Source organism: Colius striatus, chromosome 3, assembly GCF_028858725.1.
Source record: "Colius striatus isolate bColStr4 chromosome 3, bColStr4.1.hap1, whole genome shotgun sequence".
Lineage (NCBI taxonomy): Eukaryota > Metazoa > Chordata > Aves > Coliiformes > Coliidae > Colius > Colius striatus.
Genome location: NC_084761.1, coordinates 9,948,807 through 10,052,461, shown reverse-complemented (window position 1 = coordinate 10,052,461; position 103,655 = coordinate 9,948,807). Strand labels below are relative to the sequence as shown.

Genomic DNA, 103,655 nt, shown 5'->3' with positions numbered 1-103,655 from the left:
ATTTGAGGTGTAGCCTCACCAGTGCTGAGTACAAGGGGACAATCACCTCCTTGGTCCTGCTGGTGACACTTGTTTTGATACAGGCCAGGATGCTATTGGCCTTCTTGGCCACCTGGGCACACTGCTGGCTCATGCTCAGATGGCTGTCGATTAACATGCTCAGGTCCTTTTCTGTGAGACAGCTCTCAAGCTGCTCTGCACCAAGCCTGCAGCATTGCCTGAGGTTGTTGTGGCCCAAGTGCAGGACCTGACCCTTGGCCTTGTTGAACCTCATGCAATTAGCCTTGGCCCATCAATCCAGCCTGTCCAGGTCCCTCTGAAGAGCCTTCCTGCCCTCAAACAGGTCTCTGCACTTACCCAACTTGGTGTCATCTGGGAGAGAATTTAGAAAAAAGAGACACTACATGTTGTTTCATGAGTTCAGTGATTGTATCTATCAAATTGTATGTATTTGCAAATGTATGTAAGGTAATGTATCAGGCTTATTTATTCCCAACTCTGTTACTTATAGTGGGTATATGTTACTTTTCTAGCTGCTCTATCTAGCAGGAAAACTTGTGTACCAGTAGATCTTGTGTCCTGCTGATAGGTGTTACCATCAATCCATTATCTGGTCCTAGATGAGACCCAGTATAATCTTGCCATGGTGGGTGATCACCCTGTAGACTGGATTTTGCAGTCACCCTGCAAGACAACAAATTTTACAGAATGACTTCATTACCTATACTATTCCTGTATTGTCACGAAGTCTTTACAAGATTTTTCTGTAGGAACTGTTTTATATTTTGACTATATATTACGTAGTTCACATGATCTCTGTATCTATTTATGAAGTCCCAATAAGGTTTTGTAACAATATCCTCACCCAATTGTTTCCAAAAACTGATCATTGTCCAACAACTGTGCCATATTCCTAGTGTGTGTATCCACTGTATGAAAAGCCTTGTTTAAAAAAGCAAAAAGACAAAGTATTAGGTAAAAAAGCTTAAATTCGAGGAATATTGAAAAAGGTATTGTCAGCAACTTATATGATAATTACAGTGCATTGGGACAACAACAAATTAAAACACAGCTGCAAAGAGAAGTTACAATTACCCATCTGTAGAAAACACATTTCGGAACCATTCTGCAAGAGCTGTTTGTTAAGGGATTTTATGCAGTTAATTATATGTCTGCACAGCTGCTGGGAGACCAGCTACACAGCTCAATGAGAAAAGGAAAAGATTAACCAAAGCAAACCCGCGAGTCCCACTGGTGAGTGTCAGTCGAGAAGGGAGCAAGGGGGAAGGCGGCTGAGACAGCCGGGCTGTCAGATGCAGGTAGAGGCGTGTAGGTGAGGTGCCGCTTGGGTGTAAGTGCCATGAGACCAAAGCAAAAATGATCCTAATCTCCTGGTCTTCGCTTCGCTGGGCTTTACCGCCTGACTCCCTCCCCAGCCAGCCGTGCCCTTGTGCCCACCGACGGTGCCAGAGCCCCGCGCCGTCCCGCCGCCCGAGCCTCCTCCCCTCACGGGGAAAGGCCCCTCAGCTCCTGCGACCCCACGCCCTGTCGTCCCCCGAGACTCTCCTCACCTGGGGAAAGCTCTTCCCGTTCCCCGCCCTCCGCCCGCACCCGGGCACGTCCCGAAAGCCCAGGCGGCCACCGTGCGGTGACAAAGACCCCCCCGCCCCAAGCCTCCTCAGCATCGGCAGCCCGAGGGTGTTCCTGACACTCACAAGACGTTTCCGCCGTGCGGGGCCCGTCAGCAGCCCGGTCCCACGGCCGGCTCGGCGGCACGTCCGTGTTACGGCGTTGCCGGTGGCGACGGGCCGGCCGCGGCCGCGGGAGGAGGCGGCGCCTGAGGGCGGCGGCGCTGGGGGTGAAGGCAGAGCCGGGGCCGGTTCCAATCAGCGCAGCCGGGGGCCAGGCGCTTTAGTAGACAATTTATTTTGATAAACTTGCTCAATAACAAAAATACAAGTGAAGAAAATTATGTTCATTTTATACAGTTTGTATTAACATCTGTTCTGAAATCATTAATTGAAAAATGTTCTAACCAATTAGAAAACAATCCTCGGTAAAGGCCGGGGCGGGGGACGCGCAGACAGTCAGGCCTCGAGCGGTGAGCGACGGGACGCCCAGGCAGGACAACCTGCTTGCAGACACCATTTCCTTCATTTTGTTCATCCTTCACAAAGGTTTTAAAGGACAGCTTTAATTTTTGTGTGTGTGTGCGTGTGTTGGGGCAAACGGTAATATACAGTCGTGTTCTGAAGTGGTTAAACAACGGCTCTGAAACACAGGTATGACGCGAGAGAGCCTTAATCTGGTGGCTTCACTTCATCCAGAGGATGGGGCTCAAGTGGTGTTGCACGCTGCCATCGTCTTTGGGAAACTGGTATCACTCGCCAGGAAGATTAATGATGCAAGATGATGCTGAATGGTTGCATTGGTGCGTTCTGGGAAGCACATCCTCTGCAGGTCTGAGACAAACAGCTTCCAAGGGATTAGTTCAGATGAGCTCAACAATAAAAATTATACAGACAACTAGTTTTCCTTTTAAGTTTACAATCTTACATTTTGGTAGCCAAATAAATGTCAAAGTGCCCACAAATTACATTATGATGGGACATCAAACCTTCTGGGGAATTTTGAAGCGAAAGACTAAATAAGAATCCCTAGTGACACATGAAATGAGCTGTCCTTCAAAAAGTTAAATGGCTGGCAAAATCAGGAAAGTTTATGTAAACACTCAACACAAAGATGGGATTACCTTTGGAGAAGATTCATATGGAAACATTTGCTTTTCAAGAACTGAAAAAGTCTACAGATGTTTAGGCATGTTCAACACGAACTTCCTGTAGCTTTTAAAAAAACCCAAACAACCTTGTGCAAATAAAACCTATAAATAATCTTCAGCAGATTTTACAGTAATGCTCTTAGGTATGAAAAGAATGCACACAACTTCAAAACAAAAGTAACAGACATAAGTTTGACAAATGATTGCACCATAAAACAGTGTTTTATATACAGTTTACAAGATATGTTTTTTTTCTGCTATAAATTAATACTGTACTATATAGTACTTAGAGACCTTATTAAAAGCAACTGTTGTCAGCCGTCTCTTCAATTACTGGGTAGTGTTTGCTTTTTTTTTTTTTTAAATGCAGATGGCTGCATCTATTTCTGGACTTAAAATGTTCAAATATTTAGTCAAGCAATCTGCTAGTCAAATCTCTGCTACCATTTAATAATTCATAGCAATAGTACTGGCAGATTAGACAAATTTCCAGCCAGCCAGCCAAAGTCTCAGTATGCTCCAAGATGAGTGTTTTGTTTTGTTTGTTTTTTAAATTAAATGATGATCCATTTAACCTAAGCTTAAATCCACTGTATACATGATGTTATTATAACCAAAATAAGGTAGCTGGGGAGGGGAGGGTGGTTGTGGAGTCTTAGCAGCTGAGAAACTCTCCCCACCCCACCTGTGTTCCAGTTACAAAAATTTACTACAACTATTTACAAGAGTGACATTTCTGAAAACAGAAAGCAAGATTTTTTTCATCATAATTTATGATATAAATTTCAGTGAATACTTCAGCTCAGGATACAGCAGTGATAACACCGAAAATTTAGGCACCTATCCAGCAGCTGAACCCTGCATTTCATCTCTACGAGCATCACCGAGGACCTCAGACTACCCATGCAAATGAAGGCTTAAATTAGGAAACAAATAATATTTAAACCATTACTTCCAAGTAGGTGCCTGGCTGAATTTACAGATTAGTGTACTTTAGAAAAATGTTTGTGTTCCATAAACACTCTCTTCTACCTGCAGGTGAGCTGACTGGAAAAAAAGAAGTTACTTACAGACCACTGCAGTGACAAGTTTGTTCAAAAGTGTCAAAAGAAAAAAAAAACCTTAATTCAGCAAATGACTTTTTTTTAATATTAAAATAACTTGGGAGAGGGAAGAAGTGGTGGAGAAGGAGAGTGGGGACCCACTAGGGTCTGAATGGCACATAGTTTAAAAGAATTGTGCAAGTTGTCTTATTTTCAAACACTTAAAGTTTATGTGACTTGTGACTATTTTGGAAACTGATGATTCAAACAATAACTTCATTCTAAAATACACTTTCACTAACATTTTTCTTATAAGCTCAGTGAAACAGCACTTGAAATACACAATTTTTCTGTTTTCATAATGGATCTCAAGTAAAGAACATATTAACTGGAAAATAAATACTAACAGTGCAGGCAGCTTTCTTGGGACACTAAGTTGTACTTTCTGCAAGGTTGACTGAGCAGTGAATTAGGACATCTATGGAATTAAAGGTTTATCCTTGATATGAAAAATAAAACTACCTTCAGTGAGGAATATATACTCCAAATTCGGAGTTTAAATCCTCATTTAAAATAACAACTTCAGTAAACAAGGCATATATTATTTAAACAATCATATTGCTCTTTTTTAAAAGATGAATTAATACTCAAACAAAAAAGTTTATCCATCTTTGCAGTGGAAGAGTGTTTGCATTACTTTAAACGTTGCATTTTACATGTGCTAGAGAAATGTTTATCTATGGTATAAACGGTGTGCTTGAACGTGTACGAATGCTAATGTTACAATGCAGTAGAAAAAGAGACTTTCTGTACAACAGTTGCTAATAATTTAAATAGTGTCAGTTTCCCAAAATTAGGATTTTAACTTTAAGGTATGACATGATCTCACCTTCTACCCTCATATACAAATAAATTACCATAAAAAGAATTTTAGCTTAACTTAAAATTGCACCTAGAAAGGCATGGGATCGTTTGTACCTATTACAAAAAACGTTAAAATCAAGGGCTGCTACAAAGAATGAGGTAAACTCTGAAGACTCTCAGCTATGTGGCCTTCAGAAAAATGGCTTTTTTCTATTGAATTCTAGTTTTGCACACCACAGTGTTTTGCTAGCAAAGCGTTCTGAATTCTTTTCCAGGAACCATTTGTGTGTATATACATATATCTACATATACGTGTATATACACACACACACACACACACACACATACACACACACTGTATACTGCATCAGCAAAATATATATATATTTATATATATATATTTATATAAATATAAGGAAGAAATCCCCCTCTAAAATGTTCCTTAATGTTTTCCTAGAGCTTATGGGGGAGGAGGAGGGGATGTATGTCTTCTTGCTGTTACATACATTTAGAGAACATGTTTTGATCTATTGGCTTCTTGGTGCAGTAATGCAAGATTGATCCACATTGGTGCCAAAGGCTTTGCTCATCAGAAGGAAGATGTAAAATACTAATCTCCTAAACAGTGAGGCCAGCCTCACTTGAATTCCTCTGCAACCCTCTTGTCTACCACGAAGTTCATAAATACTTTGATTTCCAAATCATTGGACCTTAAAAACAGGAACACTACAGTAACGTGGGGCATTTACGCTTCTCAGTGTAAAGCATTCTTCACTAGTTCCTATCACAGTGCAGACCTGACTGCATTAAATATGCTCAGGAGATTAGTCAACGTTGTCTGTATTTGGTTATGGGAAAGGCTCTTCTTTTTTTCATCCAAAGTGCATAGTGAGAACAAGTCAAAGCATTCCTCTTTTCAGTAAGTGTTTGATAGTCTGATCTAGGCATCCTCCCGAGAATGCAATTCTGATGTCTTGCTCTTTTCCAAAATAAAGTCCCGTGGTTCAGACATTCATCAGCCAGGTAAACAAACTTTGCCAGCAAATAGAAGTCCCACTATTGTAAAGAAAATTGATAAGACAAACAGTACATATGAAGACCCAACCACTGTGTTATTGGGTAATTTATATGGTTGACCTCCAACTTCATTGATGTAAAATCCTATTGGAAATATTAGGGCTGCCATACAGAATAGAATCACTGCAAAGAAAAGAGAAAAAAAACACCGGTCACTGCTGTGTTTAAGTAAAAACAGTTCATAAAGCAGTCAAGAAAACCAAGCTAAGCATTCAGACCAAACTGAAGTGCTAGGATATTCTAGTACCTCATTTGCTGGAATTTACCAAGTTGGCTTTATCTTGCTTTTAAAATGAGGAAAAATCATTATCTTCTCTCAAGAAAGACTGAAAGCTCCCCATTTGACTGTAATGTCAGTCCTGCTCACTACATCATGAATTGCCTTCACAGAATAAAAAACTGGTGGATGTACTTCTACCACTATCCACAAGTTTACTCATGGAGTTCATTACCTGTCCAGTTATTTTAGAGTCATTTTTCCCCAAAGCCAAGATAAAGTAACATTCAACATTGAAGAAACTACTTTTCTGTTATCAAAGATGTCTTTTTCCAACTGTAGTCGCCCTCTCCCATTCTTCCACATAAATTCCTTTTACATATAAGTTCTTCTAAAAATAGAAAACATACAGATTGTCACTACAGGTTTTTTTAGATTAAAATATACTAGTTTCCTAAAGTTATACAAATGTTTCCTTAAGTAACAAAATATCTTTAAGATTTTCCATTGGAATACAAAGAAAGTTTTCTGATTCACTTTAATCTGTGTTTCTTAGTGAAAAACTTCAAATTGAGACTCCATGAACAAAGAAAAACAAGCAATGAGGCTTTTTATTTCACCTGAACGGTTACTTATGTACAAGGCTCGTGCTCACAACTGACCTAAGTGGATGTACAAGAAAGAAACCAGAACTCCTAATAAAGCCATTCTTTGGAATTACAATATAGATGTCACAGGCTTTCAAGTATCACTACTGGCCAACATTTCTCTCAGCATATTTAAGTGCTCTGATCAAATCCAGTAGAGAACCTCCTGTGTTGTAATCTTTCCCAGATGACAACTTCAGTGTTCCTCTAACATACCTTTGTATAAGTAACCTTGTTTAGTTTGAACATAGCATCCATCTAGTCCACCCCCCTCCACCAAGGCAGGTCTGCCTAGATCAGGTCACACAGGAATGTGTCCAGGCACATTCAGAGGAGAAGACCTTCAGAGAAGCAGACTGCACATCCTCCCTGTGCCAGGGCTCCCTCACCTAACAGTAAAATAGTTTTTTTCTTACATTTAAATGGAACTTTTTGTGTTCCAGCTTCTTTCGATTACCCCTTGTCCTATCACTAGATACAACAGAAAAATGTGATGCCCCATCCTCCTGACATCCACCATTTAGATATTTGTAAATATTAATGAGATTCCCTCAGTCTCCTCTTCTCCAGACTAAACAGCCCCAGTTCCTGCAGCCTTTCCTCATAAGGAAAATGTTCCAGTCCTCTGGTCATCTTAGTGGCTCTGCACTGGTCTCTCTCCAGAAGTTTTCTGTCTCTCTTGAGCTGGGGGGCCAAAAACTGGACACAGTACTCTAGATCAAAGCTTTTGATTGGCGTAATACAGGTCTCACCTTTGAGGAAAACACACATTCTATAGAAGAGACTAGTTATGGACATGATGAATCCGGATTCATAAAAGTGTTCAAGTAGGACTCGGGCATGGACAAGAAAGATGGTTTCATAAACTATGATCCACATCAGAACATCAGCTGTTCCTTGCTTTCCAAAACATATGAAGCAGCTTTCACAACACCTTGAGTCTATAATTCTATGAGTCAAGAGCAGCTACCACCACCATCAGCCTTTCAGCTGATGATAGTGAGGAAGAAAGAAATCAAATGTTCCACGAGAGGGAGCTCGTGTCTCACTTTCACGTAACGGCACCGGTGGATTAATTTTTTCAAGGGACGAAAAGTACAAACAAAAAATATCTGTCAACTGCATAGTTACTACATTCTTCCTCCCTCATTAGGACACTTATTAAAACAAAACCAGCATCCAGACGTTAAACATTAAAAAACCTAAAAGGTTTTAATCTCCATGACTATTGGCCCACACACTACACAATCTAATCCTTAATGTTTCTTTTTTTTTTCCACTTGTATCTTAACCAACAGCTAGTCCATCTTTGCAGAAAAAGCTTGGCTATGTGTTTCTTGAGCAGATCTATATAAGCATAAAGAGCTCTATACTTGAGTGGTCCAGAAAACAGAAACAGTGTTTGATGTGTCATTAGTAATGCAACACACAATTAGTAACAGTTTGAACAGTATTCTAAGGATGAGTCACATTATCATCACCCAGCATGCTTCCTATTACATACAGTTTGTCCCTGGTGAGCATACCAGTTATTTACAGAACTTCTATTATATTTTAACAATAACACACTTATAGGAAATAGCTTTATGATTCTGAAAATACAACCTGCACTTTCGAGATTAAACCTCCTTTATTACATTCAAGAACTGTACAGCTGGAAAAGTTCTGATGACCTCATGGATATGGTTGAAGAACAGATCTTTATCTCTCTCTACTAAACCACTATTCTTTCAGGTGTGCGGTACATACACACATCAGTGCTCATAGGCCTGAGACCTGCTTGTGACACTATATTGCCAAGTGGAGTATGCCATCATTTCCTTGTGCTCCTGCCCAAGGACAGAAGGGTACAAGTACTTCAACAATCCCTCACTTCACAACAGGAGAAAACATAAATTCTGTATGTGCAGGCAGTGTACAGAATGCTGATGTGTGTACACATTTCAAACATTTACTACAGAAGGAATCAGCCATCTTTTTCCCAGTGTACACACACAAAGCACATGTTCTGTCTGCTGTGAGGTCATCCAAGCATTTTTCTCAGTGTGGTCTGAATTTTTAGTCTACTGAAATTGCAAATAAAGAATGTATTGATCAAAGCCTCTGTCAGATTATGAAGCCTGACAAAAGAATTATGGCAAAGTTTTCCAAAGTCATTAAGAAAAGACTGCAAACTAAAGGACAGTAATTTCTTATACAAAAGCTGTAGCCCAAATGTAACTCTCCATATCTGGTAGTATTAACTCAGTGAATTTCCAACAACATTTCTAGCATTTCATGAAGACTTTTTCCCATAAGTACTTGCATTTGATTTCAAATTCTTTCCTGGGTAGAAAAAATTGCAAAAAAAAAGGCACTTAATGACTACAATTTCCACTAACAAAAGTATTTCAGGTAACAAAACACAATCCTTTCTAGTCTGCTTCTGAATGGCAGCTGTCAAAAAAAAAATACCAAGTTCCTGTAATTCTTCAGCTTGATATTGTTTTGAGTATCAAATGACAACTTAAAAAAATCCAGGATACAGCATATTAAAAGAAGGAAAAAGCTATGGTCTAGTCTCTAGAGGGCTCATTGTAATTTCTGCTTGCTTCTTTAGAGATATGTAACATAGCAGCATGTGGTACAAATCTTTAGTAACTCAAAAACCACTTTATTCACCAGGGAACACCAGGGACAGGAGTTTGCAGCATAGCTGTTAGTTAAGAATGTGATTATTCTGCCCCATTTTTACTTCCATTCCAAAATGCAAGTCCATTATACTTAGAGGTATTTAAATCTTCAGGCAAAAAGAACAAGAGACTCTCTGGTAATTGGTGGGAAAACATAGAAATATAGTTGCCCTGTCAACATCCCCTCCATTGACACATCTCAGAGAAGCACCCAATTCAGTGGCAGCACACACAGAATTAATTCCCTTTCTAGTTGTAGCAGATGGTAAGAGACCTGAATCTGTGTAAGGTACAAAAACATCTTGTCAAGAGTTCTGTGAATTCCTGTAATAGCCAAGATTGTTACAATATACATAAGAACATCTAGGTGGTCTCTGGGGAGAAGAAACTCTGAACATTGTTTCCAGTTATGGAACCTAACAGTATATGTCCCAAGGTGCAAGGAAATTATGACATTTGAGATTTACCATAGGTTCACTACATCCTAATCTTCTAAACCAGAAGACTGCATAACGAGCACCCTGAAAAGGCAAAGAGTTTACATAAATTTAAACTACATCTAGCAAAAAAAAAAGGAGCAGTTTCAGAGATACATGGTACAATACCAAAGCCAGATTACTTTTTTCTACCAACATGCCACTATGTCAACAGAGCATGGGTGATGCAGTGATATAGAAGCTGAGATTGTAATAGGCAGTTAGCTCACACTTGAACAACTGGTAAATAATACCATGCAAAGCAATAACTGATCAGATCTTTGTCTGCAATCAAAACATGAGGCACAGCTGTGACTTTGCAATACCTTGTTCATTGAAGAAGCACACTGGGCACTGCACAAACACCAAGAAGGAATCCACTCTCAATTAAATTGTATGACTTTGGTACTACAGTTAACAGGACTCAAGCAGCAGTGACAGCTTTGACCTTATCTATACTCAAAGTGACAATACCTATCACGTCACTAAGAATACTGTGATTCTTGAAAGACCGTTCCCTACAGAAAGTGAAGGAAAACTTTCACATTTGGCTTCAGAACACTTTTGTCACTCATGCAGGGTAACCTGGAGGAAGGAAATGTCTCTCCTCTCTAGAAAACCTTTGCAGAGAAGCCAGAAAAGACGAGTTTCTGTGCACTCTCTCATGTGTATCCCTTTAGAAATGTATACAGGAAAGAGAACTGACAGATCAAACTTTTGCCCTTCCTGTGTGTCCTTAGCTAAACAAGACAGACAAGACCACTCTCAGCAGTAATTCATATTTATAGGCACACGGTTGAAAACATCTGGAGTTATCCAAGAAATAAGATGACAAGCAAGAGTTCAGTGAAAAAAAAGATAAGCTACATATTTATGTATAAATTCCACATGAACTGGGCAAGGGTGACCAGGCTCTCCTTGCTTGCTATCAGAATCTCCAGGGAAGGGCTGAGAAAGAGGATTCCTTTGCTCATAGATTATTTACTCTAGATACCCTTGCATTTGAAGAGAATGGAGTTGCCAGTCCCAGAGCTGCCCTTGGCAGTCCCAGCAGACTTCCCTGCCTGCCTAGAATACATGGCCTATGCTGTGTTCAGAAAGTTCTGTGAGAAGAGTATCTGCTAGGCTGTTAAGTCTTGAAATTCCTTTCAGAAGAGATTTAATATAACTATGAAGTTTTTCCTACCCCCTTCTAATGAGTTACACATGTTTTGATCTTGCAGCACTGGCACTTGACACGAAAGACCTGTTTCATGGTCCAAGTTGATTCCAGATGGCTACATGTTTCCTAATACTTATATACAGATAGGTACTAATTTGTGTTGCCATCCAATGAACCACAGAAGTTACTCATAAAAAAACTTTGAGAAATACAGATCTCTTCCTCCCATTCATTTCTTTTTCTCAAAATGACTTTTCTTACGAGTGACTTAAGCAATAAAATTTCCCCATCATCATTAACAGGAATGCAACAGACAAAGAGCTATTTGTATTGGAGATGAACACCAAAGACGCTGACTTTTAGAACTTCAGCAACACAACAATCATATCTTAAGAGAATATATGAATAATTCTGACTAGCCAAAGAAGTTAGTATGTTTCATTATTAAACATGTCATAACAAAAAATCAATAGAAGAATTCCCTTCTATACTCGAGTAAATGGACCTGTTGAAAGCCTAAAAAATCTACAGAAATATGCCCAGCTTTAGGGTATTAGATTTTTTTGGCTGAACTAACCATCACAGTTGGAAAAAATTAAAGATGTAGGGATGGGACGATTGGAGGTATTTGAAAAAATATTAAAACATGTAAACCTCAAAATACAAGCTCTGAATTAAGAAAAAAACCTCAGAAAATAAATTGTGGTATCAACTATGAATACACAGTACTACAAAGATCCTCTTTACCCTAGAGCTTTGACTTCAACTTATTGTAAGCATCTTACTTTTATTTGGCATTTTGAGTTTAAACCCTCCCGGCACACACTGGATATACATGAAATATCTGCCAACACTGGAAAAGTTGGGATGGAATTTCAGTAATACCTGCATCTACTATCTTAATCATTCACCAGAGAATAAATAACAGCCAATCACAACGGATGCAACACTTCAATAGCTCCATGGTCTGCAAGTGCTGGACTATTAATTTAATTAATGCTGTGTAACAAAGTTGTCAGAAGGATGGCTCTGATTGGACAAGTGCCTCAGTGAAGTACCTTTGCTGAAGCTGAGTGCTTTTTCATATTATTCCCTTCCCCAAAACACGGTTAAATCTCATTCATATTAGATACCATTAGATGTTACAGAGTCCCATTAAACCTTATTTATGTCTGTACAAACCACAAGCTTGCATTTTCTAGTTAGTTTTCACACTACCTTTAGTGGTATGTCATAATTCAAGTCAATTTAAAAGCCCTCAGGTTTTGAGATTTTTCCTGCTGTCATCCCCACCATTAAGGCACCATTTCACAGTTGGGCTAAGCCTGTAACACACACCAAGAAAAGGAAGTTTGAAAGTTATTCCCCTTACTCGTTATAATTGCTATTCTTTTACAAAGTAGCCATAGGACATGTCTCTCTGCACAACAACACAGGGCTGCTAGACAAGGCTCAGCTGTAAGGAGTTATGCTGGTGCTCATACAGAGCAGAATCAAGTGAGAGAGAAAAACATGGGTACTCCTCCCTTGAGCTAACACACCGCTGCAGGTCACTTATGGAAGCCAAAGTCTCACAGTGCTGTGAAACACAGCAGATGCTCTGCAGTGGGCAATCCTCCTGAATAGCCAATTAGGATGCAGATACTCAGAATATAACACCCGCTGTGAGCATGAAGCAGGACTGAACTGAATGAGGTATTCATGAAACACCAGAAACAGGGATGGATTTCAGACTGTAGAAAGTCTCAGATATATCAACTGCCTCCTATTCCTTTGGGGGAGAATTTGCAGTCATTCCATTCTGCTAGGATAAAGTCCTGGACACGTGGGAGTAGAGAAGAATGAAAGACTATCTAACACACAATTCAGGACTGACCACTGTTATCCCTACTCATTTTCTTAGGTCAATTAATGGCACTGCCCAAGGAAGGTAAACAGGGCAGGCCTTCAGCTTTCCCTCACCTTAGGCCCACAGACTTATTCCCTCTCAGTTACAGACATCCCTTGAATTTTGAAGAATTTTATTTTTCCCCTCGGAAGTGGTATTTAAAGAGAAGGAATGTTTTGTATAGGAAGAGCCCTAAGCACTGCTCCTTGACAACACTACAGTGTTATTTTAGACTCCAACAGTTTATCCTGCATACAGGTCAACTGTGCAGTTGAGGTCACTTACTTCCAGTGAAAGCTATCCAGCGGGCATATTTAGTAGCTTCTCTTCGCCAGTGGGAAGCCACCAGCAAACCACATGTGACAGTTAGTGAAATGATTCCCATAATGATGAAAAATAACGTAGTGACCCACTCTGGAGGCAGCCGTGGAGGAATACAGGTCCTGTCACGTCCATGGATGGTTTGACACTGTCGCACAAGGCCAACTGTGAGAGCACCTGAAAATACATAGCAGAGAGGCAAGTAAACTTTCAAAATCCTCTCTGAGGGGCGCTCAATTGCAAACCAAAGTTCAGAATTGTCCAAAGATAAGGGATTCTATCTTTGATGAACTTTACTAAGCCTTTCAAATACAGAGGATGGGTGGGGGGCATGCTTTAAACATCTGTCTTCGTGTTCTTTCATCATACGCTTGCACAAGTTGAAGTGAGACGTCTGCAAGCTGTATCAGGTTTGTGAGTGGCAATCAAGGTCTAATCAAAGGGATAAAGCACTTCTATAAAGCCTGCCAATATCAGCTAAGTGGTAGCTGAATTGTATAGAGAATCACTCCCTTATCGGTGCAAGATGAAATACTTTTTATAATCTAACAAAATGAGCTGTAGCCCTCTAAAATGCCTGTAATTGTCTAATGCCTTTTTCCTTCATCTGTAAATACAGCTTTAATCCTTAAAGTCTGGCAGCAGAAGCTGCCTTTGAATGATACCAAGATTTTAAGAACATTAAAAAAAAAAAAAAATCCCAATTCTTGACGATATCCTCAAGAGTGCCTCTTTGCATTAGACTGGTCTATTTTGACAGCTAAGAAGAGTTACTACAAACAAACAGGCACATCTATCAAAAAGATCTTAGAAAAAGGACAAGACTGGTACAGGGATGATAAAGTTTTTACACAAAATGAAGTATTATCTGTTAAATTTTAAAAAATCTCTTTTTAAATCCAGTTCAGTGCTTTTGAGACTCAAAAGAAGCTTTTACTAAGCTTTAACAGTGGAGTTCTCTTTATTTTGAAAATTTTAACTGAAAACTAACAGGCAAAATTAGAATCTATTTCTTCCAGTGCCTTATAGACATTAAGTCCTGTATTTTTTCAATTTTGTCCCTTCTTCTGGTTTATTTTCCTAAATAATCACAATTGTTCTTTATCTAAATTAGGAGTAAAACTCAACAGCAGATAATATTGGAGTCAACATATTTCTCCACAAAGTAAGTAACTATTGCTGTAGTTGACCTGTTTAAAACATAGGGAGGGTAACTTCGAAACAATCACAGTAAGACTTGGAAGCTTAGGTTTAGCACATCTTTTGGAGGGAAAAACAACTGTCATACTTCAGCTTCTTTTTGGGGGAAAAAAAAAAAAAAGCAAGAAATAAAAAGTAAGCCAATAGTTGAAAGAGTACAGTCCTAGCATGCACCTCCTAGCACGCTGGAGCCAATTTCTACAAGTGTTCAGATCCTATCTGCTTACACCTGAGCAATGAGTACCAGCAGAATCAGCTTCTAAGCTCAGAATCATTGAGTTAGGTGACAGAATGTCATGTTTTATTAGAGGCAACACTTCTGATACACTCCTAGAGGATGAGAAGAATCCAGAGAAAAACCATTACTGTATCACTTCTGTAGAAGCATTCCTGTAACCTTTGTTTAGACTACAAATTTGTTAGTCCCATTCAAACACATTTTTAATTACATATTAATCAAATGAAGGATTCAGAGACAAATTTTCAGCTAAAAGTCGAATCCTTTCAAAAAGCGACTGTCATAAACCCAACAAAATTGGCATTTTCTACTCCAGATATACAGCACTTGCACCACTGCTCTGCACCAGCATTACACAAAACTGAGCCAGCATTCCACAAGCAATCTTGTAGAGCTCACATACCTGTACTGTATACAATTTCACATGAACTGCTTTTCATTTGCTTTTTCATAGCCTGCAATGTTTTCATTTTACATCAGCTCCTGGGGCAGAAGGAAGATGTGCATGTGTCCTTAAAAGCCAAGCTCTCTGAAACACATATAGTGGCAAAAACCTCATACAAAACACTAAGTAGTTTCCTATAGTTTAGGGATAAAGAGGCTATTTACTGCAGTATCACAGGACAGGAAATTAATCCAAATCACTCTGCAAGACTAGGATTTAACAACAATTTTATTAAGAGAACAGCAATTCTAATCTGAAGAATGACATCATAAAAATGACATCATACACTCAATAGATGTTTTCTGAATTCAGAGACCTCTACTGAATTCAGTGGCATTAATTTAGTACATCTTTAACTTTGGCAAAACAACAGCAATAAGAACCACCACACAGGATTCCACTCCATTTTATGTATTAACTGTAACTGAACAACAATTACCATACAGGAGCATGCAGTAGAAAGAGATAATTAAATCATCTTTCAGATGCAACTTTCAGTTTATATTGAAGACATTTTTCAATTAACAAGCGCACACTTAACATGTCAGATTCAGAGAAGACCAAAGCTAAGCCCAGCAGTGCCATATCTAGGAGAAACAGAAGATAACTCCATCTTGAACTATTTTTCAGTGCAGAACTCTTTTTTTTTGCTTTCAGCACCTACTTCTCTAAAGGCTGATTTTCTCAAAAAAGCACAAACTCAAAAACAAAACCAAAACCACCAAATAGCAAAATCACAACTGAAAACCAACAAACAGAACAGAAATCTCTGAATTGCAAGTACCAGAAGACACAAGGGCAGTTGCAAGAGCAGGGTTTCCTAAACATCATTTCTGCTGCCCAAGTGTGTAGTTCCACTCTTTTGGTTTTCCTCTCTTCTTTTTTTTAAACCAGTTTTAAAGTGTCAGTAATTACATTTCAGGATCTGCCATTTTGGAGAAAAAATACCCAACTTTACTTTATGGTTCAGCTTTTGCTAGCTCATACTTAGTACTTTCTCTTAAATCTGCTTCATGGATTACAAATTAGAAGTAGATACACTCCAAGGTTTTGAACTTTGAAGCTACAGACTCTAGGGAAGCAAATGGAGGGCAAGAGAAAGTCTATGAATTATTTCTAAAAGTTTCACAAAGGTAACTAGGAGAAACAACTTCATTATGTGCTCATAAATTTAAAGTTTAAATTTAAGTTAACTATAGAGGAATATCTCACTTGTGTACATAAACTAGGCAGAAGGAAATTAAACCTTGTAACTTGCTCCCATAGTGACAAATCTGTTGAACGCAGACTTCAAACAAAGTCTCTGGTGGGGAAAAAGAGTATTTACTTGTCATGAAATTCAAAAGAAAAGTGGGTTTACAAGGTATTTTATTGTCTTGGTCCCATTCCAAAGCAATTAAGTAAACAGTTGCCAGGGAGCTGCCAACTAACTTGTTACAGAAAATCTTATTTTACTTTATCTAGACTATCATTGAAAAGAGGGACAGAGATACTGAATTAAAGTTGCACTTTGATCCCTAGGTAAAAAGAGGTTTTTAGTCATTCCCTTAGAACAATTCCAGCATAACTGCTGAAAATCAAAGCACCTAGCACATGTACAAAACAAAGTGCATAGCTCATGGTAGTAGATTAGACAGCTTAAAGATACAGCTCTAAAACATGTGCAGTGGCATAACCACACCTGCCCATCTGCAGTGGCATAACCACACCTGCCCATCCTCAGCAGCATAACCACACCTGCCCATCCTCAGTGGCATAAACAAACCTGCCCATCCTCCACCTGCCAATGCCTGCACTGCACTGCCCTCAGGAGCTGTAATGACAACCTGGAGGCACAGGAGGCTGCTACCTTACTCTCATATGCATCTGCAGCTTCCAATACTGGCATTATGCAGGTCAGCAGAGCTAGTGTGAGAGGTGATTAGGATATGTATCCTATTTACTAAAAATGAGATTCAGCCTTCATCAAAACAGAAGATGTTGCACTGGCCAAATGTCAGTGAAGTGGTACTTAAACTTTTCCAGTAAATTTATTCCCTAAAGTGCCAGTGCATTTCAAACAACCTTCCAGCAGAGACAGTCAGACTATAACCAGGACCTCAGTTTCATCATCATATTCCTACACTGCCTCACCCAGCTTCTCCAGACCACCAGTAGTTCTCATTTTCCAACACTGCATATTTTCACTAGAATCACTGATAAAAAGACTCTTTACCCAACATTTGGGAGTATTACCTGATTAACAATTAAGTTTCAAAAAAACATTGATAAAAAGAGGGAAAAAGGCACCAAACCAATAAAAATACAAGCCCTATTTTTTTCCCTTTGTGCAGATGTTGCAGCTGCCATGGAGCAGAACCACAAGTTCTGTGCTCAAGTCCTGTCAAGTCCTGCCGGTGCTGTGCCGTCCCTCTCCCGTTTCCGTGGTAACTACAGAGCCACCAAGGAGGAATCACACGCTACAGAGAAAAACAAAGATTGCTGCAGCCCTTTCACTCTCCCACCTCTCCATCACTTCTGAATTATTAAAAGTGGCACAGTGATGCCATGGCTGGAAAGCAGTAGCATAATAATGGCTATTCAAATGTTTGCTCTTCATCTATTATTTGTCAGAACACGTGGGCTATCTGAAGCATGTTCTATGGACATGGGAGAGGTGCCACTGCCGTGAAGAACTTACCTCAGCATAAGAAGCAACTTATATGGTAAAAGCATGATGCAGTGAATGAGGTGGGATTCAAATGTTAGATGGTCACAGGGCTCAGCAGCTATGCTGTCACATGAACATACAAAGCACAAATCCTCAGAACTGCTCTTGCTTGGGGTACCTGCTCCTCCTACGTCCTCCCTTGTTGTCCCTTACTTAAACATGTCTTAACTCTTTATACTCACTACTCTTTACAGAAAATGCTATTCTTTGGGTTTAATTGCATCTGCAACCCTTTATATTGACAATAGCTTCCTCACTTCTGCCTTCCATATATCAACCACATCCTTAGCAAAATGTTTATTACTAGCATTAAATAAATATTATAGGCCAATATGCCTAGTGAGGAGGTTAGAACAACCAACCGCTCCCAGACAGCCTGCCTGCCCTCCCTCCCTTGCTGTCCTGATGAGATGGTGTGGTTCTGCTAGAAATCCCAGTTGTGACTGCCAGACAATTGTCTGACTCAAACAAGATCCTCTTCATTAATGTACTGTGGACTTTCTAAAGCATCTTTGCTAAGTGAAGAGCACAGTTTACAGGGTTCTTAATGAGGTGTTGGTGACGTAAACCTTAGAGCATCAACAATACTGTAAGGGAACTGATGAGTTTCATGTTTTAGTAATGAGCACACAACATGGACCTATGTTATTTCGGCACACTAAAACATTCATTGCTGCTGGTTAGGTAACAGTCACATGCCAGAGAATGACATACATAAAATCAAGGCAGCTTACTTAAGCCATTCCCTGTAATTCTTATTGGGCCACAGACAAGGACAGGAGAAAATTAACTTGTTCTTGGAAAGTTTCTAAGTTCTATCCAATTAATAAACTGGAATGGAAAAAGGTCTAGGTCCATCTAAGAGAAGGGACAGGCTGCATCTGTCCAGTGTGCAGCTGTAGCTTGCTACCCAACATAAGTGGCAACTTCAAAGGTCTAAAGATAACGCACTGATTTGGTTGTGGCAGACTAATTCCCTGTATCGATGTTAAGGATAACCATCAATTTGACTGTGGTCATCTTGACTTTAACATATCTACTGCTCCGTGCCTGCAACCAAACCTCTCTGACACAAGATCATTTTCAAAGTGAGTGAAGCATAGCTGAGGAATTCCTGAGAGGAACAAAGCACAGTAAGAATTGTTCCAGTACAAGTGTTTGTACCAGTAAACAAGAAGGGGCTATTTTCAACAAGAAAATTTTTTGAAGTCATGCAAGGAATCTGTCAGTTTAAGTGGGATGTTTCCGAGTTGTACATATGGAATTTATTTTCTTGCAATGGGCACTTTAAGTGACATTATGATACAAAGGCAGAAGAGAGAATGACTTATTTAGGTTTATATGTATTTTGTTTTGGTGAATTATTCCAGGTATTAGTTCCTTGGAAACAGGAGTACTTTCCCTTCTGCCTTTCCTGGAATCCAGGGAATTGACACTGCTGATCCGTCCCTACCACAGCCTGGGAGGTATTCCACGGTGCATATAGTTAGTTTTGCTTATTCCAGTGTAAAATTCAACTAGAAAATCAGGCCCTGTGTCCTCTCTGAAGAGGAGATTAGTCACGCTTAGAGTAAGCAATGTGGAAGGTTAGGGAAAGAGCTATGCACTGCTCCTGGTGTGAAGAGGAAAAAGATGCAGTACCCTGCTGCTTTGCAAAGCACTTCAAAACCTGGGAGGAAAAAGGGATTAACAACGCTGGAGAAGACTTCTTGATTCTAAAAGACATGGTCAATGTTGTAGCAGTTGAACAGTCGCAGGGCCTCCCTATGTAAGGTCCCACGCCCACAGGCATAGCTCGGATTTTTTTGCATCTACAACTGCTCAGAATTACAGCCTTGTAAGGGGAAACACAGTTAATCCTCAGCTGCATTTTCAGCCATTGACCCATTAAAGCAATTTAAAAATGTTTACAGTCTCAAATAAAATTGTATCAGAGCATTGTAAAATAGCACATACACATAATTAACTGCAGCTAAATAACTGTAAGCACGTTGAGGAGCTTTTCCTTCACTTTTTTGCTTAGGTCACTGTTGTAGGACAACACAATAACTGGATTATACCTTAATAACTAAAAAGGGTATATAAAAGGATCAAAATATAAGATAGGATCAACTGACAGTTTCCAATGAAGTATGAGAATACCATATCTGTTATTGTTATTACAGAAATAATTCTTTTGTGATGGATGAGGGTAGTTTGAATAGATGCCCTTTAGCACTTACACCACTAAAATAACTTTGAGGTTACCATGCAAGTACCATATTGAGGATGTGGCATGACAGATTGATTCTTTTACTGCGGATGTTCCAGGATGTTGTCAGTTAGTAGATTAAGAGAGAACCAAGTTCAGACTTACTAAAATAAGATTTATGAACATTAAGGGATGATCTAGAGAAAGGCTTAAAAGAATAACAGAGGATTAACTGCAAAGGCGCAGAACACAGAGCAGTTCAAAACAAAGGGATTATAAATTATCTTTCCTGTCCTTTGTATGCAAGATCTCATGGTTTTTGGCATTCACTTCAATTTGTCTCTCAAATAATCTAATGGGTACTGTAACCCTGGAAGAAAAGCTTTGGATTTTTTCACTTTGAAACAGACCAGATGTAAGATCACTTCATATGCCCACTGGATATTTATTGGTAAGAAACAAACACCTAAGAAGTATTTTATACACCATTAAAAGACCAGTTTTAATAAACGTCTAGATTTACTTGCAAAGTCCTTGCTACATCTAGAACACATCTACAAGCAATTGATGTCCATGTTGTAAGACAGCCCATGTTATTATAGAAGCTATCTTTTTCTACTCCATTTATCACCTTTTCTGAAATTAAAATGCTCCCTTCACTTTCAAATCAACTTTAAAATGCATCATCCTTCTTGCTCTTGTAAAAGGTGTTTCCTTGTTTCAGAAACTAAATGACTTTCTTAAAAATACATATTAGCAACAATAGGTGAGGTGACATCCTAGCTTCAAACGTAGCTTATACTAGCTATGAGGAACTTACCAATTGAGTTCTATTTAACAATCTAATGTCCAGAGAATTTAATTAACTCTTTAAAACTTTAAAGCTTACTGGCTTTTCAACAACAACAAAAAAAAATCCCATTTTTAAAGTCTAAACTCAAGAGTTGTGGTATATTAACAGCCTTGCTGCTGAAGACCATCTGGTGTTTGAGTTGTCTGAAAAGTTTTCAGTTCAGTGTTTGCATCATGCCTAATTCAAACCAAATTCCCCCTGTACAAAAATCAGTCTTCTCCCTCCCTCCCTCCTGTCACCCCAAAGAGAAAAACCAAAAATCAGAGGTCATTTACTGGGAAAGATCCTTATGACTTACATGTATTAGAAAAGTTTATTACTACAGAAGACAAAAATTATGATGTACAAGTTGTGAGTGATGTTTAAATTGCAAACATTTGGACCAATAAAACACAAGTTTAATTCCAAATTCCAACATACAAGTTTCAATGTCACGCTGCTTGTGTGCTGGAGTGGTATTTTTAATGTGAAATGGACCACCACACACAAAAAGAGCCGGCCCCAGGCAACAACACAGGAACAACTCTCCTGAGGACTTAAAGGCCCTGTGTGTTCTCTGTCAGGGCCAAGAAATCTGCCCACACTGAAGGTATTCTTCCCTACTTCAGATGACAGCATTAATTAAATATTGCTAAACAGGATCTCTAATAAGTTGCATCCTTCTGGATGTTTATTTTCTGGCACTGTAAGCATTTTCACATTAGGATAGTGTGACTAGAATCTTTACAGTTTCTGAATTGGCAAGGGCCTAGAAAAAAAAATAACTTTTTTTTTTTTAAAAAGAAAACCTAATGTTTTATTTAGTTTAAAGAAAAACAAACAAAAAAATCCATAGTTATTTTGATTGTGGGGGGAAAATGGAAATAGAGTTACTCAAAGCTGATAAAATTCACTGCCTAAAAAGAAAGATCAAAGGCAGTGTCAATATTTAAAAGTGGGGTTTTTTTCTAGTCAGCTATACCAGTTTTATGCCATATGTTCAGCTGAAAGCCAGAAGCTATGACACCTACAGCTGTTCAGCCACTTAACATCTGATGAGCTTGTGCTCCTTTTAAAAGAGTTATATTTGGCTTCAGACAGAGCTGTAAAGTGATGCCTCTCCATCCAATACACCACACAACCCTACACCAGTCTTCTCAGATATGGTCTGTTAATCACTTCACAATCCTACTGTTGGATGTGCAGAGTCTTTGAGACTGCTCATCAACTATAGGAGCCAGTGAGGTGAGTGGGCCAGTCTGAGGCAGTAATGGCAGCACTAGAGTTTGACACACAACATAATCAGTAAGAATACAGAAATGATGGATCTTCACATTTTAGTGGATTCCCTTCCACACAGGTGTCTTATAAGGTGGTCTGTTCACAGGTTGCCAATAACTGGACTTCAGAGCTCTCCATTTTTAACTCTTGCACACTTAAAAGCAGCATTTCACCAAGTCTGCTGAATTTCAACCTTAATAGATGTTTAAGCATATCAGGATAGACATACCAGAACTCCCAAATCGCACCAAGTATTCTATTGTTCTGCTCTCTATTCATGAAGCTGAAATATCTGTCAAACTTCCTGGTTACAGTCTAAAGCAATTTCTCCAGCCTAATGACAAAGGCATTCAAAGGTAGGGAGAAAATTAAGGTTCTGACCCTGACATCAAGACTGTTTGTGCATTTAATTAAATTAAAATCAGGAGGAGTAAGGACAATGTTACTCTGCCAGCTTTAACTGTTGTGCTTTGAGCTGATCTCAGCTTGCATCAGACATGCTCCAAGGATACCCACTGATCTGGCTCTTCCATGGCCTCATGAATCACCCAGTGGTTTAAGGTGAAAAGAGAAGTGCTGAAATGCCTTTTGGCATTTATATATTTAGAAACATATTTGCAACTTTTGTGTGTCTGCTCTGCAAACACTCAGCCTAAATACACCTTACGTGCTTTTTTAGAACTCAGCCTAACATTCTCCTGGTCCACTGCTGAGAAGAAATTTTAGGCTTAGATTGCCAGAAGGTACAATAGATCTTGCTAAATATAGAACAAAATATTGAAAAAGCAAATAAAATGTACTAACAATTGGTGGTAATTTCTTTGTATCACATAACTGATGACAGGATTTTATTTATAGCAATGAGGACAAGAGAAGTTTGCAGGTAGAAGTCATAGCTTTTATTAGAACAATTAGAATAACTGGAAAGATTAGGCACATTTCTGGTCCTGCAATCCCTTTCTTGGACAACTAAGTCTCTCCCACTCTACCAAATGGGGATATAAAAGACACTATGTCTCCCAGACTTGCTTTATTCCATAAGGCATCTGTACCAATTGAAGAATGGCACCTAAACGCCCAAGATATATTTCATAGCTACTGCAGTAATATTAAAGTAGAATAAAACCTAACCTCAGTTTTCATTCCTAAAGGTACTTTTTCCACATTGCCAAATCTGTGTATGATATGCTTGTAACATCTGGCAATACAGGTTAAACTGCGTTTTAAACAGGGATTAGGTACAGGGCCAACAAATAATTTGTTCTCTACAAGTAACACTTCACTGCTGAAAGACAGACTGATATATAGCTTGACTAGATACAATCTTTCCTCAAGGACAGCCAGTACATGCTTTCCTGACTATCATTTTAAGTGCCTTCCTGACTATCATTTTTGAGTGCCTTCCCCTCAGTATAAAGGTAGCTTTAATTTTTCAGGTAACTTGGAAAAAAACCAACCTCCTGCCATAATAATCCTCAAATTTAGACTTTTACTTGCTTTTTTCCCATCACAGCAAAGACATTAGACCGAAGAAGAACAGGAAAGCAGGGAGCATACTCAGGATTTACCCTGAAGCTGTATTTTCTTATTCCTTTTGCTAGAGCAAGTCCTTGTTTTAGAAGCCTGTATCACACAAGCCTGAATTATTCAGGCAATTAACAGGTGCTGTCTGTGTAGTGATGACACCTTCTCTCATCACAAATTGGCATCTACAAAAATAGACTGTAAGAGTCTGGAGACTTTTTTTTTTGCTAGAATAGGAGAACACAGACCACTCCTCAACAGTTAAATATGCACTTTACTAAAATAAAATACGATTTTATCTTAACAGCAAGGCTCAGTCCTTTCTGAACAAGTGTGACTATTCTTAAAAAGCAATCAGATGTTATGTAGTGCTCCAAAGAACATATCTGTTAACATATGTTTATACAGTTGTTATACTGACATTCTGAAACAGAGTTCTCTCTTATTTTAGATTCAACATAAACAGCTAAGAAATGTTCTGTCTTTACCAACAACTTCATCCTACTGAACATATACTTACAGAGAGCATATACTTCAGATTACACTGGGCATAAGTCAACAGGTTTGTGTTTGTAAAACAGCAACTACTACTTGCAGTCTTTACTCTCTTTATTTCACTATTTTTCATGTGTTAAGCTTCAGGGTGCTTCTTGTAATTGCTAAGTGACCCAATAATATTCCACTGAAATAATTTATGAGATCACATTAAAAATTCTTGGTCATTCAATCTTTTCAGGTTTCCTGTACAACCTAGTTGCATAGTTTTTCAATTGAATTAAGTGTCGGTTTAAAAAACAAAGTGAAATATGCTTCTTCCCACACCAGTTTCTACAATGGAGAACTACATCATTAACACATGAATTTAGGTGCATGATTAGTTTCAGAAGAGAATTCAACCTAAGGAAAAAGAAAAAAGTTCTTTCTTTACCCTTGTGACTTCTCTTCCCCCACAGCATGCAATGCCTACAATGCTCCTCGCATCAACAGGCACAGAAGATGCAGAGCATTTTCTCCTTGACAAGAAAGGAGTTCACAATCTTCTCACTAACTGTGGGAATACCATTGGTCACTGCTATGCTTAAGAAAATACAGTTCTTAATGGTGCAATTTATAATATCTCTGTTTTGTAAAGAGAGGACTGAATATAAAAACAAATTTTCAAGCCAAATAAGTCACTTTCTACACAAAAGTCAATCTTCCGGAAAGTTGAGGTCCACGGCAACCTCTTTTTCTTCACTTGGCTTTAGTATAAAGACTTTACAATTAAAGATTGTGTATGTCTGATGTCTTAAGCTCATACCGATGAAGTTACAGATAAAACTATTCCCCCATACCTGTACACTTGTCTTGCCTATCATGGAAGTGAGGACCCGTGTTATTTCAGACGTATACAAAGATTTTATTGAAGAAAGAAGTATTTTCATTGAGACATCCTAATAATATCAGTATATATGTCATCAATTTCAGAAGCATAGAAAGAATTTAGATTCCAGGCAGCTCTTTTGCAGTATTCACAGCAAGGTGGTTGAGACACACTGAACAATCTGTTGTCCCATTCTCACTTATTGTGATTCCATATCTATTCCTTAAAATACAACTAAATTACACTGATTCCAATAGCTGGAAGCAGTCACAGAAAGTAAAGTGGAAACACAGCAAGACCAATTTGGGCACTGACTGGAGAACAAGAGGACAGGAAACTCGGGAATATGAAATGCAACACTATAAACTAGGAAGTTGGCTAGACGACAAACAGCACAAAAGTAACTACTTGACTTCATTGCCTGTGAAGACTGTAATTTCATTATTCAATTCTTGGATGTATCAAGCTCAGAAGCAGCTTAGACCAACTAATGCAGTGTCCAAACAATAGCACAAAGAATTGTTCACAGTCAAGTTCAGGACCTAATGTGAACTGTCTTTGACTGGACAAATATTCAAACATCTAAGTGGGTTATTAATCACTACACCTTGAGAGACTGTTATTAATCCCAAAGTGCTTTGTAATTTATGACACAGAACTGCAGTTATTATGAGGCTCTTGGGTAGTAGCCAACTGTTGCTTATCACACTACATTGTACAGATAGGAAATGCTGGCTTCTGTAATGTAGTAAATACCTGAGAGTCTTTTGATGCTGTCACATGGGAGTATCTTAGTTCATCCTAAGGACCCAGACATAACAGACTAAGTATGTTTTACTTAAAGAGAGGAACTAAACTCTGTAAACTATGTGCTCTGTAGAATTTTGGACCTCCAACTCTTAGCTGCTAATGTTTCATACTTGATTAGCTCATCCACAAACCATCAGAATCAGATGAAGTTTCCTAGGGTACTCAAGAGAGACCAAATTCTTGCAATTTATCCTACTTACAAAAGTAAAAACCAAAATATATATACAAGGTAACACATCCAAATAGCAAAGAAAATATTATATAAATGGAAGAAATCAAGAGCTTCACTCTGAGAAAGGATACAACCTATGACTGTTAATTCCAGATAGATTCCTATAGAATTAGGCCAATATAAGCACTTTGCCAGTCAAACGCTCCAGCTTGTTTCCTTTCTCCTTAGTACAGACACATACCCTGCACAGATTCTGTTCTTGGCCATATCTCCAGTTTTTCAGATCTGTGTATATCTCCATCAGTCAAAAGCTTGGGAATGAAAAAGGAAACTGAGTAAAGCAGTTGGAGCATACACGAGGGGATTACTGCAAAATTATCATATCAGTTTTGCCTCCATATAGCCCTCAATTACAACAAAACTCTGTCCATTACTAGATTTGTAGGCACTGTGAATTACAGTAACAACTTATTAATTATATTGTTATTTTGATTTTTAATTACAAATTTCATAAACTACAAATTTCTGATATAATTATAAAATATAATTTTCCAAAATTACTTTGCACAAGAAATAAAACCACTCTCCAGACTGTATTTACATTTGATTTAAAAATAGACAGCAGCTTTTAACCCCTTCAGAAGTCAATATTCATTCTCATCCATGAATCACTCTAGTTACCCTCTTCTGAAATACACAGGCGTCTACCACTGCTGGAAAACGTTTCAAGAACTAGATGGAGAACTCTCAACATGAGATGAAATTTCTATATACTGCAGCTTTACTGTAGCAGACAAGAAAAGTTATTTCTCTCTACTTTGCTTCAAGAATAGCAAGAAAATAAACAGGAAAAAGTTGAGCTGTTGTGAGGTACCTATAAAAAAAAAAAAAAGTAGGTCAGGCTTAAAAGTTTGACCTACTGATCTGCTTCACTTTGGCAAAAGTACAAATGGAGTTTATATAATGCTGCTTGCTTGTAAGCACTGGCTGGAAACAAAACAATACAAATGTTTTCAATAAACCTCAGTCATTAATAGCATTCTTTTTTTGTTGTTATTTCAGACAGTTTTAAATCCTTGTTTTGCAGTACCTACTACACTCAATCCTTACTTTTAAGGTTCATATATTTAAGCCATTCTTGTGTTAATCTCAGTGTCACATTGTGGCAACAAATGTAATATGTACAGCTAAGAGCTCTAGGTTGATTTTAAAAAATCATCACTATTAGTGAAACCTAAAGTCACAAAGTTGAAGTCTCAACAAGGTACCTTCCCCAGAGTTTATACTGTCTACAAAGCAGATACTTCTTAAGTAAAGCATAGGGTAGACAAAATCTGTATCTGCATATATTGAATTTAATTTAGTTCTACAGTAACTGTATGCAGAGTTGTGAAGTAAATGTGTTAAAGAAAAAATGAGATCCCAGTATTTCCAATAACAAGTACTTGAACAAAAACACCTATCAGAAAAGACAAACACTATTCTTCAATTTTTTGCCTCTGTTTAATAAAGTAAAACTGTGATATGTAACAAAAGTTAAAAAAAATCAAACTAAAGCTTTGCTGCTCATGCTAACAGAAGTCTCTGTGATAAAAGTAGTACCTCTATTTTACAGACTAAGAAACAGAGATACTACCACAATAATTTTCTGACATCCAAAGTCAGTCATGCCACATGCTAAACTTGAGAGGTAACTTGAAGGGTTACTGGTTCTTAGATCCATACTCTATAATCAGGTACTTCTTACCTGATTTTGTCACACTAATTAGAGAATGAGGAATTCAACTCGTTCTGGTGGGAAGTAATCTAATAGTTTTGTACCTTCATACACTGAGGAAAAGCCAAAACATTCACCTAACAAAAGCAGTATTCATTTGTGTTTGTTAAAAAGCAGATGTAAAACACCAGTTCCTCTACGAACAAAGACAATTAGCTCTCTCATCTCTGCCTCTGGCAGGCTCAAATAACCAAGCTGACACAGATCTCTTTCATAAGATTCTTCCTACACATAAAATAGTTCCATATGTTTAAATGTGGAGTGGTTGAACAAGCACAAAATTAATTCATTACAACAATGCTTTACTATTAATTTTTCTGGTGCCTTGAGGCCTGGTCAATTACAAAATCCAAGTACAATTCAAGCACTCTGCCTTGTCAGATTTCATACATCCACTTCAAAGACATCTACAGTCAGGATGTGGGACAGAAAGGTTAAAGATGGCACTGACATACCCGGTCCAAGCACATCTATTAACAGATTCTTCTTGTTAGAGTATTGAGATTACACGAGTTTTAGATTTTTTACCAGTCCTTACTAGTTCTTATTTGAGTTTTGTATTGTTCCCTTTAAAGCACTGGCAACATCTCTAAAATACAGGTACTGTTAGCGGTGCCTGAATCTTTCAACAGGTTTAGATCAGCAAGTATCACACTTGCTCACAGACCTGAGGGCGTCTACCAAAAAGAACCTAATTTTAACACTGATGTTCAGATGACTTTGGAGATTGCTTTTCAGCAGCTGCTTCTTTCTAGAGCATGATGGTACATAATTATTCACTCTCTGTAAGATCAACCCATTTTTGTTTGGGGATTTTCTTTTTTTATTCTCATGCATGCAGTCCAAACAGGTTCATGGGAGGGCAAGTAACTTGTTATAGTGCCACTACAGGACATAGTACAAGAAACATTAGGAAAAAGTAATTTTGTAGAATTGCTTCCTATCATAGCTCATCCTCTCCTGAGAAGAACTGGGAGAAGCATGCTGTGTTTTGAGTAGATTCCAAGGTGCTTAACAAACGATCCCCAGAACCCTTTTACAGACAGTTTTTGGTACTATCCATACATCAAAGAAACAAAACAAACCACTATCTACTTCAGTGGACAGCACAATAATTGCTCTACACCATGATTCCTCCACAGAGAACTGTATATTAACAGTCTCTCAGCAGAAGCTCTAAAGGGCACAAGTGATAAGACGCCATACTGACTTTTACATATCACTATTTTTTGGGCAGACAACTGCATTTAGAACAACCGTGCTAGCCAGAACTCAAGTTTACACCCTCTTTCAAGTTGTTAATGCATTACTTATTCTATTTTATCTAGAAATACTGGTTTGTTCAAATATTTTTATGTGATCTTGGGTTTATTCCATGTATAGTTAGTACTTCAAGTAGATAAAATAATTCAGTGCCAATATGGTCTCAAGCTGTGCAGGATCTGGGAATCACTCTCAGTCATACCACCTTGTGACAGTTATATTGAGCTGACCCCAACAAAGCCACAGCTCCTGTTGGAACCGTGGAGCAAAATTCCTCAGGAAGAGCTATTGCATGCAGAACAACACCGAACAGTAGTAATTAACCACTTAGTGCTAGACAACTTATTTCACAGAAGCAGGGAATTAACCTTCAGAAGGAAAGGCCTACTAGGTCTTGTGCTTTTCTGCAAGACCAAAGATACCACCAAATCTGGAATCATACTTGATAAATAAAAAAGCAGCTGAGTAGGCAAAACCATGAACTATACAGAATGCTTTGGCAGATACATGGAAAGGCAGGATTTGTAAACACAACAGACAAATCAAAATAGGTAGCATGTTACAGAATCACAATTTGTATTGTACTGTTACTGCACAGCATGGTACAGAAGGCAGTTCAAATGAAAAGTGTAATTCCTAACACAAGTGACCTTGATGCTTATGTCATGGATGCAAAATGAAATTGGAAGCCCTGCTGAACACTAATATCACCCAAGTCAGCACCACTGTGCATGTGCTGAGTGGCCTGGACATTACACTATACTGTGCGTCCCACTGTGATATATATATCAAAACAAGAGGCCGTGATAAATATTTGCTTTAGAAGTTATCCATCACAGTTTAGCAGCCTTAAATTCTGCCATCCATATTAACTTAATGACTACTACTAAAAAGGTACAGGTTCTGTAAATTGGAAACAAATGAACGACCATGGTACATAGGAAGGGATGACTAAGACACATAAACAAACTAATAGCTTAGCTTAGCTTTCTGAAGAGTGATTTTATTTGATGAAATTATCTTCTTGAATTATTTGACCTATCTAAAAGCATTTCAAATTGTCAAACCCCCTACATGCACAGCTTTTAACATGTCTAATTTCAAACGTGCGTACTATTTGCATCCTCTTCTCTACAAAAGGTTTAAGAGATTAAGCTAGAGCAACTTCTAACCCCCCTCCTATACTGAAGACAAAATACCAAAATCATTAAAGACCCTCCCACGCAAAAAAGGAACATATGGAGACAAAACTATCAGCTCTCAAAGTTCATCACAAAAGAAGTACAGAGATGGAGAAGTAAAATTCATTACTACTGAAATCAGTGGGAGCTTAAGAATTGGCTTAAAGTCAACTCTGTCCTTATTTCTTGCATCGAATATCAGTTTGATAAGAAAAGAATGTCAGTACAAGAATACTGAGAAGCCACTGGTTTCCAGATTGGAGTTATCAGTGTTCTGTACTTGCACACAATTAATAAAGAAACCTCACTGAAACCTCTCTGAAAGAGAAATCCATTTTCCATCTTTGCTTTATAATCTTAAACACGTACAAAATACTGGAAACTAAATTAATGAACAATTCTTACAAAACTACATAAAGAAAAAGTGCCCAACGGAGACCTGGACCTAGGTCCACAAAGATGCAGTTCCTCTGGTCTACAGACAGATAAGCACCTGGAACTTTCAATGATCTCAGTTACAATCCTTTACTCATAATTACAGTGCTGGAGAGGATTTTTTATAGCCAACATGTTTCAAGTTACTGTAAAACTTATCTTTGAGAGTAATACTTAAGACTAGTTAGCCCCTGCCTTACATTGATTTCCCCAGAACATAAGCTCCTTTTAAAAAATACTGAAAACATTCTAGATTTTTCAGAAAAATATGAAAGCCACTCATTTATTTTGCTCTCCAACTTAGCAGAAAACGCCCATTATCTGTGGAGTAAGATGTACACATAGTTTTAACATTCAAATCACAACAGGTTTGGTTGTTGTTTTGTTTTTCCTGAAACGTAAGCCCAGGTTCCCAACCTTAATGGCTGTAAACAGCTCTGAATGAACAAATGCAGTGCTGCCTTCTCACGTCTGCCAAGACCTCTGCTCTACACAATTCTCAAACAGCTGCAGCATTGAGAAGACCAGGCTGTTCCACGCTGCCTTTCAGAACCCCGAGGACAGCAGCCAAGCAGAGAAACAGTATTACTCCCCTTTCTCCTTGGTACTAGGCTGACTTGTAGAAGCAGAATCTAGAATAATTCCCACAGGAGGCGAACCTAAGAACACAAGGTAAAACAAAGAAATAGTTTCTTTCACCAAATAGTTTCTTTCACCAGCTGAGAGCAGAATCTTGAAAAAAAAAAAACCCCGTACTTCTTAGTGGCACATATGAAAGTTGGATGGCTTGAATGTGGTCCAAGTACAGTAGCCTACTGAGAGTGCCTGAATCTTGCTAGCAGTTGGGACAGGGTTTACTATTAGGGCTGTGTCCTCCTATGCCATACTTCTCCACAGCAGTCTCTGCGTAATGAATGGCACTCATAAAAGGATTTATCTCATAATTCAATACTACAGCATTTGCTACAGGAAGTCCTTGATTCAATGAGTATCCTCACACTTCCTTTATTTACAATTTGGACAAAAGGCTCATTTAAGAAGGTCTAAGTACTAGAAATACACATTTCTATTGCTTTTAACCAGATATTTTATAATATAGTGCATCAAATTCTTTATCAATAAAAATCTACAAAAGAATCATTAAGGAAGGATGGCAGCTAGCTCTCCTTTGTAATGTCATCAAGTCAACAATTTGTTTGGCATCGAGATTCAGCAAAAGGAAAAAAAGGCTTAGGTCTGTCAAAACATTATTCACCCAGTGAAGTCCTTCAGAATAATCTATACAGACTTCATGTCTGTCAGTCTAATTAGAACTTTTATCTGCACCTCTGAAAGGAGCACAGGACAGAAATGGCAGATGTTTCTTAAGTAATCATCCATCAAAGTAACTAAGAGTTAATGATTTCTAGGTATAATATTTCAGGAAACAATTTGTATTATGAAGAGATATTAAACATTTTTCTTTAATGAAGAATGGAATGGACTGTGCTTAGTTCCCAAAAGATCTTTCCTTCCATCAGCAATTTCTTTAGATTAGTTTTTATCTCATTTCTATACAGGCAGACAGAATCTAACATCTTACATTGCATAGGATCTGTTAAGCAGGACTTAAGAGAGACATACTTAAATATTTAAAATATTTAATACTTAAATACTTAATACTTAAATAATTAAAATTATTATAGGTCACTTTAAGCACCTGAAGGGCTCATTACTGCAGCACTGCTGCTAGGTAGAACTGTAAGAGGAAAGAACCAACAGTTTTACATAGCTATAGGCAGGAAGATCATCACAATTAGCTACAGCAGGAACGGTGAAGTCACTAAAGAGTTCCTGAATGCTACACTTTGGGAAGGGATGGAACTCATTCCTTTCCTCTGGACCACGTAGGAAAGGGTAGGTCCTAGACGATGTAACAAGAAATGATTTAAACAAACCATAAGGATAGTCTGGTCAGAGGGAAGGGCCAGTCACCAATTCCTAATAGCCAACATTTTTAACACTGTATTTGATCAGAATAAATGAAATATGATTAAATTTGAAGCAATTCAGTCTTTTTTCATGCATCAAATACTAAGCAGAAAAGAAAAGATTTAAACCCTCAGTGAGAATTTATGACAGAAGCCTTTACCCCAAGACTCCTTTGCTCTGTTCTGCACCTGTGGTTTGCTAGGAAATTATAGGTTTAGGAAAAGGTGTTTAAGCTAGTTTCATCTGTCTGTAGTAAGGGCAGCTTCCTCTCCTGACAAAAAAAACCCCTTGGGTTTCTCAGGACATGAGATCAAAGAGCAGCCTTCCTCCTGTTATCTTTCCCTGCTTCACTGATCAGAACATGCAGGTCATTATCAACAGGCTGAAATAAACTGTTCATACCATTACACCATTAGTAAAAAGCCAGATGCACAAATCTTTGTTCTTTTAAAGAACACGATGCCAGATTCTAAAATAAAAAACACATGAGATCTAGGCTTAAAAGCTGATAAAAATCAGCACGCAGGAAATATTCTGGAGGGGGGAAGATATGAAGGAAAGCAAGATCTTTCCTGCAACAAAGGAAACGTCAGCATAGAATGAAAGATTCAAAACCTGCCACAAACTACGCAGAGAGACTGATCTAAATTCCCTGTCCAAGGTGACTGAACCTCAGAGACACAGGCGGGGATGCTGCGCTGGCCCTGCGACTTTCCAGAGTGCAAAGCGCGTTTCAGGGCTTCTGCAGAACCCCTCGGGAGACCGGGCTCCGCAGAGTGCGTCCCCCTCCGCGCCTGGGAACAGCAGCTGGGACGCACCGCAGGGTACCCGCGGCTTTACACGGGCAGGGCAGGTCCCGCCGGCTCCGACCGGGCGCTTCCCCATCACCGCACCTAGAGGAGGGTCAACCCTGAGGGTGGTCCTGAGAGCTCCCCGCAGCCCTCGGCCCAGCAGCCCCTCCCGCCCGGCGGCCAGCCGACTCCTGAGCTTCTCCCCCGCGGCGCCTCACGCCGGCCGCACCGCGACAGAGCCGGGCCCCGCGGCTCCCACCGCAGGAGCTGCCCCTGAGGGGAAGCCTCCCTGGCCCCCAACGCCGCCTCGGGCCCCGCACCCCGCCTGTCTCTGAAGCTCCGGGCGCTGGCGGAGCCTCCGCCCGTGCACTTGCCGCCTCCGGCGGGTCTCCGCCGCCAGGCTCCCTCACCCGCGGACTCGCCGGTGTTGATCCAGTCCGGGTTCGCCAGGCTGGCGATGGCGAAGATGTCGGCAGCCAGGAAGAGGCATCCTGAGATGATGGTCAGTTTGTCCATCTCCGGCGGCTCCCGGCTCCGGCCTCCGCCCGGCTCCCGCAGCGGGCCCGGGCCGGGGACGCCTCACGGCCGCGGCTCCATGAGCCCCGCGCTCCCCTCAGCAGCGGCGCCAAGGAACGGGCCCCCCGATCGGAGCCGGAAGCGAACCCGGCAGGCGGGGGGGCGGCGGTTACTCCGGAAGGGAAACCCACTCTCCGCGGCGCTCTCCCCGTGGGGAGGCGGGGCTTCCCGGGAGGGGGCGTGGCTTCCCGCGGAGGGGCGGGGCCGCCGGCGCCGCGGGGCGGGGGAGCCCCCGGCAGCTCTCGCTCGGGAGCAGCGCGCGGCGAGGCGGGGCTTGGCGCTGCTGGGCCGGGCGCGAGGCGGGGCTGGCCCCGCCCCCAGGGACCTGCCGTGGGGGCGTGTCTGAGAGAGCTGTGAGGGGGCGGGGCCTGGAGAGGGGGCGGGGCTTAACGGCGCCGCGGGGCCAGAGGGGGGCGCTGGCGCCGGCCGTTGGGCGCGTGGCTGCAGGCGGCGGGGCGGGGCGGGGCTGGGCTGCGGTGAGGGGCGGCCGGGGCCTCGTGGCGTCGGTTCCTCCTCGCTCGTCGTTCGCTCCCAGCTTCGCCCCGGATCGGTCACAGCACGTGCCACGCGGCCTGGTATTTCACTGCCCTCACGCAATCCTTACCCCTAAAGGTGTTCTTCAGTCGAGGCGCATGGGGAGCCCTCACTTGTCCCTGCCCCGGCCCAGAGTCTTCACCTGGGAGCAGCTTCTCACTGCGCTAGCAAGGGAAAAAGGCGCAGCGAAAGGAGGTGAGCAGCTTGGCAGCACTGTGTGAAGAGGGATGAGGGCCAAGAAAGCCAATGGCATTCTGGGATGCAGCAAGAAGAATGTGGGCAACAGGACAAAGGAGGTTCTGCTCCCCCTCTACTCTGCCCTGGTAAGGCCTCACCTGGAGTCCTGTGTCCAGGACTGGGCTCCCCAGCTCAAGAGGGACAGGGAACTGCTGGAGAGATTCCAGGGCAGGGCCACCAAGATGAACTTCTCTAGAGAGTTTTCAAGAGCCATGTGGATACATTCTTGTGTGACCTGAACTAGGTGAATGTGCTTTAGCATGACGGTTGGACTAGATGATCTCTAAAGGTCCCTTCCAACCATTCCGTGACTCTGTGAATCAATAGATCATTCACAAAAAAAACCCTTCATGTTTCACTAGTCACTGTCACCATCTCTTTGACAGGTTGGGCATTACGTTAAATGTCAGAGTTGCTTCTGTAGCAATGGTAGAAACAGGGGGACCGAAATGATGGATTGATGGAGGTTCTTCCAGACATTACACACCTGAGGAGCACTACAAAAGCACTACTTTGCATTGTTGTCTGTGCTGTGTGTTTGGGACAAAACCAAATTAATTCTGACTAGAAAACTCACCCAAATACAGTGGTTTTTCATGACACACTTTCCCATGGACTGAGCTATATTGAAGCATGGCACAATCAGTAGCAAATAAATGAACAACACAGCAAATGTAGGAAACCAGCCTGGTTTTGGCCGTGATAATTCTATGTTGTTAATATTGTCATTCTGGCCTGAGAATGCTGATCTAAATCAGTCTAGCAGCCCCCACATCTACAGGTATTTGAAAAATATCGAATTGCTTACTTTCTTTCTTTCCTCTAACAATGAACACCCACGTGTTTTTTTCCAGAGCGGTATAACTGGTCTACACAGAACATATTGGGAAGCCAAGCGGGTGATTGTCAGGGATGTTTAGCTTTATGTAAGTCTTTTATGTAGTAGGAGACTATGCAAACAAAACAGAGGTATTAGTAAAGTAATCTTAAAGTGTGCAACAGCAATCAGTAGGACTTATTATTTGGAGGACAAGACCTGTAGGTTCTTATGAAATTGCCTATTCTTGATAGATTTTCTTAGGGTGGAGAAAGTAGTAACACTTTTGGTGATAAACAGCTGAAATTAATCCCTTGAAACAGGGAACAATTGGTGCTTGGAAGAAATGAGACAATTGATTTTTTATTTAAAAGATTTAAAAATTATATTTTGCTAACAATGGGAATCCAGCAGGCTTGAAAAGAAGTTATTTCTAAGGATCATCTACAGCTGTCCTATAAACTGGCTTTAAGTGGTATTTAAAGAGCTTTTAATACAAGCATCATGTAAAAGGCTGCCTCAAAATGAGTTTGTCTCCACATAGTTCAGCTTCATGGCAAAAGGAATAAAGGAGGAGAGGATAGACAAAAGGAAGACACATCTGCCATGGGCTTTTAGCTCCACAGAAATAGCTCTTCCTCTGCACTTGATGGAACATACACACTCTTCATCCACAGCTGGGGATGAAACTAAGAGTAAGTTTCCATCTCTTGTGGTCATTTATTTCTCTTTTCATTTCTATCTCCCCACTGCTGCTCCAGCACTACTCTTACAGTCCTGTGTTTCATTGTCTTGTCTCTTTAACTTCTTGTGCTACCACACAGTTTACCTTCTTCACAGAGCCTGCAGTGCCCCAAACTTTCTTAGTATCAAGAGTATCTTAGTATCCTGCTTTTGAGGTTGAGTATTTAGAATGGAATCATAGGCAGAAGCCAAGAGGAAAAGGATGTTTTGTCAGCAGAAGATTGAATGAGATCTTATGCTGCTGCCTGCAGAAACTGCAAAATTGAAGGGTAATCTTGAAGAAATTCTGGACAGTGTTAGGGAAATTAATATAAGTTCTGTTAAGTGTCTAGACTTTCTGTAGTAGAGAACAAAGAGAAAATCCACCTTCATTTGAGACTATATTGACTGATATCAAGTATAGTAGAAAGACAAGAGTCTCGTCTAAAAGTGTGAATCCTCCTAAATTTTTATAGGCTTTGGATTAGTCACAGCCTTCATGGGTTTAAATCTCTCATGTCTAGCAAGATAACTTCATGCAATAAGAAGCAGCTTAAAGTCAGGATTCTAGTGTCTAATTGAAGTTAGCTAGATTTATAATTAGGTTTTTTTGTTTCACTGCTGATCATTTTCTGACCTACAACTGCTCATGAATTTTAGTGGAATTTGCTGAATAATTTTGGCTAGGAGATAATATAAAATAGCCTTACTTCATATCATGTGTTTACATTTATTGGCCTGCAAGACAAATACTCATTCTGGAAGTGTGAAGCTAGGATTCAGTTCCCTCTTCTGGCTGAGGAAGGTTGAAATGCACATTGAAAAGCTACCAAGAACACCAGAGGAAAGGTTTTAATACCTTCTACAGATCCTGCTCCACTTTACATAAATTCCTGACCCAGGGTAGCAGGTCAGACCTCTGATGTCTCAGAATTATCAACAGATGAAAGTGTGTTCTAGAATGCTGCTTCCTTTGCTTTTCTTGCGTGACCATGAAAATGAAGTATTTGATCCAAACGAAATGTGGTATTCTACTCAATAGCAAAAAAAACCCTGCATTTTTCATTGAGAAGGTAAAAAAATATTCAGACCATTCCTGCTCCCTTCTTTTTTTTTCAGTTCTTCAGCCAAATTGACAAATAAAATGTTCACATTGCTATCCTTTCAATATAATTCACCTATAGACATTCTGTGCTGTCATTTAGAGCCTGATCCAAAGCTTTACTGAAGCCTTTGGAACAATGGCCAAGTTGCCATGTTTTAAAGAAGAGGGGTAAAGTGGTGTGAGTTTTCATTAAGTGATTCCAGACCGCTGGAGATGGTCTGAAACAGTTAAGTTATTGCTACTCTGCTGTCAGAAGTTACATTTAGAGATCACATCTTAAAAAAGAGACCAAAAGAGTCATTTTTAACAGTACAGTTTGTTTTAGGAATCTCAAGCACTCATATGACAGTCTTGACCTCTCTTGACTCTTGATTAGGAGAATAGGCTTGAGAGATGGAGGATTTTTTAAATTATCCTATTATATTTCTTGGTGGAGACCCTGGGATGATGTAATTTATATTGTATTACTTGTATTGTGCATTTTAATGCATAGAGGGTGCTCAAAAGTCTTTTATTTCTCTAGGTGCTAAATATGGCAAGTACAGTCCCTTCCCTCATGTCAGCAGTAGGATATGGAACCAACTGCTGGAAATTTAGAAATTCTTTTATAAATATTGATTTGAAAAAAAATGCATTTTTTATAGGAATTAAATCTTTATTCTAAAGTCCTTAATAGCTGACAACTCCTCTCATCTATTATTCTGTACTTTTTTCTCTACCTTCCCTGGATATATCACCATTAGTATTGAATACTTAAGGAGCACCAGTATTGCTTTTTCTCTTGGTAAAATGTGTGACTTTTTAAGAAATAAGTTTCTAAGTAAAACTTCCTTTTAGCATATTTATTCCTTGGAGGTCTTCAAGACCCGCCTGGACATGTTCCTATGTGACCTGATCTAGGTGGACCTGCTTCTGCAGGGGGGTTGGACTAGATGATCTCTAAAGGTCCCTTCCAACCCCTACCATTCTGTGATTGTATGATTATGGAACACACTAACTTTTTAAACAAATATTGCTATTATGTTTTTTTGTTGGGAGCAACTCATCAGGCAATGCCTACTTAGAGAAGCAATTAAGGATGAGGGACTTAACTGTATGGACAATTAGAACGGGTACAGCACCTGCTCAAATGACTCCTCAAAACTTTTATTGCAGAATGATATCATACTTTCAACTTGTAAACTTTTCCTTTCACTTTTCAAAGGGCAGTTGTCAGCACTGGAAAACGTCCCTCAGGAAACAGTGATTGTAGCATTGAAGGCAAACATTAAGATGAGTGCACAAGGATCAGGTCTCACAACCATACAGAACGGGCCATATCTCCAGAGAGTAAACCTCATTAAGAAAAGCCCTGCAGCTAACGGTGGAAAGCTAAAGCCAGGTAAAAAGGACCAATGATGATGCTGAAATTTGGTAGCATTGAAAATATTATTGTTCTGCATTTATGCTTTGAGCCTGTGTCTTATTTATTTACACTTACATAGATCAAAAAACCCCTCACTTTACAGAGAAAAGAAAGTAGCACAAACTATACAGAGCTCAGTGCCAGCATTCCATTGTAATGAAATACCTGTGATCTTAAAATAGCTGATATGGGTGACTCTTTCATAATCAGATCAAAACAAGCAAAACCAGATTTCCTATTCATCAGCAAGTTTGTCCAAAAACAGACTACCTTTATATAGCAGGTAAACTGGAATATATCATTCCTTGTTCCATGCATTATTGTTCCAGTAATTTCACTCTACAAGCAACACAAAACTTCTCAAAGGTGTGAAATTAATTTGCCTTATTGTTTGCTCTTTTTTTTTTTGTACAGAATAGTTACAAAGTGACAATGGACTCTGTGCTCTAATAATCCACACAAATGCATGTTTGCTAAATGCTTTAAACCTAAACCGTGCTTTATCAGTACTAACAGATTATTACTAGTTATTAAGGTTTCTTGTAGAACCTCAGATAACTATGCTCACCTTGTAATTGAAAGCTCTGTAAATTTGACTGCTTCACATGGGTCCCTAGACCAATTAAATTACGTTAGATTGAGGGACTACAGTTTCAGGATGACAGCGTGCTATGTGATTACCAAGTATTAAATTGTCTTTACCACAAATGTATGGAGCTAAGTCTTGAACATAATGAAGTGTCATTTAGAAATTTACTGGCTGTGCAATGGAAATGCATATCTTACATTTGAACAATTTCCCCAATATTGCCTTTATAGTTTGAATAGTCCTTTCTTCTCACACCTTTCAGAGAGAATTAGAATTCCAAGCACTAGGAAGAAAGATATACTTATTTGATGAAATAAAACCCATTGAGTGGAGCTCTTAACCTCTTTTTAGAAAACACTTTGCACTTTTGATTCAAGTAGAGAAATCAGTGGAAAAATCCTGAGCATGAAGTACAAATGGTCTTGGATTTGAACTAAGTAATTTTAAAAATTATTATTATTATCTTAGGAGCTGAGAGCTTTCATCTATTCCCTAAAAAACCCCTTATGATATACAAAAGCATATATATGATACTGATTTGGTTGTTTGTTTTGGGTCTTTTTTACACCTGTAAGGTAAAAAATACAGGCTATTGATCACTGAAACTCAGTATTTCTGTTTGCAACAATTGAAAAAGGCAAGCTCAGGAAGCATTTTGCTACAAGAACATGGAGTCAAATGATTTATGGCATGTGATGTGTTTGGTTTTTTTCAATAAGTATTGACCAGTTTAAAGGGAGTTGAAGACTGGAAATATTGTCCCTTTGTAGCTGGTCTCAGCTTTTTATTCAAAAGAAACAATTTGAGCATGCTTCATGGGTCACCTGGATCTAACTTGGCACATTATACACACACAAAAACTCAAACATCTGAATTTGTTCAACTCATGTTTAGAGTCAGCTTACAAAAACATTGTATTTAGCACCAAAGCTGTGAAATTTTGCAGAAAAGGTAGTATTTTGTAGAAGCTACACTTCTTAATGACACCACAGGCAGCATACTCATTGTGGCATAATAACAATGTACAGAGCACAGGGCTTCAGTAAAATATGATGCACAAATGTACTGCTTAGGAGTTTTTCTTGCAGTGAATTAGATTTTGTCTTTATGGACTCTTTTTCAGTTGGCTGAGTATTCTCTATACAATTTCAAACTGGAACCTAAAAAGACAAGTTTATTGCTGCTTACAGTTTGAAAGAGCTGGTGCTATTTTGCTTACTCTAACGGGGAGGAGGTAGAAATTACCAGACATAGTGGGAGGCAGTAATGTCTTAAAATCCTACAGTTAGACTCACCAAAATCATATGTATGTATGCATGCCCTATGCTCTGTGCCAGCAAGAGGAAACAAGGCTGCTTAGAACCTGATTTTTTTCTCAAATACCTTCACAGTGCAAGAGGTTATCTCTACCGAAATCTTCAGTGGCCACTGAAGCGTAGTAATCACAGAACTGATCAGTGAACTGAAAAGCTGCATGTTTCAGACTGTAAATGCAGGAACAGAGAAGCAAAATGATCTGCATCTGCAGTTCAGAGACTGCACCACTTTGACTCACCACTACAGTGTTTTCAAGACAGTATGGGCAGAAACAAACAGAATTCTAAAAGAATCTATTAAAAGATTAAGAGAATGTCTTGCAGATATTTGAAGCGTAAGTACATTGATGTCTGTGCATTTTGAAACACCTAATTTGAGGGATTTATCTTTCTGTTTGAGGCTGAGAACTTACATAAAACTTGGTAAAAGGTTTTCTGTTTCTTTTTTGTATCTGCTATACCTGGTACTTGTTCCAGAACTACTTCTTTGCACCCCAGTAGAATCAGTATCTTGTGGTAAGCTGGAGTGGAGAGATGATGATGGATTAGAAGAAGTAGTTAGAGGAAAAAGGGATTGAAAAAAAAAATACCAAGTAAACACTTCTAATCCTGTAATTTTTTACTACAAGTGTTTTTAACCCAAAAGGGTTAAGAAGAAAGTAGAACAGATGGAGAGAGGCTCCTTGCTCTGCCTAATATGGCAGCAGACAGCTGTACTGCTTGTTTAAATCCCCTATGCTGTTCAGTTGCAGTTCAGTACATCATGTTTACTCATACTGCTCCTCTGTGCAACTGTTTCTGCTAGCTGATAGAGCTGTAGTCTGTTACTTTTCTTTTACTTTCTCCAAAATTACGGGTTTATACAGTAATTGCAATTCCCCCCAACTCCTCAAAGCCCATGTTGTTATACTCCATGTATATAAAAGTGCTGGGGGCTTCTGTACTTGGCTGTTCTTGGATGCTATACTGTTTCTTGCAAAACCACAGCTCAGTGCTTTCCACTGGCAGCAGGTAGTAAGAACATTTATTTGTAGCCCTATCCCTTAAACCAAATAAACAAATGAACACAAAAAAGGCCACCACCCACTTTCTGCTGGAACTCCTCTGTTAGATTCTGCACCAGCTCTTGTAGGCACCTCCTACTTCTCCCCTAGCCTGGCTTAAATGTACATATGTTGGTTGTTTCCAGAGGAGGGAAAGGCACCAGCCACTGAGGAGAGTCAAATCCTGGAAACCTCCATAGGCTCAGACAAACACAAAGTGAAATGGCTTTTACACACATTTGGCTGCCTCCATACCAACACAGAAACAGCAAGGTGACATACAAGGGTAGGCAGCAGATACATACAGACAGTGTGTTCCAGCTGTAAAAATGTACAGGGAACAGCAGAAAGATGCCAACAGAACTGTTACAAACACAGCTATGAAACCTCAGCTTATCTAGTCCCAAGTGGTGGTTCTAATGAGACCATTCACCACTGTACCTTTATCTTGCCTAAAAACCCCCATAGAAATGGAAGGTAGCACTGAACACTGTAATCTAAAGTTTAGCATGTTCACTCAGAAAAAATCCCAACGTAAGCAAGTGAACTGCAGCTTTCCTTAGTGTTGTGAGTAGTTCTCAACAGAGCTAAAAAAGCTTTAATTAAAAGAGAAAGAAAACCAAAATTGCACCCAATGGATTTGAAGAACTGCTAAACATGTGTTTTTAGATAAAAAAGTACAGTGGTAAAGGCTACATACTTTGCAATACAAACATTAAAAAAGCCTCTTAAAATGGTTGCTGTGAATTTCCTTCCTTGGCAGGTGATGTTCTAACCCAAATTCGACGTGCCAATGTTATAGGATGGACTCTGCAAGAGATTAGGCAGCTCTTGCACCATATTCCCATAGGAACTACTCTACAAATCAGAGTTTACAGAGATTTTGTTGAAGTACCTCAACGCTGGCAAAGTGCAGTTGAATTCATTCCTGAAGTAAAGCTTCCTGTGATGACGGCAGAGTAAGAAATTAAGTATTGTACAGAGCTGGCAGTTAACACTTTGCTTATTATTCTAGCAAGAAGGAAGAAACAGTGTAATAGTTTTTACATTTTAGGGTAAAATGTTAGTCTACTATTCTATGATTCCACTTTTTTTCTTGGAAATAGAATCTGTGATTTGAAATGAACAAATACCAAAAGGAAAGTTTGCTTTTCTAGTTGGAGTGAAGACAGGGTCAGGACAGATGTTCATTTTAGACATGTCCTTTCCTGCCTCCACAGTGAACGGAGAAAGTCTGGCTGGCAATAATGCCACTGAAGTCAAAGGCCATGTTGATTTGTAATAGCCAAGGATTCTAGACAATTACAAGCTGGTGATGATACCAAGATGGAGGTCTTGCTACAACCATCTAAAAAACTTAAGTGTTTCTTTAATAATGGTTAATGATAACAACTTTTAAAATTAAATGTCAGGAAAAATAAACATTTTGTAATACAATACTTTTGCATACCAAAGCTTTTAAAAATATATTGCTCTCTGTCCTAAAGGTGGCTCGTGTAGGAACTATAATTAATGTAGATGGGATACAAGGCAGTTTCATATTTTCCTAAGGCACAAAGATTTAACAGAAAAGAAACCTCAGAGGTAGGGGAAAGAACAGAAGTATTAAAAGGAGATAATTAGGGTACAACAGCAGAAAGGAAGCTCATGCAGCAAGGGGTTTTCCAAGAGATTAAACCTCAAAGATTATATTTAAATAAATGATTTGCTATTCTTAAGGAGCAGAAAAAAAGCTAGCTTGCTTTTCTGTTGAAATTACAACTTAGCTATTACTTTATAGTCTAAAGGAGACAGCATGCAAAGCACTGTGGATGATGGTATTAGTTTGATGTTAAAACTAATGAACTTGTCTTTAGAACAAGTATTTGAAAAAAACTGACACCAGTACAGGCTGGGGGTTGACCTGCTCTTCAGCTCTGCAGAGAGACACCTGGGAGACCTGATTGATAATAAGCTAAATATGAGCCAGCAATGTGCCAAGAAGGCCAATGGCATCCTGGGATGCATCAAGAAGAGTGTGGCCAGCAGGTCAAAGGAGATTCTTCTCCCTCTCTCCTCTGCCCTCTTGAGGCCTCATCTGGAGTCCTGTGTCCAGTTCTGGGCTCCTCAGCTCAAGAGGGACAGGGAACTGCTGGAGAGAGTCCAGTGCAGGGCCACCAAGATGATAAAGGGTATAGAACATCTTTCATATGAGGAAAGGCTGCGGGAACTGGGGCTGTTTAGTCTGGAGAAGAGGAGATTGAGGGGAGATATTATTAACATTTATAAATATCTAAAGGGTGGGTGTCAGGAGGTTGGGACATCCCTCTTTTCTATAGTAGCCAGCAACAGGACAAGGGGTGATGGGATGAAGCTGGAACACAAAAAGTTCCACTTAAACATAAGAAAAAACTATTTTACTGTTCAGGTGAGGGAGCCCTGGCACAGGCTGCCCAGAGGGGTTGTGGAGTCTCCTTCCTTGGAGGTCTTCAAGACCCACCTGGACATGTTCCTAAGCGAGCTGATGTAGGCGACCCTGCTTCTGCAGGGGGGTTGGACTAGATAATCTCTAAAGGTCCCTTCCAACCCCTACCATTCTATGATAATAGTTAACTAAGTGGCTACAGGAATTATTCCATGCTGAAGTAATGCCATCCTCTGTATTTTCAGCACAAGTGAAGATACTAAGGATGAAGACGATGGCAGGTCCAGTAGCAATGCTGCTGCTGATGTGTAGATTTGGAAATTTTGCAGTATACATGGACACAGTCACACTGCTGTGAGTTCACTCATTAGTTACTATCAATATCCAAAATTTGGCAGATGTCTGACACAGGCCAGACACTTGTGGTAGGCAGACAATGGCTGTTGATGCAGTACTTTATAATGATGTTGATACACTGTTAGCCATTCTTTATACTGGGCTCTGGAAAACAATTAGACGACTTCCTCTTTCTCCTGCACTTCTGTATCTAGTAGCTCCTATCTGGAAGACTTTGCTTTGTTTCAGAATAGCTAGAAATTTGACTTTTCCAAAATACATATTTCTGAAGTTGTATCCATTTTATACATGCCTAGACTTGTAAAACATCTAAATGTCTCAAGATACTGTAAATTAAATATTAGCTATATAAAACGGTTTTGGCAATGCCCTGCCTTCCCTTAAAGAAGTCTATCAATACTGCTTGTGGAGAAGACATTCAGACAGACAAGCGGTTGCAATTAGCAGTGGCAAGCCCTAAAGTCTAATAGATACATCTTTGTTTGAAGGTAAGTTTCTTCATTTATTTGATATAAGGGTAGTGGAGATAAGTTTATCAAGAACTATTCCTGAACATACAAGAATCCATGGACAGCTAGTGGCAACTACAGCAATTGTTTGCATCAGTGATCATTTTTGATATCTGATTCTTACATCAACTAAAAGTCACCTTATTTTCTCACTGTAGTTTTACCTTCAGTGTACAGAGCCAGGCTTAGTAGATGATTTCTAAAGGTCCTTTCCAACCCCTACCATTCTATGATTGTATGATATTTTAGATACCATTTTCAGTGGAAAAAAACTCAACACAAAATGTATGAACTCAGCACTTTATTTGATGAGTGCAAGCCTACAATTACTCCACATTAATTTTTTGAAAGAACTGAATTCATAAATAACAAGTTAGTAATTTATTTAGAACATAGTGACTTAGAGCTCAGGTCCATATTGAATCTCCATCCCAGTTTCGTTTTTACAGCTCATCAAGAAAAGGAGTATTTCCCAAATCCCCACTAGCTGCCATTGTTTTCTTTCCATTGACAAACTTCTTTGCAGCCTGAAAATAAATCAGAAAGATGGATATAAGGAAATATTCACTACAGTTTATCTTGCTGCTTATAGCCTCTGCTTCAAGTTATTAAAACAACAAACCTCAACATTACTATAGTACCTCATCAAGTAACTAATTTTCTTTTTGCTTGTCTAAGCTTACTTGCTTCTAATCCAGCTCCTCATTACTTCATCTTCTAAACAGAAATGGCAGAATGACAGTTGGATATAGAAGGCAAAAACTCTGTGAAAATGGTTATTACTACAATAATTATTATACCACAAGATACAGTCTTTACTACTAAAACTATTGGCAGTTGCTACTGCAACACAAATTAGTGATGACTGTGACAATAAGCTTTCTATCTTAGAATTTCTCTTTTTGATAGATTTATGTATCAACTTTGCTTCGACTATAAGCAACAAAATATGTGGTAGCAATGCAGTTATGTCCATTTATCATATCCTAAAAGCCTTGACACAGAAGTGCCTGCACTGGAACTAATACTAAGTTTTCCATGAATACTAGTTGGCAGATTTGGTAAATTTAAGTGAAGTAGATGAGAATTTCCCATATTCTCAGCTACACTAGTTTTACAGTGTATTGGATTTAAACATGAAATTGTAATTCTGTTAAAAGAGTAAGAAGTAGATAGATATCTATCAAAGGACAGATAGCTGGGATTTGTAAATTAAGTCTTTTTTTTTAAGGGTAGTATATGTGCGTGTTTAGAATCACACACATGAACATCAATTTTGTATTAAAAAACCTGACACAGTGATTAAGGAAGACTTGTAGATACCAACACATACTTACATTCACAACATCAGCAGTGGCCACAGAGTCAATTTTTTGAGCAACCACAGATGGGGATGAGTGTGTGCCAGAAACCAACGACTCAGAGCCAATTTCATTCAGCAACCCTTCTGCAGTCTCCACTGACATCAAATAGGTGGCTTTCAGCTGATTTCTGCCATCAAACAAAGCATTAAGAGAGAGTGAGCATGTAAGCCCTGTTATTACCTGCCTCACCACCAGTGCAATGAGACTGTGGTGCCTTTCAAAGTTTTCAAGCTTCCTCTCTATTTTAAAAAGTTTTCAGGTATGGAAGGGTTCTGTAGTTAGGAAACAGGCACCACAAATAGTCCAAGCATGAAAAAGACAGGGTACTTGAACACCTACTGCCTTGGAATGATTAGCTACCCCACAGTCGGAAAAATCTCTAGCTTAGAATGTGTTTCTGCTTGAAGTAACTAAATGCAGGTACTCCAGGAATTAGACAAAAATAATGTACCAAGTCTATAAATTAGGTTTAAAATTGATTACAGTTTCTCATCAGGAATAGACGTATACAGAGCAATTTTGTTCTAAGCAATAAAGAAGTAATTAATGTAAATGATTAGGCTCCTTGTGCAATAGTTCCATGTTCTGTTAAAAGCAGGTTTATAGTGTTTTTCCCACTTCATGCAGTCTCACTGCTACATGGGAAAACCTTATTTTTATAAGCTATTCCTTCAATTCTTTTTCTAAAAAGACAAAATGGCAAGAAATGGTTTCTTCCAGTACAATGTGATTAAGTAGCTTGATATTTTTTGACTGAATTGCAGGACTCTGCAGGTATCACTCACCCTTAATTTGGGGTTTGTGGTGTTTTGTTTAAAGGAAAAGGAGTAATAAAGAAAACATATGAAGCCATTCCAGAAGGAAAACTCTGCCCCTAAAAGGCCACAGCACTGTAACTCCCTAATACAAGGCAGCTTCATTACAAAAGCAAACCAAACCAAACCAACTCCAACAAATAACTCCAACAAACCAAAACCAATACAGAAAACTAATAATGCCAAATATAAAGATCCAGAATTCACCATTTAGCTACCAGTGACTAAGGCACAACCAATCATGTGTAGGTTATTATGATATGCAACAGATCATATTTTAATGCTGCTACTTGAGTCAATCTGTACTATATTGTATTGCACAACTACAGTTTTAGGGGCTTGGTGCAGTTTAACACTACTTGGAGATCACCAACTGATGTCCAGAGCCCTCCTCTAAAACTTTGTTGGTGTTACTGCATTTCATATAGTAATTTCCCCCCCCCCCCGCCCCCATCTCAGATATTCCTAGTGGCATGAATTTTGAGCTCTTGGATGTAACCCTTTACATTTGCCTCATTACTACCGTTCTTTGAAGACGAAGAAGATTGTTTATCGTAATTGTTTTGGGAATTGCTGCAGTGCAATTCTAAAGGGAATTACTTAAATAATGCAATTTAGCATTCTAATTTAAATACATCTTAGTACTACTGAGTATGATTAAAATGACAGCATCTGCTGATGCTTGCCAATTTCTTAATATTGAAACAGTTTACAGAAAACATTAACACTTAGCTAACAAGTTTTTATGAAGAAGTACCACTAGCAGAGAATCAGTATGCCCTTTGAAAAACAGAGTGTTTGTTGACAGTGCTTCATTTTTAACACAGGAAAGTGAGCATTTCCCATGGAAATCATTACAGGACAACAATAAGCTTTGCTGTACAGAACAGTCTAAATGTCTGACAAGTAACTACATGTTAAGGAACTTTCTTGACAACACACAAGACAGCTCTTTACACACTTACTTGGCTCTTGTGACATCCTGATCAGTGACACTGCCCTGAGCAACTGCCTTTATCTGGTTCAAAGCAGCTTTAATGACCTGAGGAAAATGGAATAATTTAAGAGTTCTTCCCATATTAAATTTCAACACGTTATTTCTATTATATCTTAGAAACTTAAGGGGAGACTAGTTGACGATGTTATAATTGTTTGCCTGAACTCAATTCTGAACAACTTTGTAACAAAACTAAAACCACTCTTAACAAATGCCCAAGTGAGACCCCAAAACCAATTGCAACACCACATTCATTTGTACAGTTTCATCATTTTTCATGAGAGACTTCAGTTCTGCCAGCTTCAAGAGCCAGCATGTTTCTCATTACATACTTAGGCTTGCACATGTATGTCAGCAACTGCAGTCCATACTTCAAGGACTGAAATTTACTATTTACTGTTTTACTATCTCTATTTTGTGTTGGGTGTTTGTATTTCCCAGAAAACGAGTCTTATTCCCAGCTTAGAGTTATGTCATAACTGAATGTGCACCATTATACAAGAAACCAGATTAATTGACTTTGTTTAGTTGAATCAGTCACTATCTCAAATCAAGACATTGGTTGGAAGGTTCCATTGCTCATACTTAATTTCTAATCAGAAACTTACCTCTCCAGCATTTGGAGCCTGGGATATGGTATAAATCCCAAAGAGCCCAGAATCAGAGTAATTAACATTAAATGCAGAAACCTGCAAAACAAACATTACCATCAACCATTTCAAATATCAGAACAATTCAGCATCAAGCATAGGAAAACAGTTGGACTCGGTGATCTTAAAGGTGTTTTCCAACCTAAATAATTCCATGATTTAAAATACTGTAATTCAGGAAGCTAAACTCCACTTGTGCAGAGGAAAGATCAGATTGGAAGGCCTTCTCTGAAATATTTGGCAAGAATGAACTAAGATCCTAGCTGGAGGCAATAAGCCCTCAAAGGATAATATGCATTCTACTTAAAATATTAGAGTACAGTAACCCTTTGAACTTACATCAAATGGCTGGGTAGTTGCTTTAGCAATACCCTGGGACAATTTGCTGGTAACATTGCTTCCCCTTTTGATAAGGGGTCCAGCACCTAAAACATGCTGAAGGACACTGAAGGCATTCGCTTCTGCACTCCCAACAGCAGCTCCTTCTGTTACAATAGCAGCATGGACAAGGCTATCACCATTCTGTTCTCTGATTTCTCCTAAAAATACAACAACAGAACAAAAGGTAATGCAGTATTCAGTTGGAAAGTACTGTACATACGGAGGTATGGAAAGGTTAATTTCATGAGGGAGAAGCCAGGGTGTGTAGTTATTGCACATCACCTCAGGAAGGCAGCAAAAGCTGTTAGTAGGCTGTAGGTCATTTTTAAATGTTCTTTCTGTTAACATATTTTCTTGCCAGCACAAACCCACATAGCTTACTGTCTTATTTGAACCTGACCCTAAACCATACACAGCATATGATAGACAAAGCTCAGTGAGCACCCAGATAACAGATATCCAGAAGAGTAGCATAACTGCTGCTTATAATACTACTTATTCTCTTTTATAGAAACTCCAGTCAAATATTGTATGTTAGAAACCTTTTTTTTTTGTCCCCCATCTGTTTATAGAGTGATCCAATAATCCAACTGAAGAACAGCTATTGTTATTCATACAAGATACTGCTCTGAAAGAGCTAAGCATTGTTTTGTCTTTTATGAAAGCCTTACCACACTCTTAACAGATGTTCCCTGATAAGAATGCCTACCACCACTTCTAGACAGTCCTTAATCAACTCTTAAGGGAATCTTCCCCAAAATGCCAAAAGAAACCACATGCCAGCTTGTTTTTCACTTTATGGAACAAATGATCTTGCAGGTAAACCTTCGTTGGAGATATAGGTTCAGTTTTATCCCAGAACTTTCCACAATGGGGAATAATCCTCTGCTTATTTAGATGGGTGATGCCTCTGAACTGTCACTTCTCATGTACAGCATTTAGTACAACATACAGTTTTCAGTTGCAACTTTGAATACTACTACATTTATAACAGACAGAAACCCCTACTTACCCCCTCGATACACAGCCTTTGCACTAGAAATACCAGCTCCACTTCGGATATTCAGGAAGTGCTCTGCAACTTGCTTTAAGTCAGAGTGCTTTACACCTGCAATACAATAGTTATTGCAAGTAATCTAATGGCTTGGAAAAGCAACAGCAGTTATATAAATGTGGTTTAAGTGCACCATAACAGTTTACTTCTACAGACAAGTCAAATTTTTACAGTAGTTTTCCCTTATGAATTGTGATGCCCATTAAAGAATATACACACCTATTCCTACAAGAGCCATTCTTGCACTGGTGAAATTGTTCTGTACAAAATGGTGAAGCTGCAACAGAAAATTCACATTTTAGGGTATTTTGTAAAAAGAACAAACACGGCAAGTGTTTGATATCCCTTCTTCAGCCTTATACTTCTTATTGCAGCAAGCTCCGATGCTTCCAAAAGGAAGAACAGCATTTTCTGCATTCTCCTTACAATCAACATCAACAGAAAGCCACGGACATGAACCACCTAAGTGTGAACACAAATCCTGTACTCAATACTAAAAGCTGCACAGAAATAAAATTGTTTTAACACCAAACTAATGAGACAGTAAATACTGACTGTGTATTTACTAAATCAATTTTCTCTCTCAAGCCTCAGCATCTATCCTTGATAAAGAAACTGAAACAGACATAACAAATCACAAATAATCCTACCTGCTCAGAAGTAATTTTCCCAATTGTGTAATCTGGACAATATAATGGGTTTGCCAGAGCATTCTTGTAAGCTGCAGCATGCAGGTTTTCCAGCACTCCTAAGAGGAACAAAGTTGCAGTGATGATGATTAAGAACCACTTTTAATGACAGTTACAAATTAAGCTAAATGTTACTCCAGTGAAATAGAGCTGTGGACTATTTTAAGGGCCACAATATCTGCAACGGCAGGTCTGCAATAATTCAGTACAGATGGAAGTTTCATTCACATCCTCAGGCAACAAAATCTGGTCTGAAGGCTTCTATTCTTTTGTCATTTATTTAAAAAAAAAAACAAACAACCAAAAACCACACCAATTTTTGGCCTCAACAGCAAGCTACAAATTTTTGTTTGTGGGAAGGGGAGCAGTAGAAAACAGTAACAAACCCCAACATCCTTTTAGTCAGCTTCAGAATCATCATCTTCACTGTAAGCATCTCTTAAGCTTAAGAAAGAACAGGCTGTTTATAATACCATTTGTATTTTTGTGAGATGCTTCCTCTATCTCCCTACTCAGATGAAGTAAGCTAGTGCCTTCAATTCTCATTATTTTTTTCTTGCATCCAACTGCATTTGACTCATTCCTGTTCTGTTCTCTTTGTATTTGTTAATACTCTTTTCTCAAGAGGATTACATTCCTTTCTTCGCAGTTCTGTTTCTGAACATAATTGTAACTGAAAATTGTAAATAATTACGAAACCAGTCTGTAGTTGATACAAGTTTAAAAAACAAATATTATTCTCAATTCTGATTTAAAGAAACCAAATCAGTAGCACTTCAATATAAGCCAGAGACTTTCCAAAGCCCTACATTATGTTGTCACCTTTAATGGCTTATGAAGGTGAGCACACTGCATGGAGTAGCACATATGATGTTTATTGCATAGAACTTAAATGACTAGAGTTAACACAAGATATATTGGAATAGGCTTGGTTTGGCTGAGGCTTTGTGTTTGCTCTTACTTTTTTTTAAAAAGACCAACCCTATAAATATAAATGTATAACCCTAAAGCTGCAATCCATTTTTAATGTAATGAAAATATGTTTTTATACCAAAATAACCATACAAATTCAAGAAGTCTTTTGTAGAATACTCTTTACACAATGATGAGTAATACCTAAATATTGTTTTCAGAACACAAGCTGCTGCAAACATACTGTGAACAACAGTAATAACTTGCACATTCTTTGGTTCTACATAAAAATTATTTAAAAGGTAAAATGGAAACTCTCTAGTAGAATGGCATAAGCTGTGTTTACCATGTTACCTGCTAAATGTTATGCATGAGGTGGAAAAACTTCTGTATTTATAAAAAACAATGTTCTGTAACAACAGAAAGATTATACCTTTCAATGGGGAAAAGATGAAAAGGTAAATGGTCACATGACAGAGTGAAAAGGAAACTTTTTTATTCCCAGTTTTTACTTTTGAAGAAACTCCCATGAAGCCATAGCAGTGGATCAGAGAATACACTTACCAACTTGAGGATTCTGAAATGCAATTGCTTTGTCAACTTTTAGTTGTGGCTGAAGATCACTTACTTCCCATGGTCTGAACTCTGGTGCTGTGGTGACATTAAGAAGGTATTCCATTACTGTATCACTAGATAAAAAAGTTACAAAGGCATTAAACGCAAGAGAAGTAGAATGCATTTCTTCTGAAGTTGAAAGGAATTCAAACTAATCTGTAAGAAACACATTAACAACAAAATATATCACTCAAGTCAGAATAGTTATTAGCAGTCCTGTACAAAGCATGAGAATTCAACTTCAGTTCTGTAGCATTCATATGCTCAGCAAGAGGATACCAAAGCTAAATATTAATATACAGAATCTTAAGGGCTGGAAGGGACCTCAAAAGATCATCCAGTCCAACCCCCCTGCCAGAGCAGGACCACCTGGAGTAGGTTACACAGGAACTTGTCTGGGTGGGTTTTGAACGTCTCTAGAGATGTAGACTCCACAATCCATCTGGGCAGCCTGTTCCAGTGTACCCTCACAGTGAAGAAATTTTTCCTTGTGTTTCTTTGGAACCTCTTGTGTTCCAGCTTGTATCCATTGCCCATTGTCCTATCACCGGACATCACTGAGAACAGCCTGGCTCCATCGTATTGATTTATTACAAAAACCTGAAAATCAGTATTACTCCTACCCTGTAAAATGATAAGTCTCTACTACAGAAGAGTTTGGAAAGAATGCAGTAATTCCATTTAGAGTGTGTCTAGTTACTTACACATAGTCACGCAGGCACTCAACAGAGTAAGTCATTTTCTCTCTTGTTGAGTACACGCTAAAGGAGAAAAAATATAAAATTGATTTCAGCAGAGATTTTCACACATGTTCCCCGTTGACTGAATTCCTCAGCAACATACATACTCTAGTATCTAGTTAACCTTAAATCTGTTTGGGATGACTGTTTAAAGGATTGATAATACACATATAGCAAAACCAGACAAAACTAAAGCTATCTGAAGTACTCAAATAACGATGAGAGTCTTGTGATCCTCAGAATTTAAGATGCCATGATAATTCATGGGGAAACAACAAATAAGGCTGAATAGCAAAATCAGAAGAAAAATGTGTAGATATATTAAACAAGGCAATTTAGAAATTACTCTCTTTGGGCAGAAACCATAGCTGATCTTTTCCACATGTGCTTCAACACCTTTGTGAATAACAGGAACTGAAAAGTGTAGAGTACTTTAACCAAATTCTGTATCAAACAAACTTAGTGGATGATTTCAAGACACACTGCATGAAAAGAGGCACAGTGACATCCCTCTTTTATTTCTCTTAGGCTTGTTTTCTAAGCTTTAAACTTTCAAATCACAAAAGTCATCTACTGTCTGAATTGCTCCCCAACTGCAGTATGATGAGTGGTATCTATTCACAAAACATGGAGAAAGAAAAAGATATACTTCAGGAAATTTGATCTTGAAGCCTGAGAAGAAAAAACATTAAGCTTTCTGGACAAATTATATTTCTTTAAGGTACACAACATTTATATTTTGTTAACTGAAAGGTGTTTTTAAAGTACAAAAATGCTCCTTGTCAATGTTTACTATTCAAGTACCATTATCACACTGAGCTCATCCACCTACATACTGTTGTGCTTATTGTTTTAAGTTTCCTTTAGTCATATAGCTTGTTTGCATCTTACCAAGACAGATGACCTTTATATGTGGTTACAAACCTTAGGCTGCCCCCAACAGCTTCAATGCCACGAGTAATCCGGAAAGAAGATGCTCCTTTAGTGGTCTATTTTAAAAATAAGGGGAGGAAAAAAAAGGCAAAAAAATGAGTTAAAATTCTAGCTATTTTAAGAACAGCTTTGCCTGAGGTTGTTCAGTGCTCAGGCAATGTTGAAACAGAACCTGTTTATTCAGTTCTACAGAAACCATTTTGAAAAGGTGAGCCAGCTTACTGCATCCCTACTCCTGATCATTTCTATCATCTTCTCTGATTTTCCACTGTTAATTGCTCACATACTTGCTCCCAGGCTCCATTCTAGAATGATCCACATTTGCTTGAACATTTAATAGGATTCTTTAAATTAGATAAGCTTGACAAAAGCAGGGCAAGGAATGCCTACACATACTATTATGCTGACAGCTGCCTGAGGAAAGTAACTTCAGGCAGCAGGTGAGAAGGAGGTAATAAGCTGCTGGGATGTCATTTTTCTTTTGGCCTGAAATCAATGTGGATTGAACCCATACAGCAGCAGCAAAGACATGTCAGGGGCCTATGAGCAATGGCTGTCAAAGCCTGGCTGGTGTGTGAGAGAGGCCATGATTCCATCTGCAGCTAGAGACAGACAGCAAGTGAGATAAACAAGAGGAAGAGCCACAGCTGGTGAAGCCCATGGGACATGTAGCCCAGCGTTCACCTGACACTGGCAACAGAAAAGGCTGTTTAAATATAATACCCAACAACCCATTCAGTAGTATTCCTGCAGTACCTAGAGTTCTTCCTACAAGCAACTGTTTAAGGACTTGCTGCAAATGAATTTGACTGATTCTTTTTTGAACCTGCTGATATTCATCTGCCCCCACAGCATCTTGTATAGCTGAAGCTAGACTTAGAACAGGAAGGGAAAACAGGGAGCTTCAAGTATCTGTGATGGAAAAAGTAGGAAAAACTATTCATAAATGTTACACAAACACACAAAAATGAGTCTGAATCAGCAGCCCAAAATCACATGTACTGCAGCTTAAATAAAACAAGCTAAGTGCACAGCTTGATATAGATATATTATACATACAATTTAAGACACCACTGGATATGATCATTCTAAATAAATATCACTTCCTGTCTTCCATGAAGTAATTAATTTCTTGTGTACTTCAACCACGTAACCAAGAATCAAAATACATTGTTTTCTCCTTTAAGAGATCTCTTACATTAGATTTTACTATATCGTTTCTTTTTGTAATCATAAACCTTCCACTATTTCACCTACCGTCAACATCACAACACAGGGAATAAGCACCTACCAAATTAGATGCAAGACGAAGCAAGTGAGCAGTTCCCAGGTTACTTGTGGTCTCATATCTGCTGCCTGCCTTAATAAACACACCGATTCTTGAAGCTGGAGAAAAGTTCTCCAGAGATGCAATAATTAAACCATTTGGTAATTTTGTGATCTGTAATAAAAAGGAAAAAATCACTTTAATCATCTACTGGAAACATCATCAGAGTTCTGCTCTGAGTGTGTTTTTAAAAAATAAATAAAAAGGAGAGAGGAAAAACCCCAGAATCCACACTGACCTCAAGATCCTGAGACTCTGGAGACAGTTTCACTCGCTCTGCAGTTTTTGAGGGCGCAACTTTAGGAGCTACTTTAAGTGAGTACAGTCTCTTCTAAAGGAGAAAGCATAAGAGATTTCCTGAATTAGTTCATCACGTGTTCCATTACATACTGAAAAAGCAACTAATTTTAAGGTAAAGTAGAAACACAATAAACAACTTCAAGTCACTGAGTGAAAACAGTGATTTCATTGTAATTCCTCTGACAGTTTTTTACATCACTCTTGGAACCTGTGCAATGACTTACATGAGGTCTCTGGAAGGTCCAGAAACAGTGCTGTAAGAAAGGGTTTCTTCCCCCTCTCTTTGCTGTTGTACAGTGGGAATCCCTATGGATACAATATAGTCTGTAACGCCACTGTATAGCAATTAACAAATCGCTGCAGCAATCCACATACAAAAGACAATTTTATAATATATTAGCTGTTGGCAATTCAACTCCTCCAAAATCACCTCTCAGAACATCAACTGACCTATGCTGACTGCTGCAAAGACAGCACCTAGGCAAGCCCCCAAACCTCACAGTAACAACCAGAAGCACACTTTCAAATTGAAGGGGTGAATATTGCAAGAGCCTTCCCTTCAGTAGCTGGCAAAGAAATGCCATGACTGTTGGTTTTGAACCTAAAACGTTATTCTCTTCAGTCCTTCTGGGAAATTTATTATACTTGTAAAATAAATTCATTTATTACTGTTCACATTGAAACCATAACTTCATTCTCACACAGCTCAAAGTAAAAACTGAGTGTCAGAAACTATTGCATACAGTTGTCATATCAATGATGCTTTGCCACAGACTGCTCAATGTATGTAGAGGAAAACCTTTTTTCTTCCCCCACCGCAAATCTGGTAAGACATCTAATTTTAAGCTCTAAGCCTACTTAGTCATGAATTTCTAGTGCATATCTAAAATTGACTTACAGACACACTGTGACTCAGAAATCATTCGCCAACCTACTTGCATATATGTCTAGGGGAGACCTAACACAAGTTACATCCCAGCTATCCATCAGCTCAACAATATTTTTTGCAGCAGAACAAGCTCTTTGCACCCTCCACGCACTGGGGACAAGCCGAGCCTCACTCGCCAAGGGCACCACTTTGCCACAAGCAGCTGAAGTCTGCCCAGCGAAAAAAAGATCTCCTGAGAGACGCCACCTCCCCTCTCTCCGGCCACATGGGCAGCCCTACCTCGTCGGGAGGGAGAGGGAGAAGGGATGACCCCTCCGGGAGAGGCCTCGGCTCATGACCCCGAGGCGGCCCGCATCCCAGGAGCTCCCACCTCGGGCCCGGTCCGCGGCCTGCCTGACCTTCAGCCCCACCGCGCCGCTCCGCCACCCGCTCAGCCGGCTCGATCCCGGCCGTGTCGTCCCCCACGCCCCTCGCTGACAGCCCCACGGGCACGGACGCTGCCCGCTCGCTCACTCGCCCGCCAGCCCGGATCGCCGCCGCACGGCTGCTTAAGGTCAAGCCTACCCGCAGCCGCCAAGGCCTGAACACTTGCTGTCGCCACTGCCTACGCCTCTGCCCCACCGCGCACAACCGCTCCACATCGCCCTCACCGAAAGGGAACGCGCGACCACTGGGAATCCCTTCATCCTTCCGCGCCCCTCAGCTCGGCCCCGGCAAGAAGATGGCTGTCCCGGAGGAGGACTCCACCTTCCCAGCACACCCTGCGCCGCCTCGGCTTTCTAGCGAGCGAACGCCCCAACTCGACTGCTCCCGCTCAGACTGTCGCCCCGGGGATAGAGCGGCACCTCGCGGGCTTCCCGGGCGGCCAGGCGAACGCGCAGAGTGGCTCCGCCGCCCGGACACCCTCGGGGACGGCACGTTTGTCCCGGCCGTGCCCTCGGGCTGTGGAGAGCCGGGAATAAATCCCAGCGGGCCCGTGGCGGGACGCCCGCAGCCGCCTTCCCCCGCAGCCATGCCTGAGGGGGGTGACGGCGGCGACCGGCGCTGCCTGAGGGGACAGGCTGCTCCCGGGGCGTCGGAGCTCGCCTAGCGATTTAGGCGGGAGGAGCGTGTCCGCCGTGCCCGTGAGGGGAGCGCGGCGCGCAGGGACAGCGGGGACGCCGGGACTCCGGCGGCGTGGGCTGAAACGAGACCCCGGCGGCCCGCAGCGCGGGTGAGGGGTGAATCGGGACCCCGGCGGCGCGGTTATGGGTGTGGGTACGGGGTGGGCCGGGCCGCGGGCCGGGGCGGGGCCGCGGGGCGGGAGCGCCTCGCAGGGTATTTAGGGGCGGTGCGGGGATGCTGAGTCATATGTAGTGTTGGCTTTTTTTAGAGTGGTTGCATCTGACGAAAACTCGCCATGGGTTCCCCTGTGCCCGTCTTCATCGGCGCCGAGGAGGTGGAGAAGCACCTACACCGCGCCAGCCTCCTGCTCCCGGCGCTGGAGGCCGCTCTGGCCAACTTCTCGGCCGGCGCGGCCGGAGGCGTCGTGCAGCCCGTGCGCACCGTGGTGCCGGTGCACCGGCACGGCGGGTGAGGCGGGCAGCGGGGCTGCCTTCCCGGCGCCGGGGCAGGCAGGGTGACGGAGCCCCCGGGTGGGGGGACGGTGGGACAGTGCCGTCCGGTACTGCTGGACATCCCTGTAGGAGGGAGGAACGGGGGCGGGTAGCGGCAAGGCGGACCCCGGCCTGCGGCGGGGAAGGATCGTCATAGAAGGGATTAGAGCATCTGAAAAAGGTCTTTGATACAGTTACTGATTAACTGCTCAGTTAACGTTTGACGCTAAGCACTCCGGTGGCTGTAGGCTCCCATACTAAGGTACATAAGTAACGGCAGTAATTCTCTTACAAGGTTCCTGGGAGTCATGCCTGCTTACAGTGCTGTAGATGATGCTCTGACAACCAAGCTGGTGACTTTTTATGAGCACATGAAGGATTCCTCTGTCCCTTCTCACCAAGCTACCATCCTTTTGTTTGACCCGAGAAATGGTTCTTTAAAAGCTGTGAGTTGCTTGAGCATTCTTCTCTGTTCATGTTCTCTCAGTTTTTGCTTCTGATTCTTACAAGCTGGAACTGGTGCAAATTAGCTTGAATTTACCTACACCATTAATGAGGATGTCTTTGTGCCAAATGAGGATTTGTTCTAAAGCTTTATATCTCTCCTACATGTTAATCTGTACTTTGTCTACTCTTCACTGCCACTTGTGATGTGAAGGGAATCTGACTGCTCACAGGTTTGACTGGAAGAGAGAAATGATCAGCAAAAGTTTACCTTGCACTTTAAAGGAAAAGTAACTTTTCTGAATGACTTGATCTGGAACTATCTCAAGTTAAATCTAAAAAGGCTTAGTATTGGTATAACAGGGTATAATTGTTAACTCAGTTATACACAGCAACTAATACGTAGTTAGGCAGAAATACTCTGCTGTGTGTGATACATATTAAAGGAATTTCGTAGTTCTCTGTCATCCCTTTGTACAGACCAAGATGGTGTAGGACTGAACAACTTTCACTGATCTTAGTGGAGTGCAGAGTATTGCACTTCTGTTGATCTGTTCCCTGCATTGGAGGGCAAAGGCAGTGTGATGTATGAAGAGATGTGTGAGTTAGGGGTGGCTCCTCTCTGAGCAGTTTTCACTCCCTCTGTGCTGGTGGAATGACATGGGAAAACTGGACTAGACAGAGAATTGCCCCAGTTTAAATGTATGATTTTTGTATGGTTGCTATAATAGTAATTACTGATTTTATAGTTTTATCTATGCCCTGTAATAGCACATAATTCACAAATTGGATGAAAACGTTTGGTATTAACTCACAGTCTCAGTGTTTGTTTCAGTCTGTGTGAATTATCTTTAAAGGTCCTAGATGGCAGTGTCATTACAGCAAAACGAACAGCTGCAGTGTCTGCAATTGCCACCAAGGTATGTCTTCTGTTTCCTAAATCAGGGCAGATTTAGTGGTGTTATATATAAAATAACTAGAAGGAATGATGTAAATGACTTTCAATGTGTGTGAGTTTTCATCAAATACAGCTTTAAATTAGATTTATAATGTACGTACCTTCAGGGAGAACTTAAAGTTGGAGTTTTCTGTTTTGAGTGAGTCATGTCTGGCTTTAATACTTTGTGTGTGATTGAAGAAGGAATCTGAGCTCTACTTTTTGTATCTTGTTTTGCACACTGTTCTGGGAATTCACCAAGTCATCTTCTGTCATTTTCTTTCTTTTGTGTCTATTTTTAACATGCTGTTTTACATCTTTGGGTGCTATAGCTGTGTTGATAAACTTGATTTTGTCTGGATGTACACTTTCAGCTGTTGGACCAGGACAGATGGGTTGCCCTGGACCTGGAGAAAGAGGAAAAAGGCACATTTCCAGGGGGTAATGTGGATCCTCTTAGAGGATGCCCAGGACAGACGAATGACTTACCCAGAGGAGGCTGTCTATCAGTTTCTCTGTTGTCACCAGATGACTGTCCCTGGCTACAGCCATAAACTTCAATGTCTGAAAACAGATGAGGTGTATTTTGCTGTATGCTGATTTACATTTCAGTTGGAAAGTGTTGGGATTTAATTATTTTTAAAAGCTATATTTAGCTGAACTTCTAAGAGTGGGAAGAGAACAACTTGGCAGCCATTGCACAGTAGGGTTTTAGTCTTTACCTCCAAGGATGAGGCAATAAGAAGAGAGCTAGAGCTGAAAAATACTTTTGTTTTTCACCCATTAGCTTTGAATCAGAATGAAGGCTGATCTCACCACTTCCTTAGGGGCAGTCTTTATGCCAGTGTGACTATCCATGGCAATAGACCTAAAGTGATGTAAAATTGAAGAACCTGTCCCCAAGAGCTTCCCCTGAACCAAGGGACAGAACAGTTTACAATGGATCCCTCAGCCATGATGTTATGGGACCTCATTCATCTCAGCTGTTCTATACTTAGGCAATTCTGACAATTTTTACACAGTCAAGGCTTAGCTGGCCTCAAAGGAGCTTGACTGCTGAAAGGGCCTTCAAGATCAGATCCTTCGTTGTTCTCTGTTTGGGGAAATTGTCAGGAGTGTTTGAGTTTAGCTCATAGTTGTCATCTTGTCCTCTTTATGCCATTTACTTTTCAAAGACCTATGCTTTCATGCAAGGAACCTTTGAAATCAGTCCTTCAGAGTCTTTGAAAGGAACATTAAAAAGAGTTCTTGCTACTGAACAATGGAACCAATTAGATTTTTTTTTTTCCAATTTATTTGCAGCAGAATAAGCACTGAGAGCCTTGACAATTCCAAAGCTTTTTGTACAGAAGTGAGTGGCCACAACAATAAACAAGACACAAGGATAGCTGAGGGCTGGACTCCAGCAGCTTTCTCTTTCTCAGTGCCAAGTACTGATGAATCACAGGCAAAAACTAAATGAGGAAACCAAAAGCAACTGTGGAACTGAGTTTTAATATTTGTTCCTCAGAATCATCCCTGTTTTTACAATGCTTGATATGTATGTATTATGGCTCTTACAATGCCAAGGTATGCTTGTGGTATGATTTATGGCTTTAGTGAATAGAAAAAGAAGGTTTTGTGTGGGGCTACCAGGACCAATTTACCCACACAGCTACCACTTTCAGTACTGATAGCTTTTGGTATTATGAGCCATCTTTTCAGCCAGTGCAGGACATCAACACTATCATTTTACATTTAATCACATATGTGTAATACCTTACACTAATACTACAATGTGCATTGCCTCATGCTCTTGCATGTTAAGTCTGAATTTCAGGAGCTGGACAATTCAAACCAGAAATTAAGCCAACATGTACTTTGGTGTGATTGACACTAGCTTTTGCATTAAAAAAATAATATATATAGTGGTAATGTATAAACAGAAATCAATAGTAGGTTTTGCATAAAACTATTGATTGTTGTTTAAAAGGACTAAGGATACTGCTTTCTTTTGTAGTATTTTGATGTTTGACATATCTGTTAATATATTGTCCTTACATCTTTTCTTTTTACATTTGAAACTGTGTAGTTGTTAATGCCAGCTTTTGCAGAAGTGCTGTGCATTTTGGGAGCTGGTGTCCAAGCATACAGCCATTATGATATCTTCACAGAGCTGTTCACATTTAAAGAGGTAATGGACACATCTTAACAGGATACATTTATTTTTCTCTATTATGTTTCAGGAGCATTTTCTATAGATAAAGTTGAGATGGAGTTAACTTCCCCATAGCAGCCCTCAGAACTCTGTGCTTTGTGTTGTCAACTAGAGAGGTGTTGATAACACCCATGTTTTGGCTACTGCTGAGCAGTGCTAGCACAGCATCAAGGTTGTCTCTTCAACATTCTCCCCTTACCAGTAGTCTGGGGAAGGGCAAGATCTTGGGAGGGGATGTATCCAGGACAGCTGACCCAAACTGATTAAAGGGATATTCTGAACTGTATGATAGCCACTCAGCAATAAGCTTTTACTTTATTAAACTGCATTTATCTTGACTCAGCAAGTTTTTCTGTCTTATTGGGTTTTTTTCCTCATCCTTCCCAGCCCCTTTCTGCTGAGGAGGGAAGTGATAGGGTGGCTTGGTGGGCAGCTGATGTCCTGCCAAAGTCAACTCACCACAGAAATTAAGGGATTAATCATGTTTTGATTCCTTCTGCAAAATGGAAGGATACTCTGAACTGCTGTGGAGTCTCTTGCTCAAATGTTTGTCTTCAAAACAAACAAACAAAAAATGGTTTGGAAACAAAGTCCTATCAGATGGTTTTTCTCACTGAGAAAATCCTACTGTGTATGCCATAATTGGATAGGCTTTTCTATGACTTTCCCTTACAAATATTTCCAATAAATATATTAATCTTATAACTACAGCTCTACATGGGGCTGTTTTTCTGGCATCACAAATCAGTCATTCAAATGTAACTGGACCCACAAGAAATTCAGTCTCTTGTATGCAGAGAACATTAAAGGGGAACCCACCCCCCACCTTTGAGTTGTGTGTATTTACTGAAAGCTGAAGTCAAGTGTTCTGTTTCAGCAAGGAGAAATTCTGCAAGCCTAATCTGTTTGCCTTTTTCCTTGTTTTTCCTTGAAGATCAGGATATGGAATCACACCAAAGAGAAGGCAGTGAAGTTTGCTAATTCAGTTAATGGGCCAGTGCAGGTCTGCTCTTCTGCTCAGGAGGCAGTTACTGGGGCTGATGTCATTATAACAGTCACGATGGCAACAACACCAATTTTATTTGGAGAGTGGGTAAAACCAGGTGCCCATATCAATGGTATGCTACGTTCTTATTGTTTAAAGGAAACATGTATTACCATGTTGTTTAGCGTCAAGTGTTGTTGAAAAGTAGTATTCTCTGCTTCTCAGAATGGATGTTCTTTCTGTTTTGACTTTTCCCCTTTAGTGAGGCCCACTTTTCCCCACCTTGTGCTTTTGGTTGTCTGGAGACAGAATTCCTGCATATTCCAGCAGTAGATCTTTGCTAGAGCATAGAATATGCTTTTTATTTTCCCTAGTGGTGCATCATCTTTGCCACCATGTTGTCTCTATCCATTTAAATAATCCATACAAACACATTATTTCCAAAGTGATTGCTGCTCGCTGTAACGTTTCCCTGACAGTTGGCATCTTTTCTTCATCCAACTTGGTAAGCCCCTCTGTTTGTTCCTTTTTGGGATGATCACACTGATTTTTCTTTTTCTTTCTTTAAAAAAAAATAAACTTGAGGTAAGAAGGTCCAGTAACTGAGTTAAAAACTTCATCATTTGACCTCTAATAAGACTGAAGTTTGAGCTTTTTCTTTGACTTGCCTTGTAATGATGTTGCCACACTATTGCTTGGAGTCTCTAGACATGCTCACATTTGTTTGTTTTAATAATTGTGAGACTGGTTCAGTTGACCTTGGGCACTTCCCAAATACCATGGTAATAAGACAAAAGTGTCTTGTCCAAGGTGAATTTGAAAGAAAAGTCCCTCTTTCCAGCAGCATCCTACCAATTTTCATACTCAATTTAGTCCTTTGTTGTTGAATGTTGCTGTCTGGGTTATGTAATGGCATGGAAACCAGACATACAACCACAATCAATTAAGATCTACAGTTGTTGAGGTCACCCCCCCCCCCCCCTTTCCTTTCTTTGCCCCTTTTTTATCTCTGTTGAGGCATTTGTGATGTTTGAAAAGGCAACATGGAGTTTATTATCCCATAACAATTTGACACTTCTAAAAATTATTTTACTTCAGTATAACAATTCTGGTGGGGGATTTTTTTAGCCCCTAACAAATTGATAGTGGTCTTGGTATAAGTTAAACTCCTCAATTTGTTTTCAGTTTCCCCACATAACCAAAAATCCATAGTCTGTTCAACTTGTGCTACTTATAAGGTTACAAGGAAATAATTGAAAGCTGTGGGCTTAAAAATCCTAGTTAGTAACATTGAACCTTGTCTGCATGTGCAAGTCTTTGCTGCACAATATTTTGGTTCTCATCTATTCAGGATAATCGAGATTCTTCAAATCTGACTCTTTTTCATAGATGTATGATAAACACAATCTGAATCAAATAAAAAGGTTATAAAATTCAGGAAGAATTCTGAGGAAGAACAAAGGTACAAGAGATACGGTTAAAGGGAGACAAGTTTCTTATGCCTCAGCTACCCAGAGTCTGCTGACAAGGATATTCTACTGACTAAGAATTGTATGTTTTGGGGGTTGGGCTGTATTAGCTGTTAGCTAATTCTGTTTAACAGGAGTTTGTTACTTCTTATTTTTTAATTTGGCAGTTGCAGAAACAGGTTACTGTTTGCAGAAGAGTTGTAGTCTGTACAGACTTCAGATTATCTTCCTTATGTTGTGTCACCAAATGATCAAATTTATTCCAACAGTGCCTGTGTAGGCAGAGAATAATTACCACACCTGTTTATCAGTGTGATTTACAAAACTGCTGGCAGGGAATTTTGTTTTGTACCTCTATGTAGTTGCTGGTAACTTCACATTTCTTGTATAGATATGAGATGATGAAGGGCTAAGCACTGCTACTCCCTCTTCTCTTCTATACCAACATTATTTGGAGGAGCAGATTGACTGGTGTATTGAAGAGCTGAAAGCAGTGCCAGCAAAGAATGTTGCTTCTGCTTCCTGAAGAGTTTAATTCTTCAGCAGGTTTAAGTGCAAAGGCCAATTGATTCCAGTTGTTCTGACTGTGCTTATGGCCAGTGTGAGACTTTTGTCAGCAGCAGCATCTGCATGACTAGAGGTCAAGGATGTTGTGTATCTTAATGAGCTGTAATTTGAAGGGTTGGACAAAATGTTGTAGTGATATCAGTGGAAATTTAGAGAATTAGCACCTTGCAAATGTGTTTCTGAATTTAAGTGTTCATCTCAAGTTAATCAATTTTGTTACTGTAGCTGTTGGAGCAAGCAGGCCAGACTGGAGAGAACTGGATGATGAACTGATGAAGAATTCTGTTCTGTTTGTGGATTCCAGAGAGGCTGCTCTTACAGAATCAGGAGATGTTATATTGTCAGGGGTAAGACTTTCTTCAATCATGGACTTTATTTTTGTGGCAACGGTTTGTATTTGAAATGAGTTGGTACTGGTGATGTATTGCACAGAAACTTTCTAGAGCATCAAATGTAATTACCACTTTCCAGGCACAGGATGAAAAGTAAGTAGTTTCAAACAGATTCCTGTGTGTCTATGCCAAAACATAGAATCATAGAATGGTAGGGGTTGGAAAGGACCTTTAGAGATCAGCCATTATGTGACACTCTATCACAGTGGTGTGTTTTCAGCATTGATGTTTATGTTTGGTAGCAACAAACACAAACAAGGTTTTTGAAAGGCCTACATTGCCTGCAGTGTTTGGTAGCTATTTTAATATATTTTTTTAGTTGATTCATTCAAACCTGTAATTTTCTTTTCATAAGACTTCAGTGTGATTGACACACATCAGGCCTCTTGAGAATGGATGGCAGAATCCAAGCAGGCAGCTAGTGGTCTGCAGAGGCTCTTTTAGGTTTAGTGGAGTTTTTGTCTTGTAATGTTTTTGCAGAACAAGTATAATTTCCATTTTTGAGGCTTAACATAAGAGGTCCAGGTATTGCAAGGTGTGTGCAATCCCATGTGTTTTGTTGGATAAGTAACAGTCTATCCACTGTAAAAAAAAAACAGACTGAGGAAAGTCTGCCAACTGTTTGTTTTTTCTGGAAACTATTCCACTCTTCTATGACTTCTATCCAGGTTCTTTATTATTTGCCTGAATACTGATGTGCTTCACCATGGAAAAGAGTCTATTCTGAAACAGCAGAAGTGGAGAAGTTACTTGTTTTGAAGTCACTCAGAATAAAAGTTTTCTCAACATATGTATGGATATTATATTTTTGTATAAATATGTCTTTGTTTCACAGGCAGAGATTTTTGCTGAGCTGGGAGAGGTAGTGAAGGGAACAAAACCAGCCCTGCCTGAGAAAACAACAGTGTTTAAATCACTGGGTAAGAACAATCCCTCCTGTGTACAAGTCTGACAGAAAACAATGCCTTGTTATTTATTAGGTCCCCAATGCGTGGGAAAGCTGCTGATCATCTTCAAACTGCTGTGGCAAGTCACTGTCCATGAGAAACTAGCATGTAATTTGCATTTTCCCTTTTCTATTTCCCTTTTTATTTGTCTAGCAGAACTGATGTAATGAAAAGTGATAGGAAAGTAAACAAACAATAGGAAGAAATGCATTTTCCATTTCATGATTATTCAACACATGACTGCAGCATTTATTAATACAGCTCTGACCTGAATGCCTTGGAGTCTGTCTGACCTGCAGACAATGTGACAGTGTACTTGGGACTGGAGCTGTCTGGGGCAAAGTGTGAGCAGTGATGGATTACCATGCTCTGAGCTGCATGATGTGTCTGAAAGGGCCAAGTTGTGATATGAGCACTGAGAATTAAAGGAATTGAATTAATTTCACATAGCAAACTGAACAGTCACACAATGGCTATAAACTTTGACTGTAACACTGTAGGTGTTTGGGATGGGGAATGATTTCTTTTGCTGTCCAGTTAGATAATTTCTTGAGTCCTCTTGTTACTTTTCAAAGCTAATTTTTGTACAGTTGAAAGAATGTTTGAAGGTGATGTTAATTCTTTTTCAGGTATGGCAGTCGAAGACACAGTAGCAGCAAAATTTGTTTATGACTCGTGGTCAGCTGGCAACTAAAGAGAAGTCTACAATGCCAATGGGGCCAAGAAAATTGTTTGCACTTAGTTTCCTTGGATCTTTTGTTACAAGAAAAGTACCAATCATATCTGAATGAGGCACTTCTAGAACATTCAGGAATGAAAAATAACATTTCAGCTTTAGACTATTTTCTACAGTTTTCTAATGGCAAGTATTAGGTACCTGCAGTATTACTAATAAATATATCTTATGTAATGGCAAATCTTAGATGTTTGCAGTGATACTAATGAGGGTATTTTCACATATTTTTATATAATTCTGGAATCAATGCCTTTCTTCCCTGATTATTTATGTAGCAAAAGTCTGTAGGTAGATTTTGTGGTTTTAGAGAAGTAATTCATACTGGAACAAAATATGTGTTTGAAAAATGGATTGTGACATTGTATTTACCTATGATGGTACTTGAAATACGTTTGATGGTTTCAGTGCTATGCTGACTTAGTCTCTCCTGAGTAAACAACCCACCTCAGAATCCTGGACACTCCTTCTCTTCCAACTCAGACTGGATCTGGAAGTCACCATCCTTACTTTTACCCTCCACGATTCCCATTTTCTGCCCTCAGACCCAATGCTTCTTCATTTAAGAGCACTCTGCAGAATGACGATTTGTATAAATCATGATGCCTCCATACAGTTCTGTTTCTTTTTGTAAAAGACCTGACTCAGGAAGAGCTAGAATGCAAAAAATCAAGGCTAATATGTCCATTTTAACTGTGAGGAGACTATACTTAATACGTGTCTTAGCACACTTCTGAGTGGTATATTGCCACCTTTGTATTTCAAGGAGTCACACAAAATATGACCAGTAAAATGTGTTTTGCTGTAGCTTTATCTGTATTCTGTGGGGAGATATTGTTGTTAATCTCTGGTGTTTAAGTTCTTTTTCTAAGCTTATTGAGGATTGGAACTGTGCAAACCGATTCCAGTAGGATAAATTTCCAAGTGTACAGGCAAATATTTCTAGCTTGGCTGTACCATGGATCAAGTGGTAATTGTTTTTTTTTATCCCAGTGGGTATTTGCTGGGGCAGGGATTTCCATGATCTTTTCTTGGCAGAGGAACTCAGTGATCTACATAAAAAAAAGTTCCAGTTTTGTGCTGTTAAGCAACTGCCTTACAAAAAAGACTGAGCATCTGCTGAAAAATGGCTATTGCCTGGGAGACAATTTTTTTCTCAGGCTAGATGTATGCCTTACAAAATTTCATTTCTACTTATGTTTTATTTCATGCAGGTTATTGTTTCTTCACTCTGTGGAAGGATTAGGCGATGTTGTCATTCTATGTTGATACCAGTAGAATACAGAGGAGTTACAGGAAGGAGGTTCAGAAGCAGTTAGTATTAAAGACCCTGAAGGAGTATAAGTAAGTATAGAAGAGGTTAATGAGTACTGTGCAAGTGTGACATTAAAAAATACTCCAAATTACAAGTCAGGAGTAAACTAGTTGGAGAAAAAGTAGTAAGTGGCAGAGATTGTAGTTTGCAGAGTTATAGCATGAAAGAACATCAGACCAGTAAGTGAACAGAGCCAAGGGATGTGTTCATGTGGACAGAAATCTAACTGCATTATCTTGTTTATATCAGCAGAAAAAAACCCCAGAATCTTCGCTAAAAGCTTTTGCATTTTTAATTGTAGCAAAATTGCCCTTCTATTTTTGCACCTGTTTTTTCTTTTTTTGTCATTTTGGAAGTGTTCATAAACAGAGCTGTTGACTTAGCCTGTTACTTCAGTGACAGAGAACTCCAGTAGCTTGAGACAAAAAGCAGTCATCAATGTTCCATAATCTTTGAACTGTATGGAAACTTGCACTTACTACTTAGTACAATATTATACCAGTTCTGTGTAAAGCAAAGGTTGTAATTTGAAGTAAGTTAGTGTTTGGGAAGACAACAAATATGGTTTATTTTCACATGTACTCTTCTACAGACTATGCACTTTAAAAGTAGATGGAGCTAGTCCAAAAATCTTGGTGTGAAAACCCAACAATGTCCTCGGCTTTCACTGGAAATAGGAGGTTCTGGGAGCCTGGCTTCAGCATTGTACCTCATAATTCATGAAGAGAATTAGTATAATTTACTATGGGAACTGCTTGGATGCTATCTTTAGTTGTTTCTGAGAGAAAATAGCTTTAACTTCTGTATTTCTTCTGCATCTCTTACAAGTCAGTCTCAAGAAATTGTGTAACTTACATTTGTTAAAATTAGATAGACACTGATGTCTTTCTTTGACTTTCATTTTGTTGTCTGTTACTTTTGTTTTGGGTGGGTTTTGGGTTTGTGTGTTTTGGGTGTTTTTCTTTTTCTGAAGATAAAGAAGAAAGCATTCAAGTTGTTGCAGTGGCTACTCTCAGTAAATGTGATCACTGAATGTGTAGGGTAGAAAAATTGAGTATGTTCTGCTTTACTGTGCTACTCAGTTTTGGAGTCTTCATCCAATGCTACACATGTTGTCCTCTTGAGGTCTGTCCAGTGCAGAGCATTAAATCCTCAAGGAAGAAGAGTCTTGTACTTGGCTATGATCATGTGAAATATCAGGGTTTTATGATTTGGGTTTGGATTAGACTACAAGCTTGCACATGTGATACATAAACTGCCTTTAACTGTGCTGTGCACATGTTAGTGAGGAGTCAGATGTGGGATTCACTAATTTAAATACTCAAGTTACAAAAAACCTGAAGGAGTTGGTGAAAAAAAAATCCCAAACCAGCAAAGCCCATGAGTAGAAAACAAAGAAATGTGGGTGTTCCTTTTTACTGTTTTTTCACCACAATTATTCCCCATGGGTGCTTTATAGCAGAGGCCAATTTCCAGGACCACCCTGCAAGAAAAGACCTGCACTATTGCACTTTGTTTTGTTTAAATGGGTGTGTGTGTGTGTGTGTGTGTATATATATATATATATATATATATATATATATATATATATATATATATATATCAGGCTCAATTCAGTTGCCTGATAAGTGTTATGTAAGATGCCCTGAGGCCTTCAGTCTCTAGATGCTGTCCCAGAAGATCTTCACCACAGATCTTATAGCTCCATAGAGTTACTGGGGATACCAAAGGACCTACTGAAACATGCTGCATCCTTGTGACAACTGAGTCAGTTTATGCAGAGATCATCTGTGCTGTGATATCTGATCATCAGAAGCTGCAGCAGTGGGGCAGAATTAAAGATAAGTTTGCAGAGAGGATTTCAGTGCAGTTTAGAGATACTTGGGGCCTATCACACAACAGCTGAAGCAGTTCTGTAATAATGACAGCTATTGGATGGCTCTTCCAATAAGTGACACTACTCACTGATATTTTGATGGTGTGTTGTGGACAGGTCACAGGTCATATCATTTGGATGGGTCAAGAACCAGCAAAAACGTCAGTTATGTGACTGAGAATGATGAGATTTGACCCTTCAAAATCTACTCATCATATGCCTTTGAATATGTAAGATTCATAGCTTCCTTACTGTTTTATTAAATATTTAGGAGTTTCTTACCTAATATGAAAATAGCCCAGTAGGTTTTTACCACAGACTCTGGGGAGATGCTGTCTGATTTAATTACTGTACTAAGCACAGCAGTCATTTAAGATTGTGCAGGACTGTGATGTGACTGCTTAATAGAGGAAAATATCAACCTGGAGTACAGGAATCCAAGGAGGAAGAATGCAGTATCAAGTCCAGTCAAGAAAAGGAGTTATAATATAAAAATCAATAATAAGATGGGAAACAAGGAAGCATTACAAAATTGTTTATTAACTAGGATTAGTGTCCACAAATACAGTCTAGTCTTAGGAAAAAATGATAGCTAACTAATAGCTATAAAAAGGAATGTAAAGATAAAAGTCCTGTTAATAATTGTGCCTCTAAAATCTGAGATATTAGCCAGAGCAAGAGCGCTACACACACCTTGTTGGAGTCACAAACCTCAACAAGAGTGTTTCATATCCGATAGTGCTGCCTTCCCAATGGAACAGGCCTGAGAGAGATGAAGGGAATGCTGCTCTGAATGCCTCTGGATAAACTGTAGAGAGCAGGAGCTTCCACAGAAGCACAGTCTCATATTCTGTCTCTTCATGAGCTCTGTGCATGTGTTACATGCAGTTTTCAGGCTGAGGCTGACACCAACCAACAGAAAATACTAGGTGAAGAGAGTCCTGGTTTCTGGGGCTTCACATGGCAAATGCACCTTCTAGAAACCAAGCTTAGGATGTACCAAAACAGATCAAACACAATGGAAATAAAACCTTAGCTTCTTGTAGTTAAAAGTATTGTAGTCTTGATGCCATTTACGATGTAATGGGTGCTGGCAATTATATCTAGTCTAACAAGGGGAAAGAATGCCCAATTCACACTGAACAGCTGTCAAAGTACTGGATATGTTTTTAAATTAATATGGTAGAAAACACTTCACTGACAAGAGCACAACTCTTGCTGTGAGTTACTCTTGTTTACATTCCTTCAGAGGCTAGTGGAGTCAATGAGCCATAGCTGAAATCAAGGTTCAGATTCGAACATGTCAGCAGTACCATGAAGGGTGGTTTGTAGCAATCTGACAGAAGCAAGTGGAGAAAACTCAAAAGTCTCATGCTTGAATGTTCTTTACAATGTGGCTTCGGAGAAGAAGGGAAGGGCTTTGTTAGGGGATGTAGTGTGGCTGGCCTTTGCTAATATTTTAAGTTATTCCAACGAGAAGAAATCCAATCCCCATAAACAAGTCATGGAGAAGAGGTCTTAAATAGATAGCTTTTAGGTTTTTTACCTTTGCATTCTTTCTTTTTGTTGGAATGTGCTTGAATTAATATCCTGCTCACCACAACCGTCTGTCCAGAGAGAAAAACCTTTGTCCTTGCTGTACTTTCTAAAGAAATTAGTAACTCTTCTGCCTTTTACTTTAGTAGATGTCTGAAAAGAGTTGCATGCTCTTTGGAAAGAATAAAAGAACAAATCAGTGTGCAGGTTACAGCAATAGGGATGTTAATTCATAAGCAAGTATCTACAGTCTTTCCAGGGTTCTGGAGTGCTTGTTTTCTTTTATTAATGGCATTCAGGACTTTCTTTCTTGGTCCAAGCTCCATCTGAATGCTTTGTAGATCTTCATCAGAACATAGCATTAGGGCATCTAAATCAATTTTCTCCCTCATGAAGACTGGAAGAAACTCACCCAGCGTCTGTGACGCCAGAAATACCTCAAGGGGTGTGCTCTCTGCTTCCTCATCATCCCAAATGACTTCTTCCTCTTGCCAAGGGATATCAGCACCATTTTTAGCATCATCTTCCCTGCCGTTCTCAGCATTTTCATACTGAAAGAGCTCACTGGACATTTTGAAACTTATACCTTCTTTCTCAGAAGACACAGTTCCAGGATTTACATCCGCAGCCAAATTCCTTCCAAATACAATTTTGCCAAGACCTGGCCTCTTGAAAATGGACAACTGGCTGTCATCAGAAAAGTTTTTCTCTCCGAGATCATTCAGTAATTCATCTTCCTCTTTCTCATCAAAAAAATGCAGCACAGTTCTCCTACCTGTAACATCTTCTTGGTCATTGTTTTGTGTTTCCTGGCTCTTTGTGCTGTCAGCTGCCTTTTTTGCTTTCAGTTTGAAGGTATCTTTCAGATTTTTGGAGAAAGTACCTGCATTTGCAGTAAAGAGGCTGGGCAGCTTTACTCTGGAGTGTGTCCCTTTGGAAGAATTTACTGTGCCAACCTTTTCTTTCATATAACTCCGGTTCATTTCATGCTGATGTTTCTCTTGGCGCTTCTCGCATTCCTTGATTTGTTTCTCCATGTTCCTCAGAGCCTGTGCTTTGAGTCTGGAGGTCTTCTTTGGGTTCAGCATGTTCTGCTCACTGACAGCTTTGTCCAGGATTCTGACACACTCATTGCGGTCCCTGCTGGCAGCCACGTCCAAGGGAGTGCGGAGGTCGTTGTCCAGGGCAAATATATTGGCACCAAAGTTGATCAAGAAGGAAACACAGTGGATGTGGCCATTGCAGGCTGCGTGGTGCAGAGGTGTGTTCCCCCAGATGTCACATTTGTCCGGATCACCTCTGAGAAGGAAAGTAGCATACAGTGAGCTGGATCTACCCAAGCATAGTACTGCAAGGGCGTTGAACAGACACTAAACATTCAGCTCGGCTTTGTAATGAGTACAGACCAATGAAAATGAGTCAGCTTAGCTCCATCTAGAGCAGTGACACACAGGAGCACTGAGTTTAGCTGTGTGTGTGGCATAAGCTCTAATTCCTGCCTGTCTGTGAGTTAAGCAATCTCACTGGGGCTGACTGTGAGTGCATCTGTGACTTCTCATAAGGGAGCCAGGGTATTTCCTTTATGTCATCCCAAGGTCTGGCAGGGCTGCTGCCAAGGTTTGCTTTGCCAATGTCAAATTCAGGGGCAATATTAGGAGGGTTCTTCACTGCCCACAATGACACCTATTAATGAGCCCATGCAGTAACTCTTTTGGTAGGTAACAGGTAAATAAGTACGAGTAAAGCCCTGATTACACATTTGTCCCCGTATCTGTTAGATTAAGCTTAGATAGATGCTGTTATTTGGGGTTTTTTTTCCAAATCTTTTGTTTTCCTTAAGCAGCTTTTGCTCATGGGGCTTGAAAACCAGAAGCTCATTTGAAAATAAAATACCACATCTCTTCAATTACATTTCAAGCTAGTGAAAAGTATTGCTTTCTTTTTAACTCTTGCACTGTCTTCACACCGAACTTCTGCCTGCAGATGAGGATCAGTTTGAAGCTTTTGACACATGTTGGGCAGGGACAAAGTTCAGAAAATGTTCAGAACAAAGCTTGAGTGATCTTGTGACCAATAATCAAGGCAGCCTTGGCAGACCAAAAACTTTAATAGCGTCAGAGCCAGGGGAGCAACTTACAAGAAGAATTTCTACTCTTGGGAGTTTAAGCATTTCAATGTCTTGGAGATTTGATCCACAGCAGCTATACTATGAATGAAATGTTAAAACCCTATTACAAAATCTCCTGCAGGCATTGGTCTCTGGCTTTGAGTATTTGTGAGGAAAAGTACTAACATATTTATCAAGGGCCAAATCTGAAAGCATCCTTCAGCTTGAAATGCCGCTGGCGAGAGAGGTGGAGGGTCCCTGCAGAGCTGAGACACAGAGCTGCTTGCATTGAGAGACAATGGCATGTCTGAGCGTGCCAGGCTGCCAGAGCCCAGGCACAAGGATGTGGCAGCTGAGGATCAAAGCTTCTCCACTTAGATGTATGTAAACCATGTGGATATGTTTCTGCTTTTGTGGCTCTGTCCTGAGGAAGTGCCTGACTGTGGCTGGCTCTGGCAGATTCCTTAATTCCCACATTAGCAAGCAGGCTGCTTTCCCCTGAGCCTTAGGGCTGCAGTGTCATCCATCCTCACTCAGGTCCCTTCATAGCTGTTTGTGGTTTCTTTTCTCTCTGGAGCTTGCCAGCTTTTGAGTCTCAAACAACTGGCAAACCAGAGCATCTGTTCCCAACTCAGTGGGACTTTGCATAAGGTTTAACAGCTACTTTGGGTTCTCATACTCCTCTTTTCCCTACTTTCTCAAGAAAGAGGCTCACACAAAAGAGAGCAGATCTCCTACTTGGTCTTGCCTTTATTCAAGTACCTGCAAAGCAAGCAGAGGAAATGTCTCTTGAGGCCTGGGAAGACAAACTATTTCAAGATTAAAGGGGTTTATTGTTAGTATTGCTACATTTTTCCAAGGGCTGAATGTGTTGCAAGCTTCAGAATCTTAAAATCTACAACCACGCTAAAGAAAACTATCCTGTGTCTCAATGCCTTTGTCAGGAAGCCTCTTCAAGGAAAGGATGAATTTCTTACAAATAATTAAAACACTTTCTCACAATAAAACATTGACTGACTGCAGAACAGATCGAGTGTGTTCCAAAACACAGCTTCTCCCAAGAAAACCAGTGAGGCTACAGCTGTATATGACAGCCACAGTTTTCTGAGTGTGTCAAAAAATCTTGGATTAATATAGAGGTGAATGCATATGTTTGAAGATTATCAGGGCAATGCTGTCCCAAAGCTGTCCTCTACCAAGAAAAAGAGATAGAAATACGTTAAACAACAAATACATAGTAATGATGATCTCTGTGTCATCCACTGTGACTCCCAGCACCTTGTGTAGTAGAAGACATTTGTTTCACTCAAATTTTGGAAAAACAATGACAGAATTTGTTATATGCTCCTTAGCTAGTTGTTTTGTCTTCAAGGTGTTCAGGGACAAACCTTTAATGACTCGAGATATTTCCTTGGAGCTGCCTTAATTGTGTGACTCAAAAAACCATGAATCTCTTTGTTTTTCTTCTCCTGAGGACACGGCAGTTACCATGAAGTCCAAAGGTCTTTTTTATTGTGTTATTACAGCCACACCTGAGCTTGGTGAGCTATAAAGCAAATCTATGAAAAATCTAGTTTTATGCCATGTTTTCAATTCTACTTTTAATCAAAGAAAACTCAGATGCATCCAAACAGTTATTCAACTTTTCCCTCCAGTCTGCTTTAAACTATTATGATTGACAATACAGGTCAACTTAATCTTCAGCTCAGGCCAGGAAGAATGTTTTATTAACTTCTTCTCTACACAAGAGCAGATTCTCTTTTATTAGGTCTTATTAGAGAACCACAGTGTTTTTAAAAGGTAGGCTGTGAGCAAGGGAGGGTGGTGAGTGCGTGCAGAGAGTGGGGAGGTAATTACCATTTAAATTACACACTTTAAGCAGGTAGTACATTTAAATGATACCAAACAGAAACAATACTGTTAGAAAATAAACCAGTAAAAAGCCTGCCTTTCCTTTTCTCTTTTTTGTTTTCTTTTTTCCTGGTTTACAAGGATCCTACCACAGCTTCTGAACCAGTGTTATATTTTTTAGCATGATGGTAGTTGCTAATAAAATAAAAGCAGAGAAAGAACAATTTTAGATGTTACTGTCTCAGAACTATCAGTGGTGTCTTGCCTCTGGAAAGTATTAAATCTTCACTGATATCTACTGACTGGACCTTGGAAGCAAACGGGAGAGATTTTTTGTTTAAAGTGTTTCAAACAATGCATTTCTCTATATGACCTATTTCAAAGCTACATTATCAGCAAAGATTGTTGGCCAGCTTCTCCATTACATGGAGGCAAGGTCCCAGGGCCCTGCTCCTGCTAACTGCTCCCCCACTGATGCCAATGTGGTTTCACTGACCACATGTACAGACCTGCTTGCAGGTTCTGGTACTAAATCATGGTGAAGGAAGAGAAAAAATTCTTGACAGTATATAGGAAAAAATGACAGGGCATTAAAAGCACAACACATTAATTACAGTTTTGAGCCACAAGCTTTTAGTAATGGAGGCTGGCTGACTTACCCCCTCCGGCATATGACTTCCAGAGCTTCTAGATAACCATGGTATGCTGCCAGAAGGGTAGGAGTCATCCCGTCTTCATCTGAAGCATTGAGGTCCCTCTTAGTGGCTTCTTTCAACAGGTCCAAATTGCCATCAGCCGCTGCTTTGTGGTACCTGCTCGACATTTTCAGTAACTTCTGGTTTTCCAAAGCAGCTCTGAACGATATCCAGGCTGCACAGTCACCCTCACATTAGGCAGAGTTCATTAATGATTACAGGTTGAGACGTCCCTGTGAGGGTGGAAGCGAGGAGGCAAAGTTCATCCGTTAGGATGAACTTATCTGGAACTCTGCACAGGCAATAAGGCGATGGTGTGACGAATGCTTTCATTTTCTGGAAGGTGGCTCTGCTGTTTGCTGTTCATTATGTATTTGACTACTTCAACATAGAGAGGATTCCTTCATTTTCTCTGTGTCTTTGCCAAATGGTTCTGGGAAAGCTTCAAAACGACCTTGATCTTCAAACCAACCTTCATAAACTTAAAAAACCCCTTCAATAGTCCTTGAATGTTAGGATGACCAGGTTTCACTCTCAGTAATGAAGTATCCTTGAGTTTTGATAGGATGAAATACATAAGCAGTTACCTTTACTGATGAAGTCATAGAATCATAGAATGGTAGGGGTTGGAAGGGACCTTTAGACATCGTCTAGTCCAACCCCCCTGCAGAAGCAGAGTCACCTAGATCAGGTCACATAGGAACATGTCCAGGCAGGTCTTGAAGACCTCCAAGGAAGGAGACTCCACAACCCCCCTGGGCAGCCTGTGCCAGGGCTCCCTCACCCTCACACTGAAACAGTTTTTTCTTATGTTTAAGTGGAACTTTTTTTGTTCCAGCTTCATCCCATTACCCTTTGTCCTGTTACTAGCTACTATAGAAAAAAGGGATGTCCCAACCTCCTGACACCCACCCTTTAGATATTTATAAATGTTAATAAGATCTCCCCTCAATCTCCTCTTCTCCAGACTAAACAGCCCCAGTTCCTGCAGCCTTTCCTCATATGAAAGATGTTCCATTCCCCTGATCATCTTGGTGGCCCTGTGCTGGACTCTCTCCAGCACTTCCCTGTCCCTCTTGAGCTGAGGAGCCCAGAACTGGACACAGGACTCCAGATGAGTCCTTTCTAACCTATCATTTACTGGGTTACTGTATTTGAAAATTAGCCTTTCTCTACACAAACCTGGCATATTCATTAAGCTGTTTGTTATACACAGGTTGGTGTGAGGGTGGAATCAGACCTTTCGGGAACAGAGTGGTGTTCAGATAAAACTGTCAGCAGGTCCACAATTAACAGGCAAAACCACAGTCCAGTGTGTGATCCTTTGAAACACAAATTGCGTTTCATCAGAGAATCTTAAGGCACTTGGCAAATGCACATTCATCCAACAGGTACTGTAATCTCTGGTTTAGGTGCAAAAAATTCTGCAGAATTTCCTCAGGATAACATAGGGAAATCAAGAAATGGAAACACAAAGGGCCTGCACCCATTGCCCCAGCCCATGGTCCTTGCCAGGGCACTGTGGTCCTTGCTGGGGAAGAGATGTATCCAGTCTCCATCTCACATAATCACTTTATGCTTTAGAAACTATTTCCCCTGATTTCAGTGACATTAAGGGCTACCTCTATGAGTAGAAGCTGATGGAATTAAACGATGATTCAAATTTTTATGGTCAAAAGAATTACTAAGAATAAGCCATGTAAAAGGTCAGTTTTAAAACAGCAGCTGAGAAGAAATTGCTAAAAGATTACCTCCTGCTTAACAAAATGCTGCAGGCTATCTCCCATCCTGGTCATATTCACAATAGCTGCCAGATAAACCTTACTTTTTTGTCAAGCTGTTTTCAGTAGCTAACTGAATTAACCTGTATCTTAGAGAATCTAACCTCAGCAATTAGCAGTGAGGTTTTATCACTTATTATGCCCCTGTTACAGAAGCAGTAGCAATTGCAAACCAACTCATTGCCCAGAGTTGGTGCAATTACTGAATGGAGTGCCACCTCATTTAGTTCCCATAATGCCACCCATTTAATATGCTGGAGACCTCTCCAAATATTTCTCTCTTAATTATTTTCTCAGACAGGGATTGAAGAGCTCTTCAGGAGCAAACTTCTATCAACATTTTTCTTCCATGAGGACAAGGAGAGTCAGTCAGACCCTGTGACAGGTTTGAATCTTTGAATAAACAAGTTTAAGTAGGATTAAACCAAAGCCCTGCTTTTCCTTCATGTTATACACAGACACAGCCATCCCTGGTGCTATCCTGCCATCTCAGGGCAGTGATGAAGGGCTGTGCTTCACCCAGGTTAAACTTCAGCCCCACATTAGAATACAGTTTTACTGAGCCCTTTTTCAAGCTTCCTCCACTGCCATTAACACTTCTCTAATTAAAAATTGCAGTAATTTCTTCCATTTTCTCTTTAACCAAGCTCAGCACTGAGTTAAATGAACAGCTACTAGAAGAAACTACCTGTTGCAGAACAAAGACAGGTATTACATATTTTATGGGTTTGTATATTAGATTAGCTGTTTCTTGATGCCATTTAATTTTATTTCCTTTACTGAGCAGCATAAGCTGTTTCACTCTCAAGAGTGTAAAATAATCACCAAGGCACATACTGCATATACCACTGGTGCCTGGTAGAAGAGAGAAGACAGCGTTTTTCTTGCATGTTGGCATTTCATATCGTTTTCTATACCCACAAAAATGAGTTGGTGGCAAGAGAGACCTTGCCATTTTCAAGATTACTAATTTCTACTACAGGAGTACCTTCATTTGCTTCTCTGTTAATTAGTTCAGCACACAAACTGTTGATCTCAGAACGATTTTTATCATGCAACATCTGAAAATATTGGTTTTGGAGGAAAGTCACTTTGTATGATGAGAAGTGGGGAACTGTTGTTCCACATTTTAACTAGAAGTAAATTAAACCCCATGTCAATCGAAGAGAAGATCCAGGACTTTGTAAGCTTTGTTATTATTTATGTCACAAAAGTGAGCATCATTAAAAAAAGTAAGAAAAAAGAAAAGACCAAACAAAATCTCATCTGTTTCTGAACTCCTGGTATTCATTCATCTTTGCCCCAGCCAAAAACCTCAGCTTAAAATGAGATAAATGATTCAGCATCAGATGAGCTCAATTTCTCAGCCCAAATAGAGATTTTTCTTTTGAGACTAAAAATGGTGATCTTTTAAAACTCTCTGAGTAGTTAGAATGAAGCTTTTCTTTTTGAGTTTGAAAAGAACTTCAAAACCATTCCACTTCCAATTCAAATGTCTTACCAGGCTCGGGAGAAACTCTGTTGTGGTGGTACATGTTGTTGTAAGCTAATGAATTATTTAATTAGCAACTTGGATTTGTTGTTGGGTTTTGCTGTTTCTGTGATTATTGCTCTATTTTTTTGAGAACTATCTTAACATATTACCAGCTAAATAAATTATCTAGATTGAAAGACTACAGCCTCATTAGTTACATTGTTCTTGATAACCCAGAGCCCGGCCTGAGCAGCAATGTTGTTATGCCATCTGTTTTGCATAGGCATTATTCAACACAACATTTCCTCATCACAACTTTTATAAACACAAATGTGGTATAGTAAAGGCCATACAAGGGGAGGCAAGCGAGTCTCTGCTTGCCTAATGAGATCCTTGGAACTAATGGGCTCAGAGAAGAATGAAATGAGTCACACAGGGTAATTGTGGCTACAGAATTCAGAGATGACCACAACACTGAAACAACCATAAAAGCTTATTTCTTCATGCTTTAGTGTGGCAAAACTGCTGTGCCTGAAGACATTGTTGCTGGATGTGCTCTTGAGCAGCCTGTTCCCACACATGGGCTGAGTGTGACCCAGTCTGTTCTGTTCCAGACCCCTCCTGATGTGATCATTGTTCAGCTGTGCCAGTGCCCGAGTCAGGGCTCCAAGGGCAGCCTTTGCACTCTGCCTGCCTGTGCCATTTCAGAAGCCAGGCCCTAATCAACAGGGAAATACACTGAAAATGGAAAGGCAATAAAGCCAACTTTACCAAAGCCCTGTCTTTTCTCACCTGCACACCTTGATGCCCAGCCATACTGGGTGCATAAAATCAGAATGGGAGGCTTCTGTAGTGCTGGAAGCAGTGACATTTTCTGTTGTATCATAGTGACATTTGCAATAAGTTTTTTTCTGGGAGTGCTCAAAAGCAGATATCCTGACCTGATATTTGAGCTGTTTGCATTACTGAAGCTGTTTTCCTGGGATTTTTTTTCCTTGCCCCCATAATGTCATCATCAGGGCTACAACCAGTCCCAAGGAAAGCCATGCTGAGGTCATTGGTGTCTCAAATGCTGTCCTGCTGCCAGTGTGAGGGACAGGAACAGCCAAAGCCCACAGAAAAGTGCATCTATGCTGAGGTGATCTCTGTGTCCAGAGATGATGTACCATACCCCGGTGCTTGGGGGTGCTCAGCAATGCTCTAGGGCAATGCCTTTTTTTCCAAGTAAAAAAAGAAAAGCAGAGAACTGAAAGAGGAGACCTTGCAGAAAAAAATATGAAAGCCACAGTGACAGTTTTGTCTTTCAGGGCATGAATTGACTTCTTTACCTGTAATTCAGGCCACAGTTATCATTACAGCTTTCAACAGCTCAGGTGAAATGGTCATGCTTTCTCTGGAGCTTAAGCTGCAAATACAGACATGTCAACTGAAGCAACAACTAGTTATTTTAGCACACCCTGATAAATTGTATCTGAAATCAAAAGCATTGGAGAAGCTGAAAGATAACATAAATCAGATTGTTTTCTTTCCATGCTACTTCCCTACATGGCCCAACCAAAACCTCCAAAGATCTTCCAGTCTGAAGATCTGATCTAGGACTTCCTTTTAGAAAGATCCTTCTAGGATCTTCCTTAACCTGATGCTCATGTTTTCCTCCTAATTAGATCTATATCAGCATTGCCGTTTTGCCCATACGGGGGAACAAAATATTCTCAGTTATATTCAAATCTGCCAGTGGAATTATTTTAAACATCAGAAAATGAAAGTGGCACAGAAGTCTCTTTATAAAAAAGAACTACCAAAAGATGTGATTTTTTTTCTATGAAGCACCTGGCAAGGGAATAAAATGAGTACAATATCAGAGCAAAACAACCCCACCTTAAAACCAGAAGGAAACAGTAATGCATGACAAAGACTTAATATAGCCTTGAGGTCTCCTGCAGCTCTCTTCACAGCAAGCAGCTTGCATCTCAACAAGTGTCAGGTGCAAGCTGTCTGTCTCCTGGGCAGCAGAAAGGCTACACCTGTGTGGAGCATGAACCAAGTCCTATATAATCCTCCTTGGGAAGCCAAAGAACAAGCTGGTGGTGGCAGTGAGAAGATGGGTTTGTTTGTGAGACAGCACTCCTTGAGTAACTCAAGGATGTGGTAAGTGGGGTTGAAGAAGGGGGATGAGTTCTGTTTCTTTCCTTGCTTTTTCTCTCATTTAGTCCTCTTTTGCTTTCAGGTTGCTGCTCCTGTTTGCCTTTTTGCCGCTCTTAGCCCCTTGTGTTGGTAGCCTGGAGGATCAGGATCTCTTGGGTAATGAGATCTGGACTGGTAGGGGTGTGGATGTGGGCTTTAGGCTTGCAAGGTACCAAGGGAGCTCTCAATTGGAGCTGTGTAGCTGGAGGGCTTGCAGGGTATACATCTGCAGGAGGGAGATGGTGGATCTGATGGTGGTCTTTCTTCTCCAGAGACTGTGACTTGTCATGGGAATGGGATGGAAGTTGAGTTTTCCAGAGAGATTGGCAACTTCTCCTGGCATGTGTGTGTTGTTGGTATGTATTGCTACTGCCATGGTCCTTTCTGCTGTAGTCTGAAAGCAGATAACTACCTGAAGGGCTAACTTTCTACCTTCTCTCCAGATGTGGATGGTGAGGAGCTAGTGTCCTGTGACCCAGCTGTGGATTATGAGAGGATCTTACTTAGTGTTCCATTTGTCAACTGCACTAACCTGGAGGTAAAAGACTCTTAATCCTGTGAAGCTGATGTGATGGAGTGTGGAACTCTCATTTGTTTTCCCTAGCCAAGACTGGGTTTAATAGGGATTTCTAGTTCTAACCTAATTTTAACTTTCTTCAAGAGTGAAAATACTTAAGCTCCTGATAAGTTAAAACTCTTCTGGAAGAGGAGTTCATGCCAGAACCTGAAAACAAATCACCAAAATATGTGTTTGTTTAATTGTGGATTAAAACCTCTCAGACACTGCTGTATATGTTGTGTTCTCCTGCAAAGAAATTGAGCTACTTTGAAGGATGTATTGTAGGGAGAAGGTCCAGACTGAAGCATTTCGGAGCAACACCTGATTTACATGTGACCTCATGCCTTTCCAGGGAACTTGTTTTCCCTAGAGTTGTTACTTTAAAAATTAGTCTTTGCACTGTTACAAACACTTAAACTAACTCTTAAGTTAGATTTTCATCTTGATGTCTTTTAGTTGTACTCATACTGTGATGGGTACTGATTCCTCTTTCTAAATGTTTCTTGCCTATAGCATGGTCAGCACCAGCTAAGACTGAGGCTGATGGTGAATGACACAATGGGAGAGGAGATGAATGTTACCTACAGTGCTCACTGCAATAGTACTCATGAAGATGAAATCATTACTCCTTTTATTGGTGTAACAAACTGTACCAAAGACTTCATGGCAGTAAGTAGAGAAATTGGGGTGGGAGGTGGGGGTATAGATCCTACTTGCAGGATGGCTATGTTCTGGAATTGTGTGGCTAGGATCTGCAGGATGCTGAGGCAAGCTCTAGCCAGCTTCAGGGAGGTCTGTTGGCTGCATGTCTGTCTTGGCATAACCACTAGCTCTTTGAAGAGCTAGTTTGCAAATGGTAATTTATGATGCACATGGTTGGGCACCAGCCCTATGGTGGGGGAAATTGGATACTGGTGCCAGCTTTCTGCTTTGGAGAACTACTGTAGAGGCTTTTTTTAAGTTGTAGAGTTGTTGCCTGCTGTCTGTTCATGTGGTCTAACCCTTGTGCTGTGTTTCAGGTTACTTTCCCAAGACTCATTCCAAGCATCAGTGATGAGCATTTGGTATGTGTTTTCTGTCTAGCAAAGAGAGGGTGAGAGAATGCCTGGGTTTTGAACTGGAACTAAGCCTAATGCCTCCAAGCTGGAGTAGCTCCCTTCCTGGGGTACTTGCATCTTGTTGGGAAAACTAACTCTCTGAAATCAGTATAGGGAATTTGAATGTGAAACTTATTAGATGGCAGCCCTACAGGGTGAAGAATTGTTACACCTTACTGCTCCTGTGTGGCTGGGCCTTCCTTTCCTCAGCAAGCATCTCCTGTTTTGCAGGCTCCAGCAGCTCCAATGACCTGGTCTCTGTCAATTGATGATGGAACAAGAATACATCAGTTGAGCCTTGGGCAAGCCATGCAGCAAGGCTATAACTTTATAGCTGATGGTCATAACCTGATCATTCAGGTGGCCTTTACTGCCACTGGTGTTGTCTCGTACAAGGTAGGTGCAGAAAGAACTGACCCAAATGAGATGCCTAGCCTCTGCTAGAGCAGCACTCTCTCCCTCCTTTAGACCTGTGGAAAGCACTTGCTGGTCGTGGCCAGAGCTGATGTCAAGCTGATGCAGTGCTGTGCCTAGCTGATGTGGGCAAAACTATTTGTGCTCAGCTGTCACTGAACTGCCCAGCCCTATAAAATAGGGTAGCACTGCGTGCAGCTCAGACAGCAGCACAGCTGATGGGCATCTACACAAACAGAATGCTGGCTATACCCTGTCCCGTGAATGCTGGACTGGCAGTCTCAGGAGCAGATCCTTTTTTGAAAGGATGGTGAGATGGGAAGAGAACTGTTGTTGCAAACACTAATAGCTGCAGTCCTGAACCAGATATAATATGTGGCCCTGTGGGTTTGGTTTTATGATGGATCCTCAGCTGAGCACACTCTAATAGAGCTCTGTTGTCTCTGTCAGCATAATGATAAGATGCTCTACACTGTGGCATTCGAACTTGTGCATGGCCCTCCTGAACATAGACTGACTGTGGAGTCAAGAATGCTTTGTGCACCAGGTAATGCATGGAGGAAGTCAGAACCTGGCCTGTTTCTGTCTTGGGGAAACTGGTGCTATATGTAACAAAGTTGTTATCTGCAGGACCAGCAATCTGTAATGCAACACACATGACTGTTGTCATCCCAGCCTTCCCAGGAACTCTTATGGCTGTGGGTATAGAGGATAAAACCATTCCCATGGAAGAGCTTCAGGAAAATGGAATTGCTCTGGACACAGAGAAAGGGGTCAAGCTTCATATTAGCAAGGGAGTCCTGAAATCCAGGGTGAGTTCTGAGCCTCATGTCACCAGCAGCTGGTACAATCACAGTTCCTTGGTCCTCACTAAGAACCAGAACACAACAGCTTTGACCTTGACTAAGCACCTGTCAAAACAACTGTGTGCCCTGTGGCTGGCAGTTGTGAATAAGATGAATGCAATCTGACTTAAAATAGGCTGGCATCATTCAAAGGTAACTTGAGTTGCATGAAGTATCTTGGCAAAAACAGATGCAGGTGGAAGTATTCCTCTTGGAGTGGGTTAGTATTTGGTAAGCCTGGAGCAACACAAGTTAACAAACTATCTGAGTGTGAAGAGCACAATGGCCTTGGGACAAGCTGAAACATCTCTTTAACACATGCATGTGTTTAAAATTCATTCTTGTAGTTATATTTCAAGAAAGTATCTCTTTGTCTTTCAGCTACATGGGGAGAGCTGCACAGGGCTTCAGTCCTACATGTCCTCTTTGAAACTGGCTTTTGACTTCTACGGGGAGACTGTGGTAATGGTGATGCATCCTGAGTGTCCCTGTGACCAGCACTCACCAATAGGTATGTGACTCCTGCAGTGGACTTGACTCAGATAGTAATCCCTCAGCATGGATTGTTTTAGAGCTAGTCCTTCACAGGGAAGTGTATTTCTAGCCAGAGCACTGCTTTTGGCATATCAAGCTCTCTGGCATGACAATATGGCTGCACTTCTGTTTCAGCTGCTGTATGCACCCAGGATGGGTACATGGATTTTGAAGTCCTTGCTGACAGTACTATGCCACCAATAGACTTGAATACACTTAAGCTCAGAGATGCTGTGTGCCGGCCAGCCTTCAAGTCATCTTTGAATGATAGGGTTTGGTTTCATGTCCCACTGAATGGATGTGGGACCAGGTATTGGGTAAGTGTAGCCAGGGTTAACATAGAGGAGGGCTTTATGCATTGGAAATGTGCTGACTAATGCTGTTACTTATCATCAGTTTGATGGGGAGAAGATTGTTTATGAGAATGAGGTGAGAGCATTATGGGCAGACCTTCCACCACGCAGGATCTCAAGGGACAGTGAACTCAGGTGTGTCTGGAGACCTCTTTCAGTAATACTTTTTCCTGAATATCCTATATGTGAACCTAATACTTATCTGATCCTTCCCTGTTGCAGGCTAACAGTCCTGTGCTCCTTCAGCAACGGTGATGCCTCCCTCACTATAAGGGTAAACAACCGTCCTCCTCTGGCTGCTTCAATGAACAAAGGTGCCCTCTCCTTAGTTCTTCTAAGCTACCCAGGTAATGCTGATTCTGGGCTCAGATGGCTGGAAAGAAACTAGACCTTGTGGGAGGGAGGGTGTAAAAGTAAACTGTCCTGGTGTGTCAACTTCTAGTTACCTAATGTGCTTCCATGTTGAGTCAGTTGCATTAAATCTGTGACTCTAGGACAAACTGCAGCTGGTGGTCTGGCTGTTGTTGAAGAGCTCCAGACCCAGAGTTTCTTCAGGACTCTTTGCACACTGACTTGTGTAACAAGGCTTTGGTTGTTGCAGAGGACTCGTACAGGCAGCCATACCATGATGACCAATACCCAATAGTAAGGTATCTACGGCAGCCCATCTTCCTGGAAGTCCAGGTCTTGAATCGCAATGATCCCAACCTCCAGCTGGTATTGGATGACTGTTGGACAACAGCTTCACCAGATCCAAGCTCACTTCCCCAGTGGGATATTGTTGTTGATGGGTAAGTGCCCTGCCAGAAAAAGAAACACTTCTTGTAGTGGGAGGGAGGATTCACTAACTCTCAGCTGCTCTCTTCTCCCCTTAAGAACAAAGCCCCATGTTCAATGGCTTTGAGGTGTCCTGGTATGCTGGAACCTGTAGGAAGATAGTGGCACCTCTACCTTGATCTTTAACCTGCTGGTTAGAAGAAATCTAAACTTCCTCTCCCTTGCTGTCCTAACTTGCTTTTTGCCTACTGGCAGGTGTGAGTATGACCTGGACAGCTACAAGACTGTGTTTCATCCTGTGGGGCATGGTGTCAGCTATGCTAACTATCGCCAAAGGCTGGAAGTCAAGACTTTTGCCTTTGTTTCTGGTGATAAAGCCCTTCCTGGCCTAGTAAGTGACATTCTCTTTATACTTGGAGCACTAAGCAGGAGTAGTTGTCTCAAAATGAGTGGACCTCTCATTCTCTGTCCTAGGTATACTTCCACTGCAGTGTTCTGATCTGTGATCGTTTTCAACCAGACTCTCCTTTGTGCATAAGAAGATGCCCCAGGCCATCTAGAAGCAAGCGAGGTAATGTGCAAGCAGATCTTAGATTGTACTGATCTAAGGTAACTTGCTGTGCTACACTATTCACCTTCATGTTACTGTTGTAGACAGTGGGATGCTAGGTGAGAACTCTGCAATGGTGAGCTTACAGGGTCCTGTCCTCCTTGTGCCAGAAGAATGGTCTGCAACCAAAGGTACTAAGACAATGTGATGTTTATGTATGTTGCTTAGGTTTAGTAGAGATGTCTCTCCAAATTACCTTTGTGCTTTCTTTGTAGGGAGCACTCTCTTGAGCAAGGAGGCATGGGCTGGCATTACAATGACTGCTGTGGGTATTCTCTCACTGGTGGCCACAATGCTACTATTTTTGGCTTTACTTAAATGCCTAAAGAGAAGAACATCTGTGCTAAATGTGATATCTTAATGTATTTTTTTTACAAATAAACTTGGAGCAGAAATGTGACTGCAAGGCTTCTGGATGAGTTGTATAGCTGTGGAGTCACTGCTGGGTAGCATTCAAGGAGCTAGACTAGGCTAAGGTGTGTGTATGTCTGACTGAGCAGTGGCACCACTCTCAATGTCTTTGATTGGAGTTCTGCTGTCACTTAAACAGCATATAAGTGAGGTTTCTATGTTGTAACTATCTAGGTAGTAAAGCTTTCCCAGATACAAAAGAGAAAGAACAGATCTCAGTATCACCATGCTCCCTATCTATAAGCTTTAAGGCTTCCCTGTGGAGGATATCAGCATTATGGAAAGGGAAGCACAGAGGCAGACAGTTCCTAATGATTGATAAGCACATAAATGCATTTTTAGGCTCAGAGTTTGGAAGTTAAAACTCAAGCTTTTTAAGTACTTCTCTAATGCTTTTTCTGCAGAATGGTACTGTATTGCAGTGGTGGTCAGCCAGGGATAATGGGGTGCTTTGAAAAACACTAGCTTTAAAATCAAAAAGCCTATCTGAGGCTCATGAATAGACTTGTTCATTAGTAAGAAGTTATTTCTGTTCTACTCTTAGGCTCTCAGTCATTTCATGTGATAAACTTTTAAGGTTAATTATTGATTGCAGAAAATGTCAACTGAATCCACTTGAGGTTTGTTGCCTTTACTTTTCTTGTGGCTTTCTGCTACCTGTCAGGGCAGAGCATGTTCAGTGTAGCACTTGTACTCTGTTCACTATTCATCTATCATGTGTTCTTTCTCTTAAAGCCAGATCTTCAGTGATGAGATATTAATGACTATCACAGAATTTGGAGTGCTTTTGTTCTGAAATCTTCCACTGCTGTGTTGTGCTCTTTTGGGCTTTGCAGGTAACTTCCTTTTTGAAATGCTTATCAAATGCTTTTGTTCACAACTCTAATTCTGTTCAGTTGTGTTTTTTTAAAAAAATCCATGTTGTGTCACCATCTGCAGCATGTGCAGCTCTTCCAGCTGCTCTTGTCAGTGTGAACTCTGTGCTGCAGCTGGGGATTGAGAATGTGGCTTTAAATCTGCTAGCTACACCCAGTACTTGTTTTAGAACTTCACTGGAAAAAAAAACGACCCACCTTTCTCCTTCCTATGTGACTCATAATTACAGAAGGTATTTTGAGGAGTGTTTATAGTGAAGCTGGAGCATACCTCTTCTGACCACAGCAGTCTTGAGGAACACTAGGAAAACCAAGGTGGGACTCTTCCTGCTGCCAGAGCTCATCTGGTGGACAGATGTTCCAAGGTCACTTCACAGGAGTACTCAGGAGTGTGTAACTTTTGGGTCTTTGAAAAGTGAGGGATGAAAAAGGTGTGGGTAGCAGACAAAACTGTCTTGTCAATAATACATATTGAAGAGTTTTACTAATGGTTGGAAGAGAACCTGTTCATACCTATTTTTCCCCTCTCCTCCTGCTTAAGAGGAAATTGAATCTTAGAGAAAGGTGTATAACAAATCTGTGAGTTTGTCTCTTATTTACATGCAAATGTTTCTAATCTGTACAAAACCCAAAACTCTTCCAATTACTTTATCAGAATAGTACATAAAGACTTCCCATGTTACTTTTTGGTATTTGCACTATTCATATTCTTTTCCTGACAAAGTCAAGCTTTGGGTTTGAGATGTTGCTCTTCTCTACTCAAATTTGGAAAACATTTCTGTAAGTTTGCAGAAAATTACTGTGTGACCATATAAAAACCTAATAGTGTTTTGGCAGCTAAGCAGGGTTTAACTGCATATTTAGTCTACAGGCAGAGAATGGAGAGGTCAATACTACCTTTGCTTTGATTGTGTCACACTAACTCCATTACATTTCACTAGACCTGCAGTTTCCCTGTTCCTGCTAGATTACAACTGATTTCTGGTCCCCCAGGAGTTAATAAGAACAGCTGTTAAATTGAGCTTTAACTTTCTTCCCCTGCAGTCACCAGTGTCAGTTTCTGTGCTTATTGCCTTTACTTGTGTGATTCATTCCTTTTGCCTTTTTCATACAAAAATAGTACTTTTCAGGGGTAACTCCCCTTCTGTAGCCATAAGTGAAGAAACTGCACTAAAGTAGTGACAGACCTCCTGAAGTGCTGAGTTTAGTGAAGTACTGTGGTACTTCTCTTTCAAACACTTAAATGCTTGCTTTGAATACAGTTCCAAATATGTCAGAAATCCTTCATCCTAGAGCTGGTAACAGAGAGAAAGCACTCTAGTCACTAAAGACTTGTTTCATCCCTCAGTCACACAAACACCTTAGATCTTTAGTTTCAGGATCCATTCAGGGAAAAGTAAGACTTTTCTTTGTGTAACTTGGCAAGAAAGGTGATTGAGCTCAACTTCAGCATGGCAAAAAATACAGTAATTAGTGTTTTGTTGAAAGGTCAGTTTATGTTTTCAAAATGTCACTGTAGTTCCTCACTGCAGCTTTCAATATAGACAAGGGCAGTAATACCTGTAGATATAAGAGTCCTTTTGAAGCGAGGCAGTTTCAGTCATGCAATTATCCTTTTTATTTTGTGTTCTGTACACATTGCCTTACATAGACAAGGAAATGAGGCATAAAAATACAGCTGCATCTGACAGAATGGAAAGAAATGAAAGTGCTGTGATGGGCTGAGTGTAACAGCCCTAGGTTAAACATTGTCTGGCAACTTTGTGTAAGCAGAGTGATGGTAACAAGTCCAGTTCTGTTCTCCATGTGTGCAAGGCTTCAGATCAAGGCAGTGGACCAAATCTTCTAATGTTAATTGCCAAGCATGCTGTGCACAAGTAGCACGGATCTAGGGTCTCCTCTGTCACAGCTGCATGCCCTTTAATCTTTATTAAAGATACAACAGTTTTCAGGGTACACTTTTCTAAATAGTACTGAACATGATCATTAGAAAGGCTTTATGCTGTTGTGCACAGTTAGTGTCAACAGAAATACAATGAAACTATAAATTTCACATTTGAGCTATTTGCTTGCAAGTCACTCCTAATATCAGCAGCCTCCTAGGGGTTAGGGTTGAAATGACTGCTTAAGTGGTTTGCTGGATGATAGTCTGCTATACTCAAGTCCTGTTGACTTAACAGTTGGATGGAATATGAAGTATTTCTGCAAAAGCTAGAGAAGTGGTGCTTGATGAAGAGTGATTATGTACTTGGCAGTACATAGTACTTAACTATATGGGCTTTTAGCTCTTTTGAGACAAACAAGGCTCATATCCTTAACATTTCCCCATCTTCCTCCTTATTCCGAACTGTAGGACAAAATTGCTGCACTTTCAGGAACACGAGTGTTTCCTTGTTTCTCATTACTGGATAGAGTTTGAGCCTCTGTTCCAGGATGGTTGGCACTTACTAAATACTACTAAACTGGCTGTTATGTGAACACTAAAAAAAACCCACAAACTAGACAACATTCCCATGAACCGAAGTACTTCCTATATAAGTTACACATCGGAGTCTGGAGACTTTATTTTTTTGCTAGTGGGGGTATTTAAAATACCTCACCTCTGCTCCTTTTACTAAGGATGAAAGCTTTGCTTTTGCTCTTTGACTTCTGTCTCTGGTGCTGCTAGTCTTACTAGTTGAGGAGGTGAGACAGAGTATGCACACTCATAACCATTCAGAGCAAAAGGAAGGTGGTTCTTGCCCAATTCCTGTCCCTGGCTAATACTGTCTGCTTAGGGAAAGACTGTCAAACATTGCATGTGAGATCTTGCTCTAGTTTCTGAAATCACTATAGTTCTCCCAGGGTGGTTCAGCTCTCAATGAAAAGAGAATACATTGGTATTATAGGGGAAGTTTGAATACTCCTGTACCTTCCTTAAATCAAGCAAAACACAGGACTGTTTTTACTCTAAATTGTAAATAATTTACATTGGAACCCAGCCACATGCATTCCTTTCCTATTCCTGGGTGACTGATAATGTTTCTCAGTTCCCTGTTAAAGTGTGGTAACTGTGGGAGTTTTAAGCTCCCTTTAAAAATTCAAAAGACTTCTTTATTGCCTTCAGGCCTGATCTCCTTCTCCTGTCACACAGGAGTGTGAGTGGTGATGCAGCAAGAAGAGGCGCAGGAAAAGAATCAGTGAACCTGCTGCATGTAGAATTGATACTGGAGCATCTGCAGCTTGGGCTCAAGCAATGACTTCAGGAACTGTAGCAAAGTTGGCTGCTCCAAATCTCTTTTAAAAGACGTGGTAGTTTGGGGGTTGTTTAGGATGTAGCAATCCCTGTTGTTACAATGCTGTAGCCCATTGAGGCATGTTTGTCTGAAGCAAGGACCCAGGAGCTAGGTCCGTGGGGTTAGGTAGATTGAGGACTCGTCTGGGAATGGTCACTTTCCTACCAGGCTGCTGCTGTTCTGTAGGAAGATGAGAGCACCTGAGAAAATGGGACCTTGGCCCCATCTCCCTGGCCTCTCTTGCTAAGGACTTCTTAGTCCTACTGCAATGTTTAATAATTAAAAACCCCAAACAAATCAACCTATACCCTTATTTGAGGGATGGCCTTACTCTTTCCAGTAAAAACACCAAGTCTATGCTAACCTAGCTTTATTTTTTATCATATTTCTAGCAAAAAACATGCTGATGGAGTGATGGCACAGCACTGAAAGCAAATCTTATTAAAAGACATGATCAGAAGCTTTAAAATGACAGTGATTGACTGATAAACATGCAAAAGTCAGGGCAGTAGGAGTGAAACTAGTCTGGTTACCTGCTGGTAACTGAGAATTCACTGTTTTAACTCCTGTATAAGTGCTGATGACAGAATGAATCACATAATGAAAGATTGATTTAAAGGGCAGAAAGAAATGGTTGAGGCAGAGCCAAAGGGTGCTGGGATAAACTTAGTTGCTTCAGTATCTGCTGAATTTATTAAGCAATGTCTGCTCTCTTCAGTAAAAGATGAGTGTGAAGGAAATTCAGGGAAGGGGGTAGATCTCTCCAACTGTGTATCCACATATGAGCTGTGGGCTAAAGTTACTTAAGATGGGTGACAAGCTGTTGGAGCCAGTCTTGCCTCAGGGATTGCTGGCTATGTGAATTTGTAATAGCTGTTGGCTGAATTAACATACCGTTAAAATAAATGGCCTCTGGATATGTGATGAGGTAGAGATAAAGATTCCTCAAGTTAGAATGCCTATAAATAATCACAGGCAGCTTGCTTTATTTGCAAGGCTGATGTTTGTTTGCTTCATAGGGGAAGGGATGAATTAAGTTTGTAACTTTTGATTTATTAAAGTTAAAGCAGGTTGTGAGTTGTAGCAGCTGAGTACTCTTGATAAAGAATTTGGCCTTTATGATCTCTTGAAAATACTTTTAAAGCAGCTTTAATTGGATCTACTGCAAAGAGGCAAATGTTATTTTAAAACACAAGTGTGTATAAACTGTTTTTGTCTTTTTTTTTTCCTGGATGTAGGTGCCTGCTATTAGTAGAATAAGAATGTTTTAAAACTAAATTGCACTGGTCTTGGTTGCCATATGCAGCAGAGATTTTTAGTGCCAGAGAATGGATGCTCAGTGGTTGCTACTGTCAAGTTTTTCTAGGGTTGCTCAAGACATGACAAACTTAGGTTGAACAATATGTTTCAAATGTGCATTTACTGAAGGATTGTTACTAGCTGAGGAAACACAACAATGGTATGCATGTGCACATGATACACTACTAACAATGAGAAATTATTCTGTGTTCTTTTCTTGAATGCAGTTAAGATCTAATTTCTACTGCAAAGCAACTTGTTGACTTAGATACTCAAGTTAAACAGTCACTGTTCTTCCCTAACGAGATGATACAGACCTGTCAGTGACTGAGAATCATCAGTCTGGTTCCTTTTAATTTGCTGGGTTTCTTGACAATTGCTGACTCTGGCAAATGGGCAGTTCTGTTTGGTTCTGAAGTGACAGAACACTGTTGATGCCTTACCTGCTGTTAAACATGTCATGGAGCTGGTGTGTGAGAGGAGAGGAAAACATGATTGTTCTACAGTTCAAAACCTTTGTAAAGCATGTCATGTTCCTGAGCCATATTTCAAGGGGAAGAAAAATCTAAAGCAGTCCCAATTCCTTCTTTGCTCTCTGGTGATCTTAAAGCAAGAAATAAACTTTCAAGTCTACCTACCATTCTGGGAGGTTCCCACTTACGGGAATGTCACTCATAGCTGTCAGGGAAGATGTGAATATGAGCACAGTGCCAAACAGAGCTTCTGCCCAAATGGAGACTTTGTCTCCAGGCCAAGTAAAGGTCTATTCCATATGAGATGGGGTGTGTAGTGCTCAGCCACCTGCTGCTGCTTGTGTGTTTCTTTAGGAAGAGTGGCTACTTCTGGGAGCATGCTCAAATGACTGTGGCTCTTGCTACCTGCCAGAGATGGTCACCAAATGCAGTAGTGGCTGCCCTGACTCAGTCACATCCTCCCGGATGCTCTTGCTCCCACTTGGGGAAATCTGTCCTGCAGCTGCTGGCCTCACAGGTACCCCAAGCCGCCTCTGGAAGTTTTGGCCCAGAAAGATGTAGATGAAGGGGTTCAGACAACTGTTGGCATAACCCAGGCTGATAGCCACATTGTAGGCATAGTAGAAAGGCAGGGTGGGGTGAGTCATGGCTAGCTGGACCAGTTGCAGGATGTGGAAAGGGGCCCAGCAAGTGAAGAAAGCCAGACAAATAGCAATGGCTGTGCGGGTCAGTCTCTTGGTTCGAGCCCTGGTCCATTTTTGGCTCATCAGTGCTTCTGAAGACCTGGCCATCTTGAACAGAATCCTCCTGTAAGCCACTGTGATGAGGGTAAAAGGGATGGCAAAGACCAGGAAGAACTGATAAAGAGTATACCAATAAATGTCCCTCTGGGGATCTGGCAGAAGGATCCCACAGCCTAGCAGACCCCCAGGCAAAGGGATGAGCTGAGCATACATCCACACAGGTGTGATGCTGAGGAAGGAAAGGGCCCAGAGCACACAGATGACAAAGATTGCCACACGGGGCTTCCTGAAGCGAGTGGAGGTGAAGGGGTAGACAGTGGCCAAGTAGCGGTCGATGGACATTGCAGTGAGAATGTAGGTGCTGGTGAACTGACTGTTGGCATCCAGGGCAGTGATGATTGTGCACATTGTCTCCCCAAAGTGCCAGGCTCCATTTCCCAGTAGCTGGTGGATGAGGAAGGGCATGCCCAGGAGGAAGAGCAGGTCCACCATGGAGAGGCTGATGATGAAGATATCTGGGACGCTACTGCTAGGGCCAGATTTCTTTAAGACTGTACAGATAACCAGGCTGTTACCAATGATGCCCAACAGGCAGATAATGCCAAACAGGGTGGGCATGATGAAGGTGCTATAGCTCATCCTGCTGGGATCACCTGCAGAGACAAGTATAGGCAGGAAAACAATCAGTCAGCTGTGCCAAAACCATGGCTGAGGGCATGCCTTGTAGATATTCTGGCTTTTAACAGACAAAGAGTGCTGACAATGCAAACAATAACTGATTCCTCAGGCATGGGTGAGGTGAAGTGCTTTGTGGGGCTGAGGCACTTTCTCATGTATATTCACAAATACACATGTTAAAATGTGTCTCTAATCAAATGTGCATACACCCCCCTCTTCACTTTATGCGTACAAACACATCTTAACAAGAAAATGAAGGAGCATCAATATCTATCACTCCACACAGGTGCATTTAGATTCTTTCAAAGGCACATGTACACAATGACTGTCTCAACACTATTCTCAATTATGTCCAATACTAGGACAAGAGGCAGTGGATACAAGTGGGAACAAAAGAGGTTTCAAAGAAACACAAAGAAAAACCTCTTCACTGTGAGGGAGCACTGGAAGGGGCTACTCAGATGGGTTGTGGAGTCTCCTTCTCTAGAGACATTCAAAACCCACCTGGATGAGCTTCTGTGTGACCTACTCTAAGTGGTCCTGCTCTGGCAGGGTGGTTGGACTGGGATGATCTTTCAAAATCCCTTCCAACCCTTAAGATTCTGTAATACACCTATTCACCTCTCTGATACATTATTCAACTGAATGGACAATAAACTCCATATCCAGGCTTTTTTTCAAAACTATTTTGAAAGTGACTTTTTCCTCCCCTTCCCCTGCATACACTTACTATAGTTTAATATACTAATGTATATTTTCACTTACCTCTTTATTGCACTTACCAGGCAGAGAAAAGTTTGGAACATCCTTGGAGCTGTTTGGGATGCAGCCGTTCAAGCTCTCTCTGTAATTAGCTTTAAAATCCATCCTTCAGGAAAAATTGGTCCCCATCAGCAGCTTGAAGATACTGATTACTCAAGCTGAAATAATAAGGCTGCTGACGTACAGGGGCTCCTCAGAAAGCTCCTGCTCTCAGCAGAGGCTGTTGATGCAGGTTGAAAAACAGCTCTGCTCCCTGCACCACCAGCAGGCAGAAGTGATGCAGGGATGTAATGAGGCAGTGCCTGTCACTGAGCTGGCAGCAGAGTGCTGGAAATAGGCTTGCAGAGAAAGCAGAATTTCATTTTAGTGCTAACAGCAGTGAACAGGATCCACTGATAACTAAGTAATGAAGTTGTAGCCAGAACTGAGAGCACATTTTGCTTTTGGGTCTAATTGAGCATAAATACCTAATTTATGTGAAGACCCAGGTTAACCTGAAGTCAAGCCTGCAGCAACATTTACAAGAGTAGATTGGGGTTAATATCTTTTTAGGATAATCTTGCTTCAGAATCTAAAGTGAAAAGGCATCAGCTATGGGAGTAAATCTGCAGAAAGCTCATGTTTTCTGGCTGTGCCTGTGAAGTTGCAGCACAGATGATAAACAGTATCATTATTTTTCTCTTGTGAAGTGCTGTTTCAATTTCAATCCATTTTGGTCCCAAGCACAGTAACGGAATTACATGTGTTTAATTTTAGACAGGTTTATAGAAGAGGAGATAAGGGATTTATTTTCAAGGTGTATTTGAAATTTGAGCAGTTGGGCATGGAAAAAAAGGCAAAACACTGGAAATGCTGAATAAAGGAGTTGGTGACTGTTATAATCATCACCCTAATCTCTGTCTTATTTCCCTCATCAGCATTAGTCTGCTCCTAGCAGCTAGTAAATTCCTAGATTGAAAGTATTAGAAAAACTGATGGGAGTTTAGACTCAAACTGTTATGCTGATGATGGGGGCCAGCAGGCTGGTGAAAAGCAGGAAAGATTCTGTAATGATTAGAATGCTATTTTAAGGCTCACTTTTTCCTAGTCATAAAGACTTCTAGCACTTAAAGCAGTTCTTATTTCAGTACTTCACAGTTCTTAAAAGCAGGTACCAGTCCATTTGCACAAGGGATAATGTATTCCATTTACCAGCCCATGTAAATGCCTCCTTCACCTCATGCCCTCAACATACTACCTACCTTGAGTCTCTTCAGTTGAAAATGTCAGTTTTTTGTAGTCTGGTGTGGGCACTGGGGACTTGCTTTTAGCTTTGTTGTGGGTCTAGCCCCAGCCAGCAACTAAGCCCCCCACAGCTGCTCCCTCCCTGCCCCTCGCCGTGGGATGGGGAGGAGAATTATGGGGGGAAAAAAAAGTGCAACTTGGTGTTGTGATAAGATCAGTTTAATGACTCAAATTTGATATTATAATAAGATGGGTATTTGTAATGATAAGGGATGTAACAAGGAGACAGAAATGTGATGTACGAGGACAAGTGATGTATGATGCCTTTGCTCACTGATGCCTGAGCAGCAATCTGTACCTCTTTAACCACCTCTCCAGGTTTCTATACTGGGCATGACAGTCTAGGGTATGGAATAGCCTTGGGGCTAGCTCAGGTCAGCTGTCCTGTCCCTGCTCCCTCCCAGCTCCCTGTGCACCTCCTCAATAGCAGAGTGTGGGGAACCGAAAAGTCCTTCCTTTAGCATAAGCACTACTAACAACCCAAACAGCAGTGTTTGCAGCATCACTCTCATACTCCATCCAAACCACAGCCCTGTACTACTAGGGAGAAAATTCACTCTATCCCAGCTGAAACCAGGATGAGGTTGTATTACCTACAGCTGTGCTGTGCCTCACTCCAGGCTGCCACACAATTATGAAGAACAGTAATTTCTGCCCCCTCCCTGATCCTCATCTGCTGTGAACTAGCAAAGCTCTCCTGCAATTGACACAGCAACTGCAGGTTTGATCCTTAAGTGGGGAGGACACCAGCAATGTAGAGAAAGCCATGTACATGTATTCATGTTAAATGTGTTCCATATTTCAGATGAATTTCTCCAGGCTGGGTCCTGTAAACAGTATCACAGCACTAGCTTTTCTTACAAAGAGCAAGTGCTTTTCCTGGGGATTTTTTTCCCCCCCTTCCTACCACTTTTATACTACTGTCACCTGGAAGTTAAACCAATCTGGTTTGGCTAAAGCTTTGAAGCTGAACAAACATTTTATCTACTTAGTAAATGATGAATGAAAGCTCCTGTTATGGTCTGCATTCTGTAAAGCCTTCCCATTTAACTGGAATTTAGTAAAGACCAGAGCACTTTATGAATGAGCATCAGCTCCCATCTGTCTCCTGCCAACAGTAACACGTGAGTAGGGCTAAGGATGATTTCACTCCACTGCTGAAGTGCAAGGCCAGTTTATCATTGCAGCTGAAAAATATTGTTGACCATTAATGGCCACAGGATGCCTCAGGTAAGCTTCAACTGCAGTGTGGTATCAGACAGCATATTGATTCATGCAAAACTGAAGTACTGGAGAGTTAAGGACATGGGGGTTGGACTAGATGATCTCTAAAGGTCCTTTCCAACCCCTACCATTCTATGATAAATTAGTGTATTTTCTTCACATGCATGTGAAGGGGAATAATCTGCATCTTGTGTCTCAGCAATATTAGACAGACACATTAACTGAGGAGAAGAATTCAGCTCCAAATGTAGCCTTCCTAGAAAAAATCTGGAAAAGCTGTTTTCACTGTAGAATAAACAGACTAAACAAGACAACCTGGTTAAACAAACAGCACTTTATTAAACTAATATAGTTAGATACTCAATGCTTAAAAACATCACAGCATTTGCAAAAATGAACACAAGTTTAAATCACATACCAGAAGTTACAGCTGAGAAGCAAAATAGGCAACTTAAATACCTAAACAAATGTGACAAAATGCAAAACCTACCTGCACACCATTGGCAAAGCAATGGGAACAAGGAAATATCCCTTCAGTATAATGCAACATCCAAAGGTATGTAAATACTTGTACCATGACCTAACTTGTGACAAAACCCCATTTTCTTGGTAAAATAAATAAAAAGCAATAGTGAGGTGTGCTCATACTATTTTAACAAAGGCTGTTAAGGCTTAAAAATCAGTTTTAACATTCAAAACACACTGCTGGTGTTCTGAGCTTTGATACTCCTGCATCAAAATGACCAACTGCTGCTTACAACTTTCAGAAGATACTACACCCAGAAGTCCAGTAAATGGGAAATCAAACACCTGCCTAGTCTTTCTGTCACCTACTTGTCACTGACTTAATAGCAGCAGTTATTGCTATACCCCTTTACCAAATTCTGTGGAACGTTCCATCCTCCACACAGGCTGAATATCACAATGCACTTCTGCTCAATTGTTTTGTGTTACTTTTGCAGTGACAATATAAGATGCATCTTGGTTTTTTCCAGTCCCCATAAGGAGTGTACAAAGGCTGAATGCTCAGCAAGTGAACAGTTACATTGCAAAGGTCGGAGTAGTACAATTAAGTGCCTATGAAGGAAGTGGGGCGGAAAACCCACTTATTCACTCTTTCCATTATTGGCAGAAAGACCCAAGACATGACTCTTCTGTGGCAAACTTCCATTAACTTCTTGCTGCTTTACCTGTGCCCTGTATATAGGAGAAAAGTAAAGTCTTACAGTCTGTTCCTCTGTAATATTATTAGTGTCTTTTAACTTTTTGCTCAAAAAGCTGAGCAACACAAGATGTAAACCTGAGACACTTGGAACACCCACTGCTCATCTACCAGAACTGCTCTCAAAAGACACAAACATAAAAAGAGCAGATATCATCTGTTTTTATGTCAAAGCTGTAAGTCAAATGACTAGTCTGTAGGTTGGGTTGTGTATTCAGATATGCTATGGGGGAAAAAGAAGTCTTTTCTGGAATTGGTGGGCAATGTTATGGGAGCATATCCTCGAACAAATGCAAGCACACTGGCTGATGTACCATGGCCATACCATCCCAATGGCATCACAGGCTCCAGTGGTAAGTCTGTGTGTCCTTGACAGCCATGCAAGAAGCACAGCTCTGATGAAGCAGCAAACTGAGAAGGTCTAAGAGAGTACAGCTGTAATTTTTCTTGCTCTTCCCTATGCTTAAGGAGTGATTATTATTACTGATTCCCTGGTAGATGTTTGAGAGGGCAATAGGTGGCACTCCAGCACAACTCGCTAGTGCCTCTCACTCCTAGCCAGAGGCTTGGTAAAAGCATGGATAAGGCAATGCTGACTGAAACAGCCTTCCAACCCTGAAATACCAGGGGACATGACTGGCAAGCCCCACGTGTGCAGCAGCATCCAGCAAACCCTGTAATTTTTATTTTGGTCACATTGTCCCTTTTGAGTACCCCTCTGCCTATCCCCAATCTACAACTCATTTTGGTCCTTTACTCTGCAAATGCAGGTAAGCAGAGACAGCTGGGTCACTATGCAGAGAGAACTGCAGAAGGTTCATCCTCTAGGCAGAGTCTCCTTTGGAAGTGTGTTTTCATGACATTTAAACCAGAAAGTAACCTGAGCAGGACAAAGCTGTATTTTATTGCTTGACATCTGTTGTGTTACCACATGCACATTTCAAGACTATTTACTTTTCCTCTTCCCTAAACAGGAAGGGGGGCATGTATTAACTCTCATTAACATACATACTGATGACTAGACATTTCCATGCTGCATTGGAAACCACTTGGGCAGCCAAAGGTACTGTAGCCACCCAGAAACATCTGTTAAACTGAGCAACAGTGGCTCATTTAGAATAAATTAATTAATCACTGCAACAGTGCGGCTGCAGAGTTTAAAATCCAACCACGGATCAAGACACCACCACTCACCTTGAAGCATACCAGTAGTTGACCAGAGTTGAAAGAACAATGTAACCAACGCTCAGGACTCCAGAAGCTCCCAGTGAAAGTGCCCCCAGGCCACACAGCACACAGAAGAGGGCTATGCCACCTACAGCTATTACAACACCTAAAGAAAGAACAGCAGTGTGTTGTTTAAATGAGTTTATACCCAATAAAAACTAGAAGAGCTGACATTGTACCACAAACCCAGTTTCATATCACTTGGGAAAGCAGGCTTCTGCAATCAACAGCCTCTATAAAAGCTACATATGGTCAAGATAACTGCTTTAGGCATATCCTGATGCCTGAGATTAGAAAGGGAAACAGGATTTCCCCTGTATAGACTACTGCACTTAAGCAGATTACTGTTCTTGTGTTAAGAGTTTCACTACTTCTGAGACCTGAGGAGTACGTAGAGAAACCCTCAACTGCTTAAACTGGGAACTCCAGAAGGAAGAAGAAAAGGAAAAAGACATCATGCCTTAAAAGGGATTAAGCAGATACATGCATGTGTACAATACCTTCCACGACTACCACGCCAACACAGGCCATTATGGCTGTTATAACAATAAAAATGAGGAAGAATGCCATAGGAATAGCAGACACTGCAATAAACATCAGGAGTGACAAGGCAACGAAAGGATGGTCATCTAAATATTGGCCAACACGAGAGTTCATAAATTCAACGACCTGTGGATGAAAGAAAAACGTTTCAGGTTTTGTTTTTACCTTGTCATGGATAACCTCTGGAGATCACTGCTCCTTTTAGTGAGCTACAGGCAGCATCTTTTTGTACTCTGCAGCTTGAATAGAGAGCAGCTGTTGCCTCTACTTCAAAAGCATGAGGACTTATTGCAAATTTAGCTAACTTCAGAGCAAATATAATTCTACCAACAACAGACACATTTCTCTTGGACCTCCCAGTTCCATTCTTGCAGAAATTTAAAAAAAGAATAACAAAAATAGGAAACAAGTGAAAAAAAACCCCAAACCACAGCTGAGCTGCACAGATTTCACTGGGGTCTCCACAGCTGTGAATTTGATCCAGAGAACTGTTTGTTACAAAAAAAAGATATTTCCACTTATAAAACTTAAGATTTTTCTGCTTTCCATGCCTCAGTAATATCTGCAACCTGCTCATTTATTGAGCACAAGTAGAGTGCAGCTGTGTCTGCATCACAAAGGTGTTAGGGTGTGATGTTCCTGGTAGGAAAAAAAACCCCTTTGCAGTCATACCTACACAGTGGCATTTTACTGTAGCAGAGACATTTTTCCCTCCCATTAAGGAAATATGTACTGTAGTTTTACTTCTTTTTTCCCATAGCAGCACAACCATTTTGGTAACATGTTACTCTACTAACTCCAATGGTTATACCAGTAAAACACAGAAATGCAGAAGAGGCTTCCCTTTTTCTTGACTGCTGATGATGTGGGAGGACAGCATTTCCCATAGGCTCCTCCATGTTCCCTTAAAAAAACAAGGTAGGGCCAATTTCCACCACCCTCCTGCCAGAGTTTTGAAACTGCATTTCTATAAACTGGGGTGTGGCATTCCAAGAGTTACGAAAGGAGTCTCTTTATAAACATAGAATGTAAAATTACAATCCAGACCCACATTTGGGTTGCTGCAGATGGACTGCACCACAGAGTGCCATTGCTTCCGCAGCTCCTGCATCTCTTCAGACGTGTTGTAACAACCCTCAGCCGCGGATCGTGAAGCTTCCCAACAACCAGTTCTCACTCAAACATCCAGTTTTCCTTGAAATTAAAGTACAATTAGTTAACAGGCTCATACAGATGTCTTTTTAAAGGAAATATAGAGTGTAGATTTCAGAGTCTAAACCATTACTTATACAAAAGTATGTCTACCACGGGGGGCTTGTCCCTGAAAGCTCTTCTGCAACTCCCAAAGTCAAGATGCAAGGTGACTTTCACCTTCCACCTTTACAACATTAGCCCCATATATCAACTGTAAGGGTACTGAATTACCAATGAAAAGGTCAATTCTAACTAGCCACATGGGCAGTTTATTGCTGCTAGTGCTGGAAACCTGTAACACACTAATGAGACTTGTTTTTCTGTGAGTAGTCTCACACTCAGAGCTGAAACCATCCCCTGTAGAGCTTCAAAACTCTGCCTACAAAGGCAAAATGTCTTCAAACGCTCTGAACACATTTGTGACAGTTCAAAGGCATCATGAGCTCAAAAAAGCCCTCCCGTGAAAACTGAATCTGTAGTTGCTGGGGAACCCTTACCAGTGGAAGGCTAAAAGGCGTGTTTTCCTGCTTGTAAACCCAGCCGCTGTGCCAATATCCCTGTTTTACACTCTGCCTGCGTCCACGGTCCGTGCGTTTGTTCGGACCGCGTTCTCGCCCCGCAGCGCCGGCGCGGCCGGGAAGCGGAGCCCCGGCCGGGGCCGCCGCCGCCCCGCGTCCGCTCGCCCTGCGCCGGGCAGCGCCCGAGCCCCAGGCGTTGCCCTTCTCACGCCGCCGCCCGCACCGGCCATTCGCACTCGAGCTCGGGCGCCGGTTTACTCGCGGCCCGCCGTGTCGCGGCTGCCGCACCGCCAGCACCAAGGCGCGCCGCCGCCGCCCGCCGCCCTTTCCCTGAAAGCGGGTTCCCGGGTAGCGCCCGAACCGAGGGAGGTAAGGGAGGGACAGCTTCCCACTGCCGCGGGGCCACGCGGCGCCGTCGGCACCGGCCCGTCCGCTGCGGCCGAGCGGCGGCCAGCGCTGCCAGGCCGGCCCGCAGCCCCCGGGCAGGCGCAGCGGGGCGGCGCCGCTTCCCACCCGCCCATCCTCTGCCGGGCTGGGGGCGGGACGTCCCTCTCACCTGCGGCTGCTGCCCGCCGGGCCGCAACCCCTCTCGGCGGCCGTCCCTCCGCCTGCCGGCAGGGACACCCGGCGCGGCCCGCTTGGGCCTGCCGAGCCCGAGGGAGGCGCCGCCGCTCTTCTGCCGCTGTCTCCTCCCCGCGGGGGCCGGCGGGGCCGGGCGCCTGGGGAAGGCAGAGGGCCAGGGCAGGGCCAGCCGTGGCACACGCAGCGCTGGCGGTTGTCAGGCGAGGCAGGGACCAGGCAGGTTTCCGCACACCGCCTGGAGTTTTAGCGGCGTTTGTCAGTTTCCCTTTCGTGCCCTCCCCCATCCTGCCCTGCCCTTCACCCCGCGGGTCCCGCCTCAGCCGCGGGCCCAGCTCCCTTCGCGGAGCGCCCCACACTTGTGTGGCTTTAGGACACGCAGCCCCGAGCCTTTGCGAATTAAGAGCCCGAGGATATCCGCGCTAGCTGTGCGGACAGGGGCGGGAGGAGCGGCACCAGCACG

At 40.8% G+C, this 103,655-nt stretch overlaps 8 protein-coding genes across 11 annotated transcripts; 3 read left to right on the top strand and 5 right to left on the bottom strand.

Annotated features, from left to right (window-relative positions):
• Positions 1-1,954: 1,954 nt before the first annotated feature.
• MOSMO (modulator of smoothened) lies at positions 1,955-34,052 on the bottom strand. Of its 2 annotated transcripts, XR_009818437.1 has the most exons (4): positions 33,741-34,052; positions 13,111-13,323; positions 12,156-12,262; positions 5,867-5,886 (listed from the first exon to the last, which is right to left on the bottom strand). XR_009818437.1 is itself a non-coding variant. In XM_061992733.1 (3 exons), exons 1-3 carry the CDS (start codon positions 33,844-33,846, stop codon positions 5,702-5,704), a joined length of 504 nt encoding a protein of 167 aa, XP_061848717.1. In that variant the 5' UTR covers positions 33,847-34,052; the 3' UTR covers positions 1,955-5,701. The 2 variants fall into 2 exon arrangements, 1 of the variants encoding a protein (XP_061848717.1); XM_061992733.1 differs by lacking the exon at positions 12,156-12,262 and having other exon boundaries at positions 1,955-5,886.
• A 2,017-nt stretch (positions 34,053-36,069) lies between these two features.
• PDZD9 (PDZ domain containing 9) lies at positions 36,070-40,884 on the top strand. Its single transcript, XM_061991776.1, has 3 exons — positions 36,070-36,189; positions 38,527-38,703; positions 40,708-40,884. The coding sequence occupies exons 1-3, from the start codon at positions 36,144-36,146 to the stop codon at positions 40,746-40,748; spliced, it is 264 nt and encodes an 87-aa protein (XP_061847760.1). The 5' UTR covers positions 36,070-36,143; the 3' UTR covers positions 40,749-40,884.
• Positions 40,885-45,229: 4,345 nt separating this feature from the next.
• Positions 45,230-57,408, bottom strand: LOC104550803 (cytochrome b-c1 complex subunit 2, mitochondrial). Its single transcript, XM_061991876.1, has 14 exons — positions 57,262-57,408; positions 55,661-55,753; positions 55,387-55,536; positions 54,087-54,151; positions 53,127-53,183; positions 52,372-52,496; positions 50,857-50,954; positions 50,426-50,483; positions 50,165-50,260; positions 49,111-49,310; positions 48,730-48,810; positions 48,090-48,166; positions 46,283-46,436; positions 45,230-45,472 (listed from the first exon to the last, which is right to left on the bottom strand). The coding sequence occupies exons 1-14, from the start codon at positions 57,295-57,297 to the stop codon at positions 45,389-45,391; spliced, it is 1,374 nt and encodes a 457-aa protein (XP_061847860.1). The 5' UTR covers positions 57,298-57,408; the 3' UTR covers positions 45,230-45,388.
• An 87-nt stretch (positions 57,409-57,495) lies between these two features.
• Positions 57,496-69,355, top strand: CRYM (crystallin mu). 3 transcript variants are annotated; one of them, XM_061991877.1, is made up of 9 exons: positions 57,496-57,824; positions 57,984-58,183; positions 58,502-58,652; positions 59,508-59,570; positions 61,659-61,760; positions 62,719-62,902; positions 65,031-65,152; positions 66,033-66,117; positions 66,774-69,355. In XM_061991877.1, exons 2-9 carry the CDS (start codon positions 58,011-58,013, stop codon positions 66,836-66,838), a joined length of 945 nt encoding a protein of 314 aa, XP_061847861.1. In that variant the 5' UTR covers positions 57,496-57,824; positions 57,984-58,010; the 3' UTR covers positions 66,839-69,355. The 3 variants fall into 3 exon arrangements, with proteins under 3 accessions (XP_061847861.1, XP_061847863.1, XP_061847864.1); XM_061991879.1 differs by lacking the exon at positions 57,984-58,183; XM_061991880.1 differs by lacking the exons at positions 57,496-57,824; positions 57,984-58,183 and adding an exon at positions 58,241-58,387.
• Positions 69,356-71,785: 2,430 nt separating this feature from the next.
• ANKS4B (ankyrin repeat and sterile alpha motif domain containing 4B) lies at positions 71,786-76,385 on the bottom strand. Its single transcript, XM_010207822.2, has 2 exons — positions 76,222-76,385; positions 71,786-72,903 (listed from the first exon to the last, which is right to left on the bottom strand). Exons 1-2 carry the CDS (start codon positions 76,383-76,385, stop codon positions 71,835-71,837), a joined length of 1,233 nt encoding a protein of 410 aa, XP_010206124.1. The 3' UTR covers positions 71,786-71,834.
• Positions 76,386-81,547: 5,162 nt separating this feature from the next.
• ZP2 (zona pellucida glycoprotein 2) lies at positions 81,548-87,246 on the top strand. Its single transcript, XM_061992026.1, has 18 exons — positions 81,548-81,660; positions 81,740-81,813; positions 81,969-82,052; positions 82,140-82,234; positions 82,769-82,924; positions 83,275-83,319; positions 83,584-83,748; positions 84,217-84,313; positions 84,397-84,578; positions 84,993-85,122; positions 85,281-85,462; positions 85,542-85,633; positions 85,721-85,845; positions 86,100-86,289; positions 86,531-86,666; positions 86,750-86,846; positions 86,930-87,016; positions 87,101-87,246. Exons 1-18 carry the CDS (start codon positions 81,548-81,550, stop codon positions 87,244-87,246), a joined length of 2,196 nt encoding a protein of 731 aa, XP_061848010.1.
• A 6,373-nt stretch (positions 87,247-93,619) lies between these two features.
• On the bottom strand, positions 93,620-95,506 carry LOC104561948 (melanin-concentrating hormone receptor 1-like). Its single transcript, XM_010207823.2, has 2 exons — positions 95,422-95,506; positions 93,620-94,614 (listed from the first exon to the last, which is right to left on the bottom strand). The coding sequence occupies exons 1-2, from the start codon at positions 95,504-95,506 to the stop codon at positions 93,620-93,622; spliced, it is 1,080 nt and encodes a 359-aa protein (XP_010206125.2).
• A 2,719-nt stretch (positions 95,507-98,225) lies between these two features.
• Positions 98,226-102,843, bottom strand: LDAF1 (lipid droplet assembly factor 1). The gene is made up of 5 exons (XM_061992024.1): positions 102,662-102,843; positions 101,953-102,073; positions 100,859-101,027; positions 100,326-100,464; positions 98,226-99,106 (listed from the first exon to the last, which is right to left on the bottom strand). The coding sequence occupies exons 1-5, from the start codon at positions 102,841-102,843 to the stop codon at positions 99,016-99,018; spliced, it is 702 nt and encodes a 233-aa protein (XP_061848008.1). The 3' UTR covers positions 98,226-99,015.
• Between the last annotated feature and the right edge of the window lie 812 nt (positions 102,844-103,655).

Coding starts and splice junctions, on each gene's coding strand:
- ZP2 (XM_061992026.1), top strand. CDS start 81,548: ATGAACCAAGTCCTATATAATCCTCCTTGGGAAGCCAAAGAACAAGCT. Junction 83,320..83,583: donor GCATCAGTGATGAGCATTTG/GTATGTGTTTTC, acceptor CCTGTTTTGCAG/GCTCCAGCAGCTCCAATGAC. Junction 86,290..86,530: donor TGGGATATTGTTGTTGATGG/GTAAGTGCCCTG, acceptor GCCTACTGGCAG/GTGTGAGTATGACCTGGACA.
- LDAF1 (XM_061992024.1), bottom strand. CDS start 102,843: ATGGCCGGTGCGGGCGGCGGCGTGAGAAGGGCAACGCCTGGGGCTCGG. Junction 100,465..100,858: donor TGGCGTGGTAGTCGTGGAAG/GTATTGTACACA, acceptor TTCTTTCTTTAG/GTGTTGTAATAGCTGTAGGT. Junction 99,107..100,325: donor AACTACTGGTATGCTTCAAG/GTGAGTGGTGGT, acceptor TCCTATATACAG/GGCACAGGTAAAGCAGCAAG.
- LOC104550803 (XM_061991876.1), bottom strand. CDS start 57,297: ATGAAGGGATTCCCAGTGGTCGCGCGTTCCCTTTCG. Junction 55,537..55,660: donor CAGAGTCTCAGGATCTTGAG/GTCAGTGTGGAT, acceptor TTTTTATTACAG/ATCACAAAATTACCAAATGG. Junction 52,497..53,126: donor GAGTGCCTGCGTGACTATGT/GTAAGTAACTAG, acceptor TTTTTTATCTAG/TGATACAGTAATGGAATACC.
- CRYM (XM_061991877.1), top strand. CDS start 58,011: ATGGGTTCCCCTGTGCCCGTCTTCATCGGCGCCGAGGAGGTGGAGAAG. Junction 58,184..58,501: donor CCGGTGCACCGGCACGGCGG/GTGAGGCGGGCA, acceptor TTCTCTTACAAG/GTTCCTGGGAGTCATGCCTG. Junction 61,761..62,718: donor AGCTGTTCACATTTAAAGAG/GTAATGGACACA, acceptor TTTTCCTTGAAG/ATCAGGATATGGAATCACAC.
- MOSMO (XM_061992733.1), bottom strand. CDS start 33,846: ATGGACAAACTGACCATCATCTCAGGATGCCTCTTCCTGGCTGCCGAC. Junction 13,324..33,740: donor CAACACCGGCGAGTCCGCGG/GTGAGGGAGCCT, acceptor ATGTATTTTCAG/GTGCTCTCACAGTTGGCCTT. Junction 5,887..13,110: donor CTGGATAGCTTTCACTGGAA/GTAAGTGACCTC, acceptor TTTTCTTTGCAG/TGATTCTATTCTGTATGGCA.
- PDZD9 (XM_061991776.1), top strand. CDS start 36,144: ATGGAACATACACACTCTTCATCCACAGCTGGGGATGAAACTAAGA. Junction 36,190..38,526: donor AGCTGGGGATGAAACTAAGA/GTAAGTTTCCAT, acceptor CACTTTTCAAAG/GGCAGTTGTCAGCACTGGAA. Junction 38,704..40,707: donor CGGTGGAAAGCTAAAGCCAG/GTAAAAAGGACC, acceptor ATACCTTCACAG/TGCAAGAGGTTATCTCTACC.
- ANKS4B (XM_010207822.2), bottom strand. CDS start 76,385: ATGTCGAGCAGGTACCACAAAGCAGCGGCTGATGGCAATTTGGACCTG. Junction 72,904..76,221: donor GAAGTCATATGCCGGAGGGG/GTAAGTCAGCCA, acceptor TTTCCTTCTCAG/AGGTGATCCGGACAAATGTG.
- LOC104561948 (XM_010207823.2), bottom strand. CDS start 95,506: ATGGATTTTAAAGCTAATTACAGAGAGAGCTTGAACGGCTGCATCCCA. Junction 94,615..95,421: donor TCCAAACTTTTCTCTGCCTG/GTAAGTGCAATA, acceptor TTGTCTCTGCAG/GTGATCCCAGCAGGATGAGC.